This window comes from Pagrus major, chromosome 24, assembly GCF_040436345.1.
Source record: "Pagrus major chromosome 24, Pma_NU_1.0".
NCBI lineage: Eukaryota > Metazoa > Chordata > Actinopteri > Spariformes > Sparidae > Pagrus > Pagrus major.
The window spans coordinates 10,395,456-10,539,634 of NC_133238.1; the positions used below are offsets into that span (position 1 = coordinate 10,395,456).

The 144,179-nt window shown below is 41.0% G+C and overlaps 6 protein-coding genes across 8 annotated transcripts; 3 read left to right on the forward strand and 3 right to left on the reverse strand.

Moving 5' to 3' along the window:
• Nucleotides 1–3,374: 3,374 nt before the first annotated feature.
• Nucleotides 3,375–22,991, reverse strand: cfap221 (cilia and flagella associated protein 221). The gene is made up of 25 exons (XM_073462507.1): nucleotides 22,924–22,991; nucleotides 22,141–22,319; nucleotides 21,807–21,907; nucleotides 19,649–19,735; nucleotides 19,426–19,521; nucleotides 19,130–19,230; nucleotides 18,840–18,943; nucleotides 17,374–17,533; nucleotides 16,413–16,524; nucleotides 15,950–16,076; nucleotides 15,715–15,826; nucleotides 15,550–15,637; nucleotides 13,384–13,473; nucleotides 12,594–12,689; nucleotides 11,220–11,307; nucleotides 10,858–10,949; nucleotides 10,511–10,591; nucleotides 9,857–9,964; nucleotides 9,624–9,764; nucleotides 9,442–9,527; nucleotides 8,883–8,952; nucleotides 8,586–8,686; nucleotides 5,311–5,403; nucleotides 5,088–5,195; nucleotides 3,375–3,946 (listed from the first exon to the last, which is right to left on the reverse strand). The coding sequence occupies exons 2-25, from the start codon at nucleotides 22,268–22,270 to the stop codon at nucleotides 3,811–3,813; spliced, it is 2,508 nt and encodes an 835-aa protein (XP_073318608.1). The 5' UTR covers nucleotides 22,271–22,319; nucleotides 22,924–22,991; the 3' UTR covers nucleotides 3,375–3,810.
• Nucleotides 22,992–23,490: 499 nt separating this feature from the next.
• On the forward strand, nucleotides 23,491–30,401 carry sctr (secretin receptor). The gene is made up of 13 exons (XM_073462722.1): nucleotides 23,491–23,618; nucleotides 23,691–23,790; nucleotides 24,206–24,325; nucleotides 24,723–24,829; nucleotides 26,420–26,529; nucleotides 26,609–26,741; nucleotides 27,613–27,766; nucleotides 27,881–27,941; nucleotides 28,035–28,104; nucleotides 28,750–28,841; nucleotides 28,990–29,128; nucleotides 29,220–29,261; nucleotides 29,349–30,401. Exons 1-13 carry the CDS (start codon nucleotides 23,511–23,513, stop codon nucleotides 29,532–29,534), a joined length of 1,422 nt encoding a protein of 473 aa, XP_073318823.1. The 5' UTR covers nucleotides 23,491–23,510; the 3' UTR covers nucleotides 29,535–30,401.
• Nucleotides 30,385–32,451, reverse strand: LOC140992420 (acyl-CoA-binding protein homolog 1-like). Its single transcript, XM_073462723.1, has 4 exons — nucleotides 32,228–32,451; nucleotides 31,849–31,966; nucleotides 31,449–31,511; nucleotides 30,385–30,744 (listed from the first exon to the last, which is right to left on the reverse strand). Exons 1-4 carry the CDS (start codon nucleotides 32,231–32,233, stop codon nucleotides 30,665–30,667), a joined length of 267 nt encoding a protein of 88 aa, XP_073318824.1. The 5' UTR covers nucleotides 32,234–32,451; the 3' UTR covers nucleotides 30,385–30,664.
• Nucleotides 32,452–33,042: 591 nt separating this feature from the next.
• On the reverse strand, nucleotides 33,043–40,933 carry LOC140992269 (metalloreductase STEAP3-like). 2 transcript variants are annotated; one of them, XM_073462568.1, is made up of 6 exons: nucleotides 40,902–40,933; nucleotides 39,770–40,003; nucleotides 38,863–39,129; nucleotides 38,211–38,738; nucleotides 37,127–37,291; nucleotides 33,043–35,185 (listed from the first exon to the last, which is right to left on the reverse strand). In XM_073462568.1, the coding sequence occupies exons 2-6, from the start codon at nucleotides 39,995–39,997 to the stop codon at nucleotides 34,898–34,900; spliced, it is 1,476 nt and encodes a 491-aa protein (XP_073318669.1). In that variant the 5' UTR covers nucleotides 39,998–40,003; nucleotides 40,902–40,933; the 3' UTR covers nucleotides 33,043–34,897. The 2 variants fall into 2 exon arrangements, with proteins under 2 accessions (XP_073318669.1, XP_073318670.1); XM_073462569.1 differs by having other exon boundaries at nucleotides 40,714–40,911.
• A 6,472-nt stretch (nucleotides 40,934–47,405) lies between these two features.
• Nucleotides 47,406–49,082, forward strand: LOC140992230 (complement C1q-like protein 2). Of its 2 annotated transcripts, XM_073462518.1 has the most exons (3): nucleotides 47,406–47,552; nucleotides 47,586–48,014; nucleotides 48,903–49,082. In XM_073462518.1, exons 1-3 carry the CDS (start codon nucleotides 47,406–47,408, stop codon nucleotides 49,080–49,082), a joined length of 756 nt encoding a protein of 251 aa, XP_073318619.1. The 2 variants fall into 2 exon arrangements, with proteins under 2 accessions (XP_073318619.1, XP_073318618.1); XM_073462517.1 differs by having other exon boundaries at nucleotides 47,406–48,014.
• A 17,422-nt stretch (nucleotides 49,083–66,504) lies between these two features.
• Nucleotides 66,505–70,278, forward strand: LOC140992243 (homeobox protein engrailed-1-like). The gene is made up of 2 exons (XM_073462532.1): nucleotides 66,505–67,316; nucleotides 69,768–70,278. Exons 1-2 carry the CDS (start codon nucleotides 66,764–66,766, stop codon nucleotides 70,085–70,087), a joined length of 873 nt encoding a protein of 290 aa, XP_073318633.1. The 5' UTR covers nucleotides 66,505–66,763; the 3' UTR covers nucleotides 70,088–70,278.
• The last annotated feature ends 73,901 nt before the right edge of the window (nucleotides 70,279–144,179 follow it).

Below are 144,179 nucleotides of genomic sequence, written 5' to 3' on the forward strand. Positions count from 1 at the left end.
TATGGAATGTGCACTAATCAGGACTGAGCTCCTATAGAACAAAGCAGCAATTTATTCTGAAGTAGAGTTCGTAAGGTTTGGTTTGATCAAGAATAAAATGTAATTGGCATTTAAAGGACAAATAAATATGCCAACATAACGTCATTCACATAACTTTTCCATTCAACAGATAATTTCAGCTGAAGTGCGTCACACACTGAAAAACAGCACCTTCAGATACCTCACTCGAAGGTGACTCATAATTTTCACATGATAATGAAAAAAAGCTGCAGCCTGAAGTCGGATGACAACAAAAAAAGGGCTCTTTTCGTGCAACAGTGCCACTGAAAGAGACTCTAAATTGGCCTTTTTGAAAATCACACAGCACTTTGGGTCCAAGTTATGATGCCGAGATTCTGGCTCCTTATTTTCAAAAGATCACAAAATCAATCTAGGTTAGGAGTTGAGTGTAGCACTTTAAAGAAATTACAAGGTGTTGAGCATCTACCTGACAATATGAAACCACAGAGTTTCTAGTGCTTTTTTGAGCTTTCTTTGAGCATTGTAACACAGTATATATGAAAGGGTAGTTCAACTAATGCAACAATCATTCAAATCAAGGATACATTTTCAAAATAAAAGTACATGGCTAATGTTTGCCATAGTACCATATAAAACTTCAAACTGAAGATACCTTCACAAAATACGAGGGAAGCTGTTGTCCGACCCATCTGACATTTCTGCTGTGCTTATTTTAAGTATTGTGATGCTTTGCTCAAATTCATACTGAAAACAAACGGGGGTGGCATATCACCAGGGAAACCGCTAACTGTAGCTGCCATTAGCTTGTTAGCCATTCATCTAGCGGTCTAGCTGGGAGCTCGGAGCGCCAGGTGAATGTCGGTGTTTACACTGCTAGCACAGGAGCTTTGCTTTTCTAACTGGTTAGCATGCTGACTTGAGTAGATATCCCGACAACACAAAACACATACATCATAACTTCAAAACTGTGTTTACTTTTAGCTCATTTTTATTTTCGACTAAAGATATATACATTGTAAAATTCTATGTAAGCTGGGTGAAGCAAGGGTTTCCTACCTGGAAGTTACTGTTAAGAAACATTGTGATTGGCTGCATTTAGCTCCAGACAGTTGTCAGGAAAATTATATATTTCTATATAATAGAATAATATTTTCATGTGGTAAATGTCGGTTTAAAATGTAGTTACTAGGTCTATTGGATCAAATTAAACTGCTCTCAACCTATCGAGTTTCTGAAATTGGAGCCTTAGAGAAACTTTCATTTATATGTTCAAGAAATACTCTGACCACCTTTGGAGCTCTGGTTCTGAGGGGGTGTTGAAGCAGCAGCAATTGAACGAACAAAGACTCAGTTCACCTGTTGTTACTTCTCTGATCTGCTTTCCATTATAAGCCCGCTCGAGTGGGTGACTTGAGTGGGCGACTCACAGACATGTCCGCGTTGTTGCCGTCTCGGTTGTTCCTCCCACTTAAATGCAATCAATTTTGACAGAAGTAGAAGTGCGGGCCGTCGCAAAATTTAGATCAGTCTTTCAGTGATTCTGCTCTTCAAACAGTTCAGGGCGCCTCACCACTGCCACAAACATTATGCCTCTCTATCATCAAGGATGAGATGCGAGCAGACTCAACATTCACATGACCCTCAGCTGAAGATCAGAAATATTCACCGAAGATGTCGGGGCTATTATTCTGAGCAAATGGTGGATAAACAACTAACGTGGCATTACGGTTGAGGTGATTTTGTGTTTGTAATCTCTGGCTTCCACTCTGTAAACACCCACTCCCTCCTTTTCTCTCTTTGGTTGAAGACACAGACATGAATCAAGCACAATACAAAAATCATTTTAAACATTAGGAAATAGGCTGTATTCCTTTTTTAGCGCCTTGTGTCGAAGCTAAGCAAACCTTGCCATTCAGAGCACTACTTGAAGCCAATCCAAACACAGACTACGCCGAAGTCGGACCACATTTCTTTCAGCTGAGTTGCCAGTCAAAGAATTTCAGTGTGAATATCTCTGAGGGGCCATTATTCGGAGGCGAAAGCCACCAAAACCGCCACACAATCTCACACCCTGGAAGTTTTGGGGAGTAATTCAGTAAAAGGTGTGAAGTGAAAAGCTGTCAGGAGGAAGAGGGGATGCAGTCTGTTCATGGGAGGGAGATAAAAAAGGGATGCCTTTAAAAGTTGCAATCAGGTCCGTCGCTTTAGGTCATTCTCGGTCTGTCCCAGGAGTTGTAAATGGTCGCCGATGGAGTAGAGATATGGTGTCACAATTGACCTCTTGTCAAGGCTATCTCTTTGCCACGGGGTGACCCGACAATTAGGTTGGCTGCAGCAAAATGTTCCCGTTTTCACATTATTTCTCAATCAGCATGGAGAAAATAATGACAGCACATATTAAAGATTTCCTGATGATATATTTCAGTGGAGATGGGAGATTCTGACTGCTGGATGAATTATACAAACTGACTGTAATGCGAGTGTGCTGCTGTACTGTATCTCCTCATTTCCTCTTTCCCTCTCTGTCTCTTCACACACATCAAACACACCGTCTCTCCCTCTCACGCACATTTCTGTTACTATTATTACACTGTCTATTACTTATTAAATTTATGTCATTGCTGTGACTTTAATTAAATATGTGGCTATAGTATTATTTCATTGAAGCATATTATTCCGGGTCTCAAATGCGCAGAAATTACAAGAGCGTCATTATAATTCTTCTTTTTGAACAAGAGCACCGTCCTTCAAAACCCTCTACTGTCACTTCAGTGTATCCTGACACTACAGTAGTTTGGCTATAGGCCTCAGTGTTCCCACACGGGTCCAACCCCATGTCTAAAAAAATGTGACCTCATTTTACAAAAACAGTGTGTGCATGTGTGCGTCTGGAGAAGGGGGGGGGGGGTTAAAAAAAGGCACCGTCCTCTCACTGTACACACACTGAAGTGAAGGACAAACAAATGTGCAAATCTAATTGTTGAACTCGTAGAGTTGGAGCTCCCTCTAGGGGTCGGGAGCGGACGCATGCTGCACTGGACTCCATCCCACTGAGTTCACAGGATGTCAGCTCTTTTGGAAATTAAATTCTGACCTAAGCAGCTTTCGTTTTTACAACCACATAAAATATGGACCTTTAAATGTTGAATTGATGTTTCAAATGAATGCCAAACTAATACCCAGTCCTGCGAATCAGCAAGAAGTTACACAAATTAGTTGAACTAGTGTTACTTTTTTTGACCTGGGTGACACCAATTAGCATTTCTGATGGAGAGAATCTCTTCTAAAAGCATTCAAAAAAGAGATATTAATATTTAACTGCTACCAAGATCAAGTATGACACAGCGTTTGCAACATATTACAGTTTAATAGTCTTAAACTAACTTACAGTTTCACTTTGCTTCTATAAACTACAGCACAAAAATGCAGAATTTGTATTTTTAACCGACTGCAGTCAGTAATATAATGTAGCTCGTTGGAATATACTGTAGCTGTGCTTATATATGGATCTGTGTGGGCGGAGGGATAACGAATTTCCAGGCTTTGTAAGTGCACAGGAGAAGAGCTTACTGGTAATTTTTGAGTGGGTGGGAGGGAGGCTTACCGGTGGGCGAGAAAGTAACCAGGTTTTATTTTACAGAAGAGGCAGGGCAGGCGATGCAGAGTCTTGTATGGGTGAGTAGGATGGGTATAATGCTCACTGGTAGTCCTGCGATTGTGTTTATTCATGTGTGAGTGTGAGTGCACAGAGCCTATTTGCATTTCAGGAAGTGTTCGGGGGTGTTTTGCCTATTCGCAGTCCTCCGCTGGTGAGTGAGAAGGTCCGTCGGTGGCTCCAACTTCCTTCAGCCTGCTCATCACTCTTTGTCCCAGCTGGTTGAACTCAGAGCTATAGGTTGCCTCCATCTGAAGCTCCCTCTGGTGCCTGTGACAGAGCAATTTAACGTCACAGGTGGAAGAACGGAGGAATGAAGATGGGTTCAAAGGACTGATTGTCAAACCAGAGCCCTGAATCTTCATTGGGCATCCAAACCACATTCAATTTGAGCTCTAATGAGCAATATTGTTGATTTTAGTATTGATTAAAATACAGCATTAAAATCATCGCAATCATTTTCTGCATTAGTTTTCAGATTGATTTTAGCCACATCCTGGAATAATTTGTCAAAATATGATAAAATGTCACAACAAAAATATCTAATAAATCCCTTGAAACATATGAAAACACATTAAAATGCAGAAGTAATTTAAAGCGACGTCAAGGTCGGGTAGAAGGGTTTAAAATCGAGCCCAACCAACCAATGCCAATACTAATATTAAGGACTGAAAGATCATTTCAAATCGGCGCATTTCAAGCAACTATCTGCCAATAGCGATATATCGGTGACAGGACAATATCCACCAATAATATCTGCCGACCGATATCTCTGTCAGGCTCTGGCTAAAAACAATGAAAATGTAGCTAATTTCCAAAATGTATAATACTAAACACATTATAATGCATCGTTAAAAAAAAGCAAACCTTGTTTTATTAGTTACACTTTTAGTTTAATTTAATTTGTTAAAATATGTTATCTGTGACGCCTGTAAATGAGCGTTAGTTAACTCTGCTACAGCTAAGAGGCTGTGGATTGTCACTATTGCTGCCTAGTATGATGCACATGATGGCTTTATGTGACAAAAATGCATCTTAACCTCCATGAAAGGTGAGTAAACTTCTTATATGAATGTCTCTTTGCTATAATTATGCAAGGCTGAGACCTCGACCATGAAACGATCTTGATAAAATGTTCAAAGACAATGAAATAAACAAGCTAGATTTTCTGTTTCTGTTGCAGTGTGTTCCAGCTCTGCAGGAAGCCTTTGTTGGAAAGAACTCCAGGTACACAATTTGCACATTAATTACCTTGATGTTTGGTTTACTCTGAGGACTTCCCCTCTTTAAACTCAAGTACAACATGTTTATAGCTCTGCCTAAGAACATTATCTGTCATATGTGTGTGTATGTGGAGCATTCATCCTATTTATTACATGGGAAGTGCTACACGTCATGCCAGGAGACTCACCTGGCTGTTGTTTCTGTGGTGACGTTGCTATTGGAGACCAGAGTTCCCCCGGACAAGAACTGTGCTCTTATCATCTCTGTTGTTAGCTGGACTCCTGAGCCTTCACACCTGCACACACACAAAACACACAAGTCTGAGCATGAAAGCAAAGATCCTACTCAAAACCTGACAGAAAAGGCTTCCAACAAGATAATCAATAGATGTCAGTGCTGGATGTGCTTACGGTGTGTCCATTAGTGGTGGCAGATCATGAGGAGGGCCAGTGAGAGGTGGAGGAGCAGTCAGTGGAAGGATATCTGTGCTGTAATCCACAGACCTACAGAGGACACACACACACACACACACACACACTGCTTTTTCCCCTGAGGAGCCAGATCACACATTGCCAAATCAAGATAATGGTCAGATATCTACTTTGTCTGACTTAGATGAAAAGACTGCTTGGGGTTGTTTGGTATCTCAGTTTGAGCAGGAATGATAAAAGCACTCCTGAGTGAAGGTTGATACCACTTAGGGGCAAAATGAATGAAAACACTGACAAGCCACAGGTTTGCTTTTGAAGGCACCCCTGTTCTAGGCCCTGGGCTGAAAGGAAGGATCACAATGGTGGCTGAACGGGAACAAGGTGAGCTATGCATAGTGTGCAACAAACATGGAGAATCAGTCACATTGTGCAAATGAACGTGTCATAACCTGGGCTAGGTCGCACCAGCTAATGCTAAATCCATCACTAAGTTTTGTGTGACATCCTTGCTACGTTCTTAGTAACAATATATTGAATATAACAGCCAGTCCAGTCTAAGCATGGCTTTGTTTAGAGATGTCCGTGTATTGTGCTGCAGAGATATCCACTGAAGTTAGCATGCTAACCAGCTAGCCCCGGGCCATGCCGCTCCAAAGCCAGCTACAGTTAGCAGCAGTAAGCGGTTACTCTGTTGATATACTGCCCCCTGTTGGCTTGAAGTTTGAATTTGACAGGTGGCTAATTTTAAGAATTTGTAGTTGCATACAGTTGTAGTAGAATGAGGGAGAAATATTAAGCTAACCTAACTTGTTTAGCTAAGTAGCTTTCACCTAGTCAGACAAGCCGTCTAACGTCATTAGCAAACAGTTGGTAATTTGAGGTATACTGTGTTATTTTTGTGTTCAAACATGTGTAGAAACAAATGATTAGGTCAGACGTGTGTACCGTGTTTCTCTTTTACGTTTCAATCTAAATGTGTCGCATATTAGCAAGCAAACGTTAGCTAGCTTATGGCCTGGCAGTTACTGGGTGCTTTATTCCTTTATGAAGCACTTTTTGACGTCAGTTCTTGAAAGGTGCTTTATAAATAAACATATTAGGATTATCATTTTTGTTATTATCATTAATGTACACTGGGTTTTAAGAGACATTTTCGCTGAAAACACCAAGAATGAACCAGAACAGTGAAGTTGCAGGCTGTGAAGCTAAACAACAAGCTGAAACTCACTATAAATCTCAATGAAGCCAAGAAGAGCTGCAGATTCTATGGATAATTCAGGTCCCACCAGCTTCAGGGAAATTAAAATTTTCTATGCTATAAAACATTACTGTACAGTGTGCTGTAATCAACAACTCAATACTAAATTAAAAATGAAAAGTCTAATTAAACTCACGTATAAAGGGTTTCAGACTCTATAAAGTCGCAGAGAGTTACTTGTTTTAAAGTTTGTTGGTAGCTGGATTCAGGCATTGTTTATAAGGAAAACACATACTTCTCTCTTTATCCTGCTGTCAAGTTGCTGTCGTTCTTATCTTCTATCATGGCCACATGACATAAATCACTTTGCTTGTGTTTGTAAAATAGCCAGAGACGCTGTGAATGTCACCAGAGGGGCAGTGATCGAAAATTAATAACACTGAGCAGGGAGGCGAAAATCATTTCTCGCATGAAAAAAGGAGAATATATCTGGAGATATCCTGCAGATCAATGCTGACAGGCAGAAAGAGAATACTTTGGCCTGCAAGGCAGCTGATTATGTAACACGGGGAAGGTGAGGAGAAACGGGAAGCAGACAGAAAGGTGAGGAGAGAGTAAGACTCAAACCCACGCAATCACGAAACACATCATGCGAACAGTGGTTGCCCAAATGACTTAGTCATCTTGTCAGATAGGGACTTAAAACTGTTTCAGATCTCTTGGGGAACGTCGCTTCATTAGCTCTGCAACCTTAAATGTCTGTTACGCAAGACAAATTATCATGTACATGAGATCGTTTTCTTAAAAGTGTCAGAAAGTGAGTTCTTTGCATGTAGGAGTGGGATTTGTTGTGACGGGGTGTATGGAGACAGGGTATATCACACGGGAAAGCCCCACGCTGCGTTCACTAATACACTACATCAAAATATCATAATTTATTCACTGTCCATTTAGGCTAAAGACTGAATTAATCATCATTTCAAAGCGTAAGTGAAGACAGTGTGCAGGGCTCTTTGCCTCCATATGACCTAGATTCTGCAAACCGACAGTATCTAACATGAGGTGAACAACAGTACTACAGGAAAGGATTATTTTTTTAAGAATACATTTCCGTATTTATTTTGTATAATACTAAAATCATAGTTTTCTTACGAAAAAACAACTGAAATGTGGCTATTTGCATTGCAATCATGTGAAAATGTGTTTTTTTTTTGTGAGGCTCTAAAACTTGAGGGAGAAAACTAATCTCTGCACTCAAAATTGATTTTGGAAATTCAACTTCAGGGACTCCTTTACAAAAGTACAAGTGATGAATACAAGACGAACAGAGCTGCTGTACAGCACTCATGTCTTTATCGAACCTTAATAGAATATAAATAACAGTAGTTTATTGCATAAAACAATAAATTAAATCAGAACCATTAGTTGAGCCGTACAACCAAGCAGATCATTTGACTTTCTGCAACCTGGCAAGTGCTTCAAGTTTTGTGGACGTGGCTACAAGGCCATCATGTTTCTGTGATGCTGTGTGTGAGATGATGAGTGGAACATGAAGCTATTAAACACTCACGCTGTGTCTTGGCAATTTGACAGGCGGCGTGGAGAGAATATGGCCAGTTGTTAAACTAATAACATGAGCCTGTGTCTTTCGAACCTTCCTCATAAAACCGACCTGTAAAGGACCTCATTATATCTACAGACAACAGATTTAAATCATTGATTGATTGGAAGAAAATGCCTGCTTTTCGAGAAGCTGGAAAAGCTATGATGACATGACATGGCGTCTTGCCACAGCCGGGTCATGGGTTCAAATTCTTCCATGGGCTGGAAAGATACGGACAGCGGAAGTAAACAACAGCCACTTTGTGAACAAGTCGTGTAAACATGTACTAGTGCTTTTACATTATGGAGCATGGGAACCTCTTTTAATTTCCAGGTGGCTGCTGTCAATATGAAGACATTCTGACCGTCTTCTTCAGTGAATCAGAGGAGAAATCCTGTCAGAACAGGCACAACTTTATACTCTACTCAGCGATGAAGTTATTTTCTGACCTACCTGCGCACGGCACAGTCACTGCTGAGGACAGGCTGGTTGGACAGACGGTACGAGCTAATCGAATCAAAATTCTTCCGTGTCATGAGCCCTGTGATCACCGCCTGTGGTTGGCGAAGAATAAAAATCAGTCCAGTCAGATATAAAACAGGAAGGGGTCGCTCATATTTCAAAAAGGGCCTTTTGTAATTACTAGAACTAAATGAATCTCAAATGATAAATATGATACTGTTACTTGGTTGAAGGGCTTCTAGGATAAGGCTAAAAGCATTCCAAAGAAAATCACAAACTGACATTTACCTTGCGGTCCAGAAACCTCTTCTGACTGTGTGTCTTTGAGCCACTCACATTGCCCTCAGGGACTGTATACCTGCATGAGGAGAGCATTTTCTTTTTTAAGTGTCTGGGTTTGTTTAGAGAACAATCAGGGGCCTCATTAGAGAAGAATTTCCTAACCGCTTGTCCTATCTTAAGTTTCAAAGGTAGCAAAAATCTTCCTACTGGAGAAGCAATTCCTAAACTCATGGCTGTATACTATCCTATACTTGTGACTAGCTAGCTAGCTTCCTATAATGGACAAGAAAAGACAGGCATTCAATATTGGCGTCAATGAGTCGGAGGCATTAATTGTGTCAGTGGAGGAGATGGATAATCACATACTGTAATGTCAAAAACGTCAGTGTTTTCCAGCAGGCTAACATCAAGGTTAGCTTTTCCAACGGGCTAATGTTACAGTTAGTCTCGCCAGCAGGGTGACATAACATAAGGTAAATTCAGGAAGTGTCTGTAATGAGGCCCCCGGGCTATAGCTGGGTAATGTATTACCACAAACATGTATTGACTAATGTGTTGTTGTCACCTGGGCAGAGGGCTGAGGTGGAACTCCAGGTCGCTCTCCAGGTATTTAGGGGTCGGTTTGTAAGTTTGCAGGCCTGGAGCTGGGTTCTACAGCATATGATGAGATAAACACGGGGACAAAAGTCACTTAAATATACTGTCACTCCAATATGCATCATGCATGTGAAGAAAAAACAGCCTTACAAAAATCCTCAGTGGGTTTGCAGGAAGAGCCTGTTCATTTTCAACTTGCTCTTGCTCCTCCCACGCTTTGGGCTCCCCACTCATGGGAGATTGGGTTCCGAAATCTCCAACATCTCTGACCTCATTGGACACCAGCTCATCCTAAAGAGTGAAAAAATGACAAATGATTGACAATTTATATTCTGGATGAATAACTGGCTGTAATATTGGCTACATCTGCACTGCATAGTTACCGGAGCTCCGATACGAAGTGGTCTTGCCAAAGTAGCGGGGATATAAGAGTTAAAGGCATCCCAGGCTGACACAGGCTGGTAGCCCATCAGCTTATAATGCTGAGGAACCTGGAATGACAAATAATATGGTTCTAAAAGAGAAATGGCTTATATGTTGACTTATAGAGAGACGAGGCTCCACAGAGCTCTCGGATTACAGGTTTATTTTAGGGTACAGCATGTAGTAAATAACTTGAACAAAGTTTCAAGTATATCTGATTTGTAAAGCCACAGGGCTTCTTCTCAGTCTCTCAGAGATAAAACAATATTGCATTCATATCACACAGACATTCGTTTACAAATTCACAGATTCAAAGTGTGAAATGTGTAATCAAATAAGCCGACTATCATACACAGAATTTACTGATTATACTGTATTCTTCTTACATTGTCACATTTTCTCAGATGCCTGCAGGGCAGCTGCGGAGGACGTACCTTTAAAATTAACTAAAAACTAAATGTAGTTGAGTAAAAAGCTATAAATATCTCTCTCTGAAATGTATCAACAAGTATAGTCCTCGTCTACATTATTACTTTCCACCACTGCTGCTGCTGCTGCTAGGTACGTATCTGTTGATTTATAGTCGTGATGACCAGGTAGTGCAGAAAACATACCTGGAGCTTGAAGAAAGGAATATGTGTTGTCACAGTCACATCAACGGGATCCACGGGCATCATCGCCAAATTACCAAGAGCCTGGAAACATCAAGGAGACAAATGGCATTATTTGTTCAGTTGAACACAACACAGAGGCCTTTTTCTCTGCAGGGCTTCAGGAAAATGGAAGATTTAATCAGAGTGTTTGAAACTGGGCCTCTTCTTTGATTGTGAATGAAATTGTTCCATGTGCAGGACAATAACCCGCACTCGCTTGGTTAGGAAGTGGCTGAACTATACTGTTGAAACATCACTAACAAATTGTAATGTGCAGTAAGGCTCAGTCAGTTATGAAATGCACTCACCAGTGGGTCATCTTCATCAGAGAAAACGGGGAAAGTAAATGGAAAGACTCGTTCTGGCGAGATCTTCAGATCACACGTCGTCTCCTCTTCGACTGAAAAAAGTGGCACAGTTCACACGTGAGTAAAGTCTACTTTATCTGTAAGTTGTTGGTTGTTGGGTCAGTAAGAAATGTATGACTAAATGCACCATATATAGCCATTTCCCCTGAGGTACACATGTATGTTTCTAAGAACCTCATAACAACCCAGAGGGGATTTCATTTCAAAATTTCCCCTCTAGGAATGAATTCAATTAAGCATGCTTTACTGAGACGGCATAACGAGATTACTTCTGAATGAGGAGATAAGTGGATAATCAAAACCTTTCTTTGCCGAGGGCAGGTTCTTCATACTGTCCGACAGCTTCTTCAAACAGGTCAGTCTGCGGTTCACGCGACATCGGATCAGCACCTGGAAGGCAAGGAGAGTACAAGGTGTTACTGGACATTCACGCCATTGAGGTGTCAGTGAGAGGTGTCACACTTTTCATTTGAAGAACTGTTCAGCACAACTGTTCTGTTCAGTCTTATACATTTAAAAAGGTCCAGTGTGTAAGATTTAGGGGGATCTATTCGCAGAAATTTTATATAATATTCATAATTATGTTCTGTGTTTTCATAGGAGGCTGCAATGTTGCTACAGAAACCAGGAATGGACAAACCAAACACTGGCTCTAGAGAGGGCCTTTTAGTTTTTAGCGGCCATTGTATAATCTCTTACACGTGTGGAAGTGGAGGGTCAGGCGAGGGGTGTTCAGTTGGTTGGCTTTTCATCAGCAGTATGAAGTCGACTAAAAAACACACCTCGTGTTCCAGTGTCATAACAGCAGGTGAGCTGCGTGTGGAGGAACCAAGAGCGAGATCGACCAGTAGTTCATCGATAGCGGATGGTGTTGTTCTCTCAGGCGTATTAACAAAATAAATGTATAAATTGTACGATGGGTTGCCAAAAATACTTCATCTTCATCATACTACCTGCCAAAGTAAAGTATATGTGTGGGAAACACTGTTATACGTTTAATAGTGACTCCTCGTCTAAGTTATTTGTTCACAACTAACAGAATTTAAAGGTTTAAACATAGAATCATTCATTTTTGTGATTTGTACACTGTGATTTTTGGTGATACTCGTAAATGAGTCTCCAGACGTCCATGCTGACCGATGACTGGAGGAGGAGCAGAAAAGTCGAGGACATTGTGTGAAAACAACCAGTGAAACAGGTTGGAGGCGGAGCATTCTGAACCATTCTCATAAATGATGTCATAGCAAACACTGCTCTCTTGACTGACTTGTTTTGAAATCGCTGTATCAAAACAGCCATTAGAATGAAATGTAAAGAGTCAGTCAGACTTTTTCCAACTCTTCCGTGAGAAAAAGTTACGTTTATTTAACTTGCCTCGAGGAAGACACAAGTATGCTCTTCCTGTGGCTTCGAGAGAACATGTCAGTTTGCTCAGCTTTCACAGGAATGCACTGTACCCAGGAAAAATCCACTGTAAAGAATATTATACATTTAGTGTGAGGAGTTCACACATGGCTGCACTAAAGGGACAGGGCCGCAGGGACATCGGCCCTCTCCTGAGGGGAAGATGAAAGTGTGATGTATATATGTGTTTGTGCAGCTAGGAAGATGCTCACGCATGTGTGCATTAGCACATGTAGCTCAGATACTTTACAGTACTTTGATGATGTGTGTACCTTGCGTGCTGCCTGCTGGAACAGTGTGAGGGCTCTTTGTCTCAGCTCCCACTGGAAACTGGAGTAAAACTGGAAGGATGGGGCTCCCTCGTGGGCCTAGAAGAGGTTAGAGAGACATTTATAGCTGACTTTCATATGCTCGTTTGGCTTCGTTACATTGAGTGGATATGAAAAGGGCCATAAAGTGAAATTTCACGAGTGCTCAGCTCGTATTTAAATGGAAAAAGATAGAAGGACAGTTAAAGTTAGATTGAATTAAATTGCGAGAGGGGCTGAGTGCGAAAGGATTAATTTAATATAAGAGCATTGAGAGACAGTTTGTCAAGTTGAATCCTTCATCTCCAAAGAAGAATAAAAGAAAATGTATCATCTAGATGTGTTAAGACTCGGGAGACACCTAATCATACATTAACCAAGACTAAATATGGATCTATTCAGCAAACTGAACATTGTGCGTACTGTAGTTTTGCAACTGAGGTATATAAGTGTCAGATTTTGATGTGGAGAGACATTAAGTGTGACACATAAAGAAAGAAGGGGTGATTTTGTTACCCTCAAAGGCAAATCTTTTCAATTTAAGATCCTTAAGTCATCAGTCCCGAAGGTTTTGACAAAATGAAACCCAAGCTTACAGTTACCACTTAAAACTACCCAAAATATATCATGTTTAGCAACAGACAAGTCAACCAAGGTCTATTACAGCAGCTATTTTAAACAAAAGATTAAAAAAAAAACAGAAGTTCTGAGTCATACTAGTAAACGAGTGAACACACCACAGTGGAGGTTTTACCTGTCCTGCCACACAAAGCACTCGTCTGGAGGAAAGTTTAGCTTCTCCAGCAGCGAAGTCTTCCTCGGGCCTCACATCGCCCCTTTTAACCTACAACACAATCAGTAACAGCACAGCACAAGTCAACAAAATGTACAGTAAAAGAGACAAACACTGAAATTAAAAGAATTAAAAGAAGGCTAACAGTCTACAGCTATGCTAGCAGCTCTGTGAGGCTGTACTCAGACACAAGCCATCTTAGTTTGGCGTGTTAGCATGTTATCATTAGCTAATTAACACTTATTCTGCAGTATTGAATACATTGAAACATGCACTCTTTTTAACTTTATTTTATCATTATTATTATTATTATTGTGGGTTTTATGTTCAGTCTTATGCATTATATGTAGTTTATTATCAACCTTATAGTTTTCTTATTTTTTACTAATTTACTGTCAAGAGGCTTTAATTCAATCTAGCCATGTTTTTATGTTCAAACTCTTGCCGCATGTTACTTCTGTGTTATTAAGCACTTTGACCTTGAAGTTAATTATTATTATTATTATTAGGAAGTAGCTTACTATCAGATGAGGGGAAATATCTGCCACTACAGCCTGATTGCACATGCACAGCATTTTACAGTGTGTCACCTTGTCAGGACTGGCAAAGAATCTGCTGAATAAATGATACAGGCCCAAAGCAGATTGGTATATGGCACAAAAGCAAAAAGTGGATGCTGATGTTTCTATTTTTGCTGAACCCCTTAGAGTTCTGGCAATGACACACGATGCAAAAAACTCCTCCTCTTATCCTCTATAGGAGGTCAACTTGACATCCTTTGGTTAAAGAGGCAGGAAGAATTAAGCTGATGGAGGACTGTAAATCTTAATTCTGGGTCTGGGTGATGACAAGATAATATGTGATGCAAACAGGGAAGGACAGATTATCTGTAGAGTTATACAAGTTCTGGCCTGCGGTAAAGTTTCCAAAGAGGACCTATAGAATAAGATAGCAGCTCTTCCTCTCATAAAAACAACAGAGTTCCCATAAAACACCAAACTATGGAAGATGAACGAGGAGCGTATGGAGGAGGAAGCGTTTGTGAATTATAAGCAGTGCAGGTGGAGGAGCGGCGACGGGGGAGGAAGCGCTGCTAAGTGTCGGTGAGACTTCTGTCAACTATTCAAATAAGTTTTTGTGAGGAACCTCTCTCACATACACACACACAGATTCATATTTCAAACCTGATGTTACCTTGGCTGAGTCTGCACATTTCCTCTGTGACTCAATAAAATAAATCACATAGGCAGCGTGTTTTGTTTTTTTGGAGTGTGGATCTAATAAAGCTACCGCCGAATCAGGGCAAGACATTAGTATGCATATTTTGTCTAGCGTAAGTGATTAGCTACCAACACATTCAGTAAATGTCATGTTGAATGAAATGGGAAAACAACCTGTACATGAACATATCCTCAAGAAAAATCTGCTTTACTATAAACAATAATTATGGCAGTCAGGATTTGACCGGCACACACTGTAGAAAGTGTTTCCAACCATTACCAGGCTCTGCTCCTTTGTTTTAGGGTTTTTGATCCGTCCAGCTTTATTTATTAATGGAAGTGGACCTTAAAGAACAGCAAACCTAAAGTAAATCAGAGGTTCTGATGTGGTTCATTCACCAACATGGTCAACAGTTGGAGTTACAGCGGCTTTAACTCGCAGCTCACGGAGGCAATTATGGTACTTTAAACACTTTACTGCCAGATTGGCGTCAATTTGCATAAAAGAATGACACTGAGTCATAACTCTGAACACACAAACGCGATACAAATATTTTTAGATTCAGTGGATATCATTATCTGTGATGTGATGTCATATACTCCAGTTCTTGCCTGAGAATCATCATGTTTTTCCATTTCCTTCAGTATCAGATCAATGCACTGATAACTTGTTTGTACATTCATTTTTACAGCGCAGCACAAGCTGACAATAGCTAATTTGGCTACTTTTAATAGTGCCAACTTGACATTTAACCAAATATAGGCTAAAAACAGTTTGACTTAGAGCATGATCAATGTAAGACAAAGAATAACAACAGGTGGGGGCACCACATCAGACTGTATAACAACTTTCTGTAAGAATACAACAGGCAGCTTCCCTGTTTTCACACCGACTGATAAATCTCACCAAGTATTCATGGAGTGCGATCTCTCTCTCCTCCGCTACCTGCCTCCTGGTTTGCTCTGACACCGGGCCCTTTCCAAGATGAACTTTCCTGAATGAAATGTACATACATTTTTAATTAAAAAGGGACAGTATGTAGTTTTGGAGAAGGAGTTCATTCTAAATTACCATCTGGTGTGGTTGGCTTGCTCCTCCTTCACGTTTTGTTGAACCTTTTTCATGAATAGGGCTTCTTTCACCTGCCTGTCCTGTAGACCGACCATACTGCCACAGGAAATGGCTGAAGTGGGGGGTATACACAACAGTTTTTTAGGTTTTTTAGCTTACTAAATACAGCAACAGGTTTGATGAGGTGACATGTATGTCACAAAAACTAAAAATCATCCGCCTGTACAGTATCTACCTTCCCTCAGGTCTTTAGAGCTGAGTTTACTGGTGTCTTTGATTAGCATCTTTGCCACCCCTGCAGGGGTACAGACGTCTACCGGAGGCTTCAGTCCAGTCTGAACACCAGCCTGGTCTCGCAACGTCTAGGAAGACAAACAAGAAATTATCTGCATTACAAGAGAAAAGGTGACAAAAAAAATGTTCCCAGATGAAATAGTTTTCAGATTGTAGGAGGAGAAAAAAGCTGTTAAAGGAAAATTAGATTCTTTCTTCTCTTGTCTCTTTAATCAAAAACGAAAACTGAAAATGAATTAATTGAGGTAACAGACTAATAAGCACATCTTACATTGTACTTATATAAAGACCTTTGCATTTTTCATGAAGGTGCAAGAGAGTTTCTCACAACTATTTTAAGCATAATAATGAATTACCCACCAACTCCTATTTTCTTGCATTTCATTTGACATTACATCCACTACCTTTGATTTGTCAGCCTCCTTGGTCGACCTGAGTTTGGTTTTACGTCGAGGAGGCACTTGGGTTGCAGGTGAAGGTCTTTTGTGTTCTGCAGGCGCTGCATCTCCCAGCTCACTATCATGCAGAAAAATAGATACATAAGCTTGTTTGATTTATGACAGAATTGTACATTAGCAAGGGCCAAAACAGATCGACATCTCTGCAACTAATTTGAGGCCTAACCACGGCTTTAAATGCCCGTAGTGCTGACTTGACACTTCTCCAACAGTCAACAAAAGATTATCAAAGACATAAAAATCTCACTGAGCAGCAAGCGAGCGTCAGGCGCTGGTTCAAGCTGTAAAAACATTGGCTCGAGCCCACATTTCTTAATCTTTTACTTCACATTACTGCACATATCTCATCTTTTATTTGGTTCCACTGCGGGGAACAACAAACAGAGGGAGAATGTTTTATATGCTAAACATCCATCCGGAGGCATATCCATCTTGATATCACTGCACCAGCTACCAAGCTATTTTCATGAATTATTAACTTTCGGCCGAGATAACACCAAGACAGTGCATTGGATGGAGCTGCTGCTGTGTGATGGATAGCACCCTCTTTTCTCATGGGAACAGAATTAGGCATTAGGTTTTATACCGGCTGGAAAAAAAACGAAAAACAAATGGGAACTTCTAATCAGACCACGAGGCCATTTTCTCTTCATCTAGTTCGGTGCATGTTTTTACCCTCGGATGAACCACCTAGTGTGCGGACTGAGGAAAGCAACAGTTACATTTGAGATGGTGCAGTAAGATAAGACAGCATAGGAGCAAGACAACATTGTGTGTTACAGCACAGGGAAAACACCAACCCCCTTAAATGGAGATATATGGTATCTGTGCACATTTAATGCCACAGGTAAATCTAGAAAGAAGACTAGGGAATTTTTAGTGTTCAACAATCTCTAGCTGCAATTACCCGAGGGTAAGTTGAGGGGCAGAGCGCCCAGTGATGGTGCAGAGGTAGGGTTTAGTGTTGAACTGTGAGATGACCAACTGGATGGTGACCTGAGAAGTCTCATACTGGAAAGGACTAAAGGTCACATTGATCCTCACTTCACCATTGGCTGGTATCACACCTGGAAGAGAAAGGGGGAAAACAATATGAATGGATGGTGTTTGTGTTTGCATTTGGCTTGCATGGGGCAGTAATTCCCAAGCAGGGGCACCAAACATTATGTCTGCAGTAAGATACCAACTACAACTGGCTTCATGCACACACACACACACACAATTCCCCCCTAACCACGTCAGTTGTAACACCTGAACACCACTTGTGGCCGATGAGAGTGTGGTTGAAATAGTTAGCCAAAAGTAATTAATATAACAGTTGAAATAGTTAGCTAAGAGTTACATATAAAGGGGTGAAATAATTAGGATAAATGGTCAAAATAATTTCGCTAGTATTGGATATACTGCTTAAATTGTAAGTCAAAAGTGATTCAAATGTATCTTGAAATGGTTAGCTAAAGGTTATAGATAAAGAGATAAGACAATTAGAAAAAAGTAATGAATAAACAATTCAAATAGATAAAAGCTAACCTTAAAGTAAAGGATAAATGGTCGAAATAGGTATAAAAGTACTGGATATACTGAAAAAGTTGTAAGCTAAACATAATTAATACAAATCTTGAAATAGTTAGCTAAAAGTAATGAATAAATTGCTAAATTAATTAGCCAGAATTATGTATAAACACTCGAACAGTTAGCTTAAACTAAAGGATGAATGGTCAAAAACGTTAGTAATGGATAAAATGTAAAATAATCCATCTTCTGCCTCCTCCTTGTAGTAGAAGTACAAATTTGATTAAAAACCACTTAAAATGACCGATGGGCCACAAAAGTGTTGTAATTCTGTCCCCAAAAATAATATGATTTCGAATTACCACTGTTGACAGCTGTGTGACTGAATGCTTTTATACTGTGAGCTGTAGTCTTCGTAACGTAGCCGTGATTTATTGTGTATGGGGGGAGACGTTAAAAAGCACAAAAAGCAGCTCCAAAATAAGAAACTCATTTATATCTCTTATTCTCAGTCCAGGTTTGTACACAGTTAAAGCTGCAGCTGTAATTCAAATCCCAAGTGCTGGTTCCGCCATATGTTATGATGCTTCCCAGACCATGAATACTGCTTAGTGTCAGCGTGTGGAAACTGGAAGCATCCTTCAACTTCTGTTGTGACTTGTTTAATACACAAAACATACCAGTCCAAGCTTTTGAGCATATGCAGCTCTCCCAGAGGTCGTGTTTTTAAATCTGGCAGGCTAAATGAGAACTATTAATAGACAAAAAACAATTTTAGCTTAAAAGGCTAATTATGAATTGTTGCATTCTTAATTTGCCACCATTTTTGTTGTTAAATTAAATGATTTCACTGGTTCACACCTGTAAGGGGCTGGATGGAGAAGGCCTCGTGGGGCTGAATAACAAACACCTGAAACTCGAAGTCAATGGGACAGCTGCATCTTAGAGGAATAGCACGGCAGACGCTGGAGACAGGAGGGAAAAAAACAAGAGATGATTTTTTTATGATTTGACACCAACGGGTGAAAGGAAGCATGCTTGGTTGTATGGAAGAATACAAAGAGACAGGCGAGCCCTGAGGCAGACTGGAGGTCAACAAACAGCCCGTTGAAGACCCGAACACACACATGCTGTATGCTACACGCACACACCTTTGTCCAAGTGGTACGGCTGGTAGGTCGATGTGAGGAGGGATCTGCAGGTCATCGATGACAGGGTAAGCATGAACTGGAATTAACAGGTTCTCTTCCCCCTTAGAAGAAAGGATGGAGTTGGGTTGAATAAACAAGAAAGACAGAAAGTACAGAGTAGGGGAAAGAAAATAACAGAGATAAGAGAGGCGACATCCAACAGCTTTCACTAAATGCCTATAGTTTAAAGATGTAGGTGTAAAACAAACAGTATTAGTACGCTGCAGCTGACTCCGAACAAACTGTTGGATCCTCACCTTGCAGTGAACCCGAACGCAGTCATAGAAGTATCGCCACTCGTCGGGGCAGAATCTGACCTTCAGCGTGTAGGCGAGGCCCGGGATGAGTCGATACTTCAGAGAAAAACAGATCGCACAAGGTCGAATCTTCAAAAACAAAAACTGATTCCACTAACAGATAAGAGGAGTCGAGATATTATATTCAGGTCAGCAGTTTGCAATGAGAAATAAAAAAAAGTACCTTTTTGGTGTAAGATGTTTGGAAGTGCTTGGTTTGGGTGGGAATGATGTGAATATTCATGACTTCAGATGAGATGTTGATTAGTTTCTGAGGGAGAGGAAGAGGAGAGAAAAGATTCATTCATTTCAATCCAATCATGTGCACTTGAGAAAACTATTTCCATATTCTTGATGCTTACATCCCAGCCTACAGTGCTTCATCACCCAAATAGGCTGGAAAAATTAGTGCCCATTCAATTAAATCAAATTATGGAAATTATGATGGGAAAGGATATTTGAATACTTTACTGAAATGGTTTATCAGCTTTTGGTGGGTGCCTGTCTGGCCTTTACTACACCAGGAAATTCCTTAAACAAGGCGTCAAGAGACTGTACTCGTGTGCAACACTGGATTAGAAATTTGACCTGTGCTCCTTCACTGCTTCGCCAAATAATGAATGTAAAAGCCGCTATTTCTAGGACAAAACCCAACCAGAGGCCAAGGCCAACTCCCTGTTTAAAGCCCCGGGATGCTGCATTCAGTTCCAGTTACAAATATACCTGACCATCAAGAGACCAAAGACCATCTCGGAAATATAAATACATAACACTTAAGTTTATGGCAGGTTTGTCAGACACCTTGAAAATGTTTCCTCATGGATACTTTGAATCTTCAATAGCTTAAAAAAGCTGCAGCAAGCACAAAGTACGCACTCAACCAGTAGCTTTACAAACAACTTAACCTCTTCCTGAACCAGACTACTGTCCTGATGATTCACATAAATTCCTGCCATAACAGCCCCGATCAGTGCCGTAACTGTCTAATGACTGTAATAAAACAGACTGGTACATGCCGGCCTGTCACAATGACTCAACCGTATTTATAGAGCACCTGTCATACAAAAGCAATTCAAAGTGCTTTACATGTGACTGACATGGAATATTAAAAAATAAAGACAGATTTTTAGACTAAAGCACATCAAGACAGCTCAAAAATTTGGGCAGTTAAAATAATAGATGATTGTAAAATTATGAAATACTACACAAATAAATGTATCTTAATTAAAACAAACATAAAAAATAAAACAGAATCATAATGATAAACAGTAAAACGTTGATAAAATAACTACTTTTTGTTGAATATTAAGACCATTTCACTGATATGATAATATAATAGTGTAAAATTGCAAGTACACCCTTTTAAAGAGCAATTAACTTTTTATTCATAATATTCAGACATTGGAACCGAAATGTGAACTGAAATAAAAAAACTAAAACAATAAATAAAATGTGAAAAAACACTCAGGTGATGTACCAAAGCCTTAAAAACTGCTGTTATTCTGGCATCATGTTGGGTAAAATTTCCAGATATTCTGACTATATGTAACAATAACACAAATAAACAATATCAAGGGTAGCAAGACTGATTGAGGTCATGCATATACATCGATAAGTACGATAAGCTATACGACAGGCCTAGGAACAACTATGTCTCTCAGTGGCAGTGAGACTGTCATGTTTAGCATAAAGGGCCTGAATATAAGAATCCAAGCAGACAGGTGGAAGCAACAAAAAGCAGCAACCCAAGAGCAAAAAAAAACTATGTGCAACCCGGGATGACAGGAGGGACACAAGAAGCAAAGGCAGATGAGACAGGAGGAGCCAAACAGGACTGGAGAGCAGACGTTGAGGAGGCAGACGAACTGACAACAAGCCAGCGAACACACTTCCACTAATTAACGAATGAAACACAGGTGAGCACAGGCAGGGGAAAGCCAGAGAGAGGAAGCGTAAAGCTAAAGAAGACACATGAGAGAGAAAGCTTCAAATAAAACAGGAAACAACAAAAGTAAAACTCAAAACCACGACAGAGACAAAGGAGATGATTCACAAATCTCCCTTTAAACGAGCAGAAGGTGGATCAGTGTGCAGCAGGAGGCACGCCTATGCCTGCCAATGTTTTCTGACGAGCCACTCAGTCTGCATCTATTATCTGGTCTTTATTGTTCTTATTTAATTGTTTTTTTTACACCAAGCACTTGTGGCCATAAAGTAATGAAAGAAAAGGGTTTTTTTTTGTTTTTTTTTAAATATCTATCCAATGTAGCCTGCCAATGAGACAGTGGAAATTAATGGTAAAAACTCCAAGAATATTAAGTGTTTGGCAGTGTTTTCCTCACCAGGATCTTTATGTAATCCTTCTCCAGCTCAAACCCACTGAAGTGAAGCTCCGGAGGCTCTGCTTGGATCAGGCTGTTACTTTTCAGTTTGGCATAAATTTCTGTAAGGCAAACAAAAAAAATACTGAAATGTAATTGCAGGAAACTGTTGGAATGCAGGCTTTTTGAACCTGCAAAGAGGTTTTCTGACACATAAAGTGTGACAAAACCAATACAAAAGAAGCATCAATGGAAACGGAAGAAAGAGAGACTTGCTTGTTACTGTAAGGTTAAATACTTGTACTGTATTAAAGCATAATATCAAGGGGTTTCAGAGGACATGTTTAATATATACTTGATTCCAGTAGGTGATTGGGAATGTTGTCTCTGCTTCTGCTCTCCTCCACCAGCTGGCTCAGGGGCACAGGAGTCCCCCTCCTGAGAGGCTCGGAGAGGCTCCGCGGGGCAGCGAGGGCCACCTCCATCCTGGCAAAAGGGTCAGCTCTGGCTCCTCATGAGAGAAATGACAGAAGGCTGGAGGACAGTGAAGGACAGGGCGGCATGTTGGGAGATAATGCGTTTGGAAACCTATGAATTTATAATCTGAACAACAAGAGGGAGGACATGGAAGGACAGCAGGTTGTTTCATTAACTTTAAGGAGTTAATTCAGTGAATTCAATTGAGTGAATGTGTTTTCATACATTTACTTTCATGCTTTTAATGAAGATGCAGGAAAAGTGCAGTGGGGGCGTCACATTCCCTTCACCTCTGTAATATTTGTGCTTCCTGGTTTCAACTAATTCATAAAAACGACTTATGTTATGCAATATTACAGTTTTTGATATAGGCAGCTTACGTCAGCACCATTTTAAAGATAATAAAGCGAGGTATAGCCACAAAAATACAGATATGACCAACTGTTACTGCTATAAAAGGGACTACATCTTCACCTCTTCACCTGAGAATGTAATTATTAGGTGCGTAACAAATGTTAGCAGTGAAGCTAACATTAGCAAATAACTCAGGTACTGTTAGCTAACTTACTAGCTTAATTTAACTTAATTAGAGGCGTCATAGCAAGAGTTTTATCAACTTCTCACGTAAAAACTTTTTAACAATTTGAACTTCAGAACTCACTCAAATGTTAAGACAATGTGTTGGGTTTGGTTGCTCAGAGAAAAACAGCCATTTTCCATTTGTTTTCGTAGCAGAAGCATTTCGTTTAGTCTTGTTGATGGGAAGGACCCCCGCCGTCAAACACGGACGTTGCTATGGTGACACTGAAGGGGCGGGACTAACGTTGCTGTGGGCGAATACGATTTGTTGGCTGAGAAGCTGCGTCAATTCACCCGAAACGATACCGGAAGCTGACCACTCTACCTTCATAATACAATCACAAACTACTAACATAATGTGTTTTACTGCTTTTTGCTTAAAAACGTGCACTGAAATTTCATCATATGAATTTAAATTGTGTATACTATTACAATATTAGTCGATATATTTACCGTTTTCACGCTAATGCACTGTATTTACACTCGCCCGTGACTTTATTTTGAAAGTCATTACCGGATCTGTCTATTTCAGTATAGCTACCTTGATAAGCCCTTATCAAACTGTCCTGAACAATACAGTACATGATTATCGACACTCAGAGGGCCTATGTTTGATTTTCAGACCTCGTATATCTGCTGCATGGCAGGTGCTTTTCATTCTGATCAGATATGCTGCCTGAGGTGTGGACCCAGGCACCTATCTTGATGAGGAAAAAAAGGAACCAGTCTGACACCATGAAAAAAGTTGGACTTATTGGGGTGCTGCTGTTATCACAGGTGAGAAAATACATGTTTAAATGTGGAAAGATCTTAAAGAGAGCAAGTAAATTATTGTTTCTTTATTCGCAGGCAAAGTCGTCATCAGGGTGTCATCCTCATGGTCATATTCTGAAAGAAGAGGAAAAGTGTATGAAAGATCTGCTACTTTTAAATTCATACAAAGCAACAGGTGAGTAAATACATTGTGAGTTTTGGATATTTTGTGTAACTAAATGGTTTTATATTGTTGAATAAGTCAAGATATCTCTTCAGTGAACATTTGCATTAAAAAAATGTTGGTGATCTCTGATGTGAAAGGAAATCTTTGAATAAAGTCTCTTTAACTTGTGAAATTTGATGCAATGTTCTAATGACACCTAGTGGCCGTATAGTATAATGCACCCTGACATCCAGAGGAAAATAAAAACTTGTATTTGACATAAATATATAAATGTTACATTTAAAGAATTAAGATTAATCCACCATCATTGACTCTGAAGTTAAAACGTCAAATCAGATCAGTTGTTTTTGTCGTTACCTTTTATAACTTGCATGGACTCAAATGAAACTATAACATTTCTTCCATTTCTGTTCCATCTTTTAAGAAAACAACATCAGTGTTCACTGTAAGGGAATGTGGGATGACCTGAACTGCTGGCCACCGGCGTCTCTCGGAGAAACCGTCTCTCAGCCGTGTCCGAAACATGAGTTTTTCAGCTCAGAAGGTGAGATTCAACACATGCACTCCCATTTGACACCCATTATCTATAACACATTGCACCGGTTAATTATTGGCCAGGAAACAGATTTGTTTATTTAAGGAGCTGAGACAGCTTCTCCCTCTCAGGCTCTCTATCCAAACATTCAGCCATAATAAACCTGTGTACATAGAGACACCAGGAAACACATTGGAGTGCTAAATTTACATTGGTAGATGAGGGTGATAGATTTCATAATAATTTATCTGAAGAACCGGAGGTTTATATAAGCACCTGAAGAGGGAGAGCAACATATTTACTGTCCAGTAAATCCAAGCTTGTAAACACAGATTGACATGTATCATTATATTATTGTTCTGTGTGAGAACAATGGCAGACAGGTGATTGTGTTGCTGTTTTGCAGGCAAAGTGCATCGCAACTGCACTGCTGATGGCTGGACGGACCCGCTCGTGCCACATGAAGACGCATGTAGCTACACTTTCAATGATACGCTTCAGTTTTTTGGAGAGGTTGGTGTTAACTAATAAGCATTCAGTATGTGTGGTTTTTCCATCACTCAAGCTTTATCTATTATTTTCATGCATGCTTACAGGATTAGTTCAACATTTGCTGGAATATGTTGTTTCACTTTTTTGCTGAGAGTTGGATGAGAAGATTGATACCAAACTCGTGTATGTTGGCTGAATATGAAGCATGAGCCAGGAGGCGATTAGCTTAGCTTAGCTTAGTGTAGCAGAAGGAACAGCTAGCTTATCCCTGGTCAAAGAAAACACCTACCAGTACCCCGAAAGCTACTAGTTAAGACGCTATGTGGCCTTTTTTTAACTCATACACAAACAGAAATATAAAAACTACAGGTTGTAGTTTTCTGGGAGTTAAATGGTGGCATTATTTTTTTCTGGCCAGCAACCACGCAACCGTAACTTCCTGTTTTTAAATGTAGTCTTTTTTAAACAAGTACGCTACAACATGTTAATTGGTGACCTTTTTGGTGCTAGCAGTCACATTTCTTTTATCCTTGGGCTCAGCTAAGCTAGATGTTTTCTGCTCTTAGCATTTATGCTAAGCTAAGGTAATAGGCCAAAATGGTCCAAGTGCGGACCTCATGTCTTGGGACAGATCTTTGGGTCAATGGCAGGAGAGAAGGCTACACATATGTGAGATGCACGCACACAGCCACAAAAGTATAAGAGCAAATAGGCTACTTGCTACTTTTATGGCTAAGCTAACTGCTTCTCTCACAGAATGAGAGGTTAGCTGTATCCACTGTGTAAAAAAATCAGCTTTAAGTGAAATAATTGTCAAACAAAGAGTGAAATGTTCCTAAATATATAATTTAATCCACAGTCTGTAAGACTATGAAGACTTTTGTAACCAACATTAGCTTTTTAACGTTAGCAAGATGCATTTCTTTCACACCTTACATACAACAAGATTAAGCTTGCTTTTTAACTGACAAAAAAAATGCTACATTTACGCTACGTAAAGTCTTAGTCACTTTTTAAAAACAAGACCATTTCCATGCAGACCTGGGGCTACCATAGCAGCTAACTCATCTCCAATCACCTGCTAGCTTTAGCTACAAATTTACAGTTAATTCATGGCAGCGGTGTCAATCTTCTCCTCTAACTCATTCCTTTCCCCCAATTAATGAAAAATTAATACTATAGTTTAGTACATAGAGTCTAATAGATGTTATGGAGGAAGATGTAAATAGCTGACATTCTTTTAAGTCTAGACTTGCCCCCTAATTGCCCATTACACCTTTGGCATATCACCAAACTCTTGAAATAAATGAGATATCTGACCCCCATAAGATCTGTCTCTGGACTACACTCACTTCAGGCCAAGTTTCTGTCTTAAATACTTGAGTCTGAGCCAGATCCTGGACTGAAGTACTGCATATATAGTGAGAAAATACTGTCAGCAACTTAGCATCAGCTAAATGGTGCATATGTTACAGATCACTGTGAGCAATAAACTTTCCTGTAGGCTTCTCAGGGCCCTGCATGGTTGCCATTGAAGGGAAATGGTAGATATATTGTTAAATCATGCTGTCTTTGAGGTGATAAAGTGATGTTATCTTTTTATTTGATTAGTCCTCAGATTCCCATTTGTATTTCTCCTACGTGAAGACCATGTACACAGCTGGATACACACTCTCCCTCATCACTCTCACCATCGCCATCACCATATTCTGCATGTTCAGGTGAGAAACAGTCTCTCTTATCTCGTTCGCTCTCCTTGTGAAATGCAGGTTTATGAACTCTCTGTGCATTTTTCTTCAGAAAGCTGCACTGTACAAGGAACTACATCCACATCCAGATGTTTATCTCCTTCATCCTGAGAGCCATCTTCATCTTCATCAGAGACTCTCTGCTGTTTACTAATGAAGAGCTCTACCACTGTGAATACTACCCGGTGTGAATGGCCGAACGCTTTCCTATCCTACTCTTCCTCTGATGATTAGATGCTCACTTTGGTCTGCTACATACATACATTATACATTTAGCAGCTCCTCATGAAAAAGACGCAGCTGTTCACCTGTTAAACAAGTAACAGGAAGGCAGGATGGATGGTCGATGGACATATTGCAAGTGTCTGAATAAAAAACAAGATGACATGTTACAGCTGTGCTAGCAGCTCTGCTAGGCTTTACTTTGGTGCTAAGGTGCCTTAAGCAAAATGCTAACTGTAGCATGCTAACATGCTCATGTTTACCAAATTTACCCTCTTTATTCAGCCTTATTTGCTAAAGGCAAGGTACAGCTGAGGCTGTTAAAATTGCTGTTAGCTTAGCAGGTATTTAGTCATTAAAAGTTATGTAATAAATATGTAAGAACATGTCAACTTCATACTCAAAACAAATGGGTGGCGCATATCACTGGAGTAACCACCAACTGCTTCTAACTGTAGCTGCTGTTAGCTAGTTAGCTCGGTTAGCTGTGCAGCTAGTGGTCTAGTTGAGCTTTATACCGCTAGCACAGTTAATCCCGGACCAGATTGGCCGGTGCTAGCTGGTTAGCATGCTAACTTCAGTAGATCTTCTATGCAACACAAGACGTAATTATCATAATGTCAAAACTGTTACTTCTGTACATTTTAGTGATAATTTTAGTTTATTTTCTGATTGTTTTCAACTAAAATCTTACATATTGCACCTTTTATATGTCAGTCTGCATCATCCAAAAAAGCTGAATGTTTGATGCAGTAAAAATGTTCTCCCACAAGATGGCGCTGGTCAACTTCATTAGGGGGTGCCTGATTAACTCACCTCCTCTCCTCTGCTCAGGTGGCATGTAAGGTGGTGCTGATGTTCTCCAACTACTCCATCCTGGCGAACTACAGCTGGCTGCTGGTGGAGGGTCACTTCCTCTTCACCCTGGTGAACCGCTCCTTCTTCTCCCTGAAGAAACACCTCGCCTGGTACATCATCCTGAGCTGGGGTAGGGAACCAGGTTAACACAAATCAAGCGCACCTTTGCACATACTCACCTCAGTAAAGGCAATGCTGACTCTGCAGCTGTTCAGATTTGACAGTGATGCGTTTCATCACACAGGCGTACCGTTGATTGTCATTATCTGCTGGGGGTGTGCCAAGTTTTTTTATGAAGACGAAGGGTAAGAGTAGAAATCTGTTTCATTTGTTCATTTGCAGTAACGAGATTATCTAAGTGTCTGATTTTAAAATTCTCTCTTATGTCTTTGACAAAGCTGTTGGGAAACCAGGACACATCTGTGGATTTGGTGGATACTTCGCGTGCCAGTTCTTCTGACTATATCTGTAAAAAAAAAAAAAAAAAAAAAATCTCTCCTACTTCTTTGTTTAAACATTATTTAAATTGGGAAACACACATATTCACCTCCTTGCCAGGCGTTAGATAAGAAGATTGATACCACTCTTGTGTCTGTCCATTAAATAAGAAGCTACAGACAGCAGTGGTTAGCCTAGCTTAGCATAAAGATTGGAAACAGGGGGAAACAGCTAGCCTGGCTCTGTCCAAAGTTAAATAAATAAATCTGCTTTCCAGCTAATCTAAAGTGGGCCATGGTGAGGACAGGACTCCAGGAAGTCACTGCACCCGGACAAGAAATAGTCCGCTCTGTAACCCCCCGCTTAATTACTACTTATCGCTTTTTACACTTGTTATTGTTTGAATTAAATAAACAAGATATAACGTGTTAATTGCGAGCTTTAGTGGTGCTGGTAGATTTTTTTTAATCTTTGCACAGAGTCAGGTGAGCCGTTTCCTGTTTCTGTCTTTGTGCTAAGCTAAGCTAAGCTAACCGGCTGCATCTTTATATTTAGCAGATATATGCAAGAGTGGTATCAATCTTCTCTTCTAGCTCTTGGCAATAAAGCAAATAAGCTAATTTCCCAAGATATCGATCTCACAACAGTAGTGTTGACAGGTTTTAATCGTTTCAGATGAATCTGGTGTTTTTCTTGGGCATTTTGAGGATACTGGTGGGGAAACTCAGAATGTCAGACGCACAGAGGAATGAATTCCATCAGTATAAGTGAGTAGTGATCACACCATGCTGTTGTTGCACTGCCATACTGTATACGTATCAAGCCTGGTCTTTGAGGAATGGCATAAGAGAATAAAGATTTTTCCCATTTGCTTTGTTTATCCAAGTAAAAGTATGTTTTTTTTGCTTTCACCAGGAGGCTGATCAAATCCACATTTTTCCTGGTGGCTCTGTTTGGTCTGCATTACATCCTGTTTGTCTTCTTACCTGTTGAAGTGAGCAGTTCAGTGTTTAAGATAAGGACCTTTGCAGAGCTGGCTCTGTCATCCACACAGGTAGATTGTGACAAGAGATAAAAAAAAACTGTCAGTCAACTCAGAATGACAAAACTACACTCACCGTCCCGTCTCTCCTCACATCTCTCAGGGTTTCGTGGTGGCCGTGCTCTACTGCTTCATGAACGGAGAGGTAAGAGCCGGTTAGCCAATTAGAGGCGATACATCTGGTTTTGAAAGTGTAGCTTCAGTTGGGGTTCAATGACGTGTACATTTCCAGGTGCAGCACGAGCTTCAGAGGAGGTGGAGGAGATGGAGGCTGACCCGGCACCTCCCCAGTCGGCGCCGGCAGCATCACGGCTCCATCAGCCACAGCGGGTCCCCTCACACGCAGGTCTCGCTGCTGCCCTGCTCTCCAGGCAGCCCGGCGACCAGTGGACTCCCGGTGGATACCGTGGAGATGTGATTCAAGCTAGGATCGGCTCATTTTCTCTCTCCTTGTCGATACGTAATGGATTCTGGCTCAGTGCTGACAGACGAGTCCACAACTGCGGCTTAAGTGTTTAATAGAGTCGTACTGTTAAATGCATATTTTTCTAAATCCTGAAGTGTTTCTATTTGATGACATAAGGATGTAGTTTTCGAGCAGAGACCCAAAATAGAGGCTAGTTCTTAACAGGTTAAACTTTATAACTAATTAAAGGGGCGCTGTGTGGTTCTGGAGAAGACATTCAATCCCAGGATTTTAATCTTTACAATATTAATGAGGTCATAATACAAATTTAGAAATATTCATTTTTTTCCATAAGTGAATAAACAAGCTGTTCTCAGAGGAAAAACTGTCCCAGAACACTGTTTGAAGCTAGAAAGGTGGCAGGGTCCGCCACAAATAAACAAATATGAATAGTGTATCCTACATTTCCCATAGTGCAACTCAAAAACAAAGTGAAGTCAACACACTGATCCGAACGTCTGCTGCCAGATCGGACTGACTTTAAAAAAGCCCAATCAGTGCCTAGAACCTGCCCGATGGTCAGAGAGTAGCCCGATTTTTAATTTATCAGGTCCGCCTAGCTACAACTAACAAAGGTTATAATGGTCAGTTAGCACTGAAACCGTTTTAGGAAGCGGTTGATTCAAGTGTATTATCATTTTCTAACTTGTTGGGTTTTGGCTTTGTTGTTAGAGAACAACAGAAACAAAGTCTGAGGCCCAAAGGACAATATTCTTGATAGCTCTTCCTGTACACACAGGCTCAGTGTTGAAACGCTTTGTGTGAAAATATACATTGTATTTGCACTTAAAGGAAAAGTTCGCCTTTTTTTAGAAACACATTTATTTGTTTTCTTGGAGAAACAACATTTCTGTATGCTATAGATGAAGCTCGAGACAGCAGGTGATTAGCTTAGCTTAGCTTAGCTAAGCGTGTAGAGTGTCAAAAGATAGGCAGATTGTTTTACCTTGTGACAAGCCAGGTGACATCCCTGCTTCCACTTTCTTTGCTAACTAAAGCTAGTCCCCTGCTGGCTCTAGCTTCATATTTAGCTTTGCAAACATACACAAGGCTCCTGGCCAAAATGTTGACGTAGAGAAACTCTATAGATCGATTCCATATTTTTCCTTCAGGTCCTCAACCAACTTAACATAGGCAGCCTTTGCTTCATCTTTGGATAAGCCTGTTGGTTTAGAAATGGGAACAAAACAAACAAACCAGAAACAATCTGTTAATTCATGTTAATGTAAAAAAACATCCATATTTATGCTTTTTTAGACATGGTGACAAATGTGTTAACATGTTTAAAATCATCTTGCTCTATATGTTCATGTTACACATAGTTTTTCATGCAACCGTCCTTCGTAGATTGTTTTATGTTTTTTTGTTTAAAGGTCAACTCCACCAATTTTTAACACATTAAAGTGTGTTTACAGGTCTTGAGGAGCACTACTGCATATGTGAAAAAAGTAGCATAAAGCCTTTAGTGGCTCCAGAGGAAGCTGCATGTAATCTGATAAAATGCCTCAAGTGACTGAGTTGCATTGTGGGTAAAGGAGGCGGCAGGTATTGAAAAGGAAGAAGAATGTGTGGAATAATAAAAGGTGATATTTCTGGTTCTGCTGCAGATCATGACCGTCCATGGTGAATGCAATAGACCAGTGGACTGCTTTTCAAAACCTGGCGCCTACATTACCCACAATGCAAGTTCGCCACTGAGTGACATCACTGGAGGCAATTTATCAGATTAAATGCAGCTTCCTCTGGAGCCACTAAAGGCTTTATGCTACTTTTTTCCACATATGCAGTATGACTCCCAGCGACCTGTAAACACACTGCAATGTGGAAATTTGCCGGAGCTACCCTTTAAGTTGTATAAATTCGTACCTTTCTGTTTGTTCCATGCATCCCATTTAGTTTTTCCTGGTATGTCGAAAAACCCTGGACGATCTGTGGATGCAAAAGCAACCATCAATATTTGGGCTTCCAAACAGATTTTTAGTTTTGTTATTTGTTCTTATTCAAACCACCTGTAAACAACAGGAGCCATTAGATGGCACACAATCAAATAATGTTTCTGTCTCTATGAATGTAAAAAGAAAATAAACAGCTTTGTATAAACGTATCAGTACTGCCATCGTTACCATAATGACACAACCTGTCGGACCTCATTCTTTTCTTCCACCACACCCTACTGACTATTCTTTGTTTGTACCAGTACAACACAACCCAGAACACATCACTTCCTTATTAACACTACAGTGTTGAAAAACCTTAGAAAACTCACCGAAGTCAACATCCCCCACTGTGCCTTGCTTATACAGACCATATAAAGCTCTTAATTCGTCATTGTCTGGCCTTTGTTTCAGCACCTTCGCCTCTTCTACTGCTGTTTCAAATAATTCCTGGTGGGATAAAAAGAAAATAGCTGAGACAGAAATCTTGTCAAACTGTTCAAATGTGTCAAATCCAGCACTACTTAGACTCAAACAATCAGCCTCATCAATACATGTACATACACATGGAGCTAAGAATTGAGATTCCTGCTCTGTAACAACTTCTGTACAGTCTGTGATACGTCAACGCATGTGAGACATAACTTAATAGTACCATAAATCTTTGATGCAACATTGTATGAATGGAGGCTGAAATTTAATAGTACTTACTGTCATGACGGCAGTGAGAAAAAGACACACCTCGCAGCTGCTGCTCAACTCACTTCCCAGTTTTTCAGCTCGCCCAACTCGTTCTACAGCAACAAATTTTTTGTCAGCGGGAAAATAAATAGTGGGAGGTAGCTTTGACAGTGTCAGTGAGGACGTGATGTTTTTTTCCCACCCTCTGCTGTATATTGTGACGACCCACACCTCCTAGTTTCCTGTGTTGCTCTGCAGGAGTCACGGTGGGTCGTCAGACAAACGGCTTGCACCTGAGGAAGGGAGGAGCCAAGCACATAAGAGAGCAACTCACCCAGATTGTGCTCTCTTGCTGGGCAGCCTCTACCTCGTACCATGGCTTACACTCACACATACACTAACCTTCAGACATGCCTACAGTACTGACTGCTAAATGCTTGATACTTTGATCAACAACATATCATCATAAGTGTGTTACTTCTAGCTAATTCTGGCTAAAGTAATACAATTTCACACACTAACAAATGTTGCAGAGGACAGGTTACTGTAAAACTTCAAGCTTTTTTACACATTTGACAAGAAATGATCAGTTTTTAAAGAATATAAAGATGGTATGTGACCAGATTGAAAAACCTTTATGTAAAAAACCTGTTAATGTTTGCTGTGATAGAGCAGCATGAAGAAAACATGTCTCAGATTGCGCACTGAGCTCATATTCATGGCTTTGGGAGACAATGGAGATATGACCGTCCACCACAAGATGGCAGCACCCACACATCTAATGAGCCTGACACATACTAACAAAACATCTTCACATTAAGACATGAAATACAAGAGTGAAAAAATGCTGTAGAAAAGTGATTTATTCTATGTTCTAGAAATTTCAATTTGAAATCAGTACAATAATTCTTTTGTTGTAGGACACTTTTCATACTATAACACTTTAATATAGATTGAAAATCATTTATCAGCTAACAGAATCATCTTTGGTAAGAACACACAAATCTGACAAAATACAAACTCATAACAAAACAAAAAATTGCAGCAAACTGTTGTTTGATCATGATGAAAACAGAACGTTCAGTAACGTTATATTTATTTATTTTTTAAATCAAATATGTACTAATGGGTGCTTATCAGCAGGCCATTTCTGTACACCACAAAAAGTATAGTAACCAATAAAAAGAAAAACACCAGTGGTAGTTTTCTTCAATTCTGTAAATACTTCTCTCGTGTGTGCTACACGATGCAAACCAACACGTAGCAGCCGAGCGTGGCAGCTACAGCAGCAGCAGTTTCCAATTGGCACATAAACAACACCTGAGTAAGGGACTGTAGAGAAATTATTAGCCAGGAAGTGTACGAAGAAACAGGGAGGATATTGTCTTTTTTTTTTTTTTGGTAGTTTATTTATATCTTACGTCTGCCTTTCCATGAAAGATATATTATTTACAAAATGAGTTTGAAATTGTTAAATAAAAAAGATGGCTTCATTTCCTGCCATGCTTCCTAAAGGGACATTTTGCTTATCAACATCTAGACTGGCCTTTAGTGCCATGTATAAACAAGTCTGGTGCAGTTGTGGCATGGCTAATATTAGCCGAGTTAGCTTCACCCTCTTTATTTCCCTTGCGGTTTCCGAGGTAGAGGGTTTGTCAGACTCAGTAAGTCACAAAACAATCCACCATGGCTCCCAAGAACGTCCGCACACTTCGCCGTTAGCTTGCTTGCATGATTGCGCAAGGAATCATGGGTAAACTATCATCAATTTAATGTGCAATAAATGTATTTTTTAACAAATGTATCTTTGCTAATATTATGTTGGATTCCCGTCTAATAGCATAATTGTTGCAGACGTAATATGGTTAAATCAGGGTGTGTCATCTTTTTGATAATATATAACAAAGTTGTTTTCCTTCAAAGAAGATATAAATAATGTTGATGATTGTCTAGATTTTTTAAATAGAGAAACCCAACTTCCTGCACCAATTATTTTAATACAGTCCCTAATAATTTGAATACATTTGACAGCATATCTAACTTCCAAAGTTTTGTAAAACAAAATGTAGAAATAGAAGGAAACACTGATGTCACATTAGTGAAAAACCTCGTAACAGATATAAATAACATGAAACCATGTCAGTTCTAATTGTAACATATGGACAAAATACAAGGTTGAAGGCTGGCTGACTAAAATCTGCTGCAGTCTTGAAGCGCACGCAGGAGGAAAAGGAATGCAAAAGCCAAGAGGAAGTCTACTTCTGACGATTAGAGTGAAGAAATCTTATTTCAAAAACTACTTTGAACTTACAAAACCCAGTTGTGCTGCTTCAGTTTTAGTCTTGAAGTCTTCAGCAGGTTCATTTCCAAGTGTAACAGTGACTGGTTTGCATAAATTAAACCAGAAGCTAACATTGTTCAGTTCAAATAGAGTAACAACACGTAACAATAAATTAAAAGTAAAAATCAAAAGTTACCAACTACATACTAACGACGCATAGTGCAATAAGGTCGACTAAATATCTCTGAGGAGCTACCGGCTAATTTGTTCAAAATCTCTCAACGAGCCTTAGAGATGAGCCATCAGTACATTCAAAGACTGTATAAATCATTTATCTTCTGTGCGAGTGTGGTTCTGGTGTTATATTCATGACCGCACACACAAAAAGAGCTCTACTTCCACACCTTTCTCTGCCTTTCTCACACGTGGCTGACATCCTCCAGCCCGTTGTGGCTGCCGTCATCCGGCAGCGTGAAGCGGATGTGTCGGCTCTTTTCCCAGCCGCGGCGGACCTTCCTGAGCCGCATGGCCACGCAGGGCACCAAGAGAGCCAGGCGGCCCAGCAGAACCGTGAGGGGGAGGATCAGGACCAGTACGAAGGTGGGAGGCAGGTGGAAGTGGTACCGGCTCGAATCGAAGGCGCGGTCCCAGCCATAGAGGAGCGTGTGGAGGGTGGCCATGGACAAGGCACAGTAACCTAGTGTGGACTGCAGGAGGTGAGAGGAGGGTAATGGTGAAAATGGTGAAATGGTGGAAGCAGCAGTTCTCCAAATATATCACGACCCACATTGTTTCCCTTGAAGTGACTCCTCTTTAGATCACAGAAGTCCACTACATTAGCTCATGATGTTACAGGCAGCCCCTGAGGAAACACACTGACCTACCACTCATGACCTGAGTGAACCACACTAGTGTATGCATGTGTGTGTGTGCCATGTAATATACCTAAAGGGCTGACTAATTAAAAAAAAAAAACTTCCCAAGGTTGACTCGGGTAGGGGCCACGGGTTAAAAATAGCCTCATCGTTCCTCGTTCACACACTGAGCAAAGCGGAACCGAATTATTTCCACTTGACCGGAGTGATGACGTTTTATTAGACTGCTGTCTAATAACTGACAGGCAGCAGCAGAAATTCTTCAAGTTTTATAAGGAATAGATAGGTTGAGAGCAAAAGCAGAATCATTCCCGTGGTTTTTCTCGACGATTGCAATGAACGTTTGGGGGAGAGTGGCACCTGAACGACAGACCTCGTTCACAGCAGACATTTTTACTAGTTTGATTGCCATCTCCTGGCAAAGTGTGTGCGTGTAAAGAGACGTTTTGTAAAATGGAGGTTGTTTGGAGATGTGTGTGGACAAGGCCAGCGTGTTCAATACCAAACCCTGGAACTGGCTCACTTCAATGGCAAACAACCATCATCAAGGTTATCAATAACACTTGTGCTTTTTATGCTTTGATGACTCAAAGGTCTTTACAACAAGCAGACAGTATGTCCATCTATACAGAAGAAAGTCTATTTTTTAAGTCTAAAGTCTGTATTTGCAGTGCATTAATCTGTGAGCCTGTGTCAATCCGCTGTTGAAAATAGATTTACGCCTTCAGTGGAAACAAATGAGCTTTGGGCTGAGAGCCACAAACAGGTGGGGGAGGGTGGAAAATATCGTTACAAAGATACTTGTAACGGAATTTGTTTGTCTGAACCTGAAACACTTAACTTACTGATTTGCTCTGCAGGTCTGAGATCAGCACGTTACTTAAGACTAATCCCCTGCACACTTCTGCCATTTCCGCAAAAGCGAAACTTGTCACATGTTTGCAATATGTGGCATTTCCTGTAATGCAGTGGCCACTGTTTGCCCTGTTTTGGGGGATATTTTGTAGGTAATTACTGTAACTATACGGCCTCATATGAAAAGAAAACATTGTAATCAATTCAGGTCACTCACACCTGCACCTGTCTGTTCTTGTTTGTGTTCACACTGATTTTTTTTTTTGCAATCAAACCAAAGGCTGTAAAGATGAAGTCATAATGACTGACAGGTAACTCATTGATTGGTGATGTGCAGCATGATTGTTATATGGTGGACCCACATGGAGATGGAGGTCAGCTGACAATGTATCTCTGTCTCTCTCTCACACACACATATCGATAATACACGACATGCATTAATACACAGTCCTGCAGCAGGTCTAAATGTGCTGAGGAAGTTGCCTTTCAACGCGCCGGCTGTCGGCGTCATGACTAATCTGACGGCCACGGGATTAGTTTAACGGGGAAGATGAAAGGGAAAAGGCAGCGCAGACAGACCGCGAGTCCTTGAGAAAGGGAGGCCACGGTAGGGGAACTCGGAGAGGAGACGAGAGAAGGAAAGAGGAAAGGAGAGGAAGTGTACGACTGAGTCAGAGCACTCCTGATGACTTCGTCACAGCCCAAGTTTAGCAGCCGCACAAGTGCAAACACTTGGAGTCGCAGTGTCTGTACGTGTGAGACCGTGTGAGCATAGCGTGCATCCATCTACGCGTCAACTGTCATGGCGTCTTCAATCATCGTTCTGCGTTCGTCCTGCCTGTCTTTTGTCAAAGAGGGATAAAAACTCATTCTTCAGCACATCACTGCCTGTGTGTGTGTGTGTGTGTGTGTGTGTACCTGTATGAAGCTGAACTCTCTCCAGTTGACAGTGTTGGCCACTGACGGCAGCGAGGTGACAGCCAGCAAAGAGAGCAACCCGAGGGCCATGATGCCCACTGAGATGTACAGCTCCATCCTCCACACGACGGCATTGTCCCAGGAGTCCTCCACCTTGTCCTTCACCTGGACAATACATCACAAACATCAGAGTCCTCGATGTGATTTTCACCTCCAGTGATTCCGTTTCGGCACAAACTACACATGAAGCGACGATCAGGGTATGTAGAGTTTCAGTTCTCCATACTATGAGATAACATTGCTGGGGACTGAGTGAGGAGTAATGTTTTGTGTTTGTTGGAGCTTTAAGGTACTGTTCATTTCTGTCTGGCAAACAACCAGCCAGCTTCGACTTCTCTAATTTACAGGACTTGTTGCTGTTGTGACAGCATTTGTCTCACGGGGATGAGGACGGTGCCAGGAAGCTTGAGTGATACATAGCCGCTAGGGTTGGGCCTGTAGTGGACAGTCATCAACCATCAACTGTAAAAAAGAGTAGTGTGTCCTTCAGTAGATTCATTCAACTTCAGTAGATGTCTCTGCAACACAGTACATAGTCGGCATAATGTCAAAACTGCTGTTTATTCACACGTGGTTGATAATTTAACGCTTTTAACTAATGATTTTCAATAGTGTCGTTGTTTGCGCTGTTGTTGTTTTAGCTTATTCAGTATAGCTAGCTGGCTAACTTTGTTTCAAGTTACAGACATCTGGTGTAGGGACAAAGACACCTTTAAATCAATCAAGGATGTGAAAGTTGATCTGCCTGCTCCCTACACAGTTAACGGGGGCCAGAGTTTTCTCGACTGGGAGAGACAGTTGGAGGTTGCTGTCAGAGCAGCGGGAAGCTACGGACCTCTGGGCCTCTAAATATGCAGAAGTTTGAAAGTATTCAAGTTGTGCTCCTTGCAGGGCCCCAGTATTGTAACATGTATCACGTAACATGTAGGAGTGTAAGTGGAGGAACAAGAGTGTAAGTACGGCAACTTTATGCTTTGTTATTCTTCTAAAGATTGATAACCTACAAAATCATTGACTGTCTCACCTGTTTGACAGCAAGGTTGATCAGTTCGTAGCGGGAAGACTTCCTCAAGGGAAGAGACACACTGTAGACCGCATGTAGAACTGCACACAGGAAGCTACACAGCCCAAACTGCTTCCTCCTGGTTAGCCACCCGTCCAGCCACTTAGGGAAGCGGTTGTACTTGGTGCCCCACCACAGCTGAAGGAAAGCGGCGCACAAACCAGGCACGTAGACCAGCGAAAACATCACCAAGGCTACCGAGGGAAGAGTGACGTTAACTGTATCGATTGGCATTTTGTAGAAAACACTCTTCTTTTTTGTGACGTAGGGATGCAGGACGTCACGGAGGAAGTTGTACAGGTAGAAGAAGATGAACAGGGCGACGGTGCACAGGACTGGGATACGCCAGGAGGGGAACAGATAGAGGGGGAGGTTTTCGATCTCCAGTGAAGAGGAGAGGAGGCCCATATCGACGGGGATGAAGCCCATTCTGCGACAGAGCTGCATCACTGAGCTCTTGGCCTTGCTACTGTCACTGCACAGGAAAACCTGCAGGAAGGAGATGACACAAAGATGAAGTTGAGTCTAGAGATTCTCCTTTATCTTCTTTTTTTCCCAAAACACATTTCATATCAGTCAGTAGTAACTACAATGCGCAGCAGATGAATCCTACCTGCCTGCTTCCATCCCGAGGACCCATCTGCAGCGACCAGGCTGATATGGTGTTAAACCCTTTCACTATGCTGCTTTCTGGAAACAGGTCTGCCAGCTGTTCGGCGTTCGAAGGCCCGTCGAGGTTGATTCTCAAACCATTGCTGACATCCACCAGTGTCTTTCCAGCTAGTGTCGGCTTCAGCTCCACCAGCGTCGAGTGGTGCTCAGGGAACACAGCGACAAAGACCAGGTCCGCCTGGCTGGCTGCCTCCATCTGGGATGTCACCTGTAGGACAAAAACAGAAAAGGAAAAAAATTATTAAACTCCTAATTACACTGATTGATAACATATGTCAAACCCAAATGTTAGACAATAAGTTATGTATCTATTTTGATTTATTATATCCTAATTCTTCCATCCCTCCTCATCGGAACATTAACCTGCAGTGTAATGTGTCATGAGTTAAAGGAACAGTTTGACATTTACTGAATATGGTTTGTGTGAGGGCAGCAAACAAACAAGAGAAGTCTGGTGCGAGCATGGCTGCCTTGCTATTCTTGTATTTACCTTTGGACTAAGCTAAACCAGTGGCTCTCAAAGCTTATACGTACTCAAAGCCTTTTTTTCCAAACATTCAATTAATGTAAAAATGAAAAAAGAAATTAGTTTTTAGCTACATGACAAATGATGATGTTGACATTGATGACATTAAGGGGAAACCTTAAAAAAATGTTTAATTAACTGTTTTAGTCTGTTCTCATACCACAAGATTATCTTTTAGGCATCTATTCAGGATAACAACAACAGCCATTATGCCTGGTAGATACACTCAATAAATACATAATTATCACCATAGGGGGTGAAACAAAAACACCAATTACACATTGAGTGTGAATGTCAGTGTCAGTGTCACTGTGTGCGTCACCTCGGCCTCTTCGGGGAACAGAGCCGCAGAGCGTTTGGGGGTTCGACTCCCCACCACCACCTGGTAGCCGGAGGCCACCAGCCGCCTCGCCAGCGAGCGGGAGAAGTCGCCCGTACCCAGGATGCCGACGACTGGAGCGCCGGGGTCAGACATGGAGGCTTCGAGACATCTGGAGCCTCCTCTTTCACCTCTGCCTCGGATTAAAGGCCTCGCCATTTCATCAGGCATTATACACTGATAAATATAGAGATTAAAGATATGGTTTATTGTATTTACATGGTACCTCAAATCTACAATGTACAGTTAGGTTATAGAAAGGGGGCTGTTATTTACTTATAGACACTGATTGTTTGGTCTACACAGTAGAGGCTTGTTTGAAATTCATCCAGCATGGGACCTAAAATAAAAGTGATTCATAGTAAGAAAATATGCTGTTTAGTTCTTTCTTTCTGTCTGGCTGCTCTTTTTTAGAGCACAAATCTAGGATCCCTATTATTTCTGTGTCTCAACAGACACGTCCCAGATCTGTAACTCTGCATTAATAACATAAATGGATTTTACACAGCCTGAAGACAGTAACAGATACAGTCTATCAAACTGCCATCATATCAACCTCACGCACATTTAACAAATAAGTCCGCCTCTCATACAAAACTTCATTACGACATCGCCAGACACCGTTTAAGTTCATAATATAATATGCGGCTATAGTGCGACACTTACACGAGCAGTACAAATAGTAAAAATGGCAATTTCTATAAAAGTGCTGCTTTGATAATCATCCAGCTGTAAGCCGAATTAACCACAGAACCGCGACTATTCAGAAACAGCTTCAAGTTGTGTCGTATGCTTTACTAAACCCGGCCGCTTTGTGGTAAAACATTAAATTGACAGAAATCCATACTGATGTTCGCTTCAAAACACAGAAAGCGCTTCGAGACCACCTTGCTTGTTGTCCTTGGCCGAACTCGTGGGAACTTTACCTCCGGATAAAGTTACTTTCCTGAGCGAACAGGACGAGGCAGGCGAAAACACACGGACATTTGGATAAACTGATAGCTCACATTAGATAATTCAGGCTCTGTCAGCGCTTACAGAGACATTTTGGATGTATTTACAGTCACGTACTCACCTCGCGACTCCGCTCGACTTCAACTGCCGCGTTTCTTCCTGATAAGATGACGCAAGCAGCCGAAGCCCCGCCCTGGTGGCCACGCCCCCACGTGTGTGCAGGAGATAAAAGACAGAGGAAGACCAATGAAGGAACAAAACTTTATTTATACACACTGTTCAAGACAGGGGTTACAAAATGGGTTACAGGATGGGGGGATGGGAAAGAGGGAGACAGAAGAGACACCACAAAATAGAAGGTATAAATCAAGGGTTCCCAACCACTGGGTTGTGGACCGGTACCAGGTCTTCGGTAGCTCAGCACTGGGCTACAAAAACCCATTAGAAAATGAAAATGAAAATAAAGAAACAGACTACATTAGTTTCTTTTTGACTGGGACTGTTGAAAAAGGGACCAGAGACAGTTGGGATAATGGAGACACTGATGCTAATGTCCACGTTAGCCTACAATGTCGTCCCGGCAGCACTCTGTACCTGCAAAATGAACGACATTACCATCAGTCTCAGGTTTGTGTGTAGTGCTAATTAGCTAGCTGCTGTTAGCATGCTAACACACTAAACTGAAATGGTAAATATGATAAAAAAACAAAACAAATTCCACCCTATAAGCATGTCAAAACAACATGTTAGCATTCCGACATTAGCAGTTAGCTCAAAGCGCTGCTGAGAGATGCTAACATTGTTGTAACGTCTTGGTCTTCTTCATGTGATTTAGTCATGAGAATCCGTCGTGGCAGCAAGGAAATTTGAATCCAGCGCAGGAATGGCGGACTCCGCCACTACTAATAAAAAACGATGTCTGTAAAACTTAGATGATCGCTTAACTTCTTCATCTGCGTCAATCATCAAGTCGAAATTTCAAGTTGCAAAATCCTGCTAAAGAGATGACTTTCCCATCAGCCTCAGCTTTGTTTTTAGTGCCTGTTAGCCAGTCAACAGTGGCTAACTGTTAGCATGCTAAATCCCTAAACTGAAATGGTGAATATGGTAACAATCATACCTTCTAAACATGTCACAACAACATGTTAACATTGTCACTGTAAGTATGCTAAGATTAGCATTTAGCTCAAAGCACCGCTGACGGATGCTAATATTACTGTAAAGTCTTGGTCTTCTGGTTTAGTCGTATTTCTCAAACCATGTGGTATTCTGCTTAATGATGAAAAGAAGAAAAGCAGGATCATTTTCATATTGTCTTATTATGAATTTTAATCGTGCTTTCCCCCTTTTTCTCCATCTGCTACTGCTGATTTGGTGTTTTTGATCAAACTGGCTTTGGGATTGGAAAAAAAAAAAGCAACAGCAACAGCAAAATCGTGTTAAAAAGACATCCAACCGCAGGCTACACACTGTCACCACAACTTCATCATGTCTGCCTTTGCCACTTGCAAAAGGTTGAATCCCCCTGGCTCGCAGCGCTGCATCAGTGTCACCACACGCAAACATACACACACATTCGCACACACGCAGTGCACACATGCCACCCTCTGTTTTACTGGTCCTCGGCCACGGCCTCATGTTTGTTTAACACTTTAGGTCACAGTCCTTGACATATCTGATTTTGAGATTTCTCATTCATAGGTATCGATACTGGTGTGTCCCAGTGTGGTGATCCATTAATCTTATTCTGATCCAGTGGGGACAGATTTCCGCTTACTACTCCCCTGGTGGTCTGGACTGAAAGGGTCTTTGGCCTTTGATTCCATTTCTGGTTCATAGAAAATCATCTACATTTAGAGAGTTTTCATGTTATATAGCATATTTAATTATGATTTACAGTCTATAAGTGGATTGCTTTGCAGAGTCGTAAAGGCATGGTCATAATCGGTTAGCCCGAGGAGGACAGGTACAGCTGTGTTAACATCTGACAGGACCTCACTGTCAAACTGTTATATGGGGGAAGACGTTTGTTTCTGCGCTTTCAAGGTGGCCTCTGTGCCCTTCATTAGTGATTAGGGTCACATGTTGAGACAGGAGCTGAGGTTGCAAGATTTCCTCGCTGTATTGTCGCGGTTCGGTCGAGGTTACCCACACAGATTTACATTAAAACCATGTGGCATTTAACAGTATGCTTTGCTAATCTGACATTGATGTAATAACAGCCTCACCTATGATTCATCCTGTACTTAAATCACACTAATTTAAGTCTTTCCTCTGGTCACTATGTGGTGGGTTTATGCGAGTCATGGATTAATCAGAGGGTTGTCATCAGTCTTTACAGAAGCCCCGAGAGCTCAACACACTACAACTAAAGAAATCTTGCAACTTAAGGAAATGCAAGTAAGAATCTAGGCTAATGCTGCGTGTATGGCAAATATCTGCAAGTCACAGAATCGGTGTTAAAACTAAAGCAAACTTCTTACACCACTATTTGTTAGCTAGATTTGACATAAACAAAACATCTTATAAAATATAATGCATTGCTGATTTTAAACTACCCAGGAGTACATTCAGTAGTGAAACTGACTTCCTTCTTCAACATTAAAATGCTACTTACATACTGCATTTATGCATCAATAATAAAGGTAATCATAATAATAGGGTAGTGCTCCTAAAGGGCAATTCTGTATAAGTACTTTACTACCAAAATAAAAATTTATATAGAGAGATAACTGCTTAATTTAAATAGATTGAACGGCCATAATTAGTATCAAAAATGTGGCTCAACTTCATGGAAATGTTACAAATAATAACTTTAAGTGCATTTTGCTGTTAAAGGTGCAATATGTAAGAATTGGCCTCCTTTCCAAGGGCACTCCAGAAGAACAGACGGCAGCGTCTCACTAGAGTAAACGCCAACTGCTGCTTAACTTTAGCTGCCGTTAGCTCAGTTAGCCGTGCAGCTAGCAGTCCGGACTGGGAGCTCAGAATTCTATTACGAGACAGGATGGGCTGGAGCTAGCCGGTTAGCATGCTAACTTCGGTAAATATCTCTAATGTCAAATCTGTTATTTCTGTTGTTACCTTTGGAATATTTGAAACCCAAATTCTTACATATTGCACCTTTAATACTTGCACACCTTTACTTAAGCAACATGAAGTATTTCGTCATTGTAGTATTCCAGCTTTTGCTTCCAGTCTCAATACGTCTTCCTCCACTGGTGTTGTCTGTTTGTTTTCTGTATTTGCGCCGTGATTCATTAGGCTCCATATGTGTTGTCAAATTGGTGAATGTGTTTCTTGATTTGCCTGTTTTTTCCCCCCCTAAATGCTGCACGTCGTCTTAATTTGTGAAGACGGTTTCATTTGCATGTGCTTTAAGCTCTCCGGGCCCCCGTACTTCTACTCATCCTCTTCTTAAATATTCCCCTGTGTGGTTAAACAGAAGCACTTAGGACAGTCTCCATGTTTACGTTGCTCATGATGGACTGATTAATTTGTCCCACCGTATGGTTCCTGTGTATGACGCAGCAGTCCACTAACATGCAGCATGATTAGAAGCATGGCAGCGCCGCAGGGCAGGATAATCTCAGCAGCTGCAGTGCATAATGTGGACAGTGTTGTCGTGCATGGCTCACCATAGCCTTAAGATACAGTTCACTGTACTAATCCTGAGTAAAGGTCACTCTGCAGTCATGTAGCAGAGTCGGGGAGCACAATGTTCCCTGCATACTTATTTTTAGGGCTTTGTTTAGTTGATTATTGCGTTGTCATTTAAGTGAGCAGTACTTGATAATTCAGAACAGAACATTTCCCAGCTCGGCCAGGACCGTCGTATCCTCAGACTCCAGCCCCAATTTCATTTTTGACCCAGCGCTCATGACTCTGTCTCACCTTCAGACACGAGCGGCTCAGCTGGAGCCATGTTCTGGGGAGTTAAAGCTGAGCTGAGCACAAGTTGAAATTGCTTCGGGGGGGCCGGTGGCGTGGGGCTTCAGTTAAGCCTTGTCTCAGGCCTTTGAAGATTTCTCCACGTCGCCCTGAGCTCTAAAGCCTCTGTTGTCGATGTAGGGCCTGTGCTCCAATTCCAGGTGCTTAGTTCCCAACCTGCAGTTTTGAAGTGTTTCAGGTCCTTTGGGGGGAATTTTTGAGCTTGAGGACAAAATCAATAGGTGCTTTTATTTTCAGCGAGCAGAGGCTCTCTTCATTGAGTGTCTCAAAAGCTTGCACACTTTGGAAATAACCAATGAGAGGCATTAATAATAGTCTTATTCAGCTGAGGTGCTCATAGAGCACACATTAGGACTAGTGGCCACTCTGGGGTGGAAACAGAAGAGGCTAAAGAGGCATTTAAGACAAATCTGTATGCAATAGAGTAATGATTGCCTGTGCACTGCAAGAATTTTAAGTTGCAAGTTGCAAGTTAAAATGCAAGGCCCGTGGCTCCCCACCTCGTGAAACAAGACATCAAATATGTCCCTGCAGCTGGGGAGCTTAGAGCTGAAAGCGTCGACAGCCGTCAGACTTCTCCGCTCTGTTTCCTGCATATATTATCCGCTCTCTCCCCCCCCGTTCTCTCTGTGCTCCCCAACTGTCTGCATGCATGTGCGAAGTAGTGACCAATGCAGTTGGTCACTTGATGTCACCAGCCTGCCCTCAGCCATTGGTTGTGACTTTGAAAAGTCCCTCACGGTCTGAGTCAAGGATGTGCTCATGTGTTTAGCTGCTGTTGTAACAACTTTGAAGTAAAACTGACTTTAACCTTTCATTTTTCGTCAAGGAGGACTGATTAATGCTGGAAAAAATCTGGATATTCACTACAATAATATTTTAAAGGTGCACTATGTAGTTTTGAGGAAGACATTTTAATCAGAAGAGACAGATCTTCATCATGCCTAAACAAACTAAATAAACTCTTTGTTTTCATGAGAAACAAACTGACCTTAAAGGACAACACAATTTCATACTGTTTTACTTTGTTTATATGTGGCGGACCCTGCCACCAAGTGTAGGACTGAGATATTATTCTATATGTAAATATTAAGTGCTTTTTGCTGATTCATATGAAATATTTAGTGCCATTTTGAATAACAATTGCGCAGACTTAAACTTTACGCACAGGCTGTAGCTGCTCCTCTTGTCAAGTCACTCAAACCGAAATAGAGGACTTCCTGTTACACATCTAAAGAATAAAAGCCCTGTTGCTGGACTGTTTTAATGTCATAGCGTCTCTGAATATTTTGCTGCCAATAAGAATGAAATTGAATTATCCAAAATGGCATGAGTCATGAGGGTTAAACAAACACTTTAAATTGACCTCATTTATACCAATGAGACACTTGCGAGGTTTACTTGCAAGTTTAGTAGATTGTAATTGGCTGAGGTTAACTATTCATATCGTTTTACTTATTTTCTGTCCCATTGTCAATATCTGCACCTTTATCTTTGAACATTGTTCATTTTTTCATCCTCATGTATTCTTCCTTTATTGCCGGGGCAACCCTAGAAATATTTCAAATCTTCAGGCGGCCACCAAAATGCAGGCCCGAGGAGGATGGTGGAGTTTGACAGACGGCCATGAGTGACTGACAGGCTATGCATTTCTTAATTTCATTTCTTTTTCATTATTGATTTGCTGTAAATAGGGCCATGGCCCCATGAAATTAATATTTCAGAAACAGATCACATGATTTGTCATGTAAAATCTTAATCTGCAAAGAAACAGGGCCTACTGTAGCTGTGTAAAAGAGAAAAAAGTAGGCTACAATATTCCGTCTGTATTGTAATAAAGTAGAAATATAAAGTAGTAGAAAAATGTGAATAAACAAGTAAGTAACAATTATCTAAGAAATATATGTTAAAGGGATATCCTTGACTAAATTTGCTGATTAAAGGTACAATATGTAGGAATTGGGCCACTTGTTGATTTTATACTCCCATCAAATAGCGGGCAGCGTATCACCAGAGTAAATGCTAACTGCTGCTGACTGTAGGCTATTCTATACATCCATGACTGGCAGTAGCCTCTTAGCTCAGTTAGCCGTGCAGCTAGTTGGGCTACACCGCTGGCACAGGAGCTTTAGTCCACCACAGGTTTTCAGGCCAAGGGCTAGCTGGTTAGCATGCTAACTTCATTAAATATGTCTGTTTATAATTTTAGTTAATTTTGAATGTTTTAAAGTAAAATTCTCATAAATCGCACCTTTAAGCCGTAAAAGTTTAAATTACTTTGTTGATGTCTTTCTTTTTCATATTTCCCATAAACGCAACACGTCCGTAACCTGCTGTTTTAATTTGAAGGCCATGTCCCCTGTCTTCCGGTTTCATCATCGCTAACTTTGACATCTGGCTGCAGCTGTCCGCGCGCACCTCTCCATCCAGGCAGGACGCGCAGTCGCTCCCCGGTCACAGCTGCTGCCCAGAGGCTGGAAGCCACCGTCAGAAGCGCAGGACGGAGGGATGCGCTCTTAATTAACTTCATCTCTTTTCTTCCAGTCGTCCTGAAGCCCCTCTGTCCTCTGTCACAATTCCCCCCCGGAGAGGCTCCACGGGTCTTCTCTCGTCCATTCGCGCCCGGACCGCGCGGAGGAAGTGGTGGGTGGTCTTTCTGGTGACCGCCGTCGCGATGGTTCTGCTGGCTCTGGCCGTGGCTGTCCCGTTACTGCTGCTCCGGTCCTCTGAGACCTCCGGTCATTACTACGAGATGATGGGCACCTGTCGGATGGTTTGCGACCCGTACACCCCCAAACCGGGAGGCGCCACCGCCATGGAGGTGATCCAGAACGTTAACGGTGTCAATCCGCAGCCGCCGATGGCGCAAGGGAGCCGCGGGGAGCCGGGGAGACCGGGTAAACCTGGATCTAGGGGCCCGCCGGGAGAACCAGGACCCCCTGGTCCGAGGGGGCCACCGGGAGAGCGCGGCGGCGGCGGCGGCAGTAAGATGACCTACCCCACTACGACCGGAGCTACCGGGGGTGAGAACGGCGAAACAGACGGCGTGAACTCCACGACCAACGGCTTCAGGATCGCTTTTTATGTCGGCCTGAAGAACCCACACGAGGGATATGAGGTGTTAAAGTTTGACGACGTGATTACAAACTTGGGGAACCACTACGACGCGAGCACCGGGAAGTTCACCTGCCATGTGTCCGGGATCTATTTCTTCACCTACCATGTGTTGATGCGGGGAGGGGACGGGACGAGCATGTGGGCCGACCTGTGCAAAAACGGACAGGTAATATGAGAGTGGACACTGTGCCGTTTCTATACCTTTAACGTCCCATTCTCCACACCAGAGTCACCAAACTGTAGATTTTACGCACAAAAAGCGCACAAAATCGCCTGATACTTGATGTTTATTCTTGTATAACTGCATATTCTAAATATGTATACATTGTGTCATGATGTAAAGGTAACGTCAGCGATATTTTTGGTCGAATCCAGATATCTGCATGCTTTGTTTGGCTGTCACGCTCGTGCGTAAATGCTCCAGCCGGACGAGGAGTCAGAAATGAGAATAAACAGCAGCAGTGTTCAATATAAAAGCTGCAAAATTCATATTTGGATGAGGCTTTGTGTCAAATTTAACTTTAAATTATTATTTATTACTATTTTATTGTGATTAATTGTGGGATTAAAGGAACAGTATGTAGTTTTAGGGAAGACAAACTAAATAAACAAACTCTCTTTGTTATCACGACTGAGTAAACTGAATGAACAAACTGACCTTAGTAGGACAACACCCTTTATACTGTTTTTGTTTGTTTGTTTGTTTGTTTGTTTATATGTGGTGGACCCTGCCACCTTTCTAGCTTCAAACAGTGTTCTGGGGACCTTATTTTCCTCTGAGAACAGCTTGTTTATTCACGTATGGAAATAATAAATATATCTGAGTTTTATTATTACCTCATTGATATTGTAAATATTACACGAATGGACTACATACTGCCCCTTTAACCTCTAATTTGCCAAACATTCTCATCACAGTAGGTACTTTTGGTCCTTTTATGCACCAAATGCTATTTTTAAGGCTGCACCACTGCTGTTTCACTCTGCCTCTCAGGCATACATGAACTTTTCTTCTCAGTTTCCACTTCCACCGTCTCCTTTTTTTACCCCCCAGGTGAGGGCCAGCGCCATCGCCCAGGACGCCGACCAGAACTACGACTACGCCAGCAACAGCGCCGTGCTGCACTTAGACTCTGGGGACGAGATCTACGTCAAGCTGGACGGCGGCAAAGCTCACGGAGGCAACAACAACAAGTACAGCACCTTCTCCGGCTTCATCTTGTACCCCGACTAAATAACGCGCAGCTCCATGGACAGTAATCATCACTGAAAACTGTTTCCATTCGAGTATATGGTCCAATATGTTTCTCCTGTTATGAAGATAGGTGCTACGACGCACAGGCTTACCTGCCACTGTGTGTTTGTTTAGTGAAAGACCTTTTTGTATATGTATTTGATTTAAGTTCAGCTGCTCTACTGTCATCAGACTATAATATCACGAGAAAGCTGGTGGTCCGGGTGGTGAGAGCATGCCAGAGATTACAGACATAACACACCGTAAACACACCGAGCTGAGAAGGCGTGATGTTTCTTATGTTTCTTTGATTTAAGGTGAACATGTTTTTGGGGAAATGAGGCCTGACTGGCTGTTTACAGGCTCAGAGTTTCTTATGAAGCACTGTGTGTATTATTGATGTTTCATATATTAGGCTGAAATGACAAAATAATTGAATGGTGGAGTAAAATGAATGTTCAAGAGTAAACCTTAGCCAGCAGTGTGTGGTCTTAAGGCCCGGTCACACCAGTATTTAAAGGTGCACTATGTAGATTTGGGGGAAATTGAGTCTTTTATGCCTAAACAAACTAAATAAACAAACTCTCTTTGTTTTCATGACTGAACAAACTGAATAAACAAACTGACCTTAAAGGACAACACAATTTCATATGGTTTTACTTTGTTTATATGTGGCGGACCCTGCCACCTTTCTAGCTTCAAACAGTGTTCTGGGACCTTATTTTCTTCTGAGAACAGCTTGTTTATTCAGTTATGGAAAAAAAAAATAGAGTTTGTATTATTACCTCATTAATATTGTAAATATTGTAGTTCTGACTTAGAATTTCTTCTCCACAACTACATACTGCCCCTTTAAAAGGACTAAATCAATTCATTTCAGTTTCAATCTTGTGGGGAGATTACATGCAAAATTATAATGTCGAGTTCAATAGTAAACCTTTTAGGGGACAGAGAACCTAAAATTGCAAAATGGAGGAAGCTATCGCAGCTAATTAGCTGTGTTACACCTCCCTGGCTTATTTAACCTCCTCTGTTTGAGTATAAATTGCTCCACAAAAAAGATATGGTTTGCAGAAAGTTATGAGAAAGAAGCCAATTGTACCAATATGTCTTCTGAGTAACTTTGACCTTATTGTCCCATTAGCGACCAAGCTAACAAGCTTATAACTGACTGTTAGTGAGCTTGCTAGCTTGCGTCTCTCTTTAATAAAACTATTAATTGAATGAAATGATGTACAGTCCTCACAGCAATATGCCAGAGGGGAGGTAACAACACAGTACAGAGGAGAACCAATCACAGTGTTTGTTTACAATAACTTCCTGGTAGAAAACCCATGCGTCACATGGTAGCATACATACAATGTAGTTGTCTTTTTTCATGATGTTATTTCAAAGTGTATACATCTCATTCATCTTAAATGCATGTTTGATTCTTTAATATCTCATTAAAAACTACACTTCCGCTAATGTTAGCTTGGAAGATGTTGCTGTTGGGTAGATATCAAAGACGTCAGATAGGCTGTCTAACAAATATCTTTAAAAGTTAGAGTTAGCGGCTAAAAATGATAACCGAAATGATCTAGTAAGCTGGTTTCACATGTCTGCAATGTTAATCGGCCACCAGTTGTCTAGCGCAACATCAAATTGATGTATTTTCCCATAGGCTAATTGTAAAAGTGGTTGCAAAACGGTGGTAACAATATATTTTTTAAAAGTCACAACCTCGCAAAATGACACGTTTCGCTATCAGATCAGTCTAGAAGAGCTGCACGATTAAATCATTTTATCCCCATTCAAGTTAGCAGAGTGCTAAACCGGAAGTTAGCCCTCTGGTGGTGAAAGTCTGAAGTGCACATGCTCTATAGGCGTCGAATACAGAAGCTACTTCGAAGATCTGGGTAATTTTATACCCAGGAACTCAAACTTTTTGAACCTCTGACACTATATCCAGTTTCTCCTTAATAAAACCATGAATGTGACTAACTGGTGCTGGCATGTTGCTGGCTGGCTAGCAGGTTAGTGGTTTGCCGCCAGCTACAGTTGCTCACAGATTAGTCACTACATCATTAAGCTTCTGTGACCAAATATTTTGCCAATATGCGCGGACGTGCCACTTCCTGGTGCGACCAGACCTTTACCAAGGCATCTAAAATACTGGCATTATATAACTTGTTCTCTCTTTAAAGCCCAGTTTTGTCTTTCTGTCTTTCTTTCTATTTTAACCAAAAGCAAGTACATCATCAGCATTCACGGCAGTATGGGAGCAGCTTAAACAGACATACAGTACATCTTTCCCCCTATGATTCACCCATCACGCACCTTAACTGGATAAGCTGGGCCTGCTTTAGAAGATATGATCCGCTGAAATAACGACGACAGTAGAAAGTGCCAAAGATGACGGACTTCGCAGTCCAGATGCAAAATATCTCACCTGGTGCGGGCCATCTTGATCGCTATAGCAAGCCAATTCGTGGTGCTTTGAGTAGTGTTCAGTGTGTCACAAACATAACCCAATAACCTCACATGAAAGATAGAAATGGATGTCTCGCATCGATATTGCATTGAGTTATATTTTGTTCTCATATATGCGAATAAATATTGTTTGACAAAATGTTTGTTCTGTGTGAAAATCTCTGACCAAGCAACGACACCTCAGTACATACATTACACTTCCCTTCTTCAGGGCGAGAGGAGATTCATTCTGAAGAAGACGCTGCTGTAAGCAAGCTCTCACCAGCGAACAACGGCGGGGTCAGTTGTTTTTCAGTTTCTTGTTTAACCTCACGTCAGAGCGATGCGTTTCTGCGAGCAGTTTGTCCGTTCGCATTTCGTTCCACGTGGCTGCCTGTCTGAATGTGTTGCGTTGCCCTGTAGCCTACAGACTCCGGTTAGAGCTCACAGGTTCCAGGTGCCTCTCTGGATGTCCTTTGTACCGCCGTAGCTCGCAGACATTTTACTCCGTCTAGACACCATTTTGCTCATTTTTGTGTTTCCGTTCAAAAAGGTTACACTGAAATCCTCATATTTGTATGGTAGTAAGTACATCACATGTTGTTTCTTCTAGTGTAGAGCTGCTTATAGATGAAATAATTCATAGATTATTTCAGAGAAAATAATTGTTTCAGCAATATGTCTGTAACTTAAAGGTGCACTATGTAATTTTTAATCAGAAGAGAAAGCTCTTCACTGACTGATCTTTTAATGCCTAAACAAACGAAATACAGACAAACAAACTGACCTTAAAGGACAACACAGTTTCATACTGTTTTACTTTGTTTATATGTGGCGGACCCTGCCACCTTTCTAGCTTCAAACAGTGTTCTGGGACCTTATTTTCCAACGAGAACAGCTTGTTTATTCACGTATGGAAAAAAAAAAATATTCTGAGTTTGAATTTCTTCTCCAAAACTGTGTGCTACTTTAAATGCTTTTATTTTGAAGGAAAGCAAAATAGCGATAGAGCACAGACTGTTACCTTGTGTGCGACGCGTTGCGGGAACATAAACAACATGCCTCACACGTCTCTTCTGATAATCTCACATATAAAAACTGGGCCGGAGCCGGTGGCTGCCAGCTTCCGTGTTTCACTTTTAATTAACTTGTATTGAGATTTGCAAATACTGTACCAGACTCAAATATTGCTGTAAGCCTTCATTAAGATGATGGCTGTTTTGTGTGTGTTTTGATTTGTTTTTTTCCCGATCCCCTCAGGAAGACACACAAACACACACAAACAGCTGTTTACACACCGCTCCTGTCAATTTAAATGGAAATCATGGGAAAACAAATATTAGCATGTCTGGTTAGATAAACCTCCATTAAGGTGTTGGCTCCATCTTGCTGCGCTCTACAAACTGACTCTATCCGGCTCAGATGGGTTTGTGTTATTCTGGAGCTGCTGGATGAAAAAAAACCCCAAACAAAACAACAGAACAGGAAAACAGTTGTCCACAGTTTTCTGATGAAAACGGTACAGTTTATGTGCATAGATGGGAAAAAGCTCAGCCTTTGATAAGAACACATTCATGGTTACTCTTAGATTAACCTCTCATAACAGATGTAACAGAAGAATATGGAAGCCTTGTAGCTTCTATTTGTCGTCCAGGTATTGTCCAACAATGTTTGAGTGGGCCTTGGTTGCATAAACGGTCCAAAGAGAGCAGAAAAGGTGAAATTTATTGGCTGAAAAATAATCTCAGGACCCATATTGGCTATCGTATGATGACGATTTAGCTTTGAATTAGCTCTTTATCTGCATCTGTATGCAAATATCTGTTTATAGAGCCTTGTATCCATTCTCATGGCTCAAGTTACTAACTGAACCAAGGTGTTGGCCCAGATAACCGTTATCCGGATATCTGCTGGCTACATCGGAAGCCCCAAAATGTTGGCCGTTGCCCCCAGAGGTTGATTCACCGTCAGACGTTAGCCGATGGATTCTGAGATTGTTCTGAGATAGTATGATGTTATGTGTGGCAAACATAGGACGACCCAAATGCAAGAGACTCAGGAGGCAGGCAGGGTGAGGAAAGAAAGAGAGCATAAGTGAAATAAAGCTGTAGACCAAAGTCTGATTAATACAAAATATAAAGTCCAGGCACAAAAGCTCTCAACATAAGGCAACACAAACAGACGGAGCAGGCAGGAGCAAAGCCTAGAACAAAGAACTAAAGAAATAGATAATAGATAAAGTACAAACCATGGAAGTGCTGTGATAGCAGGAAGGAACACCAGGAACAAGAGAAACACCTGGAACATCAGGAACACACAGCATTGTGACAAGAGAAAAATTGAAAATTGGAGCTAAAGAAACGTAAAGTTAAAACGTATGTGGTTTTGCAGAAACACACTTTGCCATCATTTATTTTAACCGATACTGAGTCATAACCAAACGGACCTTGGATTTATCTCCATCATTGTCCCAGGCGATTTCACAGTCCGCCAACCTTCATCAAAACGCTGACAGGCGTTCCACGTCTGAGAAAGAAACACTGAAATCTGAAGCACGAAAATGAAATTATATTTGTTTAAAGTAGAGGAGATAGAAGGTTTCATCACTGGCAACGCACGACAAGGGAACAAATGAACCGCTCAAAGGGACGGGGGATGTTTTAAGATGACTAAGGTTGGTTACCGTCGAGGTTTTCTCGAAAATGTGAAGTGATGACGTCACCAGCGACGGGCTTTTAAACTGTTTAACGATCAGAGCTTGATGGCCTTGTAAAGGCTCTCGGCCCCCGCTGCAGACACATTTAGGATGAAAAGTGGAGCTGCTGACACCAACTGAGACATCAACAGCAGTACGTGTCACGGGCTGCCAGACGGATGCTCACACACACACACACACACACACACACACACACACACACACACACACACACACACACACACACACACACACACAAAAGCACGATAGATGATCAGGTTGCTCCATCCCCCTAGTCTGGGTGACAGTGAGGGATTGCTGAGTGACAGACGGAGTAGTGAAATTCTCTGATGGATGAGATAAGTGGGACGAGGCCTCTCTCTCTCTCTGTCACACACACACACTCAAACACAAAACACACACATATTGTGTTCAGGGCGATCCGGCTTGACAGGCAGCCGAGCAACAGGCGTCGTATTGGAGTAGGGACAGCATGTGTTGCCAGGTTTGCTCTGCCAGGTTTTATGTGCGTGTATGTTGTTCTACACGGCAGTAAACTCAGATCTTCTGATTAAACTCCCAGTCTAATGTAATAATAGAGCTCGCAGTGCCAAAACATACCAGCCTGCTTCCCAAATGTTCGTCCCCGGCAGTAAAAAGCAGTCCGCCTCGCTTGATTTCTGCCTGATTGTCGAATCGACGTGAAAAATTGCGGCCGACAAGCTCTCTGCGCTGGCAGCCAATCACTGGGACATTTTTAAAACCTCTCCTCATTCTTTCACTCCGCTGATTTTCTCCCTGCGATGATTGATCCATGTTCATGCCTCAGATGCAAATGCCAGCCCGGCATGAGCGAAATATAAAAAGAGACTTGTGCAGGGACCCGCAGAGAGGTTGGATGCCTGATCTGAGAACTTTCACTCTATAATTGACACCTTCTGCTTATCTTCTTCTTTTGTCTGTATGTCGGAGTCTCATTCAAGCTGGTGTTCTGACACAAAACACCGCTGGGAGGGGAGGATGTCATCACAGGAAAACTAAAGAAAGGAGGTTAAACTGAGGAGCCGCAGCATTAAAGATGTAACTGTGTACGACGGAACAAAGACCGTCTTACTGTCTGCAGCATTAACCTTTGTGTGATCATTTGTATATCAAATACATTGAGCTTTTAGGGACTGTATGAAAATTATCAGGTAGAGTGGCGGGGTCCGAAAAGGGTCAAGGTATGCAATGTTTCTTTTTGATGATAGGAGGGTAATCCCATCTTTATTCTGATAAGAAAGTCAGCTCATAAGCATAACATCTGAATGTAAAATGATATTTTTTGTAGCTCGAAACTCGAGCACCAGGGGCGTGTTAGTGTTTACACCGTGACCACAGAAGCCATGGACTGGGACGGGACAGGGCTAGTAGAGTTCTCTGCAACACAATATATAGACATCATAATGTCAAAACTGCTGTTTATTCACATTTTGTTAATTAAATTATTAACTAAAGCTCTTTTCAGACATGCAATACTAACATTGTGGCTTCATCTATCTGTTAAGTGACAGTCTTTTGGCGTTCAGCAGTAAAGGATCTAAATACTTCTTCCACCACTGTTCAACAGCACCCACACATCATTTACTTATTGTTACATTTAAGGAAAAATATCTTTTAACTGTATTTGGAAATGCCAAAAATATGTTTTGCAGTGTACTACCCAGATATTATTCAATTTGTCCTGTAATACATTGCTAAAACATATAATTGAAGAGATTAAATTCAGTAATGACCATGTAGAACAAACTGCCGTGGATTAAATAGGCATTTTAATAAATTGTAGCAACATTAACTACAAACAGGCAGTGTGGTGAGTTTGAATCATATGCTATAGCCCCCCACAGTCACCTGATCTCAACACAACCTAAACTTGAACCTAAACAACACGCGGCAAACAACCCAAACCAAAACCGACACCGAGACACTGATATAACTTTTGCTCCAGCGGAATTTCCTCTCAGTATCACGATTCAGATGCTGGATAATGACTCAGCCAAACGCTGACTCACTCCATCTGTCAGTCTGCACTCTGAAAATTACATATCTTGTGTGGTTTAATCGGCAAAATGAGGGAAGGAGAGGGGGAATCAGAGAGGAGAGGGAAGGAGGAAACCGTGAGGGGATTAAAAAGATCTTTTTGCAGAGAAGTTAACAAAAGAATATGAAGAAAAAACAAATTAATGCGCTCCTTTGAGGTTTTTACTCAGGGTTAAGCTCATTTGGCAAATAATTTCAAAGAAAGTAAGCTCCCAGGTTCATGAATCTTTTAACAAAAGCTGCATATGACATTGTGAATACATACACATGTATGTTTATCTGGCATTGAGACCATCTTATTGTACAGTATGACAGCGGCAGAGATCCTATCACTGTCTTCAGAGTCATTAAAATGCACTGAGCTGTCACTCCTGAATATCTGCAGTGCCACACACATTGTTAAAGCTGCTCTTTGTATCATTTTATCATCGTGAGAGCTACGCTAGGAATGCAACCGCTTTAATGACCGACAGATGGTTCAAGTTATTTCCTATGCAGAAAAAAAAACATGCTGAATTATTTGCTGCTTATATTTGTTTTCTCTATGATAATAAACTTTGGATTTTTGACTGCTTGTTGGACAATACAAGACATTAAAATAAGTCATCTTGAGCTGTGAGAGATTGTGACGGCCATTTTTCACGGTTTTCTGAAACTAATCAAGAAAATGATCTGATTAATTGATAATGAAAATAATCATTAGCCGCACCTGTTAAACCTCTCGAAGCATCTGTGTCATAATAAGACTGTATTATTCTACATGAACACCCCTTCAAGTCGGAACAACAACTTGGAAAGTCAGCGAAAATTCTGGTCTACGACTTCATATACGCAGAAACATGGCGGATGGAATAAATCTTTGATTGATGGTAAGCTTTTTTATAAATTCACATATTGCATATCAATCTTTTGCTCACATGTGATTTGCAACATGGTTTTAGTTTTTAACTGTTAGTTGCTGTCCCTGTAGAGTGACCTAGATTAGTTAGAAAACAGTGAGAGTCATTTGGCAGAGGAAGAAGAAAAATAATATGTTGTTTCTCCATTACAACATCAAAGCTCAACACAACAGTGCCAGAAGAACGACTTCCCAACTTGGGGAATGGGACCATCCAAGGAGCAGGTGAATGCACAATTAATATTTTGTATTACAGCTCTGTGAGAACTTACAATTATTTTAAATTTTCATTTCAATGTGCTAACACTTCTAAAACAGTGTTGTAACAACTGTACGTCGCTGTGCTAAAAAGAATTACCCTCTAAGCTTTACAATACATCCTCATACCTAAATGGCTGTATAGGTTGATTGCTGGCGACTTCTAAGACCACATATATCACTGCACCAAACACAACATGACCGTTGTTGTGTAACAGTGACAAGCGTCACAGACCTTTTGTCGATCAAGGCAAGAAAACTACTTGGTTAGGTTTAGGAAAACATCATGGTTTGGACTTAAATTCATATGTCACGTACGTAACTTTGGTTTGGACGGCCTGAATCTTAAAGAAATACATACAGCCAGGAGATTATTAGCTTAGCATAAAAATCAGAAGCAGGGGGGCACAGCTAGCCTAGCTCAGTCTTCCACAGTTTCCCACCGTATCCAGTCTTTATGGTAGGCTCTCTACAATGAAACAATTTTCCCAAATTTCAAATATTCCTCTCTTCAAAATACAATCTTTAATTTTGACTTGGGCAAATATATTTCTATCTTTGTGAGGACGCTTGATCTTGTAATAGTTCGATATATGAGATCTAACACTCTTGCACACTGATGATTTACAGTCAGGCGGGAAAATGGCAAAACTGTCAGAAACACATCTCTGTCTTGTTCTTGGGGCCCGGTCATAATGAGAGTCTAAAAGGGAATAGGCAGAGATCAATCACACACACACACATACACACTCCTTCCCTTATCCTGTCAACGATCACCCACCTCTTCCTCCTCCAGCCTTCTCCTCATCACCTCTTCCTCCCACACATTTATACTATCATTATTCATGTCCTGCCTCCTCCCTCAGCTTGTCACATAAGACAGGAGTTTAAAAGCCTTTTAAATGGGTCCACCATCCAACTCACATGTAATCTTGTTGGTAGCTTATTTTAAAGCTGCTGTGAGTGATATGCTTTTATTAGAAAAAGTGTTAATTGTTTATCTATCATGAGGTAAAGAAGAGAGGAGAGAGGGGACTGCTAACTGCGAAACGGACAGGAAGTTAGCTAAAATGACAACAATGCTCACGGCCTGAAGCACTTGTTTTGGTGAAGCCAAAGAAGTTAGCGCTAGCAAAAATTTGAACTCGTGTAGACTTTTAATTCATGACCAAATACGTAGAAAACGTATTATATTCCTATCAGCCTCAGTTGCACTTTGTGTTTAGTGCTAATTAGCAAACGTTAGCATGCTAGCATGTTAAACTAAGATGGTTAACAGAGTAAATATCACCTGCTATACATCAAGGCTAAAGGCTAGTATTGCCATTATGAGCATGTTAGCATACAGTCTTTAGCATGTAGCTCAGATTGGTGCGCCTCAGTACAACCTCATAGAGCCGTTAAGCGATTTGATTGGTCAATAAGACAAAATATAGATAAAAATGCGATATATAAATGCAATCCATTTACCATAACTTATTTTTTTAATATGAGCATCATGCTGCACCTGTTTACTTCCAAGTGATAGCTAACAAGTGGCGGGTTAGGGCCCTTACTTGAAATGTTGTGTCCTTTAACAGCCATTTCATTCAGATTTACTACAGCTCCATTATCATTTCCCTTAGATTACTCAAACGGTGTAAAACGGCTGTCATCTGTCCGCTTTCAAATCTGATAATGACTTATCCCAGATATCATTAATTTATCACTATGTCTCCCGAGGAGGTTTTTGTAATCCTGTGTCATGCAATCTGTCATTTTCTGAATATAGGGGGAGTAAAGGTTAAGGAAATAAGTCATCGGAGCAGGCGGCTTTTTATTGTAACAAAGCCAATGAGGACTATATCTTTCATCTCTTCTCTGGCTGATGACAGTGACAGGCCGAGGATGCCAGATGAGAGAGACGATCCTCTGAGAGTCGACTGAAAGGTTAGAGTGGCTCTAAGCAGCATGGCTGATGAGGAGACACACACACACACACACACACACACACACACACACACACACACTGAAACTCCTTCAGTCACGGTTACAAATGGTGCTGCTGTTTCCCATTAAATAGACCATAAAAACCTGCATTATGCTTATTAGGACATGGGTTTGAAAAGGATGGGAAATCATGTATCAAAGATATACTCATGATGCATTCATGACATCAAAAACACAAGGCCAGAGCTGTTGGCTTTAACACAAATACAATCCCATTTGCAGCCAGCTCAGTCGGGGGCAGATCCAGACCTTCTGGAGGAATAAACACCTGCAGTCACGTCGCATTCTGCTCTGAACTGGAGGTCAGAGATTACTTTTAAACTTCTGGGATTAAAAAGTGTATATATCCTCACTCCTGTTTATCAACCTGACTGCAGCAGTGATCCGCAGAGGTGACCTCCATTGTCGGGTGTTTATGTACGTAACATTAACTGCTGACTGGAACTGGAGAGGTGATATACTTAACTTCATGAATGTGATATATATAGGTAGTCTAGTCTAGATGTTTTTAGACATTTAATGCTGAAATCTTACATATTATATCTTTAGATAAAAAAACAAAATGAAATTGGAAATGTCAGGGAATCACCAAAAACAATGGGCTTCGTTCTCCATTGGAACAATGGCACATCAACCTCTTTAAGGTGGTACTTTGAGCTTTAATTATAAATTATAACTTCAGCGTGCTAACATGCTCCCAAGTGGGGAATTCTGTCAGGGAGCAGCGCCAGAATGGGCAAGCAGGCAACAGAACTGGGCTCAGAAGCCTCCCAGTGGACCCGGCCCAGACTGGGACCGATCGAACACAGGCTTCCAGACAGACGAGAGTTAGTTTGACAACTTTGAATACTGTAGTGAGCTGATTCACTGAGGATCCGATCAGGACTCTCACTGTGGGGACAAGGGAGATGTGGTGGGTTCAGCTGGGGACAGGAGAGGCGTGGAGCAGGAGGGGAGGGAGAGGGAGGTCGGGCAGTCGTCACCCACCTCCAGAGACCTGAATTATACAATCAGACTGTTGACACTTGAGGTACAAAATGGTATCGTGAGACAGGAGGGGCTGGAGGAAGCTTGATAGCATGCTAACGTCAACACAATACATTGACATAATGTAACATAATGCCACAACTGTTATTTCTTCACATACTGACGACAATTTCAGTCATTTTTTCATTTCATGGCTTTCTATCTGGATGTTTTTAAGATGTTTGAAAAAAAAAAAAAGTCAACCTAATGTTGGCACAAGACACCAGACACATCTACATTTCTTCTTTACAGCAGCGGCATGAAGCAAGGACGGGTAATTCTGTTAACACAGGCCCAGCAAAGTGTCTGCATCGATTTAATTTGCCAATTACTAAACGGGGCCCATTTATCATCACCTTAAGCTTTCACAAACTTCTCAGCGAGACGTAATAAGACCGAGGAGCAATCTGTCGCCCTCTTCTCATTAGGACTCTAAAAAGATCCCACTGAAGCTTAATTATTTATCTGCATTAATATCCCGTCAATTATTGATGATAGGTGAGTGGGTGTGTATGTGTGAGAAGGCCAAAGATCAGCCCTCCTTTACCTCAGCCTCCCTCCTGATTAATGGATGAGGGAGAGGAGCCCTTCATGTATTATTACTGCAGAGAGCCTGGACCTTGGAGAGAGAGAGACAGACAGACGGAAGGAGGGAAGGAAGGAGGGTAGGAAAGAGAGTACGGAAACTCAGTGAATGATAATCATCGCTTAGTATGCAAACATGTCTCTGTACATTGCTGGCATTTCAATATTTGACAGGGTGTTTGTGGCACTAAGTGGTGGGAGTGTTGGTGGTGTGTGTTTAACATGTGTCTCACATCACCACAAATCTGCTTAAATCTCACACCTGTGGCAGGTTGTGAGGTGTCAAACGACGGAAAAGTGGAAAACATTCATCTCATGTCTCAGTCTTAAAGGAGCACGGTGTCGTTTTGGGGAAGAAATTTTAATCAGAAGGGAAAGAGAGAATAAACAAGCTGATCTTAAAGGACAACACAAGTTCATACTGTTTATATGTGGCGGACCCTGCCACCTTTCTAGCTTCAGGCAGTGTTCTGGGACCTTATTTTCCTCTGAGAACAGCTTGTTTATTCACTTATGGAAAGAATAAATATTTCTGAGTTTGTATTATTACCTCTTTAATATTGTAAACATTTAAATTCTGGGTTTGAATTTCTTCTCCAGAACGACATAGTGCCCCTTTAAGCTGTTGTTTCACAGCCTCACTGCTGCAGTTTAGCAATCTTAGACAGGTTGAGATATGTGATATTATAACTAAGTTATTTTTAGGCTGTTTTAAATGAAAGATGACCTTGTTGTTCGCGTTGGCTTTTAGAGAGGAAGAGATATATTTTTGAGGAAGCTCATTCATCCTGTTTGCATTCCACTAACCTCCACTATATAATATTTCTCATGTTGCCCCCTTCAACTGCTTGTGTCTCACAGTTACAGCCAGAATGTTGCTTCACAGTCTTTCAGCTGCTTTACTCTGACATCTAGTGTACAAGCATAGTATAGCAAGGCATAATTTGTTGAAGTACTTGAAAAATGTCACGTGTATATGTAGTTGGAAATGCTCATTTTTCACATTTTTTTCTTTTTAGAATAAACAACTAAGAAACTACTCAAGTTATACAAAGTTACTGTTTACATTGTTTTAAAGACATTAGTGTCATTGTCACATATATAACATATGTTATGTATTTGGATGTCAAAGAAATGCATTTCTTATGTGTGAAGGTAAAAAAAGGCCTCAGTACATTTATAAACCCTCTTAGGTCCCTTAGATATTTAGGAGAACCAAATACAGTGAACCCCAGGGTGGTGTAATGATAAAGGACAGGCTGGGGCTAGCTGGTTAGCATGCTAACTTAAGTAGATATCTCTGCAACACAGTACATACAGTGGACGTCCTTAATATGACACCAAAACTCTGATTTCTTCACATTCTGTTGATCATTTCAGCACTTTTTTTTTTTAACGTTTTAAACTGAAAATGTTACATATTGCATCTTTAACTCAAGCCACCTTCAGATCTTGATCAGAACCTGCTGGTCTCTTGTGCCTCTGCTTGATTAATTGTTGAATTTGCAGGGCACCTTAGTACTGTTTTTTGGCTGATTGTGTTTTATTCTATATAATTCTATATTGCGTATTATTTGTTATTGTTTTTATATACAATAAGTGACCCACTATCTTATCCTATCTTTTTTAAGTATCTCTCTTTATACAAGTATCAAAAATAGAAGGTAAGAGGGGAAGCAGACCTTAAATTAATCTAACATGAAGACTGGTTGGTTTATTCCTCTTCATGGTGTGTCCTGTTTGTCATATAGACTACAAATCATGCCCAAAGTGAAACATGGGTCAAATATACATTTACAAATAAACCATTTACACATTTACGTCACTAGATGTCACCAAAGTCCTATACTTGCTTCTGACTCCCTGCGTCTCCAGATGTGGAGACCTAAACCCAGAGGTTCTCACACGGTTTCATGCCAACAACTTCACACAAATATACTTCATCTACATTCAGCACCAGACTTCATTTAAGTGTTGTCTAATTTAAGAAGTTTGTACTGGAGACAGATGAGAATCAAGCTTCCATTTGGTAAACTGACTACATACATATTAAAATCTGAAGACATAAACACTGTCTGCTGTTACACCAAATGACTGTTCAGCCGACAAACACTGATATGCAATCTGATGACACTGCCCCATTTCTGCTATCTGAACTGAATGAACATGAATGAATACACCACTATGTCCCGTCTCCCTCCACCAGGTGACAGCACCAGCATGCAGCTGCAGCACTTCAACACAGACTCCATCCAAAGCTTCACAACTTTGCTTAGTATAACACCTTTTTTTAAAATTATTTTGTTATCTGAACCCTGAAACTTTTTTAATCAATCTGACAATGTGAAGAGGAGATTTTTGTTTTTACAATACACATTTATCTGAAGAAAACACAAGAAACATTACCACAGATAAGCAGTCTTGAAGTGGACATTAGTGGAAATGTAAGTCAGGTGGCCATAAAAAAGGTGCAAAGCTTAATTTTAATTATAAGATGACCATGAATGCAACGATTTGGATGAAGAAAGAAAATATAATCCAATATTTGAAAGCTAAAGTCAATATTTTTCTATTACACTGTAATGATGAAGTCGTTGATTCAGTTTCAACATGGTTAACAAGGCTGAGACTAAAATTTAGACTATTTGGGGTAAAAACAAATGAAATTACTGGTAAATCTGATTTATAAAGTAAACAATATTCTTTGGTAATTTTTTAGACTGGTTTGATTTTTTTGATTTTACTGAGAGGTGGACTCATTTTTCACAGGAACATGTCACTATGACACATTTGCATTTCTACCACTTGTGCTGGTTTTTGTATAGACTTAATCTGTTTTATTTTTTATATCAAACTATATGTTTTTTTTTTTCTTAATTAAAACAACCTAACTTTAAAGATGCACTATGTAGTTACCGGGAAGAAATTATAATCAGAAAGATCTTTTCTATGCCTAAACAAACTAAATAAACAAACTGACCTTAAAGGACAACAAACGTTTAAACTGTTTTACTTTGTTTATATTTTGCGGACCCCGCCACCTTTCCACTTTCTGGGTTATTTTCCTCTGAGAGCAGCTTGTTATGGAAGAAAATAACTATTTCTGAGTTTGTATTATTACCTCACTAATATTGAAAATGTTAAAATTCTGAGTCTGAATTTATTCTCCAAAACTACATAGTGCCCCTTTAAAACAAATTTAAATTATTTTTAATTATAATAATACACTTTGGGCACCTTTAGTAGTAGGTAAAACGATAATAATTTTAAATAATTGGAAGCACTGTGTTACAAGTGTTGGCTTTAACATTTAAGATACATATCAGGCTATTGTTTGGCCTCTAATTGTGACTGAACACTCGGCCAGAATGAAGGCAAAAAAAAAAAAAAAAAAACAGCAGCAGATCTGAGGTGGAGCTGAGCTGATAAATCAAACACAGAGGAGAATATAGTGAGAATATAGTGAGAATATAGTGCGGCTGTTTGCAAAGATAGTTTCCCTTCATTTGGCGGCGGGGCAGCGCTGTTCCCACCCAATCCCCGAGAACCGGAAGGAAATAATCAAGTAAAGTGAGCAGCCTAAAGCGTGGAGACATGATTTTATTTGCTGTAGTCCACACACACACACACACACACACACACACACACACACACACACACACACACACACACACACACACACACACACACTGTCATGCCTTTACTTCAGACAGCTTTTCAACAAGAGTCTCATCACGAAGTGCGCGCGCTCCTGTGTGTGTGTGTACGTGTTTTATGTGTGTGTGTGTGTGTGTGTCCCTCCTGTATATGGGGGCTACTCAATAAAAACCGGGGCTGCGATCCGTCAGTGCATTTATCATCCTATTACGGCGACAAATCCGGCTCCCAATACATGAAAGGTAAAATGAATTACCAACGTTAAGCCGTCAATAAAGTCATTTCTGTAAATGGTGTCTCCGAGGGGCCCCGCTATTATTCAACAAGCTTTATCAGCACCTTGGAAATTACGTGGCTTGTAGCGCGGCCCCTGCTTCACTTTGATTAAGGGCCCTGCCAGGGACCGGTGACAGCGCTTTTGACTCGGGGTTTTTATTCAGGCCCCGCTCCCCGTGATGAACACCGGGCTGATCGGGCAGAATGAAGACTAATTAAAAGCTATAAATTATCTTTTGCAGCCCCCTCTCAAGGAGCCTCTCGTTGCGGGCGCCAGATAAGAGCAGACTGAGTGCTCATTTACCCACAATGGCGCTGCGGCTAAACAGCATATTGATACTGTCCTAATTGGAATTTAATTAAGTAGCCATGGCTTCCCCACTCCGGCCTGTGGGATAAAGATTTCACCGTGTTCAACATCAACACGTCCCCTCTCTCACACTGTTGCTATTATGATCACTAATATTATTATTATTTCAAATCGCCAATTAGAGCCCGATGATGGCCCATTTTTATTCTCATTCTGGAGATTTTTTTTTTTTTTTTTTTTTTTTACAAAAGCAGTATGTGGATGGAGACACATCGTTCCTTTCTCATTGTGCAGCTAAAAAACACTTCATTTTACACTCATGTGGTAGGGTGTTTTATCGTGCTATAAAACAAATGATCAAAACATTAATGTGGCTTAAATGCGTCACTGAAAGACAATAAAACGCCAAGAAAATGTAAATAACAATAAAAAAAAGAGCAAACGGAGCTTTTAAGAGACGTTCAGGTTCAAGAATTCGTGAGAATTGTGAGTTTGAACGCACCATTTCCGGTTCTTTTTTTAAAAATAGTAACGCCTCCCTCACATACGACCTTAATTTTAGACGTATTTAGGCTAATTAGCTTAATTGATTTTTTGTGTTGGCGGTCAAAAAATATAAGAAAGGAAATAAGTGAAAGCCTGTGAACGACAAAAGACAAAAACACCTGCTCGTGAATGAGCCTGCAGGCGGTGAGTTAGCTTAAAATAACGTCACATTTTCTCATTAAGAAGGCTAATTTTAATTAGCTAATGCTCATAAATTAATCCCCATTTAGCATTAAAGCTAATACTGGCTCATAAAGTCCTAAACGTGCTTTAAAAAGCTGTATTTAAATGAAAAGAACAGGCTCAGTTCTGCCGGACCTGCTCTACGGTGGCCGTCCCGCTGTTGTTTTTGTTTTGCTGTGTGTACATGTGTGCGCACGTGCGCCCTCGCCAAGAAAAAATTCGATCGAACTACGCGCGAAAGGGAGCTGCCGTGCGCGCGCGTGCTCGCTCGCGGCGCATCCCCCCCTCCCCCCCCCCCTCGCCCCTGCTAATTGGACGTCGTCAATTGTGACAGGGACGATCTCGGCTCCTGATTGGCTCCGCCGCACGTGTGTACGCGCACACGTGCTTCCGGCTGGGTGTAAGAGAGAAAGAGAAAACAGACGGGGGGAGATAATAAGGGCTTTTAGGAGAGTTTAGGAGGAGCGGATCCAGATATTATGCTGCACCGGGGAGACGCACTGGGTCTAACGGGGAGCTGGTCGCTATGCCCGGTCTCGGAAGGCTATTAGGTGACGACATGTCGCCGCTGTAGGTGCTGTTAAAAATTAACACAGGTAATTTATTCGTTTTTACTCCAGAGAAAAGCTTGTTTTTACATGCCGTCCGTCTAAATTGGATACCGAAGGGGGGCGGGAGAGCGAGCAACAAGTGGAGTTTGGCGCGGGAGAGGCCGACATTTCCCCGCTATGGAAGAGCAAAAGGAGCCCAACAGCGGCCGGGACTCGACCGAGGAGGAGAGCATGTCCCTGTCGCCGAACCTCCCATCCCCTCCCATGATTTTACCCCACCAGGCCGCGCAGCAGGCCCACAGAACCACGAACTTTTTCATAGACAACATCCTCCGGCCGGACTTCGGCTGCAGGAAGGAGCCGAGCTACCGCGACCGGAGCCAGACGCAGGGCAGGGAGAACGTGAACCCGCTGGGAGCGAGGCCGCCGCACGCCGGCAGCCTCTGCCTGGACTCCAACTGCAGCAGCGACAGCACCTCGTCGTCGCCCTCCTCCTCTTCCTCCTCTTCCTCGTCGTCGTCCACGTCCTCGTCGCCTTCGTCCAAGCAGAACTCGTCGAAACAGGGCGAAGCGGCGAGCAACGGGACTGGCAGATACGCAGACAGCCCCTCGTCAATTATGGTTATGAGTGGCAGCAATGGAGGTTCTCCGCCCATCACGAAAGAAAGCCAGCCGATGTTGTGGCCCGCTTGGGTTTACTGTACACGGTACTCGGACCGGCCGTCATCTGGTAAGGCGCTAGTAGTCCCCGAATTAAGCCGCCTGGGGTGTTTGAGTGCTGGGGGGAACTTTCTCTGTGTCTTCCTCCACAGTGTCTTAAAAAAATCCTCATTTAGCCTCAAAGTTATTGATATGAGAGGAGACTTTATGTTGGATTAATAACATTTAATTCTCCTGTGGCCAATCAGAACCAGGGATTTTTTTAAGCAGACATTTCCAACATAAAATACAGTGCACAGGGTGAGGTCACAAAACGAAAGCAGACCTATAATTAATTCAGATTAATCCTCTCTCTCTCACACAGGCGTATTTACTGTCAGACTGAGATATAAAAGCACATTATAGGCTATTATGTTTCATTTTTGAAAAATCGGCATCATTTTCAATGCAGTTCAGTGTGCGATTTTATCACTTTATGCTTAAAAGTTTCCCTAATAAATGTGCAACCCGGCCTCCATTTATTGTGGAAATTAAGTTTGTTTTCGTTGGATGAGAACAAAAAGACTTAAATAGGCTACAGCATTTGTTCACAGAACTATACTGAAAGGTGATTATTGAAAAAAGTAGGATGCGAAAGCGTTGCACGGCTCAAATAACGCAGCCTGGTGGGCTAATATTTATAATAAGTAGTAGGATTGCAACAAAAAGAGGCTATCAGCCATTCACGTGTTGTTATACTGTAATTCTAGTACGTAGATATTATATTGATTTGGCTTTTAAAATTATATAAAACAAAATCACATCATCACACCCATCAGCCATTTCAAAATAAAAGACATAACTAGAATATTATTCCAGAGATATTATTATTCCCCCGCCTCTTCGACCCAAATAAATTATTCTAGACGTCATTTTATTTTCAAATGCAGTGTTCAGTATGTTTTCTCAATAAACAAAAGTGATGCACTGGTGGAGATGATCAGACCTCCCTCCACTGGTGTGCTTCATTTAAAACAAAACAAACAAAGAAACATGAGAGTGAAGCAAAAACAATCTGGATAATATCACAGGAGTTTTTGCATCATTCACTCAAAATCCTGCTGCCTTTTAACTGTTGACTCAGTTTAGTGTGATTCATTCATTGCTTTAAAGGATGCTCGTGTTCTTAAATAATAATCACAACAGGCTTAATTAATATTAACGAGGCCTGCAGAGCACAGAATGAACGCCGAAGTCGAGGCTTCCTCGTTAGTGTAATTGTACGTTATATTTAGGCGACTTATCACATATTTAAACCGAGTTATGAGAAATAATATATAAATTGGTTGTTTTAAACGTAGGTTTTTGTTGCGTTAATCACTACATCCCTGATGGTTTTACTTTTTATGGTAATGATAGTATTAAAGTGATGAGAGATGAAGGTCAAAGGCCCTCCCGTTACTATTTATATTAATGTACTTTATTTTATTTTATAGTTTCTCTGCTTGTCTTGGCCTATATGGTGTCACAATAACGTTTATTTGTACAATACCAGTCAGCATAACTACAATATATATGTATATCCTACGTTTATGTGTGTGACCAGTACATTTGTGCTGCTTGATCCAGATGTGTCCTCACACAGCCGAGTTTATATGATGAAGAAATCACGAGCCTGGATGGTTTCCATTAATTGTAGAACGGAATTTGGGAGTTTTTGCAACAAAAATAATAGAAATAAATGCGCAGTGATGTGGAGCTGTTGAAGTCTGCAGCGGGACTCTGAGTCTCTCAGTCAAAAGCAACTTATGTGAGATGAGCCGTGTTTTGGCGAGGCAACCGGTCAGATGTCCCGGGCCTGTATTAGATTTAACACAAAGGGGCCTGTCTGGATCTAATGTGCCAGATTTCACACAGCAAAACCTCCATTTAAAAACACTTATTTTAATGCCTTGATGGAAGCCTTGTTTCTTCTTCTGGTTACATTCAAGAGAGGTCATGAGCGCACATCAACAGCAGTTAATATTAAATAAATATTAATGAATAATAACGCGGTAATGTGCAGCCTCAATGAGGCTTGAACCACGGCCTATATTCCGTGGCGGAGGAAGAACAAAAAAAACAATGGGATATATTACAAAACAGAGAGAATGCAATTACTGTCGGCTGATTCATCTGTTTCTGTTTCTGTTGAGTGTATTATTATTATATGTGGTGTTTAGTTGCATTGTAAAGAAGCTCTGGATGGTGATTGTTATTAAATCCTGGTGTTGGGGCCAATAACACACTGTGAGTCAGACTTGAGTGCACAGATTATAGTGAAGAGTGAAGCAGATGTTGGTGAAACCATTTATAAAGTGTAATGCAGAGAGCATTAGAGGAGTTCGGCTCTGGTGACCTACATGTGATCATATCGAGCAGATAATAAAGGCGCAATCATCGCTCATCAGCCAGACGCTTTAGTCGATATGCGCAGGAGATGTGGTTGGTCATGTAACATCGTAGAATAACCCTTTTATTCCCACTGTTGTCCCTACTGCAGGCCCAAGGACACGGAAACTGAAAAAGAAGAAGAACAGCAAGGAGGACAAGCGGCCCAGGACAGCGTTCACGGCCGAGCAGCTGCAGAGACTGAAAAACGAGTTCCAGGCCAACCGGTACATAACGGAGCAGCGGAGACAGTCTCTGGCCCAGGAACTGAACCTGAACGAGTCCCAGATTAAAATCTGGTTCCAGAATAAGAGGGCCAAGATTAAAAAGGCCACCGGCTACAAGAACGGCCTGGCCCTGCAGCTCATGGCGCAAGGACTGTACAACCACTCAACGACCACCGTGCAGGAGGACAAGGAGGAGAGTGAATGAGGAGACTGACCCCCCCACCTCCTCCACCTCCTGCTGAGGGACTCTTTTTGGAGATAATGAACAAAAACTGAACAGGAAGTGGAGGGAAACGCTATTTAAAAAAACACAGATTTCTGTTTTATGGTAACAGTATATGGACATAATTATATAAATGAACGATCGTTATTAAAGTTTATATAGCCACACAGTTATCATGTTGTATACAGTATATTTAATTTCAGGCTCATCTCTTCTTCATCCGGGTCTTTTTCAGGCTGTTCTCATTGTTTTTTAGGATGTCTAATAGGCTCGGTAGGTTTTTGTGGTCCCCCCCCTCCCTCACCCCTCTTGTCCCCCCATAGATGCGCCACATTTCCCTTCAACACGTCATCAGTCCGCAGACTCAAAACAAGCCAAAGATTTTAATATGTTCACATGTAGTCTGAAATAAAGGAAGAGAACGGGAGATGGATGGACTACATTTATTTCCCTCTGTCATCTGGTGCCACAGATTATGCAGTAAAAAGGCGTTGAAGCATGGAAATAACGAAGTGTGCACTAAATAATATGTTTTAATATTTTAAAACATATTATTTAGTTTTTACAGATTTTTTTTAATAGAAATTTATCAGAACGTTTTGATGGAAGGCTGTTAAATCACTATTATTATTATTATTATTATTATTATTATTATTATTATTATTACACACAACGAGTATGGCTTTAACTTGACCTCTTAACATCCTAATAAAATGCCCATATGAACATTAAAATAAGTATATAATAAAATAAAATGGGGACATAAAATGAACATAGTTAATTTAAAGGAGCAAACCGTAAATTAATAACAGGCTTTTTAAATTCTCTCTATGTGGTTGCACCCGTATGGATTTTTACATTTTTGGTGGGGCAGAGACTTAAATAGAAAAAAATATAAAGTGCACACACACACACACACACACAGTTCCTGTTTCACAGCTCATATTTCACTAAAATCAGACACTGCTTGTTCCTCAATAATGGATCACATTTCACCTATTAAACTATTCTGAGCATTTATGAGATTTAACATCTCTGCTGCACTTTCACTCTTCTATAGGAGCTTTAGAAGTCAGAGCGCAGCGTCCTCTCAGTTTCCTGCTTTAGGGGAGAAACAGCACTTTCTCCCGGACACAGGATACATTAGGCCTTTTCTGGCCTGACCTGACCTCAGGTTCAGGTTTGATAGAGCCGGGCTGTGAACTCTGTGACATGACGTGTGTGTGTTTGAGTCAAGGTCAGGGGAGAGCAGACAGAGTTGAGGGTCTCCGCATAAATTTGTCAGATTTTGTGAAAGCTGTTTTTGCAATGTTTGGCCATTACTTATTATTTCAACAAGGGATTTTTTGTTGTTTTTTGGCATTTTTTTTAAAGGGGACGCTTGAGCGTAAAAGGCACTAAATTTAGAGACAAACATGTCCATAATTTAAATCTTACGGGTGTGAAAAATGGCCTCTTTGAAACCTCGTAATCCTGAGCGATGTGATGGAGCAGATACATATTTATATTATATATCCTAAATCCCAATCTGATGTCCATTCGAGCAGGATGAGGTCTTTTTTCTCATGATTCAAACTTCTTCAAATATATATTTTTTTCTATTAGCTTATAAGAAATTATAATCAACATGTTTATGTCAGAAAAAAACAAACCCACATGTTTCGGCTAATTTGGCACATTTTTCCTTCCATATTCTTCCATAGTCTTTTTTGACAGCTTGTTTTAATCACTTGCTACAGATGCATTTACAGTTTTCACAGTTTAGCCCTCAAGTTCACTATTACATCTTACTCAGCTGCTTCTTAACATTGATTGTGACCAGTATTTAGTGGGTGTAATCTTCCTGATGTTCCAAACCCAAATTATCCCTCCTAACAGGCCATTTCGCGTAAAAAGAGGCTTAAACCTTCCACAAAAAAAGCCCGTGAGGTCAAGATTTATTTCCACAGCTTATACTATGTGTGCCGATGTGTTTGCCATGATATCATAATACAATATATTTTTCCAACACACTTCAGAACGTAGGAGGAGAGATCTGACGTTGAATTTATTTTTATTTTATGGAAAAAGTGGATGTGCTTTGGAGGACGTTTGACGTGGCAGCGTTACGCGCGGACCATCTTGACACGCACGCCTCTGCAGCACACACACAGCCGTCGTCTGTATCATATCTGTTTGTTAACGTCGCTCATACACAACTGATCGCCATCGGATTATTTAATTAAGAGCTAACAAGCCTGCAGAGGTCTGCGGCGGAGGAGTTCACGGCCTCACGCGTTTCAGGCTTTTTAATTATTTCAAGTGCTGCTTGCGTTTGTGTTCAGCTCTGCCTTTAGAGGCGAGATTTAATAAGCGCACGGCATAGCGTGTTAATAATTGATTTTAATAATGACGAGCAGGGGAGTTTATAGATTCCATTAACGTTGCATCTTTAAAAAAATGCGCCATATCTATTTATTTAGCCTGTTTATGGAGGTCTGAGCGCCTCAGACACAACACTGCGCCTGTTCACGAGCGCAAAATGGGGAAAAAAAGGATTACATCACCAAAATAGGCTTAAGCAAAATATAACAAATAATATAGCCAGTTATTGTTTGAAATTTGTTGTTCTCGTTCCTCCATTTTGACTTGCAGGTGCAGGTGAGCCGTCCCATGAAGGCTGCCAGGCCTCCCTGCAGCAGTGCAAACCTCCAGGGGTCATTGAAGGGGTTTTTTTCCTGGGGCTGCACAGTAATATTAGGGAATAATTTAATATTAATCTTCAGTGAATGAATATTCATAGGGCTTGATTTGCAGTTTGGCACAAAATCTTATTTAAAGGAGCATTACGTAGTTTTTAATCAGAAGAGAAAGATCTCCGTTACACCTAAACAAACTAAATAAACAAACTCTTTGTTTTCACGACTGAATAAACAAACTGATCTTAAAGGACAACACAGTTTCATGCTGTTTTACTTTGTTAATATGTGGCGGACCCTGCCACCTTTTCTAGCTTCAAACAGTGTTCCTGGGATATTATTTTCCTCTGAGAGCAGCTTTTAATAATAAATATTTCTGAGTTTGTATTATCGCCTCATTAATATTGTAAATATTAAAATTCTGAGTGTGAATCTCTCCTCCAAAACTACACAGCGCCCCTTTAATCTAAGTCTTTGTGCATGGTGATGCCACAGACAGCATTAGTTTTAAGATTCTCTCTGCGTCAGCTAAATTTTAATGTGTTTTCTTGTCTTCGGGAGTCAAAAAAAGAGGTTGTCATTATGTATAGAAAACACACACACACTAATGTTTTCCTAAATCCAGCCTCTTTGCCATCTGGCCTGCATGTGTGAGCAGAGGTGAAGAGGCTGCCTGGCTCTTCACGGTCAGCTAACCCCACAGCTCTAATATTATAATGATAGTTCTATTCCCCCGCTGTGAATGCGGAAGAGGATCCTGTGACAATGTATTTAAAATTCATACAATTATGAAACAGCGAGAGGATTCCTCTCTCCCCCCCCTCCCACCTTGTCATTTAGGAAGCCGAGGGTTTATCTGTAAAACAAAGAAAAGCCAGGGATCGTTTGCATAGTTAGCATAGTCTGCCTCGCAGGCACAATATGGATTTAATTTATATGCAAATGAAAGCAATAAAAAGGGAGAATACACACTGGAAATCTCAAGCCGTTTAAAAAGGGGAGAGAGTGGGATTCAGAGCAGGTAGCACACACATGCACCAAAAAACTGAGAATTATCATCAGCATCAAGCAGGAGCAACGTTATATAACATCCAGGAGCTGCAGCAGAGATTGCACCACTGCAAACCCCCTAAAGTTAGCTGGAATTAAATATGATTCTGATTATTGGGAAAGTAGCATTCACACACACACACACACACACACACACACACACACACACACACACACACACACTACTAAAGCTTACAATAAGATGCAATAGACTCAACAGCAGTGAGAGGGGTTATGAGCCAGCTACAACATTCAAGTGCTCCTCATATGTCAAGATATCAGTAACAGATATATAATAATACAATAATGATGATAATTTAACATTTTTAAAAGGTAATGAGACACTTTAAGTACTTGTCTGTACTTATACTTGTGTAAAAGGTCTCTTACTTGGCCTACATTATAGTATTTCTACTTCTACTAAAGTGAAAAACCTGCGTTCTTGATTAAATAAATGTAATGACAGTGTTGACCTTGAGTTATATCAGAAGTAAATGATAATCCTACAATATTTTAGTATTTATGTTAAAGGGGCACGACATAGTGTTGGGGAAGAAAGAGAAAGATCTTCATTGACAGCTTCTTTACTCACTTCATATTAAAATTCTTAGTTGGAATATCTTCTCCAAAACTACGCAGTGCCCCTTTAATTATTATAATTATAATTCCATTAATTTCAACTCGTATAAAGCACAGTTACCGTATTGATATTAAAAGATAAATTACATGCAAATAATGTAAATGTATTTGTACTTTTATAAATACGGTGATTTGCAGCTAAACTATTGAAAAGGTCTGCAACAAACGTATACGCTGCGTGATTGTGTTCCCAGCTGTAACATCACTTATGAGTTATGATTATTTGTGAGTAATCGGGATACAAACCGGGGTCCCCCTTCAGAAACACGCAGGCTAACCACCTGTCATTCAAACACAGGGGGGGTGACCTCACCAGTCCATGCAAATTAAGTGTTAAGAGACGTTTGTTTATTTTGTGTGATACACGCTGCTGGAAAATACGTGTCAACATGGACGTAGGAAGGCTTTCTGTGGGATAAACAATTAAAGCTACACACACACACACACACACACACACACACACACAATGAAATGCACCCATGCAGAGACATACAAGCATGTGCAAAAAGGCAGGAAAAGAGACCCTGGGCTTACACACAGGCCCATTTAAAAGGAGCCTTCTTAGATCACTACACTGTGACGGTGGCGGTGCTAAGTAGAGAAGTTTAGAGTAATTCCTCCCCAGCTGCTGCCTCCGTAATGGGAGGAGAGAGGAGGGGAGGGAGACAAAGAGAGAGGTCCTTCATGTCTCCTCCTCCTCTTCTTCTTCTTCTTCTTCTTCTTCTTCTTCTTCTTCTTCTAAATTGCTGTAGATGTCCAGTTGGCCCCACATCAGATCGACCTTTGGATTTATACTTCATACAAAACTGTGCACAAAGTAACTGCAAGGAGATTAGTTGTTATTATTTATTATTATTATTTCCCTCTTGGACCAGCATCTAGAAATTGATGTGAGTGACTTCATCCAGCTGTATGACGCAACCACTGTATTCATTAGTTTTAATAAAGACATATATAAATCAAATGTGTCAGCGGATCAAAGGCTAGGAGATGTTTCTGGCATCCGGCATTTCAAGTTTTAATTTTTTCTTTCTTTTCTTTTTTTTATTGTTTTTATTGTGTTCGAAGTGCAAACACAGGCTGTACGGAAGACAAAGGGAGTTATATTACAGATTGGTCATCTGGGTCAAATCTGAGGATTTACATTTTAGAACAAACAAACGAACTAAAAAACTACTGTAAATAATTATCAAATAATAATTATTATTATTTCACCAAAAAAGAAAAGGAAAACATTGTAGTAGAATTTACATAATACAAACACATGTAGATAATTCATTCTGCCTTTGGATAACGTTAAGCTAATGCAAAGGACACTATGTAACTTAAAATAAAATTTATGTTGACTATTTGCATTTCATAGTTTATAGGAATTAAACGTTATCTCAGTTTTGCAAGGCGGCTGTGTATTTACTATTAGTATTTATACTGAAAAAGTGATACATCAATTTTGAGATTTGAAGATTAAAGATAAGTGACAGTCAACATCTTGTGCTAGCTAATAGAAGCTAGTTAGAGCTTTTAACTCTGACACTAGAGTTGAAAGCTGAGATGACAGTTATTGCTATCTAAACTAGTGCAAAGTGTTATCTAGCTGGAGTCATAATGGGCAACAATCAATGAAAACATTTTATTCTAGCTTCTATGGAGCCCCAAAGTGGTCAATATAAAGATATAATTAAATTTATAATTATAATAAAAAACATAATTAAAATCAACGTAATATTAAAAAAAACATTTAATTTTTTTTATAGTTCATGAAATATATTTAAATTCTTTTAAAATATTTTCCCCCAATAACACTTTTATTTCATGCCACTTCGGTATTTTTATTAGTGGCACATTTTATTAAATGTCACTTTTTATGATAGTAATGTTGTCACCACCTTTTGCCTGTTACATGCCTCCTGCATGTGGAGCAAGAGCAAGGTTAACAGCTCTTAGCAAATTTAGCCAGTTAGCACCTGTTAGCTAGAGCATCAATGCCAGTGCAATTCTGAATCAGCTAACTTCTACTGTATATAAACACACTGTACAGATAAAGTAACTAACATTATTTAATATTATTTATTTAGCTTATAAAGGTCAACATGTTAGCCTACCTATCTAGTTGGCTAACAAGCTAGGTGCTGGTTAATTTGAAGTTACTTCAGCCACAGCCTCTCTGCTAGTAAGCCAGCTAGAACGTTAGCATGAGCAACCATACAAACTACAAGCTAAAGAGGTCCAGTGACATGTCTCTATACAGAGTTTATTTACTAGATAATAGGCTGGGAATTACTTTGATATTGTTTTTGCTCTAGCTAACAGGAGTTAACCCGCTAAATCTGGTAGAAGTTGAGCTTAAGAGGCGTGTGATTGGCTGGAAGGTGAGAGGGTGATGACCACGGCACTGTAATGAAAAGTTACATTATGAAATAAAAACACATGTTGGAAATTTAGCATTGAAATTTTTTTTATTTATCATTTATTTCATTATTTCACAAATTGTCATTGCACTTATATAAAGTATTTGACACAATCTATTCATATGATAATTAAATATCTTATTTCTTTTCTAGGTATTAAACATTTCAGGGTTCCTCATGTTGGTTCACCAGCGAGCTCCATGTGAAAGAGCCTCTCTCTGTCTGTGACAGAGTGCAGTTAAGTGTGACGGCGGCTGGAGACCACAGATTACCAAACAAGATTTGCTTCTCTTATTGTAAAACAGTCACCAAAAGGCCAGATTCCACTCTTAACTCAATTTTAACCGAATGTTTAATAGTTACAGTCCTGCATTGTGACACTGGGCAGAATGAAACACAATGAGAAAAGCTGATTTTTCTCATCTTTTGACTTAAAGCTCAAAATATTATTGGTTTGTCTGTGAACCAATTAGGGGTCAGCTCCTCTTTGCACTTGTCTTGGATCAACATTCGCAGAGTGTGTGTGAGCACACATGCATGTCAGACCAATCAGCTTTCAAAGAAACTCTAAGAATGATTTTCAAACCATTTAACCCTCCGAGTGTTTTTGTTCCAGGGGTACACATACGCCAAGATGGGTTCTCACCAGGGGCAACTTTACTCATGACTTATTGGGAGCTGTCAACTGGACTGTCTCATATACACACACACACACACACACACATGCACAGACACAAACAGACAAAGGTGGCATTGAGAGGGAACCTCCCACAATGCAGCTGAGCGTCCAGGGGGCTCTCTGCTCCAACAGCCGTGATCTCACCGAGCTAAATCCAGATTACATGGAGGATACACACAGCGCCACTTGTTTACTCTGCCCGTCAGGGGGTGATTTGAGGGGGGTGGGGTGCGGAGAGGGTGGAGGGGGGCATCACTAACACACTGTATATAATGAAAAACTGAAAAGTGAGGGGGAACTTTCTCAACATCTTGGCTCGTTTGAGTGTGGCGAAAGAAATTACATTAAAAAAACACACAATATATGAACATGATGATTCTTCTTTGCATCAGGGATCCAAAAATCCATTCAAAGGCTGCTTCCCCTCTCTGTAAAAACTGCTATTTTCTCTAGGGAGTCTGGTATGAAGTGTAGTGTTTATGGTCTGTTTTATAAAAACATCAAATGAGACTGGAATTACACAAATCAAATGTTCAAATATATGTCATATAAAGATGAAAATGAGATTCTTTTTGGTTGCTGTGAACTCAAAAAAAGAAAACGGATCCAAAAACGTAAGGATGTAATTTTCCAATAGGATCTGTCCTACTGCGAAGGCGGCACAGTTGAGGACAGTTATTCCGCTCTAATTAAAAAGGAAGCGTAAGGAAATGACAGTGCGTCTCCAGCCACAGCTATGTGGCAGACAACACTTCGACTCAGGCTGCTGGCGAGCGTTTTTTAATCTGCTTCATCTGTGTCAGAAGAAGTCATCACATGCAGCACATTAATCAGCCGGAGAAGCTGGACTGCAAAACAACACGGAGGTGCAGGAACACTAAAAGAAATCATGAGAATTGTGCTTTTTTTCCCATAAAAAAGAGGAAAATACAGGATATTTAGCAGGTTTTGTTCCAAAATTACATCTATCCAGAAGCAAAAAAATCATAAAGACAACTTCTTTTTTTAAAGGAGCACTACGTAGAAATTCAAACTCAGAATTTTATTATTGACAATATTAATGAGGTAATAATACAAACACAGATATATTTATTGTTTCCATAAATGAATAAACAAGCTGCTCTCAGAGCAAAATAAGGTCCCAGAACACTGTTTGAAGCTAGAAAGGTGGCAGGGTCCGCCACATATAAACAAAGTAAAACAGTATGAAGCTGTGTTGTCCTTTAAGTTCAGGTTATTCAGTCATGAAAAGTCTCTTTCTTCCCCAAAACTACATATGCTTCTTTAAGTGTTGATTCATGTTGAAACCGCTAATTCTCATGAGTTTCTGACGGAGGCGTGTACACACACACACACACACACACACACACACGAAAACACAGTAAGAACAAAGGCCGAGGACACCTGGGATTCCCCCTGTTGTATGGGTGGTCACATGTACCTCTGCCTCTTCTTCATGCCTTCCACATGTGGAAGCACTTCATCATCCCACTGCCTCTCTCAGTCTGCCTCTCTGTCCCTCTTCTGCTGTGTTTGTGTGTGTGTGTGTGTGTGTGAACCACTTCACTTGAGGAAACCAAAGCTGTGAGAAGAAGATGGTCCTCGTTGAGAATAGTGATTTAACTCGCTTCCATCCGCTGCCCCCTCGAGAGGTATTACACTTAAAAAAAAAAAGGGATTTTCTGTTCGAGCGATACACCGCAGTGTTTGAGAGATTGTCATGTTGGTCAGCTCAGCCGTTAAGTGATGAGAACATGGACACCACAACCATCCATGTGTCCCAGTCACTGCTAACACTTCAGCATGGAGCATTGTCTTGAGTGTCTGCTGTTGTTTTCATGATTTCCTGATTTATTTCAATAGACTTTTCAAAATTTAAAGGTGCATTATGTAGTTTTGGGGAAGAAATTTTATTCAGAAGAGGAAGATCATCATTGACCGATTTTTTTTTTATTGTTTTATAAACAAACTGACCTTAAAGGACAACACAATTTCATACTGTTTTACTTTGTTTATATGTGGCGGACCCTGCCACCTTTCTAGCTTCAAGCAGTGTTCTTGGACCTTATTTTCCTCTGAGAACAGCTTGTTTATTCAGTTATGTCAAAAATAAATATTTCTGAGTTTGTAAAACCTCATTAATATTGTAAATATTAAATTTCTACATATTGCTCCTTTAACAATACCTGACTTATTCGTCCTCGTCTGGTTGAATACCCCCTCCACCTTCTTCTCACACTTCAAAAGCAGGTCTACGTACTTGCGGAGATCTCCCTCTCCGTCTTTCCCCGCTCCATCTTTCATCGCGGCGGCCTGGAGGTGATGCGGGGAAGCGATTCGTCATATTCAATTTACATATGGCTGTCACGGGCTCCTCCGGGCTGAGCGCTGATGTCATCCGTGCGTGGGGCCCTCTGTGGCCACCCGGCGTATGGGAAGACTCCTCGCTGTCGGGTGGGGGGAGAGAAATCCTTCCCCCCGATGGGAGCGATATCACTGCTGAAGTGCTTTGATGAATGTGGGGCGGCACGTTTGTGTGCATGTGTGTGTTTGGATAAGCTGTAAAAACCTGCGCTTAGTGTGTTCGTATGTAGCGCAGTGATACTGACGTGGTGTTGAAGTATTATTTCTGACATTTGAACTGAAGAAACCATCCTTAGTGTTTATTTTCACTGCAGTAAATGCAGTTATTTGGTGAAAAAATTGTATTTTTAGTATTTTTAATACATTGATAATGTTAGTATATTTGATGTGGAGGAGGGAGGCAACACTGCTCACCCATAGAATACTTATATTAGTCCCCTTGATTTTAGCACTTTATATGTGAGTAAACAAGCGGCCCTCATCAGAAAAACCATATTAGTTCAACTGTTAAGCAGGTTGTTACGACCCATATTTACATTTCTTGTGAGGCTGCGACCTCTAGTGGCCATAGTAATTGTCACAGCAGCAAAGGAGGAAGTCAGGTATTAAAAAGTGACAAGTTGCATTGTGGGGAGGTCGGGATCAGATAGTTGGGTCAAGCAAGCACAAGACTTTCACCCAGGAGACCGTTGTTCGTGTCCAACAGCCAGTTATATTACTTACTAACGTAGTGGAGTGATGTCACATACATTATTTTGACCCAAAGCATAATGTTTTCCCAAACATGACCAAGTCATATTCTTGCCTTAACCCAAACAAACTGCAAGCGGAAGCCGAAAGTCCAGTACTGCTGTCGCTGGTACGCAGGGTCATATATGCCGTCATGGGAGTCACTGGCAATTAACCTATTTTAGTCTGTCAGGATGTGTCATCACAACAACTGCATCCATAAAATAGAGATAGCGTTAGCGATAACTTTAGCTAACAACCCTCCTTTTGCTAATGTAGGATGAACACAACGCTCATTGGTGCTGACAATGACTCAGCAGGTGCTGAAATGACAGTAGCAAAAAGCCACGTTAGCAGGCTAGGCTGCCTACAATAGCATACTGCTTCAATTATCCAGGAAGAAGCTAGTTTAACAACATGTCACTTACAGGAACTTAACCTCAACCCTTAAACACTGGAGTTGCAATCTTCCAAATAAACAGCTAAGAACGTGTTCGAGAGGCTACACCTCTTGTTTTTTAAAAGCAGCCTAGGCTGGAGGTGCTAGGTAGCTAGTTAGCCTAGCTTGTTAGCTTCTATTTTCAAGTGATATATCAACTTAACAGCATGATGGGCCCTCTCAAATGCTGTATGTTATAAAGGAACAGACCTCTTTAAAAGCTAACTGTACGTAACCAACACAATGTTGGCTTTTTAAAAGATTAATAGACCTACAGGGTAATGACACGCTTCAGTCAGTAGCACAACAGTTTTTTTTTTACTTATTTAAGAAAAATTGCTTATTATATAACATATTCAAATTTCAATTCAACATTATCTTTCTCCAGCGTAACGGCATACACGTAGTAAAAAGATATAGAAGGAAGACCTCAAATTTACACAAATAATTATTAATCAATATGTTTTTATATAAAAAATGAACAGGCACACACACACACACACACACACAGGGCAGTGGGAGGGAGGGTGGTCGACTGCTTTAGCTCTTCCTTACAGAAATATTAGCTCAAATATGGCTCTGAACTCCTCGAGGGGTCAAGAGCCGGCAGTCCATTTTGCAGTCTGCTGCTCGCAGAGAGCCGTGGAGCTTGTGTATTTTATAGTGAAGAGCTACTGGCAGCCATCCAGAGGAGGAAGTCTAAGTTATTTATGAAGCCTCGCTTGACAAAAGATAGTAAAGCTTCCCATATTTAGTGAGTCTGGCGGCTCCACCTATGACAGTGAATCCAATTTGCTGCAGTCAAGAGCGATTAAGTTTGCAGACAATTATGACATGATACGACTTTTAAGCGCAAGCTCATCTGAGCATCTTGTTTTTTAAATATGTACTCTCAAAAACATTTATATGTACATATTCACACATTTTCATATGCACACACACACACACACACACACACACACACACACACACAAGAAGGCCAGAAGTTCAGGTTACCGGGGCAACTCATCTCTGGATCTGGGCAGCAGAATGCGAGACCGTGAATAACTGTTTTAACACACAGCCGGCACAATGTGTGGTCTGTGACATACCATCTAAAGCATAACTCTCTGTGTCTGTCCGTCTGTCTGTGTGTGTGTGTGTGTGTGTGTGTGTGTGTGTGTGTGTGTGTGTTTGACGTCAGCCTCTCAGTGCGCATGTGTTTCAACTTCGTCATTCTGTTTTGCTGTCATGCGCGTGCGTGCGCTCATTATTTATGCAAAGAGGCCGCTTTACAGTTATTAAAGTTTAATAAAGCTGATATTTACTCACATTCTGTTGGTGATTTTATCAATTTTTTTCTAAAAAATTAAATTCTTACCTTGCTCCTTTAAATAAATCAATAGAAAAGGAAGAACATCGCATGACTTTGGGGTGAGAGTACAACGACAGGAAAAAGACAAAAGAAAGTTGCTAATAATAAACCTGAAAAGCCTTCTTGTCAAATAAGCACATATTTTTTGGACGGCCCCTGACTTAAGCTACATATTGCATCATTTAAAAAAAAAAGAAAAGGTAGTTGTGCATTCATAGGCGGGAGGTCCACATGAAAATAAAGATTGTTTTAAATATTTGTGAAAAACGAGAAAAGTGTGACGAAAAATCTAAAAAGCCTTTTCGTCCATTTTGAGAAGACTTTTCAGAGAGTGCTTAACTTCAACTACATGTTGCAGTTGCTATTCAGAGAAAAGAGGTTAGGATGAAAATATAGATTACAACTTTTCTGGAAAAAAGAGACAGCTGTTGACGAAAATGGGAAAGCTTTCTTCTTTTAGTTAACGTGCACTTTTAATATGGTCTCTAACTTCAGCTTGTCAGTTTCCTGCGTCCTGTCAGGTCACAGAGTCGGGCTTCAGTATCAGATCACGCAACATAAATCTGTCTACTTTATTCTGTATTGTCCAACAAATCCTGTGATAACTGATGAAAACATATCGATGATGAATTTTGTATTTGTAGTATTGAATTTAAAATGAACTGGCAATTAGTTAATTATGTCAATTTTTCAACTGTGAAACATCAGCAGTTTTTACATATTCAAACTTAAGAAACCCATTTTAAAAAATGAATATTGGCAATGTATCATAAGATTTATTTAAATTTTTCAAATTTCAATACAGGTGTCTGTTGCAAAATTAAGTTTCAGTGAAAAGTTAGAATCTGCCACAGACAGAAGAAGACATTATGGACCTGTTTATCTCAGATGGCTACTATAAAATGTTGATAATGTTCTGATGTAATGTCGGAACGCTCACCACAACCGCGGCTCGAATACTCCAAATTATACAGTGTCTTTGCTGTGGTCATGAATCATCTCTAGTTTGGTACTTTCAGACAGATGCAATGATCTTACGGTTGGTGTTTTGGTCTCAGGATCGTTCATTTATATTTTTCTGCAAGTGTTGTTTGTTGTCTGTCTTTGCTTTTCAGCTTCTTGCTAACAGGTGTGAGGCCGAACACCTGCACGTTGGCTGTGACCAATCGAAGGGGTGAAAGTTCAGACATGCAATGCGGAAGACATGTTTATGTGGAACGTGTCACCGTGAATGTGCCGTCTAAGAAGTTGTACAACAGATAAGAATACTCACAAATTCAAACTTCTTAGTTCTTAGTAGAAGATGAAACTCTGCTTTAAACATCATCAAGGTTTGTTTCTGTCTCACCTCCGTCTGCTTTTGTCTACTGAACTCAGTATTCCAGAAATCATCGGGAGCAGATGGTCACGAAGCAAAAACAAACATCAGAAAGAAAGCAGGACTGAGCGAATGGGAGAAAAGAGAGGAGCAGGAGGGAGCTCGAGTCCTGCGTTCCCCCGTCAAACTGTGGCGATGAACCGCAGATGTTATGCCGACAGGAGATCAGCCGTCTCTAACAGCTGGTCAGGGATCAGATTTGACTCGATGCATGGATGACCTCCTGCAACGCTAAAAATATGCTAGAAACCAGAGGCACTGAAACAAAAATTATATCTCAGAAGGAGGAAAAATTTTTTTTTTTAACCCAAAACATTTACTGATGTTCCCTTAAACAACACTCCAAATGTTAGAGGAAAAAACTCTTTCTTTGTGTTTGTTACAAGTTATAAAAATCACATCAAATGTCACAAAAATAAAAGTTATTATCATAGTTTATATTAGGCATTGATTGCTAAATTGCTCATCGTAGACACCCGCTAAGTACAAGTCTGTCCCGCTGTTAGCATTAGCCACAGGTCTCTGTAAAGAATGACAACAATACTCAGAGGCTTCTTCTAATAGCTGCCTGCAGTGCCAGCAGAGGAACTTTACCCAAGTGTTGTGACAAGTGTGTGGTGAATGTCAGCGTTTCAAAAAATGGCAGCCTTTTTTTTGGCTGGTGTACAGGAAGTCAGAGGTTGTATACATGTATATGTGTGCATTTTTCTCACGTCTCCGCAGGAATTCACAAACACGGACTTCAGAGCAGTGTGACGCTGCTCTTTCAGGCTGTATGTAAGAATAGCATCCTGGTTACACTCCCTGTTTCACTCAGACGGGGAAAAAAAAGGAAAAGTCTGCCAACAAAGGACATATGATACCAGGAAGTGTGTCCGTGTGGGTACAAGAGGCTTGTAGTTCCAGCCGAGCTAAGTCAAGTTGATCAGTGGAAGAAATGTATTTGTTTTTTATTCATCATTTATTATAGTTTATTGTGAGGTTGCAGCTGAGTGTAGTTCATCTATAAACATTATTTGGATGGAGTTAGTTCATAATCCATTACAATTGCTTAATAAGTATTAAGTAAATGTAAATGGTAAATTATATTAGGTAAAAGTAAATGGTAAGCATTCAGTTAAAAGTAAATGTTAATTATTATTAAGTAAAAGTATTGTCAGCAAAACAATATATAAAACAAAAATAAATATAAATAACACACACACACATACACACACACACACACACACACACATATAAGTTTATGGGTTTATTAGATTGTAAATACTTATGCATCAACACATAAATAAGATGTGAGTGCCCTTTAGGTTTTCTTCCAAATGGTAGTAGAGAGGAAAAGTTTCATGTGGCTCATTTTCTTTTTTTTCTCTCATGAAAAAATATTTAATAATTTTATTGGAAAATTTTAAAGGGGAAACGTCTCTTTAGAGGAACTATTAGCAAACCTCCAGACATCAGGAACATGCAGCAAAGAGCCACAAATATACTGCTTTTCTTATAGTGTTGTTAAATGTTTAACAATGTATTGTTAATTACATAATTGTTAATTAATTAATTATAGTGTCATATAAACACTATGTAGATAAATGTAGTGGAGCACAAACTATATTATTTGTCTCTATGCTCAACTGAAGTACAAATATCTCATTGTACCTGAATGTACTTTTTACCACTGAACATTTTTGGAAACATTCAGTATAATGTACACAACTCAAAAAAAAAATTTAACAAACACGTTGTGTTTTTATACATTTTAATGTGAAAACGTTACATATTATATCTTTAAAGGTGCGATAAGAATTGGCCCCCTATTAAATTCATAGTCAAAATAAATAGTGGGCAGCATATCACCAAAGTATCTGCTAACTGCTGCTAACTGTTGCTGCCCTTAGCTAGTTAGCTCAGTTAGCCATGCAGCTAGTGGTTTGGACTGGTAGCTCTGGACGTCGGACTAGGACAGGACGAGGCTAAATGGTTAGCTTGCTAACTTCAGTACATACATAGCTGCAACACAATACAAAGATTTTGTTTTCAGCTAAAATTAGCAAATAACTATGCAAAAAAATAAACAAAATAACTCTAAAATAAAAAAGTAAAATTAACAGCAAAACCAAAACTGATCCCTCCCATCTCCTTCCTGTGTGCCAAGTGTCCAGGACTGTACCAAGGCACTTTCCAGGTGGAGGCCAGGTATAGACGAGCAGCACAGTGACTCAAACCAAAAAACAAATATTATCATTATCGTTACCAAATGCTGGCTTTTCATATGAAAGTGCCTCTAATGGAAGCCTATAAGAATGAAAAGGTCAACGTGAAAATATGTGTGTGAGCGAACTTAATATGATCAATTGTTATCGTCATTCTTTTAGTAATTTTATTTATTTACTCTGAACGTGCTTTAACATAGCAACAATATTAGCCATGATGTTGTGTAGCATTTTTCAGTAGGTGTTGATGACTGGACGTGCCGTAATGGATTACTGACATGTGGAGAGCAGCCCAGTCACGTTCACAGTCAGTCGGCTAAAGGTCTCGTGGAAACTTTGTCCTTATTTCAGAAAATGACCGAAAAAAAAAAAAATATATAGCATGCAAGGCTACATTTGAAGTCATATTTGCATTTGTTTTCTTTTCCTGCAAAGATCTTTTCTTGGTTAGCGCTGTATCTGAAGACAGATGTGAAAAGCCGCAGTTTTTCATTACAGTGTTAAGTCAGGCCACATTTCGTCTTCTTTGGAGTCTCACTGAGACAGAGATCTGTGCAGAAAGGCAGGCGGGGAAACGTGGATTTAGACGAAAAACACTAGATTTAGATCTGTAACTTAAATTTTACTCAGCTTATGTTGATGTTATGCAATTTCTGGGTTTTTAATTGCCCTTTTAATTTTTTTATCTTATATTTTATTATCTTTTTTCACCCACATCCACTGGTGACGAATAATAAAAGTGTCAGCAGGTGAAAAGTGAATTTTTACTCAATAATCTCATGAATTACACGAGTGCTGACAACCATTTAACTCAGTGAGAGGTCTAAATATTAACAGAAAACATACATGACTTACATTTATGCTTGCCAGTAGGTAAATGTAGAATATTTATGAAAATTAGGAATAAAAAAACAAATTTCCTGTACAATGAAAATCTTTCTTTGCCAAGTTATGATTATTTTTCTCAATTATTTCAAGTTATTTTTTAAGTATTTGTGCAAATTTGTATGTTTTAATTAATCACTTTTGCAATTGTCAAAAAAACCCATTAATTAAAATGACTTTAAAGATTAAAACAGGGTTTAATTCCTCAAAAAGACAACACATACCCACTATTTCCCTTTTACACACACACACACACACACACACACACACACACAAATACAGAAAATAATCCTCGTCCCTATTTTCTCTGGAATCAATCGTCCATTATCTATGCAAGCTCCTTAAACTGCTCAATGGGAAAAGCCGGCTGATTGTTTTTCCATTAAGTAATATCACTGCTACACATACAGCCACAGGTCGATGCGGTGCTCATTATGGCCGCGGGCTGATAATAATTAACCACTAATGTGTGTAGAAACAGGCCCCTGATGGGCCGATGGTAAAGCGGGGCCGCTCCCTCAGGAAACCAACACTGCAGCTCGCTCCCACTGCTTATTTGGCTCACTTTCCTCACAAAGAAACCAAAATAGACCCGACAGACTCCAAATGGGATTAAAGCAGAGGAATTAAACAGGGGAGCAGTTTGAGGTAAATGTGTTGGTGGTACTCTGAGAATTACCTTCTGCACACTCAACTGAAAACAGCAACAGCTGGCGGATTCGTATGGAAAGTGTGAATTTAAAATTTACAATTTTTGCTTGTAGTTATTTATTTAATAAGGCACCATTTAATAAGCATTTACAAGTTGTACGTAATAGCTTTACTAGCAATTTCTGAGTTGCAAAGTTGTGAAAAATCTCTTTGACTGTTTGACAGAGTCATTATTGTATAATTAATAAAGGGTCAAGACTCCTTTTCTAATATGTAATTAAGTCTGAAGTTAGAAATATGAATAAATCGTTAATAAAGTCTGCAATTAAATATGTATAATTTAAGAATAATAATATATAAAGTCACAGATATAGGGTAAGAGTAATTGATCCCAGTGTTCAGGCTACGATCTATGAAATATAAAGGGATAACTTAAATAATACATCCATTAATAAGCTTCCATACATTTACAAACCAACCTGTAATGCCGTTAAGTCTTTTTTAAAATTCTCTGTTGCAGTGTAGGAGAAAAAGGCACCTTAAATAAGACAACTCGAAGTTTGTCCATAATTTATATGGAGTGGAGAAGAAGCAGAGATGAAATGAGAGGCAGTTGGTTAAAAACAACAAAAAGTTGATTCCCTGAAGGGGGAGTCTGGGAAGCCAGATGTTCATGAGCCTCACGCTCACTGGAGTGCACGTCTGAGTACCAGTGTGCCTTAATGTGTGTGTGTGTGTTTTAGAGAGAAAAGAGGCGTTTCCTGATGTCCTGGCCAGATGTTGCTGATCCCTGCCACTCAACAGAGGGAAGTTTATACCCGACTTTACAGAATAAGGAGAGCCGACCGGGACGAGAGAGTTGATCCCACCGGACAGTTATGGTTGGCCGTTAAAATAAATTATTTTTATTAAGAAATGATTTCTATTTTTTCAATGGGTGATAACTTAAAGGGGCAATGTTCAAGGATTTTAGTATAAAATGTTAAAATCAACTAAAATTATCAACAGAATGTAAATAAATAGCAGCTTTGACATGATGTATTGTGTTGCAGAGGTATCTAATGACGTTAGCATGCTAACCAGCTAGCCCTGGCCCATTCCGGTCTGAAGCTCCTGTGCTAGTGTTGTAAACACTAACGGTCCCTGAGGTCCCAGTTCAAACCACCAGCTGCACTGCAAACTGAGCTAACTCGGACAGCTACTGTTACCAGTAGTTAGCGGTTACTCTGCTGCCCCCTATTTGTTGAGTATGAATTTGACAGGTGGCCAATTCTTACATATTGCACCTTTAAGTTCTCTTAATAAGGCAGATTTTTATTTATTTATTTATTATTATTATTATTATTATTATTATTTTTACCTCTGTTTCCAGTCTTAATGCTAAGCTAACCCTCTGTTGGCTGTAGCTTTATATTTCACCGGACGTATGAGAGTGGTATGGATCATCCCATCAGAAAACACATTCTTTTTCAAAATAAAGGTGGCCATTACACTGTTAATCATATCCTGTTAGGATAAATTAAAAGAAAGGACTGTCAGAATGCAGCTAATTGAAATTGAACGATGATGATTGAACCGCTGATTGGATGTTATCGGCTTTGGTCGATTCTTTAACTACGATCGACTATCTGACAAATAAAGCAAATCAGGAATTTTAATTGCATTCAGAACTAATTAAAAGACTGTATCCAAATTCAAGGCCCAGATCAAAGTTTTGGTCTTCTCCTTGTCCACTTGTGTTCGCTCAGTAATGCCTGTGTGGTACGACATACATCAGTCTGCCTGTCTGTGCATCTGTGTCGTCCCTCTGGTCTGAAGGCCTGCAGTGTGTGTGCGCTTGTTCTTTTCTGTATCTAAATGTGTTTTTTGCTCCTATATGTCCACACTTGCATCTGTCTTCACATATGTGCGTGCGCATGTGTATGTGTGTGTCTCTCCATGTGTGTGTTCAGAGCTGGCGTGGGGATCCATCTGTGTCAGGTTAACCCGCCGGGAGCCTCTCCCAGCAGGTAGTCCTAGAGGGCCTAAATCATCTGGACGGCCAGAAGCGTGAAATCCTTCCAGGCCTGGACAGATGTCTCTCTGTTCAGCCCGACTCAGCCTTCAGCAACCTCACAGACCTTTAAAGACCCTTGGAGTAGACTGCGGATCCCAAAACGCAGACCAGACTGTGTTACTTCACACCACCCGAAAGAAGCCAACTCCAAACTGGACTGATATTGAAACTTTTTATGCATTCGAACACCAAGTTATGACAAAATATCCACATTATTCTTACTATGTGCATGTGGCACATGTTATCTGACCTGACAACATGCCAAGACCAGGTCAGCCAGAGGCTACACAGGCCTGTATTTGTAAGTGTGACACAGCAGAAAGGCAATGAGAGAGTGAAAGACAGAGTGCTGCCCTCTGCGACCTGCAGACCATCTGCACAAACTTTGATCTTTCACACATCAGAAGTTGAGCAGACCATCGCGATGGACTTTTGACTCAATATCAGATTACTTGTTTGTATGAATGTCCTGAAATGGGACATGAAGTACCTCTGACATGACACCAAAATAGATGTGGTTACATCGGTGACATTTTAAGTGACCAGTCAGAAGTGTTCTGCTGCTTGTTGGATTGTGTTAAAGGTGCAATATGTAAGAATTGGTCAAATTCAGACTTAAAACATATGCTGCTAATTGTAGCTGCCCAAGATAGCTAGCCAGTTAGCTCAGTTAGCCGTGCAGCTAGCGGTTCAGACTGGGAGCTCGTGGACTAGGGGAGTATTGGTGTTTATACGGCTAACACAGGAACTTTGGACTGGGAGTGGCGAGGCTAGCTGGTTAGCATGCTAACATCAGAAGATATCTCTGCAACACAATAAATATCTGTTGATACTTTTAGTACATTTTTTAAATGTTTTCAACTAAACCCTTTAATAACTGCCTAGAAACACAAAGTTTGATGGCACTACGGTTCTGAAGGTACAAGAGTTGAACAACAGGCAAACTTAAAGCGGCTATAATCAATATTTTTAGATCGACAACAGACCAAATAACTCCTTGTATGTGAAAGCAGTCGCTCATATTGACAAACCCACCTAGAAAAATCACCCAAAACTGAAGTTTTATTAACATTACAAAGCATTTTAGTGTCTTTAAGCTTATTGTTTTCAAACCTGCAGCTTTAATGTTTTGGTTCTCTGATTAGGGTCATTTAAAGCAGCAGTTTTTTTTTTTTTAGCAAAAAAATGTTACAAACATAATGTTCAACAAACCCATTTGCAGACACACATTGTTAGCGACTAGCTGGTGAGCATGGTGGAGCATTTAGGAGCTAAAAGGACAGATACAATTCTTCTCAAACAACCCACATTTCTTTACTTAATCTTTCTGATTTAACTACTGGTGATAATCTTGCTGCATCAGCCTAATAACAAAGAACCGAAAAGCATTTTCAAATCCCGTCGAGGCCCATTTTGATTAAAACAGTGGATGTCTTTCCAGAAGCACATTCGATGGTTTCCAGTTAGCTTCCTGTCCGTTGGAGGCCTCCTGCACCAGCTGATTGAGCTGGTGTTATGTTTTAAGCCTAGGTGGCTGGATCATGGGCCTAATGGGTTCCAGCTGGGCCTGTGTGTCTGCATTAAGTCCTCAAGTGGAAAAGTGGCTGCAAAGTCAAACCACCTGGTGGGGCCGAGCAGCCGGGGAGGTGTGAGGTGGTGGTGGACGAGGCGAAGCATGGAAAAGCTTGCTTAAGATGATGGAGGAGGCCTTGGCAGAGCACAACAACCTTCTTAACCAATTTTTCTTTTAGCTGAAGCTATTGTCACTCCATAATTTGATGTTTATTTCCCCTGGCATGAACATGGTAAACCAAAAAAACTAGCAGCTTACTGATATCAATGCTGCTTAGCTGGCTGCAGGTGCTATTTTGGCACTATCTGTCAGCATTCGCCAATTCACATTCACAATTTGGGCTTACAAGCTGTTTTACAGGCTTAATCTGCTACATTTTCAATGCTCCACCATTTGACCTTGGCCCACTTCAACACAAAGCCTGACAAAAAGCCTCTCGATCCGCCTGTGACCGCTGCACCTAACAACAGCTGTAATTTCATCGGCCTGATACTGCCACCTTGTCACAAGTGTAGCTACACAAGAGCGAATAATTCTTTTACAAGCAGCATGACAGGAGGGATGGCAACCAACTCTTGGATTTCACGTTTGTCCGCGGAGACGTCTCTGCAGCAAATACATTTTGGCACGAGCATGTAGTGGTTGTCACATTAAGATTCTCCGTTTTTTAAGCCTGCAGTTTAAACAGGAAAGTCAGCTTAGCAGATATTAATTTTCAGAGCCTCGAGGAAATACCTGCATCGCACTCACACTCAGGAATTTTGGACTTCTTCTGGGTCCTTACCTTGCTCAAGGGCTCTGTGTTGGTGATTCTTTACAGGGAGTGACTAGCATGTCTCATTTGTTACCGCTGCCCTGAGTTCCCAAGCACATATTCAAACTGGCAACCCTCCAGTCCATATTGTTACTGCTGCCAGACACTGATTTGAAAATTTGCATATTTTATATGTTGATCCTTTTTGAATTAATTCCACACGATGTTATCAACTTCTTGGTAAAGTAAGGATATTTGTTATTTTGTTTGGAGAAATTGTTTTCAGGCACTTGTCAACAGTGTCGTGCACATACAAAACCTGAATATACTTAGTTGTGAAGAAACAATAGTTCAACACTCATCCGCTTTAATGCTGAGAGTTAGATGTAAAGATTGATACCACTCTCATGTTTGTATGCTAAATATGAAGCCAGAGCCAGCAACAGGTTAGCCTAGCTTAGCTTAAAGACTAGAAGAAGGGGGAAATAGCTAGCCTAGCTCTGTACACAGGTATTCTGTGGCAGCATTCTGAAGTGGCCTTAAAAAACAAGTACAAATGATACATAACAAGGAAATACTTTAATTAGGGAACAACACCGTTCAGTAATTCAGCAATATAATATGGTAGTTTTACAACAAGCTATACATGCCGAAAGGCTAATGACATGCTAACAGGCTAACAACGACTTACAAGTTGCACAAGCTAACATCCTAACAGGCTAACATGCTAACAAGCAAAATGTTTGCGTGATGACAAAACACAGTACATTGCTGTAATATCACTGTAATATTACTATAACTGTGTATATTTACAATAAATACATGTGCTTATTACATATCAAAATGTAATATCAAAATACTGTATTTTCAAAAATAAAATTGTGTCTATGTAACTTTGAAATAATTACAGTATACTACTATATATGCTAGTAGCCAGTGATTTACTGTAAAGGTAAAGTTATAGTGTTTCCAGTGTAGCTAACGTTACATTAGCAGACACATTTTACCCTTTAAACACTAAAGATAAAACTTGTTAAAGGTGCAATATGTAAGAATTTTAGTTGAAACATTAAAAAATGAAATATGATCAACAGAATGTTAAGACATAACAGTTTTGATGTTATGTCGTCTATGTTGCAGAGATATCTACTGAAGTTGCGCGGCTAATCAAGCTAACTAGCCAACAGCAGCTGCAGTTAGCGGTTACTCTGGGTCATATGCTGCCCCTGTTTGTTTTGAGTGTGAATTTGACAGTTGGCCAATTCTTAGATATTACCACCTTTAACTATATTGGACAGCTCTTACAGTCTTTATGCTAACTAAGCTAATTGTCTCCCATTTCTAGTTTTATATTTAGCATACAAACATGAGAGTGTTATCAATCTTCTCATCTAACTCTTGGCAGGAAATTGAAAAGGCCAAGATTGTCAAATTATTCCTCTAAAAATAACAAAACTACAGTAGAAAGGCACAGACACACACTCACTCTGTGCTGTTATCAGTGTGGCCCTCAGCGCTACGAGTGACCGTGCCACACTGCATTCATCACGGCTCGTCTCCGCCAGCCCACAGCTCAGACTCAGGTCGGAAAATGGTGCGCAATGCAGCTGATGAGCTGGTGAGAGATATTTATGAGGATCCTCGTAACCGGCCCAACAGATCCCAGGCAGATGACTCCGACCCGGGGCGCTCCGCTTTTTCCACGATAGCACTTAACATGTTACCTCCAGCTGTCATTCGGGGAGGATGTTTTACCATGTGGAGCCGTCTATAGCAGGACACAGCTCATCAGTAATACGTTGATGTTGTTTCTGAAAGAGCGCAGCAACTACGAGCTTAAATATGTGTTTGAAGAGGCTGAAATTACAAGACAAACACCAATATTGACTTTATTTTGCTTATATTCTCATATGAGCACTTATGTGACTCTGAGGGCAACCTGGCTTCCTCCACAAAAGCACGAGACACTTTCCTGTTTTTCATGAATTGAACAAAAAGAAAAAGTCTAATAGGAACCAATGGTAGCGCCCAAGAAGTCTTTTGTCATCCTTTTCCAACGACTGCTCAAGCAAGTCACTATGTGGAGGAGGAAGTCAGTTCAGCAAGCTCCAGGAGGAAAAAAAAAAGACGTCAGAGTAAATTACTTTGAGGAAGGAAAATAGTGACAGTGAGAAAGAGCCAGTGTGATTTGGTCTTCTGTCATCTGCCTTCTGGATCCCTGTACACAAAACATGTTGCGATTGAAAGAGATGGAGAGAGGGAGAGGAGGACAGAATCCCTCTAATCCATCTGGCATCCTTATGCTGCTGTTTAGGCCGTGTGGTGACTTCAGAGATAGAAGATGAGCATGAAAGGGAATTACAACGAAGCCCTTTCACTGATTCCAAAAAATCTGCTCCAAATTACTTTGAGAGCAAATATCGACTTAAACAGGCCGCCTCTCCCTTTCCCCCCTCTCTCCGAGTTCACGACTTCCTCCGCAAACAAGGCCAAAAGTGGGATGGGATGAGGACCAGCAGCCATTTGAGTCCCCCTATGATGGATCGAACATGGCACTTATGCTAATTCGCCTCGTTTTTCTGGCCAGCATCACGCGCATTCTTACCCAGCCGAGACTCCATTTGGAATGTGCAGTTGTGGCAGGAAAGCAAAGCACTCAAAGATGCTGCTTCTGCTGCTGCTTAGGCCTAAACTGTTTCTACTTACTATCTAAGCTGGATGGCAAACAGACTTTGCGGCCACGGCGGGGATCAGCGCATACACCCGTCGGCAGGCGGTCGAGCTCAAAGTGTAAGAACTGCATGTACGATCAGGACGCCTGGATAAAAGAGATGGGAAACTGCCCTCACAAGACCTCAGCTCCTCTGGAGAAATGCTGATTATTCAGTGGAATTTTTCCTCTGTCGTCATTTGGTAACGTATTATCAATAAAACATGTCCTACATGTCCTACAGCTGATCAATCGCAGCTTTTGAATGCAGCGGCGCTCGAGGTGCAAACCGACAGAAACATATCAGCTGACTCAGCAGCGTTTTAAGCGTTTTTAAGCTGATTGTTTTGGTTTTATGGCCTGCTACTTTGCTGTTTTGTTGCAGTCTTGTCGGCATTGTTTCCAGCTGTAGCAGGCAGCTATTTTCAACAAATAAAATCCACAGTACACTTCCCTGCCCAATACCAAACAGTCGATAAAATTAGCAACAAGCTGGTGAACACACTGGAGCTGTCAGCAGCGAAAGAGCCTGATGTTTCCTTCAGGAGTTGGTGGAGAACAAAAAGGAGCAAAAGAGGAGTGAATATTGGATTCAGTTCATCAGATTGCCAGAAACATGACTTCAAATGAACTTATAGTGTCTCTTCGGTGTGTATGCCAACACATTCTCCTTTATAAGATGATAACATGTCAGTACGGTGTTACAAATTGTTGCGCCGGCCAAAAATCAGTTATTGTACTATTTAATGGTCCCATATTCATACTATGTTCATAAAACACATCACTTTTCTCATAATGTTTATTTCTGCAGCACCGTCTATTCACCCTCTGTCTGTCTCTTTAAGCCCCCCCCCCTCCAGAAAAGACCAGTCTGCTCCTATTGGTCAACTCTCACAGGCCTGAGCAGGCAGTGACCATCATGTTTCAGCAACGGTGGCTCTGCTGATAGTTGTGACATCACAACTTTACTTTAAGTCCGGACGGCTTGTTTGAAGGAAGTTTCTGAATACAGGCTGTGTGCATTTCTCTGTTATTGAGTGATTTGATATCATCACAGCATTTATATGGCACTTAGATCTGCTTTATAATAAATAAGACATGGAAATCTAACTTTCTACAATATGGGACCTTTAAAATTATGCAGTAAACTCTTGTTTTTAGTTGGAGGAGTAGGAAATATGGATAAAACCCTAACACAGTTTATGTAATCTTATTTTAAAGGAACACTGCGTAGTTCATGCCTAAACAAACTAAATAAACAAATTGTCTTTGTTTTCATCACTGAATAAACAAACTGATCTTAAAGGACAACACAATTTCATACTGTTTTACTTTGAAGCTAGAAAGGTGGCAGGGTCTGCCACATATAAACAAACAGTGTTCTGGGACCTTATTTGTATTATTAGTTTGTATTATTACCTCATTAATATCATAAATTCTCGCCAAAACTACACAGTGCCCCTTTAAAACATCAATATATGTTGGCGTAACACAGCCAGAGATACTGAAGTGAGGGGTCACCACTGTATAAACTGTAGGCATAAAAAGGGTATAAAGTCATTTTCCCAACCCAGTTTTTACCCCGGTGACGCAGAAAGATCCTGACAGTCTTCTGTATTACATTTGATGTTCTGTATTTATAAAACATGCCATTATTGTTGACTTGGCAATGTTTGCTGTATTGCATCTGGAAAGTCTGACCAAGTATTCTTTGATGGTGCACCTTCAAACTACAGTGAGGCAGCTGGTTCCAGAAAACACTCCGGCTCTGAAACACTTGATAGAAACGTGCCCTGCCGCGGTCCTTTCTATTATCTAAACACACATCTGCTCTGATTGATATGCTCGAAGTGGGCCAATTTCACCTCCATGTGTGATGCGATAGCCATTTATTTGTTCAGCTTTAATTGTTGAAGCTCCTGTCAGCGCGGCGAAGGGAGCACAGCTGCAGCAAGGTGACACGCTGGCACGGGATCAGGACGATTCGATAGCGCTCGACGCCTGCTTTGGAAATTAGCATGAACCAAATCAAAAAATTCCTCCGCCGATACGTGCCGCTGTCAGATGTCGTGCGATAAAAGGCAATCGGCACCTCTCAGCCATTACGGCAATTTAAGTGTAATGTATATTTTGAACATGAATTTTATCTCTTTAGACTGCAAATGAACCTGCAACAGTATCTCCCTCGCACCCCTTCACTCACACACATACTGAATCATACGTATGCTGAAGGCTTGTCCACATGTCTTATATTCATGCAGAGATTGACAGATACAATTGCATGCACATGCAATCGTGTTCCTCCGGCTTAATTTGAAGGCACTCGGGGGTCAAGGATTTCTTTCAATCAAAAAGAGTTCTGACAAGTGGAACGTCTTTATCCTCCGTCATGAAAACAATCCGCAAATTATTTGAATTAAAAGTGAAGGAGCCGCACGAACATCTGGGAGACGACTGCCGAGGCGAGTTTTCCCTTTTTCATCGGCGCAACTTCTCCTCTCACTACAGGCATGAGAAAATAATAAGTGGAGAGCTGAATTTGTGTCAGCGCGGCTCAGGAAAATAAGATATCATGTCTTGCTGTCGGTTTGATGTCAGGCTCTCTGAGTCGTACCCGAATGCCTCATCCCATTGAGGCTGCGATGGAGGCGCCAGAGTGAGGGGGGTTCAGCCAGAGTTCATGTCTACAGCCACTAACCAGCCCTCATTTCCCCATCTTCATCAGCGCTGTCTCTCTATTTACCTCTTATTTTGCTCTTCCCCCTCTCTGTTTTCCCTCCCTGACTTCTCATCAAGTTGTGTAACACAGTGCTCTCGGTGCCGAACGACATCTCCTTTGGTGTATGTTACTCAGCAGAGCCAAGCCAAACCGAGCCCGCGGGGACGGCCTCGCCCAGTCCCGGAGAGCCACTCAGATATTCAGCTAGACACTTTGTTTGCATCTTCATCAAGTCGCTGTCAATGGATTTGTGATCAGGAACATGTGTTTCAGTTCACATCTCGCTGGTCAAGAGTAATCAGCAGAGGCAGCGGGACAGACTGTGAGGTGAGTTTGCAGCTCCGGAGATGTAGCTTATCACATGTGACACACTTACAAGGAAAATGGACTTCCCTTTGTATCGCTGGAGAAGTTTCGCCAATTTTGAGAAAATGATCCACATGAGTATTCTCAACTTTTGCAACTTTTAGTGCAACATTTCAACAGAAAGAGTGGAGTGAGAGACGTGGACATTTACCTGACAGGGAGGCTTCTAAAGGTGCATTATGGGAAGTGTAGTATCCAGTGTTTTTGAGACTAAGAGACCTCAGCTACATTGATTTTGAGCATTTCATTAAATTCTTTGGGAAGTTCTTTCACTTCATGCATGGTAAACTGCAGAGTAAAATAAAAAGCAACCTTAAAAAAGTTGGGTAGTGAAATATGGTAAGAATAATAGTTCTTTCAGCGTGTAGCGATGTGATCATCAGATATTTTCTGGATTAGGAAAGCATCAGGTTTAAAGTGGTGCCAACTGGTGTCTGAATCAATTCAGTCACTTTCAAAGTCCACTTAGTTTTTCTCACAATGAAGCTTTCCAGTGAAAGTCTGTTTCCAGGGTTTACTTTTCATGGTGCAAACTCGCCAAAATACAGAAAAAGTACATAAATAAAAGCGAAAGAATTATATATATCCTGCATTATATATCCTGGTTGCATTCCCCAAAGCATTATGGGAACTCAGGACATGACAAAATGCTTCTTATATTGCCAGATAACTTTCATGCTCCTCCGTCCATTCATACACATACACACACAGCCAGAATAGCGGCTTTGTGAGGCAGAACTTTGAGCTACATGCTAGCTGTGGCATGCTAACATGTTCACAGTGACAGTATTAACATGCTAAATGTTTAGCGGGTGTTATGTCTCCCATTGTCACCACATTAGTTTAGCATGTTACGTTTTCAAATCGGCACAAACACAAGGATGTCAAGGATGCCAGCCAAAGCTGGCATCCTTGACATCCCTAGAGCTAACAATATTCTGACTTAATGGCATTTTCAGTCATGTTGTCATTACTGCAGTTAGAGTTTATTTGCTATGATTACTACATCCCTGCCTGAAACAACCCTCCACAGCATCCCTGCCAATTCTGCATGCCGTCATAAACCAGTAAATCTCCGAGCGCTCAGAGCGAAATAGTTTTTCTCACTTGAGCTTACAGTTTCAACCACAGCCTGCTGATGGACGCTAATTTGTCCATCAGTATGTCACCAAGGGCTTTCGAGAGGAGTAACTGTGTGTATGATGAACTCGGAGCCAGATCCTGACCTTTTAGTCCGTCCTCTACCTCTCAAACTCAAACCGAGACCACGCTGCTTAACACGTTTTCTTCGCCAAACATGAAACATGCATCATCGACCCGACCGATTCTATTTAAATCTAAAGGAAGAGTCATTTTCCTTTTCCCATCTCGTGCAATATATTGCTCAGATAGATCTGCCACGTTATGTGTCGGATCAGATAACCAGAAAGCCTGCTCTGACATCTGCATTTGGGATAAGTCGATGCACTGAAACAGCACGCATGAATTGGGATTTGGGATAAAGATGCACCGAAGACATTTAGGGCACCATTTACTTACGATGATTTAAGGTCAGTTTCCTCATATAAAGATAGATATGATATTAATAAATGAGCCTGACACAGTATAGTTACATACAAGTTCATAAAAATCCGCTCGACTGAAAAGACAAGCACAATTCAATCCAGGTTCCCTTAATTGAAACCCTCTCCCCCAGCTCCCTGATTAATTTATACTCCGAACGTGATCTAAATTGACCCATCCAGCCGCGAGGTATACAAGTAGCCCTGCTGCTGCAGCAGACTGATATGTCATTAAGAGTTCCGCTGCGATCGTGGCCCCAATATTTCATACGCTGGTATGAGTGACTATCAGGTGACTCCTGCTACGGAGAATATGAAATTATCTCTCATCAGCGGTAAACAAGCATGCTGCCCAGACCCCCGCCAGCTTTCAGCAGACGCCTTGAAGAATTTAGCAGCATAAATTGATCTGACTTTGACGGATACTCCAAACCGCCACGACTACCCCCTCCTCTCCCCTCGCCTCCACTCAGCCCTGCTCTCTTTCTCTTCCCCCCGTCTGCATGTGTTTCTCTTTCTGTCCTACTGCCATTCTGTTTTTATACAAGATGATACTAGGTCATGGTACCAACTGACAGTCTTTTCCGAAGAGTTTCTCCAAGGATCAGGTATCATTCAGATTTCTTGTTTTTATGAAATAGCCAACTTCTTTCTCAAAGTCGAGATCGCAATCTGCCTTCTGTCCTTTTTCCTGGTGACATGTATTTTATTTGGATTGTGTCTCTGTGTCCAAGAGTTTCTGTAACCTTCCAAAAGCAACGATCTGACACTCACACCAATGTAATGCAGTGATTGCCACGGCAGAGAGGAGCCAGGGTTCAAACTTTTCTCTTTAGCTCACTTTTTTTCATTCGTAACAAACCTTTTTCTGCCACTCTTCATGTGTATGGACATAATTTCCGGGACAACTGCCTGAGAATGTGCACCAATGTCGCCATATTTCTCCCCAGCCCTTCTTCGAGTATGGTTGTTCGGATTGGTATCAGGGCTGCAACTAATGATCATTTTCATTGGCCGGTCTGTGGCCGATACAACTTATTTGTTGGAGGTCTTAAAGAAGTTAATGATTGTTTGAAAGGCTCAAAACAGCAATATGTTCAAACTAGTGTTTGAAGAGATGAACGAAGCTCGAATCCACTGACCCAGTGACCAAATCAAGAACCGCTGGAGAAGTTTCAAGGCAGCCTACAAGCGTTACAAGGCCAAAAGTCAAAATGGCAAAGTGGTTCTGACCCAGACAGACTTATAAATGATCTAACGGTGAGCGACGATTGGCCAACATGACTTGCTACGATGTGGATGTGGGGTTTGAGGGTAACTTGTTGGAGGCTCCTGTTCCTGTCAAGAGGACATCAGCATTACTGGTAAGTTCAATCTTGACAGCTAACGCTATCGTCACAACATCAGCTAACATTATATTCTATATTATATTCAGATTAAATGCTTTGAGGCATTTAAACGCGCATCTTAATCTGATTACTTTTTATAGCGTCCATGTAAACAGTTAAATTGGAATCTCTATCTGAAGAAATATTGTCCATGTAAACACAGCTAGTAAGTAGTTAAAGCGTACATGAATTTGTCTAACCTTTGGTATTTAAACATTATCAGCTCTTGGACCTGTACTTGGAACCATATAGACCCTATAGTGTCTTTGAAACTGTGCGTTTCAGGCTACAATAGCTTGTATCTTCAGTTGTAACTCAGGAGCTGACTCTCATTTCCACAGCTCATGTTATATATCTCTGAGTCTGACTGCGCAGCTCGCAATGCACCAGATCTGGCTTCTATAAAGACATAGGATAAGATTACAGCTAAATCAGTCTTGTGGCTTTTCTCTGGGAAAACTTATGAAGTCCTAAAATTCCCCCAGTTATGAGTGGGCGCAGTGGGGCTGCAGTGGAAGGTTCCCGAAAAGGAGTAAGGAGTGAAATATAATACAAGCGTCACTGATCCTCCAAATAATAAGGCACTGACAGCGTGGAATGATAGCATGATAACTCATAGAAGCTTCTTAAATCCAGCACAGGTACATGACCCTCGCTTTGTAAAGAAGTCATTTTCCATGATATATACTTCACTAATTCATCTGGCACATGCTTTGTTTTTCTGCTCTCTCTATTCTCTTTCCGTTTTGATGAAAAGTGGAATTATTTGCACCGTTGAACACATGGTTTTGGACCTATAGCCATCCTGTCTGGCTTTCCGTCAGTCAATAACAGTCATGGATAAAAAGGATTGAAGTACATTTAATGAAATGAAGAAGCAGCAGTGCCACTGTTGGTTTACATGAAACCAATTTTGTGAGAAGCAGGGTTCCAATTGGCTGCTGGTGCCATCAATCACCGAGCGACAGCCGATTTTCATTAGTCTACCGTGACTCTCTCCACAGTTGCCGGGTAAAAGAAAAAAAATAACATGTTTGCAAAGAACATAAAACACGAATGAAGTGAGGTGCAGATGTCTGTATATATTTAGTCTATCAGCCAAGGTCCTCTGGTGATTTCACATCAAAGCGGAGAACAGGGAGCCAAAAGTAACAGTTTCACTTCTTCTTGATCAGCATGTGATAGCTGTTTATTGGCTTTGGAAGTCAACCGAGGGTCAGGATCAATCCACAGTGAGAGATCGGGAGTCCCACGGAGGACGAGGTGTGATTTTATTAAATCAACATGGACCAGTCGACGCCCATGAAGCTTTCATTTCAAACACTTTTGACTTTTTTCAGTCCCAATTTAACAGCAGACTCAGTGTATTTACATGCCACAGAATCCTGGTTTCTATTGGCACACTGCAGGTAACATATTCAGACCCCTTAAAAGTAAAATGTGCTTAACGGTTACCAGGACGCTCAAAAATCCTGATTATAACTGCGATGAAAGGGCACATATAAACACACTCACAGTTACTCATGCACCCATCGATGAGTTTTAACTCCATGAGTTCTTTCTGATGTGTAAAAAACTGTATGTTAAAATACCAAAACCCATGGAAATCCAAAAATATTTAAAGCAGGACAGATACAGGTAAAAGCTCCATTCTGATACTAATGTCTACAGCTTTTAAAACCAGTTAAGTTGCCCACTTATCAAAGGATACTTTAGGTTTCGCTGAGTACCCCAGGGATCCATTCTTGGACCACTTTTGTTTTCATTTCAAACGTTCCTGCTTTGCCAGGTCATTCACAAGCATGGTGCCGGGGAGAAATATTCGGACGGACCTCGATGTTAGTGGATTTTTGCCTGTAGAAATATATGTTTGAACTCAAATGGGAGAAAACCTTATCAATTTTGTCTCACAACATCCAATACTATATACCGCCGCACTGATGGGAAACGGCTTTCATGAGGCACAATTGCAGTTTTAATTTTAAGTGTCCAAACATCTAATGTGTTAAACATTGTCAGAAATCTTGGTCTGATGTTTTATTCCCGACTCGTTTCTGGACGCCGTACAAGCAAATTAATCCCATCTTGCTTCTACAATCTAATGAATGTTGCTAATCCATTCAATTTTCAGGTTTAAAAGATACTGAATCAATCTTACACACTTTTATTTCCTCACACTCGGACAGCTGTGATTGTGTTTTAACCGGCATAACTCAGAACACCATGCACATTTCAGAATGTACCATGTACAGATGGTACTGAATGCCAGTTTTAGGACTTAAGGGGACAGAGCTTTGTATTTTAGGACATCCAGCTCTGACTTCATATCATCATATCTTCTTTAAAACTGATTCTGAAAACTCTATCTCAAATGGCCTTCCTTACAGTAATATCTTAATACTACATGTCAGAGTTCTGGGACTGAGAACTGCTCATGGGTTGGCCCTACGGTCAAACCACCAAACCACTCTCCTGCTCCAGTTCCCAGACCAGAAAGTACAGGCTTTTCTCAGCATCGCGGAGGAAACAACATGCCTCTAAATCCACGTTACATCAACACAAAGGACGGATACAGCAGCCGTGGCTGAATGTATCCATAAATGAAATATACTCAATAGTATATAAAGTATCACATCATATTTTTTCACTATTTGAGTTTGTTTTTGTAAAGAAAAATATCAAACATACATCAAGATAATACATCTAACTCTCAGTAGGTGACTCACAGTGACCTGAAGGTTGGTGGATTGATTCAGTAAGCACTCTGGGAAAGTCTGGGTCCTACTGCACTGCTGCTCCCATACGAGCATTACACTCTATATCATGTCATTCTACTCTGAAGCAAAGAAAAAAAAACATAAGGGATACTGTTTGGCATTATATTTCCATGGTATCAAGAGCATCTCATCTTCCTCCTCCCCAGGACTCTTCATTAGATCACTGCAGGATATAACTCACTGTCCCTCACCGGCCAACCTCCACTGACTCTACGAACCAACCCAACACTCATGACTGTACAGCTGGTAACAATCAGGACGGACCAGGACTTAATGAAGCTTTGACATGAGAGCTCATACTACAGACAGTCCTACCTGGCCCAGACAACGAAGCAGCATCATCTAGCCCGGATTTACGATGAACAAGACGTAATTTGTTACTGTCCTATGAAAACGCCGTGTGTTCAAAAGGTCAGATCTTAAAGCTGCTATGTCGAAGAATTATTAGCAACAATATATCTCTGCCAAATTACCTGTAACATCTGCGTATGGTGACAAACAAATGAGATCATGGTCGACGTGATCTATGACGGAGATTTTGTCAGTGTTAGTTATTTGTCAGTATTAAGACGATGTTACCCATAAATCCCCTTCTTATTTCCTGCAGGATGGGATGCTGCAACTGGTCCACACTGCGAACGTCTTTTCTGCTGCCAGAAACACTAAAAGCATCCTTTTTATGAAGCGATCCAGCAGATTCCAACAAACAATCCAGCCATGCTGTGAGATGCAACGGTAAGCTGCCAGTCCTCTCAGAGGACGTTTCATTGGCTGCTGTTACACTTTTGTTGCTCAGTATAAATAAGGCTCGTGTAAAAATAGAGTACGAGGAGCTTTTAATGTTCCTCTTTTGGTTCCCAAGGAGACAGAGGTGTTTCCTGTAGTTGTTTTTTTCTATATGCAGAAGCATTTCAATGCAGCCACAATCCTATCTGATGTGCCAAGGGCTTAAAAAAGCACATGTTGCCATGGTGATTTATTTACTGTAGTTAGACTAATATCTGGAAATGTGATTTATTGATTTTAGGGCTTCAATTCAAGCACATATTTGAGTGTACGTACTTAACCCTTATTTAGGTTTTTCGGAGTTGTCAGATGAGGAACAGCAGCCCTGTCCAGGTGAGATTAATGGCTGGTTAAGTACCTTGGCTGCAGTAATGCAGGCTGCTGTATGAGACCAAGGGGATGAAGAAAGAAAGACCTGCGGTAAACTGCAAAGCTCAGTCGTCATTTCAACCCTCACATGTGCTCCAACCCCGTTCGCCAGACAGGAAAGTCGATATTGGATGAGTCTCCAAAAACCTGTAATAAAAACGGTCACACATACGTGAAAGCAGCCGAATGAGGATTGCCTGCAGTGCACGATGCGAGGCGCACGGAGCTCTGGTTTGCTGGTTTGTAGCCCGGTTTGCGGCTACCATACATGCATCTTTGCGATTGGTCGTGGCTGCAACCTTTGCCGGACAAAGTTCACCAACGTTGTCCGCAACTGGACTCGAACCATTGTGATCGTAGTAGATCATCAGTATATTAACACACGGTATTAAGATAACAGGACCTGGTATATAACAACATCTTTGCTAAAGATGAGGCCTGGAGACATTCAGTAAAGGAAAAAATCCTCCGTAGGCATTTCTCAGTGTGTTGTTCACTCGTCACCTGACGTAAAGTGATGCATCTCCGCCACAAAACCCAGGTGTGATCACTCAGTAGTCTGATGGCTTCTGCTGGGCTTCAGGAAAAAGCTCTCGAGTTGAGAAAGATTAATTAGTTAAACTGGGGCAGACATCAGTCTTCGAACAAGTCTGTGCGCTGTCGCCGGGGATGCGGAGGGAGGGCGAGGAGGAGGAGGGGGAGAGGGATGAAGAAGTGTTGCTGAGCAGCCAGAGTCGTCTTGGAGCGGTCGAGAATCCGAGCGGTTGAATTTACTTGTTTTTCTGTTTCTTTTGATGCCAATACCTGGAGGCTACATTTTTTAGTTTTCAGACTGGAGACCGTGGAAAATAGGTTTGTTTGGAGGTGGAGGAAGGGAAGGAGCAAGCGAGGGAGCATCTGAACCTCATCCCTCACTCTTATCTGGACACCGAGGGCTGTCAGGTCAAGTGTACAACCTTCCTGGTGCCACACTAATGATGGTCCCCCCCCTTCCTGTGGGCTACAAGGTCAAGTCTCCCACCCCACCCTGCTTTATCATCCCTCAGCAGAACCCTGCAGCTCTGACAGTCTTAAAAGTGATTTTTATTGCACTGGCGATAGTCCAATTTGCATTCTTAAGCTATCTCAGTACCACGAGAAAACACTGCAGAATACCTTTAGCTCAGATGGGAAAGCTTTGCTGAATCCGCATGTTCTTTTGTCAATGATGCTGCGTTTCACATCAACACGGTTACGTTTGCTCAAAGGGAAGTGCAGCTTCTCCTTTTGTTCTCCGCTAAGGAGCTCCACTGAGGTAATTAGAGGTTCAGGGCCTCGCTTGAGGGCACCTCGGAAATAATTGCTATGAAAAGGTAACCAAACTTTTACCAGAGGATGCTGGTAGGACTAATAAGTGCAGAAAACACAGTTGCGGACCAGAGCTGTGATAAAGAGGCTGCAGTTGTTAAACTGTTATACTACAGATGTTCTGTTCCTTGTCCACACCCTCAATTATGACGCATCGAGATGTTTTCTGATCAGACGCCCTCGTCAGCAGGATTACATCATTAGCCTCCCAAAACAGTTCCAAATCCCAGTTGAAACATAAAATCCATTTCATAACGAGATAATTGTTCAGACTTGGTGAGGTTTTGGGCACGAAGATGACTTTGTTAAGGTTGAGGAAACCATCATGGTTTGGGTTGAAATGACTTCATTAAAGTTATCATCATTGCTTAAGTCCAATGTTTTGGGACTCTAAGATAACATCACTAAACTTCTTACTTTGCTCAAGATTGTAAAATATTCATACCGTCATGGTTTGAGTTATTTCCTGTTTTATTTTGTAGTTATATCCTCCTGTATCTTGTTGACTTCCTGCTCACCTGTGTTCCTGGTGTTCTCTCCAGTGATTGACACCTGTCTCACATCATCCTCGTTAGCACTGCCCTGTTCCCAGTGTCTCTCCACCTGCACCTCATCCCTTCGCTAATTACGTTTATGTATTTAAGCCTGTGTTGTTTCAATCTTTGTTGGTTCATCGAGCTTCTGGTTTTTGTAATTCCCTTTGTTTTTTGTTAGTGGATTTAGCCTGTCTTGTTTCTGCTTAAAGCAGACTTTGGTTTTTAGGATTTAGGACTGCGGATCACAGCTTACCTCACTCAAGCATGCTTTTTGTTGTTTCAACTTGCCTGCCTGTTTGTCTGCATTTGGGTATTTCAGGGCAGTCTTTTTTTCTTTTTGTTTTCTCCAAATGTGATTGCAGGTGGTCTTGATTTTCACTGGTTACATGCAAGTCATGGCCGGTCCTACTCCGGCCCAGATGGTGGTGGTAATGCATCTGAGGCTGTGGTGTTGGCCAAAAAAACACTATCAGAACAACAGCATGCACAGTTTAGCCAGTTAAGCTAACTGAAAATTGGCAAGTGGCGTCATTTGTGGAGTGCATTTTCTCCGAAAAACATGCATTTTAATTCCTGTGGCTGCTGGGCGAGTTTTGCTCTCACCAGCTCGGATCTTTTGACGGTCGCACTGACCATGGATCAGATACGTTTGGCGGCCAACCAGCTTAAGAAAACAGATGCAAATAGACCAAAAAAAATCCATTTGCAGATATGCAGAAATACGGAAAAGATTCAAAGTCAAAGGCAGACAAACCCCAAAAATAAACAGAAAAACGCTGCATATCCAGTCGTTACAAAGGAAGTTCTCCAGGCCAGATAAGCCCTACGTCAGCACAGTACGCCCTCTGTATGACCATATGTGTCGAAATCACTGGAGCAGCTTACTGAGGTAGTTGCAGTTGAAGGAGTAAAGGTTACATGTGTGTCTCAGAGAGACAGATGTATTTACAATGGACAACTGGATCTCAAACCATCTGTTCCTTGATGATTCTCCACCAGCGGCTGGTGGCGATGGATCTTAGGAAACACTTTTGGAGTACGTCTCATGGCCCTAATTATCGAAATCAATTTTCGCTTAGATTTTCTGGCTACATGTTCCTCTGCAGCACAATAAGCAGCAGAAGAGCTGAGAGTGACATCTGTTAAGCTTTAGAGCTGGAAGGCCAAAAATAAAGTTACTGGGTTGGGCCCCCTTTGCTGCATTTACAGAAATCAGCTGGAGGACAAATGGTGAGATTCCTACTCAGTGGGACGCCGTGACGCGCACATACAACCACAAACACACATGTGGACATACGCAGAGACACCTCCACTGCGTATCGAGCACGCAGCGGAGGCAGAAAGCGTCATTACACGGTTGGATTAAACAGAAACATTTTGTTGGAGTGAACATCAAGGCGCCGATTTTTATCTCTGGGCCGGAAGAGCTGTCATAACCTCAAAAGAAGAACTGATCCTCAATCAGCTCTTAAGTCTGAATCTCTGTACTCTCGGGGATGTTTAATGGCAGCCTTATCGCGAACGCGTAGATGACATTGTTTCAGTCACTTCACATTTTCTCTGATTTGCATCGTTTTGAATTGTCAGCGAGGGAATTGCTAAGTCTGGAGCGAGCGGCATCTTTGTGCTCTGACAAAGATGGATTTGCTCTATTCTCCCTCCCTGTCGTGTTCCTCGCAAAGCTCCAGCTTCGTGACTAATCGGCTGCTAAATCACCTGAATTTTAGTGACATTCGATGCACTGCCTGCTCATCAGCGGCTCATACCTGAGCGGCAGCAGAATAACAAAGCGGTTAGTTAAGTCGCAGAATGCTTCCCCTGTCGACATGATGCCCAATCTGCGTCTGGATAAGAGCATCAGATAAATCCCTTGAAACTACAGTCAGAACAAAAGCAGACTCTCCCATGTAAGAGGAGTCAAAGTGGAATAACAGTCTGATTTCAATATACAACACAATTCAGTTGTCCAGGTCAGCCAAGTTCAAGCAATCACAGATGAATCTAAGGAGGAATCGAAAGGTTTCGCTTTAAGAGAACAAAGAGCAGCTTACCTTGCACGCTAACAGCTAACAACTAACAGCTAACAGGATTTTTCCATTACCAGCGAGAGTATTCTTCTGTTAAATCTGCCTTTTCCAAAATAATACAATGTGAAGGATGCAAGAAACTCTTTCTACCGTATGGTTCCCTGTTTGAATGTGGGTCTGAAGAGCTTTCTGCCCTCCTAAAACAACTAGCTTTACTGTTTTCACATGTCAAACTCGCTGTAACAGTCAAAAAAAAAAATAAAAATTTGGTTGCATAATAAAGAATAAACTGCTCCACAAAACAACAGAAAGCTGTGAGACAGAAGCAAACACATCTGTGAAATAAACTCTGGCCACATGTCGAATTCATACTCATACTCATAGCAAACACAGCAGCATATCACCAGAGTAACCGCTGTTAGCTCTCGCTACCGTTAGCTAGTTAGCTCGGTAAGCCGTGCACCTAGCGGTCCGGACAGGGAACTCAGAGCCTTGGAGCAGTACAGGCAGAGGCTAGCTTGTTAGCATGCTAACTTAAACATAACATTAACTATGTTATTTCTTCACCCTCAATTGATAACTTTAATTATTTTTTTCAACTAAAATTCTTACATATTGCACCTTTGATGAGAGTGCTAACACGCTAACTAAAAGCTAGCAGGCATAGCAAGCTTGTTAGCTTGTAAAGCTTTTTCGATACATTTCTGTATTGGGGATTATTATCACGGGAGACAAAAATGAAATGATATATTGTGACTAGCATGCCCCAACTGGCTAGCATGTTAGCAGTCAGCTCAGCAGCTACCGTAGCTAACTAGCCAGACGTTTTATGCCTTGAGCCTTTATATATTGCGTTTCAGTTTGAGGTGAACATACTGTATGTGTTTACATCCAAGAAGTGTTGTGTCCAATTTTAAGAGTACCTCTTAAGGAAATGTATTTTACCAGGATCTGACTGGACTGCTTGTTCTGGGTGGCAAATAAACACTAAAACCAGAAATTCACATGTAAATGATTTTCACTGTAGCAACAAACTAAATCCCTTCAAACACCCCTCCCTGTTATAAATGCTCCTCTTTTTCAAATCACTTCATCTTCACCTCTCTCCCCTCTCCTCCAGGACGGTTTGATGCATCTCCTCATATCGCAGAGAGAAATCCCCTGTAGTCTTGCATTAGGTTGAGTTGCCACGTTTGCAAAAAAAAAAAAAGGGAATTATAAATAAAAGGTAATGATGCTATTATCATGCTCTCTTACTATCCTGAGCGCCGCGCCTCACCTTTCTATTTGAATAATGATTTATAATCATATTAGTTCTCTCCGGAGCCCTGCTCTGGAAAAGTAAAAAGCTATTATCCAGTTGTCAGCTTCCAGGAGACGCCGTGGGAGATGGAGCGATGATGCTGACACACGCACATACTGTAGCTACACACACTCGCCGCGCACACACACACTGGCGCTGGTTAGAAACGCACACAGAGCATGCATATATGCACATGCAGAGCCATTCTGCTGCACACACAGACGCTGTGATTTCAAGCAGAAATACTGTTTGCAAATTGTTGTGTTTGTTTAACCCAGCTCAGAGCGCCGGGAGTGAAGCCGCTTGTCAATCACAGCGAGCAGACAATGTGGACTGTATTTTAAATGTATGTTTCCGGGAGAAAAGCTGCGTATAAAGACCTGGAATACAGAGGAGAGTAAAAACAGACTTCTGTAAACCATTCTGTGATAGATACGGTGACGCATATCACGAGAGGAAATAAGATATCATGCATCACTGATCAATACTGTCACCTGCTCGGCCTAATCCTCTAAAACACATCCAGACAGAACATGACGGCTGGTGTATATCTGCCGTGATCTGGGAAACAGGAATGTGTTTACACTGAGCATTAAATTCTGCATTTTGTTGCATTGTGACGGAGGAAATTTGTCATTAAGCCATTTTTACTTGACAGGTTTCAGACTGACGTATCAGACGGCTTCGGTTTTGTTTAGTTAGTGACAACAGCATTGTTTCCTGCGTGCTACAGACCTTTCAAACTAAAAGCCTATGTGGGCTCCTATAAGCAAATGTTACATATTTAACACAGATACACGTCCTTCTTTTGGGTTTATTCCTGTGAATCTGCCCCCTCAAAAACTGAGCCGACTGTGATTTTTACTCCGCAAACAGGCATTTATTTATGTGGAAGAGATCTGCAAGTGCAACTGCAAGTGTGACAAGGAGGGGACGGACGGAGACAGTCCTGTCGCTGGATAAATTTCACACCGTCTGACACAAAATCCCGTCTACATCTCCGCAAGGTTGCTAAATAGGTACCATCCATAAAAACGTCAGGCGGACGGTCTTTGGTTCCGGTGTAGATCAGGAACACTGCTGGATGGGATGCAGTGAGATCTCTTTGGGGTCTATTTCAGGGGACGAGATCTGAGACACACACACTCTCTCTCTCCGTCTAAATGCATCTACCAATCTCTAACACACACACAGAAGCTGCTCACAGACATTTAATCCGGTGAGATTTACATTTGCAGGCCTTGGCGGATGGTGTCAAGGTGTCACGTCTGCCGAATGTGATCTTCCATGTCGAGAACATTATTATCCCCGCGAGGAATTTAACACGGGGGGCAGCCGGGTGCCATCTTCAACAGCCTGCTTGGAAATGCAGAGAAAAGACGGTCGAAAAGCTTCGAAAAAGGAGAAGGTGACGCTCACAAAAACTGCGTCGGCTTTCAGAGCACCAGTCAGCTGCGAACATGCTGCCACGCTGACCTCACCGCACCTTTCCCACCTCGTATTCTCGGCACCCATTCAGGGATGATTCTCAACAGGACCCCAGCGGGCGCCGACACAAAGAGCAGGCCAGCCAGCAGTAATTACACCATGCAAATGCCATTTAGGCCTTTTAATACGGCCGGTGTCGTATCGCCTCAATTGGTTTGGCGTTTATCACCCGGCACGCACACACATCTGTGGCGCCCAGAGGAGGAGGGGGGGCCCGGGGGGTCATCTGTTCATTCATTCATTTGGAAATTTTGCTTCTTCTGCTCTTCTCTCTGATTTTTCTTTTACCGATTCTCTTTTATTCCTTTAAGCCACATTCAGTAGACATAAACAGCGTCTGAACACTGTTTTTGTCTTTCACATTAAAAGTGCTGCTGCACAGCAGTACAGAGCGTGATAAACAGGTTCATGAATTTAGAAGTGAAGTGCACTGCTAACTGTGGCTAAAGCTAAAGACTACGGTGCAGAGAAAACTTGCAATTAAACCCGAAGTTTAAAGTTGTCCTGTTGAATTCACACTCAAAACAAATAGGCATGCTAACGACCGCTAATGTAGCTACCATATCGTTAGCTAGTTAGCTCAGTTGACTGTGCAGCTAGCAGACCTGACTGGGAGCTCCGATCATTGGTGTTGGTGTTTCCAGCATTAGCAGAGGAGCTGAGACGGGCGGGGGCTAGCTGGTTAGCATGCTAATTTCAGTGGATATCTGCAACACAATAAAAAGACAATGTCAGAACTGTCATTTCTTTACTTACTCCATGGCGACAGTGGCTGAGGCTCATGGGTATTGTAGTATTTTGAGACTTCTGCCAAAATATCGGACAAAACCCAAATTCTGAGACACAGAGTTGAAATAATTAAAACTGATGGCTGTAACATAAACACACATGGTGGTTACATTCACTAAGAGAGAGCCCTGTGCTGCTCTAAGTTACACCGAGGATGCTGTTTAAAGAAAAAAAGTGAAATGGGAGTACAGAAAGGGGAGACACACTTCCGGTCTACTATTAGTCACTCAGTTGTCTTTTTTATATTATTTGGAGACAGACAAAGCCGATTGCCGATTGGTTGGCCAAGAAGCTGCTCCACTGAATGCCAGCATTGGATGTAAATTTCACTCTCCCCTGAAACAGCCCTCCGCCTGCCGTTCTTCCATCATGTTCAGATCCTCGCCTGCACTCAGTGAACAGCTGAACTCCTCCGCCGCCGACCGTCCCCCACCTCGACGAGCGTGGGGGTGTGTCTGAGGGTGAAGCCGCCACTGAGACAGGTAGTGGTGGCCAGCTGGTTTGAACAGGTGTACAGACTGTGTGTTCCCATCGGACGGATCTGTGCACTTGGCTGCCGACCAGGGACTGATGGGTAAAGCCTCTCTCCCCCTTGCCTCCTTGTTTTTGTCTTCTTCTTTTTTCCCCCAGTCTGTCTGTCTCTTCTTCCTCTCTCCGTCCCCTTCTGCCCCGTCTCCCTTTATTTCCCTCTCAGACAGCACAGAGGTGTGCGTCTTCACTGATACCCCTCCTTTGTCTTGGCTGGTCGGCAGCAGCGGTGCACACACCTACACAGAATAAAAGAAAACACACACATATACACAGCCATGTGTGACCAGACAAACAGCGTTCAGTGCAGGAGGCTGATGGGAGAGTAACTACGCATGAAGGGAAGCTCAGACAGAAGGACAGGTGGTTTGAGGTGAATCGTGATATTTCTTTTTGGCCACACAGTCGAGAAAATACATCTTTGACTTGTACACTGTAAAAAAATATCCATCGGTTTGTTTAGTATCACAATTATAGTGCAGTTTGATCAACCACAATTGATCAACAACTATTTTGGTGTTGGATTAAACATTTGGAGTCATTTTGTTTTACAATATAATGTCCAAATTCTCTGATTTCAGCCTGCAACCCAAAATACGAGGCCTTCCTTCTTGGTTTTCTCTTCACCAACCCCTTTTAGAAGTATATTTTATTGAATTGGTTGTTTTCCTTTTTGCACATGAAGAATGAATTCTGTGCCCTCTGATCCACCACGTACAGAATCCACCTGAACTTTGAAGAGGGAGTACACAAAGCAGGTCCACCGTGTTCCTTTACAGCTGCACGGACTAAACAAAGCCAGCATTAACTCATTTATCTGACACATGTTCATCGTAAAACAAAAACAAAATCAGAGCATCCATTCCACCGGAGGTCAAACAGTAACCTCATCCTTCGTGCAAGTCTTCCCTAGATGAACTCTCATTTTCTTTTGAAGCACTTCCTCGGGTCGCGCGGTCACAGATGAGGTCATATCCTGTCTTTTCTGATCAGACCTGAGGGACTGGCTGCAGATGTGCGGGCTGAGAGATCGAGTTTCTCATGAAAAGAGATAGCAACGGCATCTTCTTCTACTCTTTTTAAAGTTTCTCAGGGTTCCAGCGGAGGTTAAATGCTTCTACGTGCTGGTGTTTCTCTCATGGGACGCCATCAGTGAAGTGACCAAAAATACACTTGAGAAGCTCTTTAGATCTGAACCATGTAATGAACCTGCCATATGCACAAGTGCACGTACAGGTTTTCATGTTTAAAAGGTTGTCTGAAGGGAGATCTACAGCTCAGCTGGAGAAAACCTCTGAGGTCCTTCAGCTTTAATTGAATTTGTCCTGGTTTCTCAATCACTTTGAGTTTAGGCCCTCAATTAATGTTGGAAGTTGGCCTGTTGTTGTGAGTGAATCACTGACTAAGATAGAAAATAATTAAAAATGTCCCGAGCTTTCTTTACTCAACACTACTGTGACTTATAATGAAAAACGTGCAATGTGTCTATGTCTTGTGTTGCAGAAAAATCTGCTGAAGTTAGCATGCTAACCGTCTATCCTCATCCCAGCCCAAATTTCTTGTGCAACCCCTGGCCCCCAAGCTCCCTGTCTGGCCAACTAACTGCATGGCTAACTGAGCTAACTAGCTATTGGCGGCTACACATAGCAGCAGTTAGTGGTTACTCTGGCCATATGCGGCCCCTTGTTTGTTTTAAGTATGTTGTTTTAAGTTGACAGGTGGCCAGTTCTTACATATTGCACCTTTAAGTTTTATTTTCTTTGATGAACCTCAATGTTTATAATCTGCAGTAACAATTAGGGATGTAGGCAATTCGTCAACTAGTCAATTAAATGTTGCATCCCTTGATAGTCAGCAAGATCTCAGATACACTAGTTGGTTATTACCATTTGATGAATGTACACATTTAAATTACATAATGACTTAATTTGCACAGAAATGTCACGTCCTCCTGGTCTAATGTTGCTGTATAAAAAATGATAAGACACAGGATCTCTTTTGCAGTAGAGGTCTGCTCAAACTACCAGCGACACTTCAGTACTAGAGCACTATAATGCACAACAATAACCCTGCTCTGTAAAATAGATGAACAGGAATGGTCGTTGGCCTCTTTGGACGTAATCTAGCTGGCCACTGATTTGTCAATAATAATAGTGGAAGCGCTAATAGAGCATTATGGGAGCCCAGGGACCAATCCTGACAGGTGATTTATGTCGCCTCTGACGAACTTCGGCCCCTCGAACGAAACCCTGATAAAAGAAGAGCTCGATTGGAACAAGCAGAATGATGAATAGACTACATGATCCAGAGACCCGTCTCATTAAAGAGAGGAAAAGAGAGAGACAGAGCTCTGGCCATTTAGCTAATGTAGCGAGTCATTGTGTGTATGTGTGTGTGTGTGCATCCATCTGTGTGTTCATGTGTGTGTGTGTACTGAGGGACCTGAGCAGCAGCAGCTTGCTCTTGCCGCAGCAGTAGCAGGTTGGAAATTAATGACACACTAAATATATGGCGAGGAAGCTTGACCCCGCATAATGGCGACATATAGGATTAACCTTGGTTGTCACTTGGGGCCATTGTTAGCCCACATGCTGCTACAAGTAAACAGGGGGCTGCGCCTCCAAATAGGTATTTGTAAGCCACCGTGCTGCAAGAAAAAAAGAAGGGGAAAAAAAACCCCTGCTGATTTATTTCCTCACTGCTTCAGGGGATAAAGCGCTGCATTTAGGATTAAAGGATTCAAAGTTTGCGTTTAATAAATAGTCAAAGCTTGAATAGTCGCAGGGGGAGAAAGCAAAGCATGGTGGATTATAGGAGATGGATTTCTAAAAAAAGAGGTGTCCTGGATGCTTAAGGACACGAGATGACGAGAGCAGCGAGTTACGTTTGCTTTTTGGATTTTCTGACATTTCATTAAAAAAATGATTAGTCAAATTTGCATCATGATTGTTACCTGCAGCCCTACGTATAGCAGTCTTAGTCTTACCTCTCAGTATTAAGTAACTAACCAAAGTATTGGGCGAATTGAAATTTAGGATAAATCTGGGGACCATGAATGTCTGTACAACATTGTGTGGCAATTCTTCGAATGGCTTTTGAGATCTTTCACTTGATAATTGAAATTTTGGTTCAAACAAGCTAGTGCCATTAAACCAAAAGTAAGGGGACCACCAAAGTCAGTAGGATTCATCCTCAGGGGACCATGCATGTCAGTGCAAAATTTGAAAAATTCTCCATAATTGATGAAATCCAAGACATTTAACTCTGAAGCACAAATGTGAACCATGAATATCTGTACAAAAAATTGTGGCAACAGATTTGAGGATGAAATGAAATGAGTGGGTAAGATTTATCCTCTGGGGACCATGAATGTCTGAATAAAGTTTAATGAAAATCCATCCCACAACTGACATTTAACTCTGTACCGCAAATGTGAATGTAAAATCAGAAAAGGTCAGCCTGTTTCATCCTCTGGGGACCATGAATCTCTGTACAAAATTTAGCGGCAACAGATTTATGGATGAGATGAGATACATCATTTTATATGTGAAAGCTTTGGTTCAAACCTTGGCTGGTGGCTCTAGAGGAAAAGTGAGTCGGTAGGATTCATCGTCTGGGGACCATGAACATCTGTACAAAATTTCATGACAAGCCATTCAATAGCTGTTGAGATAATTCAGTCTGGACTGACCAGTCGTAGAGCTACACCACTAGCATGGCTCAAAACAAAATAAGGGAAGTTGGATCCACATCATTGTCCCTGATCGTCAGAAGTCAGCCTATTCACTTTTCAGACCTGCCCCGGCTGAAGCCTCCTGCTTTTACTGCCATGATGGATTTCCCATTTAGCTTGACCCTATATTCATTAAAAGAGGATTTAAGCCCGTTAGAAAGGGAGAGGAGAGAGGCCCCTTGGGGACTGTGTTTGCTGTGCTGACCCCCCTCCCACTCCCTCGCCTGTGACACACACTTTCCCTCAGACACACACCCTGGCTGCTCCCCGTGGCCTATAACTCTCTCTCAGACAGGGCTTGTTAGGTGTGGAGGGCTGGGGAGGAGGGTCCAGGTTTTATTAGTGGCAGCAGCTGCACTCCTCTCTGGCTCTATAAAAGGTAATTACTGCTGGTGGTAACAAGCTAATTGATTGCTAATTAGGTGAATCAGTTCTCTAAGTGCTGTCCCATTTATTGACAGATGGTGACAGTGTGTACGTGAGCGCCGGTAGATGCTCGTAGGTGGGTTTAAGGTTGTGTATTATTTTTGTGTGTGTGGGTGAAGACGCGCACTGAGATAAAGGCGGATCCCCGGGTGCAGCAGGTTGAACGCGATTGGACGGCGCCAAAGCAGAAAATATGATTGATTCAGCGAGGGCTCGCTGTCGGAGAGGAAATGAGGGCTGAATGGGGGCGGCGCACGGTCTGTCGGCGCACTCTGGGGACCGCCGGGCCCCCGTATACACTTTCATATGGAAATGAGGGGCCAAGCCGACACAGAGGGGGAGAGAGAGAGGAAGAGGGTCAGCTCATCGGCAAGCACTACAGCAGGGAAACAGAGGAGGAGAGGAAGCTGCTGAGGGGAAGATGAACTGAGTCCGTCTCACTGTAGGAACTCCTAAATAACATCCTGATGTGTTGGAGGTGATGACCTTCAGTAAAGTCTCACCTCAGGTTTACAGCTAATGAGTGGAGTTTACTGACTACCTTTAGAGCATTAAAGGTGCTTTTGTAGTCTGAGCCCCTAAACTTTTTCTATTTAGCTTCTTATTATCTTTAATTTTAATAAATTACGAAACGCTTTTAAATCCTGTGAAGCTGTACGGAGGATGATTACGGCCAAATTTGAAAAATGTATTCAGGTTTAAAGTCAGGATTCAGAGATTAAACTATGAACTCTGAGAATAAAGTTTTAAATTCTTTAAAAAAAAAAAAAGTATTCTTTTTTTAATTTTTAAATTTAATTCTTAATATAAACTCAGAAATCTTTCTTGTTTGGCCCTAACTTACTTAATGCTTTTAATGTCTTACGTAAAACACTTTAAATTGCATTTTTGTTAAATAAAATACAAATAAACTTGAAGCCTGAATTGTCTTTTCTTTAAAAAATTAAAAGGCGTTCAGTAATGTTAGCCTGTTTTGCGGGCTTTTTGTTTCTTTCACTTTTTATGTCGCCTTATTCTTTCATTTTGAATTTTATTTCATTCTTTATACTTTCATTTGCCTGAATTTATTTCATAGTAATACTGATTTTTGTTACAATTTGATTTTTCAATATAAAACACAAACAGTAACTTTGTTTTAAAAGGTGTTATATAAATAATGTTTAATCATTAACCGCACATTGGCTCTAAAATTGCTGAACCTAACATGCTTGATTTGGGGATTTTTATTGCACTGACACACACAATATAGGTTATGTGACTTTAAAGGGGCACTACGTAGTTTTGGAGAAGAAATTCAAATTCTTTAATATTTACAATATTAATGAGGTAATAAAACAAACTCAGAATTATTTATTGTTTTTATGTTAAGTGAATAAACAAGCTGTTCTCAGAGGAAAATAAGGTCCAGAACACTGTTTGAAGCTAGAAAGGTGGCAGGGTCCGCCACATATAAACAAAGTGAAACAGTATGAAATTGTGTTGTCCTTTAAGGTCAGTTTGTTTATTCAGTTTATTCAAACGTGAAAACAAAGAGAGTTTGTTTATTTAGTTTGTTTAGACATTAAAAAAACATACAATGAAGGTGTTTCTCTTCTGATTAAAAACTAAAACTACAAAGTGCTCCTTTAAATAATTTAAAATAATAATAATCTGGCAAGAATGAACTGTCACTTTAATAAATATGGTTGTTTCTTGTCATCAGATCACGGCCAGTCTGAACACTAGACGTCTGATCAGTACATCTCGTGCTGAATGTATCACTTACACATATTTATTCATCATTATCTCTGTTTAATCACCATGTTTGATTTAATATTAAATAAAGGATATAATAATTAATATTGCTATATCTCTAACATTACAGTCAGTCAACAGGAGAGCATAAACAGCTAAATCTGCTCTCTGCTCTCCCAGGAGGCGTCTGTGGGCCCTCCTGCTTGTTTCTCCATCACTGCTCCTGTAGGAGGTGGAGGTGGAGGGGGGACACACAGCCTGCGGGCCTCTAGAGTTTCCTCTCTGATGGCATTTGACATGCCCGTTTTACGCCCGCCTGCTGGCGTGTCACAGTGGGTGGCAGGGCCAACCACACCAGTTGTTTGGCGATTTACTGCCCTCGAGGTGAAAGGTTTATTGGACCGGACTAGTTAGTACGGGGCTAAAATAAGAATTTGGTGAAGGCTGGGGGGTCTCTTCAACTCTGCAACCCCCCCGGAGCTGCTGGCACCTGCCCCGAGTAACCACCGACACACACACATTACACAGACACACACAGTACATGCACACACCCTCATCTCCAGTGGTATGTACAGTCATAGACACATGTCTGTAGGCTATTCTCTTGTTGTCTTATCCTCCCTGTCTGTCATTTCCTCTCTCCGTCTCACAATGTCAGGTTTGCGGTCGACGCAGTGTCATTTAATGCATCGCAAATTTAGAATTCAAACTACAATTCAAGCGCTGTGGACAGGAGGAGACGTATGGAAACATGTGGCACAATAAATACCACGTTTACTGTCTGACATGTACGATGATGACGGTGCTCGCGCTGCCTTCAAATGTCCCTTGTAATTTTCGCCTTCGTGGTTGTAAATAGAACGTGTTTGTTATCTGGTTGGGAACTAAATGGGATCAGTAATGAACATAGATTTCTCCTTTTTAAAGGAATGGTTCAACATTTTTGGATATGACAGGCAGTTCAACCCATTATTTCTCCTATATTATTAACATTAAAATAACGTGACGTATACATTTATTAAATATTATAATTAGAGGTGCACTATGTAGCTTTGGGAAAGAAATTTTAATCAGAAGAGTGATTTTCATTGATTTTTCTTACGCCTAAACAAACTAAATAAACAAACTCTCTTTAAAGGACAACACAATTTCATACTGTTTTACTTTGTTTATATGTGGTGGACCCTGCCACCTTTCTAGCTTCAAACAGTGTTCTGGGGACCTTATTTTCCTCTGAGAACAGTTTGTTTTTATTATTTTTTATTATTAAAAACACAAAAGGCCCTCTTTAAAGTCAGTGTTTGGTTTGTCCCTTCTGGGCTACCATACAAACATGGCAGTGCAACATGGCACATGGCAGACTCCGTAGATATAAAAGAGTCATTCTGAGGTAATGAAAACACAACTATTCTTAATTTCAGTGACACTGATGAAAACATAATTATGAATATATTTTCCATTTCTGCCACTATATTCTCCAAACTGGACCTTTAAAGGAATAGTACAACATTTTGGGAAGTACACTTATTCACTTTCTTGCAGAGAGCTACATGAGAAGATTGATACCACACTTGTGCATGTACACTAGAGCCGGATGATAAGCCTAGCTTAGCTTAGCTTAGCATAAAGACTGGAAGCAGAGGGAAACACCTTAAAAGGAGTTAATAAGATGAATATATGATGCGTCCAAACTGCTCATGTCTGCTCCTGACATAGATCAAACATAGAAAACCCAACCATCTCAGTCATATATTCTATTCGTCATGATTACAGTTTGTCCAACGGTCCTTGAAGGCAACATTATTGTAGGTTTTTTTTTTGCATTTCCTTCTTCTTACCTTCACGCCACAGATAAGGCAGGTTGCAACCTTTTTGACCTTTTTGTCAGCCCTTCCCTGTTCTGTCAAGACCGTCTCAGACCACCAGACAAGGCCCAACACCTCCCACCCCTCCTCCACCACATCCTTTCTTTCTTCCTTTCCCTCCTCTCCCTTCCTCTTCCCGTCTTTTCCTTTTCTTCCGAGACCCTGCGTGGAACATCGCCGTCTAGACGCGGAGGGTGAAAGGAGAGGAGCCGTGAGCGCTCGCTCTTCCCATTGTCCGTAGAACCCCCTCCACCCCCGACCTCCAGCTCCCTCCGTCTGCCCTCCATTGTGGCGAAACAATACAGTGTCACTGCCTCTTCCTAAACATGTTGGGGCATTAAAATCACCCTCAATATGAGCCGCAGGGGTGGGGAGGGGGGCAGAGCGAGAGCTGTCATGCCAACACACACACAAATGCACACGAACATACATAAACACATTCTGACCTATAGGGGGGCTGTCCCAAACCCACCATTTGTGTCAATCAGGAGGAGTTCAAAAGCCAGGAAATATTCCTTCACACATGCACGCACACACACACACACACACACATAGAGGAGATCTAAACTTGGCTGCACACAGAGCGTCAAAGATGTGTCAGTCAAAACACATGGCAACCAGGGGCCTTTCAGGGTGTGTGTTTGCGTGGGTGTGTGTCTGGGGGTCAAGTTCCTATGAAAACACGGATCCCACCCATAGATCCCCAACATGAACCACCCGCACCACCCCCCACTCAGCCGTCCCCGACTCATCCATAGATGGAGCCAGAACTCTCACTTCCATCCACTGCTCCGTATTGTGATTCGGGTCAAATGTCATTATCGCCTGCACTTCCTTTACTGTCCCTGAGCTTTATACTTTTGATTTGATTGTACGAGTAATTTCAGTTCTTTACGACTACAGTGGGATGAAATTATTTATTTTATTTCTGAATTACTCCTCTAAACTTGAAGTGTGTTATATTGGAGCAGTGCTGGTTTACATCTTTTGGTCTGAGAACACATATGTGATACACATTCCTAATGGTTTTATTTCATACCACTATTTGACAGGCGGCGGTAACACACAAAGAAACGTAGTAAAGTGCCGGCAAATGCAGGGGGGAAGAAGTTGACAGTAAATGTCTTTGCAAATGTTTTATGAGGAAGAAAATTGTTTCAACACATTTGTTAGACCTCAAGGACACCCACAATGATTTTTGGGTGAGAAACACTGAAAATGAACATAACTTTTGTTTGTTTCCACAGGGCACCTTTAAGGTTAAAAGTTTACAAGTTTTTGAGGCGCACCGAAGTTGTGTAAAGCTTTTTGTGGTTACGTACAAGTCTGATAAGTCACTTTAGTCACTTGGGTCTGAAAATGAATCAAATCTGTGGATGTGGAGTTCGAAATGGTGAGTTTACCAGACCTGCTCGAAGCTACATTGGCCGATACGAGCATTACACACCTGAATTTCAAACTAAAATGCAAGCAATCGAGTTGCATTTTGGGTAATGTAGTTGCCAGAATGTATGTAAAACATATCTCTAATTCTGCTGTATGGGTTTTGTCGAGTCGAGCGTTCTTTTTCTGTGAATCATTTTGTCTCTAAAGTGCAGGAAACTGATGAAACATGCAGTGTATAATTACCCAGAGCTCTAGGTGGTGTTGCTGACACTGCAGTCTACAACCTAATGATATTCAATGAGCAATCATCTCAAGCTGATCCTCACATGGAAGCAGCTCATTCTTGGTATTTTTCCCCCAAAAATGATCTAAGATCAGATCAATTTTCCGTATTTCTGTGTTCAGCGTTGTCTCAATGTAGTTTATGTTCAACAAGATAGTATCATAGACCACTTAATATGGATAAACACACCCACACACACAATCCTATGCAGAAATTTGAAAAAAAGGCTACTTTTATGGGCAGGTACAAGACTCTGATTGGACTATTTGGTGTCACTTGAATCTGGCAACACTGATTTCCCCCCCTCCAGCCTGCAGGTCTCCATGCTACACCCTCCCGTTCTGCACAGAAATGCCTCCACACAACCCTTCCCTGATACGTCCCTGCTTATCATTCTCCAAAGACTGCAACTCACACCCTCACACACATCTACAGGGGAAGGATAATTTATTCAGCCGCTCTCGAAGCCTCCTCTGCAGTGACCCAAGCAGACAATAAAGCATCTCCACAATGGAAATGTTAATTTCCTCATTATCAGCCCTCTTAATTATTTGTTGTGACAGATAATTGCATGCAGGGTGTTTGATATCAGCAATAACCTTCTGCCTGCGTTGTCAAGGGGGCCTTGTCGCCTCTCCCGCCCCCCGAGCGTCGCTTTTCACCGAGACAAAGAGCGAGGAGCGTGCACACATAACCTTTTCTAAGCTCTGCGCCTCCTCTCCCCTCGCCATAATAGGAATAAATATTATAGATTAATTAATCCGCTCTGATTATAATTTAATCACTTTGCCTCCCGGGGTCACTGTATTATTATCCCACTTAGTGCGTGGCTTGTACACACACACACACACACACACACTGTAGACACACATACAGAAAAGAATGGCATTATTCCAAAGCCTGAGTGATGTGGAGAGAGGTGTTTTCTGCCATTTTACTGACTTATTAATTACCAGTAACATTGTATTACAAGGCTTTGGGCGGTTTTAGTGAGCACAGATGCAGCAGCAACACATGCACTTGGAGGAAAATGTACACACACAACACACAGAGCTATGACACGAAGCAGGAGTGCATGCAAACACACATACACAGGGATTTCACGGGGCTGTTTCAGGGGAGAGATATGCATGTTCACTGTTGGATTTTGTCCAATCACCACTGATTCATTTTCCTTTGTCCACAGTCTTCCTTCATATGCTTCAACACAACTGTCTTTACTTGTCACGCCAACAGGACAAACAGAAATTGGGGCTTGAGTTGAAATGTTGTCAAATCATGGAATAAATGGTGAAAACAACAGCCAGAGTGATACTTGATTTTTGGGACGGATACCGATAATGTGAGCAAATACTTACTTAACTTAATACAAAGATACGTCACAGAGGCAGGATATTTCACAGTTTAAAGGTGCAATATGTAAGAATTGGCAACTCCAATCACCCCCACTAATAGCTGCTAGCACACAGCTGGCTGCCGTTAGCTAGTAAGCTCAGTTAACTGTGCAGCTAGTGGTTGTATTCGCTGACTCTGACCGAACTGCGAGCTTGGCCCATGGTGGGGGAATGTTGGAGTTGTTTATTAGTACCTCTTGAGGTACAAAATGGCTAGGGGCTAGCTGGTTAGCATGCTAACTTCAATAGATATCTATGTAAAACAACATAAAGATGTCTCTGACATAACTGCATAAGTGTAATTTCTTCATATTCAATTGATAATTTTATTTTTTGAAAGTCCAAGATAGATGGTTTGAGCTGCAAAAACACTTGATACTACATTTCCCATAATGCGACTACATAGTGTCTTCTGTTAGACCTTCCCTGCCTGGTAAATACCCATTTCTTTCAAGCCCTCCTTAGTTCACAACCCATTTTTTTCCTGTTATGTCTCATGTCCAACCAGAGATAACCCTGATGACATCATCAGGGTCCCTCCAGAGCCACAGAGGACATTATACAGCTGATGAGTGAAATGAACTTTGGGAGTAAAATGAGTGGTGTGTCCCTAGATAAAAAGGGTCATTATTATCATTCTAATTCTCATTTAGAAACAAAGAGGAGCCAAACTCTCTCCCCTACATCAAACCTGGCTCTCCTCTAAACACATCGACTGAGCCTGCATCCATTTCAGCGCAGCCGACTTGGCAAAGTCAGGTGGTACTGTTTCCAAGTCATTTCGGTTGTTGGATGGTGGATGACAAAAAAAAAAAGAAAAGAACAGAAAAAACTGCCTCACTCAGTAAACAAATCCACAAAGCAGAAAACAGAAGCTGTTAGTGAGGAGACTGAAGGGTGGCTCTCAGCTCCACTGTCATAGAAACGAGTGCAGGGACAAACACATAGTTGGCAGACACGAGGAACTCCCCAGTCAAAACACCAATTTCATGTCTTGTCGAGTCTAATTCACTGCGCAGCAAACTGTAGGGGAAGAGATGCAGTTTGGGAGGAAGATCAAGGACGGACTGGAGCTATTTTTATACAAGGACAACACTTAAGTTTGAAAGTACAATGCTGCTTTTTATGTGTTCTTTTGACTTTGTGCCTGCACCCTAGATTTTATTATACCTGTCTGAATTCCTCTTATCTCTTTGAACGACCTCAATATTTCTGTATGCGTCTCTATGATAAGCTAAGATATTTTGGGCGACATTTTTTACAATACACTGGTATTATTCTTTAAAGGTGCGCTATGTAGTTTTGGGGAAGGAAATTTAGATCTTCACTGACTCATTTTTTATGTCCAAACAAACAAAATAAACAAGCTCTCTTTGTTTTCATGACTGAATAAACTGAATAAACAAACTGACCTTAAAAAGGACAACACAATTATACTGTTTTACTTTGTTTAAATGTGGCGGACCCTGCCACCTTTCTAGCTTGTTTATTTATTGTTTTATTGTTTGTTTATTCAGTTATTAATAAATATTTCTGAGTTTGTATTATTACCTCATTAATATTGTAAATATTAATATTCAGAGTTTGAATTCCTTCTTAAAAATGACAGAATGCCCCTTTAAATTTCCTCCTACTTGAACAACAAAATAATTAGACAACTGATTAATTTATTTAACAAGGGAACACTGATTTCTAGTTTGTGTATCTGTGTGTGTGTGCGTGTGTGTGCGCGCGTGTGTGTGTGTGTGTGTGTGTGTGGGCCGCGGCTCGACAGTGAAAACACACATTCCGACCTTCTCCCCAAGTGTCCGCATGAGGTAACTTGAGCCCTGCGTACAGGTGCAGCGTGCAAGGTGTTTAGCCCATCTCTCTGGAAGCACACACACACACACACACACACACACACACACACACACACACACACACACACACACACACACACTTGACACGGTCTAAAGTGATTTTAAGCCCCCTACATTCTACACATGCCTTCCCTCATTTTTTTCCCCCTTTCCCACTGAAGTGCTGCTGGTGTCCATCTTCACACATGCGGGCTGACAGCTTATCCTACCTCCCACATGTGTGACAGGTGTCAGGCCCAGTGGGAGCATTTACAGCCCCTAAACCCTTGACTTTTGACCCTTGACCTTCTCTACTCCTTCAACCCTGAGGCACCTGCAGTGGCCGGAGAAACTCTTACAAGGCGGAGAGGAACCTGTCGTCTTGATGTGCAACCGTGAAGCATAGAAAAATACTCACAGTAATCCAACTGTTTATGTGCCGAGGAGCTTTATTCTGAAAGTTCTGCGGTTGTGCTATGAGTTGAAAGCTTTTATGCAAAAACGGCAGGTTTATTAATCGATCAGGTCTGTTGGACTGTTTCAAGACAGCATTTTTTGACATTTCATACTAATTACTAAACAATTACCTGAGAAAATAACTGTCAGATTAATCAGTAACGAAAATAATACTTAAAGCCCTAATTCATACAATTATTGTGTTGATGTGAAGATAATCTACACTGCAACAAAGTCTTCAATATCAAATGCACAAATAGGATATTATGAAATAAATTCAGCTAGTTAGGAATTTCATTGTGATTGGCTGCTGCATTGGTCTGAATGAGTGAACAGCCAATCGCATAGCTGTACCCGCCCTGTTGGCCCAGAGCAACAGAGGCACCTTTGATAAAAAGATAAAAAAAGATAAAGATAAAAACAGATTTTAGAAAATGACCTGAAACATTATTGTGAAATGAAGCAAAAAAAGTATGTATAATCATGTTTTATGGCATATTTTGTAGATGCATTTGTTCATATGATGTCAATATTTATTTATTTTATTATTTAATATTTGTACATTAATTTGTTTAATTTTGGGCCTCTATATAAAATACATAACTTGTTTGTTTTGTGGATTATTTAGATGTTTTTCATTCTTAAAACAAGATTTTTTTTAAGTAAAATTAATTTTTTGAGAAATCTTGTGAAATTACATTTAAAAGTAATGTCAATTTGAAATAAATATTGCATCAAAAACAAGGATAATTGTAGATTATTTCACCTTTTCTGTGAAAAATCAAGATTTTTGATGAAAATTGTTTGTTTTTTACATGATGTACGTGTAGTTCTGCGTTCAGATCGACTCCCTTTACCCTCGCATTCATCTCTCAATTGAAAAGCTGAGAGCAAACAAATAAATGCTTGTTTCAGTTACATGCGGCTGCTGATGTGTTTATGCGTCGTGCGATCCGAGGTCTTTATCAACTGATCAGACATTAACATGCGTACAGTCGGTGCGTACAACCACGCAAAAACACACTCCACAGTTTAATGAAAATGTCTATATCAAGCAGCTGCTCGCTGTATGTAAAGAGGGACAATTACTGTATGTGTTTTCCGTTTGATTGCAAAACGGGTGAAACTTAATTAAAATGCACAATGATTAGCATATGCATTGTGTGTGTGTGTGTGTGTGTGTGTGTGTTGGAGAGTCAGACACAGAGCAACACCCCCCCTCTTTCTATTTCCTCACTCGGGACTCCCCAGTGTGCTGGCAGTGAAGTGAGTTTAAAGAGGATAAACACCCCCTTTAACTCTCCCCTCATTTCCTCCATGGCCTCCTTAAATTAATCTCCACACACACACACACACACACACACATGCCTAGACGCACATGGCTGGCTGGAAGCTGACCCCTGACCCGGACAGATTTCACGGATTATCCCTTTTTTGTCCGAGCATTGGCTTTCTGATCCACTACTTTGCCTTCATGTTAAAAGGAAGCCCTCCCCTCCTCTCCTTCCCCTGTTGCTTTAGCCGCTAAAGCCTCTCCATGCTATACCTGGATTCCCAGGGCTTGTAACCAATACCACTGTTCTTCTAAGTCATACAGATGCAGGGGAGGCTGGAAAATTGGGACTGAGGAGGAGGAAACAAGAGGAAGAGTGAGCAGAAGAGAGAAGAGAGAAAGAGACGACAAAAACAAAGCAAAACTGTCCATTTTTACATGTTAATTTGTCTTAATTAGGAAAATCATAATGATTCTGTTGAGTTAATTCCACTCATTAAAATTGTGTTCTGTGTGTTTCAAGATTTTGTGAAGTTTGCACCACGACAAGGCAGTAAAAGAGGACAGAATAAAAAGGAAATAATGAGTTTTCGGGGAAATTGAAAGAAAGCTCTCGATGTAATTTTGAAAAAGTCCCAAAAGAGAAGAGAAAAGAGACAGAGAGGGAAGATGAAATGAAGACAGGGATTTAGCTTAGAGGGAGGGGTAAGTTAAACGCTGCATTTCCACCCCCCCTTAACCTTTGAAGTGAACAGATTGCTTCCAGGGCAGAGGGAAAAGCCATTTACTCACCATATATTCATGTCCCTGGTTAAACAGCGGACTTAGGCAGAAGAATAGAGATTAGCTGCACTCTCAGCATCTCATTACATCCTAAAGGAAACCATTCAAGTGGGCTTTAAACAGCTGTTTTGCACAACTTCCATTTCACAGAATAAAAGTCACACAAATCCTTTTTTTTTTTCGCTTCTGTCATAAAAAACTAAATGATATTTTTCAGGAAAACCCAAAGCCACAGACTGACAACAAAATACAACCTGAGGGCAACAAACAGCAGCAGCGTGAGTGACAGAAAAGCTAATAGGAGCTTGTTACCTGTCAATCAGCCCGGAAAAAAAATAATTGTATCCCTCTTTGACCCTCCCCTCACACTGTGAGTGACACTTTGATTGGACAAGATGCTTTAATGTAACATCTAATAGGGCCTTGTATCCTGTCAGTCACAGGAACAGAGCCTGTCTTTTCAGCTTTACCACCTCCTCCTCCTCACACACCGTCACACAGCAGTGATTCAGTGTGTGACTAACCTGAAGCACACTGCAAAATAAACTACATGTATACCGCACAGGCTTTAACTAACAATATCACTGATAGTACTGCTGCAGTGACTTCTGAAATCAATGCAAAACAGTTTTATAGAAGAAGAAGACATGGTCACAACAAATAACAGGCATTCCTTCTTTTTGCACAAATAAGTATGAACTTCCTGTGAGGTCAGGCCAAGTGTAAACCCACCCTTACGTCATCCATTGGTTTGTGGACTACCATTGTGAAGCCTCGAGTTTGGTGTTGCAGCAGCTGCCATCTCTGTTTTTGAGAGCCATAAATGATCATATTGGACAAGAGGCTGGAGCTGGGGAGGAAACTGATCGGGACTGAAGCATACCCTGCTTTAATTTACAAAGCAAACACTGTGCTGTGTTGAGGAAGACTTAAACTAGCGCTTGAGACCGTAACTCATTACAAAACTGTTCACTGAGGTTATAAAACAAGTGAGAAGAAGGGTCATTTTTCATAAGCTTACATACAATCAGATGTATTTTTTGCAGCCAGTAGTCAACCCCTGCTGGCAAATTAAAGTTTGAGGCACTTCCGCTTTGGCTTCACTTTTTTAGCAGCGGAAGCTCTTTCCAACTCGTCAGATTTGGCAGCTTGGTCGGTGGCATTAAGCTTTAAACACTCTACCTATCCTTCTAGTGTCAGCTTTGCATGTGAAGGGCTCTTTACATGGCAGAAATAAATAATATACAACATCTGGTTAGACTGTCAAAATAAAGCGTGCTGACAATGATTCACCTTGTATGCCATTTTGACTTTTGGAATGTTATCAACATCGTCAAATAGACGTGGTTTGGTTAGGTTTAGGCTTCAAACTACTTGGTTAGGTTTAGGCTTCAAACTTCTTGGTTAAGTTTAGGCTTCAAACTTCTTGGTTAGGTTTAGGCTTCAAACTACTTGGTTAGGTTTAGGCTTCAAACTTCTTGGTTAGGTTTAGGCTTCAAACTTCTTGGTTAGGTTTAGGCTTCAAACTACTTGGTTAGGTTTAGGCTTCAAACTTCTTGGTTAGGTTTAGGCTTCAAACTACTTGGTTAGGTTTAGGCTTCAAACTACTTGGTTAGGTTTAGGCTTCAAACTACATGGTTAGGGTTAGGTTAAAAAAACATGGTTAGGGTTAGGACAAGATCATACTTTGAATTAAAATAACAAGGGTTAGGGTTAACCCACATCACATCACTACCAAAATATCAGACAACTTCTAGTCTGGTCTGGTCTTATGACCAGCGATAGGTTTTCCAGTAACTATATCCAAATGAAGCACATATTGCAGTCACAGTTCTTGCTTTTGTTTCCTTTTTCACTCTTTATGAATGTCAGAGTGAGGCAGAGAAATGAGAAATAAACTATTTTCCATTGACCCTGATGTTCTAATGGTGATTTCAGACGCTCACGTTCACCAAACAGTCTTTGATTAAGTGACTCCTATGTAACGTGCTGATAGAATACAGAAAGAAACAGGAGGAATCAAAGGTTTTCTAAAAGTTATGTTCTGTGAGGGACATAAAATGCAGTTTTCAATTGTATTTTATGGAATTATAAACTGCAGATAGAGAGCAAGAGAACTAATTTGGCATGTAAGGACATGTCAATAAAACATGCCAGCCTTTAAGAGCACAAGTTTTTGATTGAAAGCAAACACAAATGTAACATAATCAGGCAATACAGATGTCAGAGTGTGTGTGTGTGTGTGTGTATACACGATATAGGAAAGAGCACAATAAAACAAAACAGACCGGAACACATCAAAATACAGGATGAATGTGTTCTTTGTTGCCTAATCTAAAGTGAACTTTAGTGTGTGCGTGTGTGTGTGTGCGTGTGTGTACGTGCACGTGGGCCCGTGCGCTATTGTGAAGTTCCCTGTGCTCTGACAAGAGGTTAGCAGCGCTAAAATAAACCTCAAGTGAACCGTTTGTCTGATTTTCCCATCAAAATAATGAAACGTGATCAGGTTTCGCTGCGCTGTGCCAGGGAGCGTCCAGGGTCCACGACTGTCAAGGCGGACTTCAAAGACTTGTGGCCCTTCTGCACTTCGCCTGGCCTGGCCTCGCTGACTGGCTGGCTGGATGACATTCCTGGGTTGTTTCTGCTGCCTTTTTTTTTTCCTTTTGTGCCCTGACATCCAGCCTGTAGCTCTCAGAGCTAAATTACAGCAGATATTTAAGAGGGGAAAAACCAAAGGGAGTCAGAGGAATAAAAGCTAGAGAGAGTTCATGAATGACTCAGAGTGTTTCCAGGACCAGAATCAGGTACCCGTTCTTGTTGTGAACGGGCAAACTGAAGCCAAAGTCTCAAACATCTGGGACCAGAACATAACTGGGAGAGGGAACAGTTTTTTTTAGTACAAATAGAGCTAAAGATGTCAAGAGGGAAAAGGCCGGCGGAAACAAATTATTTCCATCGTGGTTGTCCTTTTCAGTAAAGCCAAACAGAAAAACGAACACATGTAGCAGCAGAGGGGAGCGCAATTAGTAACATCCTCGTTGCAACAGGAGCAGAAGAGGGATTAGGTTAAATGTGGTCCTAATTTTGAGAAACACTAACAGAAGCACTGCTATGAGATAAAAGCTACCAGTTGTCACAACCATGGACCCATTTGTTTATGGTAATTATAATAAGCAGCACTAACAGCTTGTGAAAACACAAGCAAACTGACATATTATCATCCTTTAAGCAAATATAATGAACATTGTTTGGTTATACTGTATAACCAGCAGATATGGAGCAACATTACTTCATTTGGAGTTGAGTTTCTGGCCACCTGATGAATGTAATTATCATATTTACTCTCCTTTTGGCTCTGTTTTGGTCTCCTCCAGCTCCTGAGAAAAATATCTGACTCTTTAATGCTTTCTCTCTGTTCAACAGCTAGTTGCTGACTTCATAAGCGTGCTGTTTGGTGATGGTTAAATAGTGAACTGATGACTGGTTGATGAGAGCCATGAAATCCAATCAAAAGCCAAAACAGTGAGCAGAAAGTTGCGATGAAGCTCCACAGACCTTTGTCACGACAATCAACACCTTTCACACTACACAACAGTCAAGTTTCCAGCCAAATTTTGGCGATGATGGGTTATGATGGTAATTATTTTGACGCTGGATTCATGTTTTAATGTGAGGAAGGTTACAGTCTCCTCATCACTCCACACAGATGTGATTTTACATCTGCTGCCATTTTTGGTCTCTTCACTGAAGCGGCTTCAGCTGGAAATCAAGTCACATGCTTCATTAACATCGTGATTTATTTTGCTATGTCTACATTTCATTTCACTTGAACACATTTTACTTCCACCTCGGCCAAGAGTAAAAATGTTTTTGCAATATTTTGACTTTTGTGAGATGGTGCCACACTAGCAAATTGAAAATGTGCGTAGGAACAGATTGATGGAAACATACTTACAGTCAACTGGCGAAGACATGTAGCACATTTGCTAAATCATGTATATAGACACTCACAGAAGACGTAATTGAAGTACAACATGCCACATAAGGATGGATCAACTATCAGATCTGTCCTAAGGTGGTAAACCCTATTCAAACAACAATCATCGATGAATGCTATGTAAGCAATCACTGTTATAAGTATACACACTCCATACACAGCCCCACACTAGAAGCTTGTTGGTGCAATGTACTGCAGAGTATTTTGCAGCACTGGGTGGCCTGCGGCCTGTGGCATCACTACTGTGCCTCTCATTTGGTAACGCCTGGAATGGTGTGGGTGGGTGAGTGTACATCTCTGTATCTCTGCGAGCACTTGTGTGTGGTGTGCATCTGTCTGTGTGTGTGTCTTTATGTGCGCGTGGTGGACTGAGCGGGAGGCCAAATGAAAGGAAATCACACTAATGGGAGTTGACACGGCAAGATGCACGCACAGAGACGTTTGCGAGCAGATAAAGGACGCAGATAAAGGCCTGGACCTGATTGTCAGCTTCTTGTAATCACTCTCATACTTTCAAAAGACACGCAGAGACAGAGAGACCGACCGACTGAATGACTGACGCACATACAAATATCAAAAGACAGGATGTGTATTGAGCACAAGTGTGCTCTTGAAACCTCCTCTTGAATCTGGTTGTGATATGAAGATGCGTATCGCTTTACATTCTTTGGGTCATCAAATGCAGCAGCCTGCAATCACTGGCGTGAGTTACTGGCAGTCCATCCCAAAATAGTGGAAAGAAAGATGGCAGGATGGTTCTGTGGTTAAAGAAACTGTCATTCAACCAGAGAATGTGGGTTCAAGCCCCATTTATTGTCTGTGAGCATAAACCCTTCTGAGGTGCCCTTGAGCAACAAACCGAAAGTCAAGCATAACAGCAGACAGGATGTTAATATTGGACAATTCTTCAGAACCCTTGAGTGAGTTCAATGACCGTCCGATGTTAAAGGACAATTCCAGTACATTAACATCTGGCATAATTCCCACTGAATATGAATATAACTTTGTTGGGATACTGGGCTGTTGGACCTTCCACATCAGACTGCTAAATAAGTCGCATAAAAAGATATTAATTTAATTGTATTTGCTGCTGGGGTGAAGTAAGTCCATGAAAATCTTCTCTGTCGAGTTCAACTTTGACCATTTTCCTCTCACATCACACTCAGCGTGGGAAGCTTATATGTCGTACTGCTTTTTTCGAGGTTCCAAATCATATAAACTTTAAAAATGTGAAAAAATAGTTATCATTTCGACACTTTCATACTGATTAACAACTGTAAAGATGATGGATTGCGAAAATCTGGGAGTAACACTGACCCATATTTCAAGGTAAGACAGGAACACATTTGATAACCCGTTACATTCGGTTAGCCAACAGCTAACGTTAGCATTCAACCACTTCCGAGATAACAATACTGTTTGATAGTTACATGATACGACAGCAAAGACGCAGCATAAATTAATACAAAAATGACTTTTTGACACTAAAAGTTGATGTAATTGAACAAGGTGTACACGTTTGCTCCAATTTGGTCGTTTAAATGTAGGGGACGTGTCCATTAAGGACAGACAGCTACATAAAATAGGCTGAGCCATTTTATGGACATTTATTATGACTTTTAAATCCTGCATTGTATCATTTATCCTTTAATGTTCCCTTTGATGAGTCCTTGTCCGATCCTACGGGAGATTAAATCCTCTCCAAAGTGCCAAGTCCTTGTTTAGGGCAGGAGACACATAATTCTGTTTTGGCAAAAAGGACAGCTACAAATCAAAAGTGTGACAGTGCATGACGTTTTGTTTTTGTGTTTTTCAGTTAAAAGTGAAACATTTATTAAATGAAAGCACTAGCTACCTGGCTAACACCATGCCAACAACACTTCCCGAGGGTTAAGCCGTTTCTGTGGCTAAGAAGGGGAGGCATGGAAGAAAAGTGGAGCCACCCATGTACCTTTAAAACAAAGACCTCCTAAATTAAAGGTCCGTGGATAGAGTATGGCTCTCAATGACACTGAATGTTGAACTTTGGGTCACATTTCCCCCCAAAATGGACATATCATGTGTCAGAACAGGAAAACGTCATATATCAAAAAGCACTGTTAAATCCCTAGTCTGGCCATGATCCTGTTTCACAGCTCATGGGAACCAGACAGGAGCTAGAAGAGGACAGTAGTGCCCCCATGGAGAGGGACAGGAATCTGAAAGGGGCATTTCAGGAAATTTGAGAGCAGTCAATGAACTTTTGAGCAATGCTGATGTCAGCTTTTACGGCCTTTTGAGATCATAAAGTGTGCACTGTACACAGGTTGTGCTGCAATGGTGTTTTTAAGCAGTAGAAGCTCGCATCCAGGACAGAAACTAATAAAAAGAGACAGTTTCTATGAAGTTATGAAAATGGATCCACTTGATGTCGTGCCTTGGAGAAACATAACGTATTGTCTTTCAGGAAGCCTGCTTATTTGCATCAAAGTAGCTGGTGTGCAGAAACCAAACTCTCTTCATTTTACAAAGCATTTTGAGTTTCTTCAGGCATCCGTACAGTCTGACTGCCAACACATCTCCTACTCTGTTATTTCAATTCAAACCAAGCAGGTGCACGGCCGGTCAGCCACATGGGAAAAATACAAGGTGGTAAAGTGTCAGACACTGTTGCCTCAGTGGATAGATTTCATTTGACTGACATGTTTTTAGTGCTTGTCCACTGACCCTCCATCTTAGTCAGTCACTCTGAAAAGCAGTGACTCAGATCAGAATGTTTGCAGGTAAGAAATGAAAGTAGTTTTGAGCACCAATAAAAGCAAATAATTCTACTTTTTGCCATTTAAAGGGGCTCTGTGGAACCTCTCTGTTTATGTTTATTTTAGCGGACTACATTGCTAAGCTAACGTTAGCTACCGTTGCTCTCTGTTAGCGGAGCACAGCGAGGCACTGAGAGAGAAGTCACATCGCTTGGACTGTTGTGAAAAATCTGACACCACAAAGAAATCCACAGTCCAGCAGCATTAAAACACTTCAAATCACCCACAAACATTTAAGAGATAAATACATGTAAACCGCTACAAATAGTTGAATAGAGCGCCTTTAATAGTTAATACTTATCTCACAATCCTGTCTCTTGAGGTAAGGTTTGTATTTGATGGATTTTTGGGATATTCTTGTGTCACTTTCACATCAATCTTGTCACACACACCAGTCTAGAACGGAGCATCCTTTTAACCACAGGAGCAAAGAGATAAATAAAGCAATCTAAAGCTGGTCTCTGGGCTCAGCGCGGAGAGCTACAGAGAACGTGCAAGAATGCAGATGTCAACATCTCAAACTGGCCACAAATTTGCAGTTGTGACATGACTGAGGTTTCAACTGCCACCACCTCCCCCCTCTTCCTCCTCCCCTTCTCCATCTCCTCCTGGGACCCCTCCCTCACTTTGTTCATAGTGAGAAAAATTAACAATGAAGAGACAATTACTGTGTTGACTGCATCAACATCAGCATTGAATATGGTATGAGCTAAAAACTGTCCCACATGCAGATATGTTATTTTGTTTGGCTGCATTGAACTCATCCACTGTAAAAAAAATGATCACCACAATCATCATCACCAAAACCAAAGACATAAAAATCAATCGAAACAAAGACAAGGCTACTTAGGATTTACTTTTTGGCTTAAATTTGGCTAAAATTACCGTGCAATTAGCATGAATCTGTCAACTGAAACCCTTTTTCCACTAAATTAGCCCTGGTTCAATTCAAGATTATTTGAACCTCTGTACTTTCTAACGAACCAGCCAGAGTTTTGGGTGGAGTCAAGGATGGGTCAACAATGGAGGCAGTTGGGCAAAACAACAGTTGAAATACTGAGGAGACTAATTCAGGGGATAAAACATGAGCAGAAGCCGTTAGCCGTGGAGCTAACAGCTTTTGAACAACCAAATGACAAGAAAATAGGGCATGAAAAAGAAAAAGTTGTGGCAGCTGGAGTGTTCCTGTTAGCATTTTTGAAATATTAGCATGTTGCTAAGTTGTGGTTGACTTTTAGATGCCAGCTAGCTCATATGTCAAATCTAGAAAGGCTAGCATGCCAACTGTTAGCTTTTAGCAGGATAATTAGCTAGTTATTGGTAGGGACGTTATGTTAGTTATTGGCTTTTAGCAGCCTGCTTTTTGTAGTCCATGTAGAATGATAGTAGGCTACTTTAAACTGCACTGCAAGTAGGCATCGTGAGCTAATTAGTGATGCCTATTTGCTGTTGTCCATGGTGCCGTTTCTGTGCACTGGAGCCCCACCACATACAGCTGGTGCCCTTTTTATTTTTTTCGCCCCTGCCCCTCCTGTCCACCACTGCTGGGAACCAACACTTCCAGTTCGATCCAATTTATTTTAAGTTTAAAACTGTTCAATATTAGGTGCGCGAACTTTAACGGAACCAGTTCCATGTTGGTTGAAATAATTCTGGGATTGTATTACTACCTCATTAATATTGTAAATATTGAAGAGTTTGAATTTCTTCTCCGAAACAACATAGTGCCCCTTTAAGGCACATTTAAAAAATAACATCAGACAATGTACATACATATAATGTCAAACACGTCAGTCTTAACAATTAACAAAACCGACTGTGCGAATTCTCAAAACACAGGCGACCACGACGCTGAGGTTCAAATGAGGATACAACCGAGAAGTCTGTCGAGAGATGAGCCACCCATCTCACAAGGGCTGTTTGCATCTGTCATTCGTAAGAAGAAAATGCCTCTGGACATTCATGGAGGAATTTGGCACAGTGGAATCACCCAGAAAAGACGCAGGAAAGAGGGGGAGGGGGGATGAAAAAGAGAAAGAAACTGTCACGGGCTGAAACAAGACAGTGTGGCCTGTTTTGACACATTATGTCAAACATGGCAGCGATCACTGTGGCGCTCTGAGGACTCTGATGATCTGTGGCTTTGCGAGGCGGTGAGGAAAAAAAGGGAAGTGATGAAAAGACGAAGAGAGAGCGACAGTGAATGAGAGACAGAGGGGGAAACCATTGTTGAGAAATTGAGAAAGAATTAATTTAATCCTATTAAAACTGCTTTAAATTGTACCTTCTTTTGTGGCTAAATGAGTGTCTTTACTTGAGCAAATTAAAAAGAACATGATCACCAAATGAATACTAATCATTTGGATAATCTATTCTTACAGTGAATTTAATTTATTTTGTCACTTTCCATGCTGGCAATATGTGGCATTCCCCCGTCATGGCTAAAGAGCAAACACTCAATTGAAACCAGGAGGAGGAAAGGCACAACATGGGATAGAGAGATAAATGTCGATGTGGAAAAGGGAAAGGCTCTGAGATTTATTTGGTGGGATATATCATTTGGAGTGTATCAACAAACAGCTTTTTAGTCTCTACAAAGAAAGAGCCCAGCGTCTGGGTAATCGAGTATTTATGAGGTGCGATGACAGAGTACAGAGAGTCAGAAGACTAGTATGGATGCAGTGGAAACGGAGGAGGCGCTTAGCGAAAAACTCCTCCAAACCACAGATAAACATCTATTTGGTCGTGGTGTTTCGCCCTTCCTCATTTTAGTCGTATTGACTTGTTCATTTAATTGTCAAAGTTGTCATCAGACTATAAAAATGTTTTGATCTCAGACACTTTGCATGAGCCTAATGCATACGGGTTGTCAACAAACATGCTTTTTCTTTCTCTTTAGCCTCGTCCGGCTGAAAACAAACATCTAACGTGGCTGCATTTCCTGGGAAAACATAAAAATCTTCCTCTTAATATGGTCAGAGGAGCTATTGTGCACATTTATGACAAAGTTTAATTTAAAGGCGCAGTGAAGAATTGCAGATATGTTGTATTCATACAATAAACACATAGGAGACCGTAGCTGCCATTAGCTTGTTAGCTCATTTTGTCATGGAGCCAGTTAGACTACTGGGGGAGACGTTTTCAGGCCAGGGGCTAACTGGTTAGCATACCAACTTCAGTAGATATCTCTGCAACACAGTACATAGACATTTTTGACATGATGCCAACTGTTATTTCATCACATTGTGATGATGATTTGAATTCATCTTTAAATGTTTTAAACTAAAATTCTTACATATGGCAACTTTAAAGGCGCACTATGTACTTTGGGGGAAGAAATGCTAATCAGAAGAGAAAGATGCCTAAACAAACTAAATAAACAAACTCAATTTGTTTTCATGACTGAATGAATAAACTGAATAAACAAACTGACATTAAAGGACAACACAACTTCATACTGTTTTACTTTGTTAATATGTGGCGGACCCTGCCACCTTTCTAGCTTCAAACAGTGCCTCTGAGAACAGCTTGTTTATTCACTTATGGAAAAAAATAAATATTTTTGAGTTTGTATTATTACCTCATTAATTTGCAAATATCATAATTCAGACTCCATAGTGCCCCTTTAAGGCACTTTAAAAAATAACATCAGAGAATGTACGTACATATATTGTCAAACATGTCAGTCTTAACAAGTTGTAGTACTAGTTTCCCTAATTCGCAAAGTCAGGAACTCAACTCCTCCATCCAGTTTAAGAACGCTCTTGAAAGACTTCACATAAAGTGTTTAACCTCATCACTCTCAAATCAATTGTGAGGGCTTAGTGTAACGGCTGTAGCAAAGCTCTCAGACAGCTTGTGTAAAATATTGCAGCTGAGGGACTCAAAGGGTCGCAGAACTCATCAAGTTTCAAATTCCAGTGGTATTAGCTCAAATTAAATGACTTGTTAAGGTGGATATTTTGACATGAAGGCAGACAGACATCTACGTACGAACATACGTGATGTTGACTGATGCAATAAACACGCACAGAGACATACACTACAGCTGGCACGGAAGGTGTACTGTTAAGTGTTAAATGTCACCAGCCACTCTACACCGTGACACTCAGACATGTTGGTATAATAAAATAAAATGACTGGATTGCAGCCTGTGGTAAACCCCCCACAGTAAAATCAGAAATAGATGAGGAAGAGCATCCTGGCTAACGGTGGAAAACCTGTACAGTGGGTAATTTTATTGATTGTGCAATATGTAAAAAGGTCACGTTAATAATACCTTTTGTCATTATGTCAAAGATGTCAATACGTTGTGTAGCAAAAACATCTACTGAAGCTAACATGCTAACCAGCTACACCAGCGCACCCGCAGTGCTCAGAGTCTGCAGTCCGGGCAGACTTGAGTCAGCTAATAGGACCGTTAGCTGCACAGCTAACTGAATGAACCTGCTCACTGCAGCTAGAGTTAGCAGCAGTTAGCTGTTACTGGTGATATGCTGCCTCCTGAATTCAACAGGTGGACAATTCTTACATATTGCACCTTTAAATTTTGTTCATTCTGAACTATTCGGCGTGACTTCCATTCATACTTTTGCTAAAAAGTGTGCTACAAATGACAGTTATGGATCATGCTAAATGCTAAACTGCTGGCTGTTATGTAACAAACTGAGAACAAACAAATAGCTGTAATAAATTATTTCATGAAAATCATACGGATTAAAGCTTTAAATGACCGCATAATAAATCTTTCAGTTTTTTATTAGCATTGCATTCATCAATGAGGGACATCTTCCACTTTTAACTTCATCCACGTGACTCCAGCAGTTTGGGAGTTATTAATATTTTTACTAGACTTGAGGGTGATAAACAAGAAGGAAAGCAGATCCCGTAGTGCCTGTCAACCACACCTCAGTGAGGTCAAATATTTCAACCAGTGTCGGAAAGATATTTTTACCTGCGTCTGGTTCCGCTTCCTTTAGGAATTTAAGGAAAAAAAAAAATCAGAATTCATAGCCGTTATTCTGATACGGCAGACAGGAACATGGCATACGTGTCTCAAATGCAAACAGACACATGCCCACACATGTGTAGCGTAAACTCCGCACAGTTGACGGATGACTAAATCAGTTTCGAGAGAGTCAGAGATGTAAAGAGAGAGAACTTTATTCTGTTAAACGAGGAGGCATTAATTCCATCAGTATGCTCGGAGGATTGGCTGCACACACACACACACGCACAACCACACACACAACCTCCGATTGAAGGTTTAACGAGGGAGACATGGGTAGGAGAGTGAGTGAGATGATGGTTGTAATGTCAGAGACAGTCTATCCCACATGGTTCCCATAAGTGTGTGTGTGTGTGTGTATCTCTGTGTCTTGCGTTGGCGGGATGGGACTTTAAAAAATCACAATCGTCTTCCAGAATGGATGAAGTTTTGGGGGGTCTGTGGAGCGACGGGGGGTGTCAGCGCAGTAGATATTTAGACGCCAACACACATGCAAAACTCCCATACGCACACACACACACACACACACACACACATACACACACACACACAGCAGTCAAGTACATCTTGATCACGCTGTCAGTGATCAGAGCCAGCACCCTCATCTCCCTGTCCAAGTCCATATTTCACTCTCACCCTGTCCAACAGCACACACACACAAAAAAAATATATTTATCCACAAACATGCACGCACACACACAACCACTCGTGTGTGGGTCACATGTTACAGTGATCTATCCTGCTGATGATCTGTCTGAACACATGGTGGATCATAGTAAACACACACATCATTAATAAGTAGATAAACAGGAATGAAAGAAACAAGGTTTAACATGGTGATACTAGACATGGCCAACACATTCAGCTGCCTCTTGGTTTTATTTTTATATGTTGAAGTTGTTTCTATCTATTAAAAGAACACTTTTAAAGAAGGAAAATCATTTGATACAAAAGACAGATAAAGTATCAGTGTGGTGGGGTTTGGTTTGTAATAAGTAAAAGATGTAAGTAGTTCAGATAAGCAGTGTGGCTGAACGGAGAAAAAAAAAGTACCTCCACCTCCCGAACCACAAACCTCATCAACAGAAACCGCAAGCAAATAAAAGACCAATCTCTCAACATATTCAAAATTAAAGTGAGCCAAAACCAGAGTGAGCTTTCCCAGAGGAAAAATGAGCTCGGACTGCAGAGAGATGCTGATGTGGCTTTTTGTTTTGCTATCATTTATTAGCTGCAGGCTTTATACTGGGTGTCTATATAGTTGAATAGTTGCAATGTAAGAATCATTTATGGATATAAAAGAAAAGTGGCCACCAAAGCATTGGCGATTTAGTGAATGAGACATTTTATAATGCCATTTAGTTAAAGGTGCAGTATGTAATAATTGGTTGAATGTGAAGAAATCAATCTTTACTATATAATAAAGACGTCCATGTGTTGTGTTGCAGATATCTACTTAAATACCACTCTGAACTCCCAGTTCGGACAGCTAGCTGCATGGCCAACTAAGCTAACCGCAGCTACAGTTAGCAGCAGTTAGCAGTTACTCTGGTGATATGCTGCCCTATACATGTTTGGAGTATGAATTTGACAGGTGGCCAATTCTTACATATTGTACCTTTCAGCTTTATTTATTCAGGAAGTGTCACTGAGATCAAAAATCTCTTTAAGTAGAAACTACATACTGTTTATACAAGAACACAACCAGATAATTCAGTCACATTAAGCTGTCAGTACACACTAAGACAGTCACAAATACAAAAACATCACATTGAACTGTAAAGTCTAATTAAATTTTGTGTTTGATTTTGTTGCTAACATTAGCTAGCAAACGTTAGCTGACATTGCTAATGCTAGCTAGCAAACATTAAGGTTGCTAATGTTAGCTCAATCATCCGGAGGCTGGTGTATAAGTGGCTCAGGAGAGAGGAGAGAGAGTGGGTCACTTGTCTAGACGATCACTCATTGGCTGTTGTGGGCTCTAGGTCGGGCATAGAAGCTCATATCATGTCGGGCCGCTTTTAACAGATTTTAAGCAACTGAATAACAATTAATAATATATATTGCTATATATGTATATATGTGGATAAAGAGCCTGTCAGCCAACCCAGAAAACCCAGGTTCAAGATGTATGTTTAATCATGCATTTAAGTATGTTAATGTTTTAGTGTGCACAAGCAACATACTCACTGCCTCCTCCAGGGCTGCTGCTGTAACGTGTCTGACCTCTGACCCTGCAGGAGAATATTCCCAGTCACTTAATTAGTAAGTCAACCTTTCCTCAGATGGGAGAAATTTGTATGCTCTTGTCTCGGGGACTGCACCTAGTTGAAGCCATATGCACTGAGCTACATGTCAGTTTGTGTTGACCTATTCCTGCTTCAGGCCACTTCTACCCCATAATTAAGTGAATTATCTCACAGAGGACAGTGCCATACATTCCTGCTGGCGTGCAGAAGGCTGCTGGCTGCTGTGGAAGCTGCCCTGACAAAATGGCCTCTCTGTACATAGATAATGAGGCAGAGGCCTGACAGGTGGGCCCTGATTAGGAAGGAAGGTCCTGTGGTGGGCATGGATGTAGCGCACACACACACACACACATATAGAGCTCACCCAGTCTGTCCCACTGCGGTAAACACACTCATCAGAGTGGAGGCTGTCCCCGGAGAGGGAGAGCATGTTTGACATCATTAATTGGCTTTTTCAGCGCAAGGAGTCAGGGAGATGAAAAGCTTTATCAAGCTGAAATAATTAATTTTGCCCTCGCCACCCTGAATTCGCTGACACTTCACTTCTCTCAGAAAATGAAGAAGGGGAAAAAATGACTACTTTTTTCCCTTTTCTTGATTCAATCCCTCTATTAGCTTTTTTTCTGGCTCAGGCTCGGAGACGTATTAACAGAGGTAATGTGCGTTTTGTATTAAAATACAATTAAAAGGAGATTTAATTAACTTGAACCTGTATGAAGGGGGAAAAGGTTAGCTTTATCTCCTCCACTTACAAAGGCCATAGATTAGAGGGCCACACTATGTGCCCAGTGCACCGTACATATTACTTCCAATTAATTCTAAATGACACAGAAAATTATAGGGGTTTGATAATACACCATCAGTAGGGCTAAAACTTTAATCGCTTTTCCTATCTAACATAGCTCTGGTTGGATAATTAGTTTAATTAAGCTCTGTGAAAGGCACCCACATGTTGAAGTGGTGAAAGTTTAAACTACACCTGACTTTAACAATGTAGCCAATAAGTGAGTGGAATTAGAGTCCTGTCCCACTAATGGATCTGAATACATTGTGTTTGAAATGACACCCATAAAGATCATTTAACTAAAGTAAGTTAAATGCGTATGTGTGCCACATTCTGTACCATTCCAGCTTATAATTATGCTTTTCCCACTGTCACATTTATTTTGACATTGAATTGCAGTTCGAGGGATTAAAATAACATTGTTTTTTAAGGTTATATTGCAATACGCTGTATATCTCGATATTTTGAAGCGCTTCAGAAACGCTAGGACTGAACAACAAAATCAAATATCACAATATTTTTGAGCAAATACCTCCATATTGATAATGCACCAATACTGTCGGAATGACTATTGGTACTTTCACAAAATATTAAAGGTCTAGTGTGTAGGATTTCGGGGGGTTTGAGGCAGAAATTGAATGTAATAATTCATAATATCATTAGTGTATAATCACCTGATCGTTGTGTTTTTGTGCAGCCATGTTTCCTCTGTCGCCCAGAATGGACCAACCAACAGCTTAGAGAGTATTTTGAGTTTTTTCGAGAGGCCATCGTCGGGGAGGGTTAGATGAGGTGTGTTCAGTTGGTTGTAGTCTACAGCTTACAGCTAGATGCCACTAAATCCTTGGGCACTTCCTTTGACATTGGGTAGTCTTTCTTAAAGGTGCAACATGTAATAATTTTAGTTGAATACATTGAAAATCACCTAAACTGAAGAACAGAATGTGAAGAAATAACAATTTTGATATTATGATGTCTATGTAGCTGATTCCAAACCAGCTAGCTGCGTCCTCCCTTGTCCAAAGCTTCTGTGCTAGCGGTGTAAGCACCAACACTCCCCTAGTCTGGACCACTAGATGGATGGCTAACCAAGCTAACTAGTTAGCGCCAGCTCCGGTTAGCAGCAGTTAGTGGTTACTCTGGAGATATGCTCCCCCCTGTGTGTTTTGGGTATGAATTGGACAGGAGACCAATTCTTACACATTGCAGCTTTAACACAATGAGATTTCATCATCAGAATTGTGGACACGAATGACTAAGTGTGTAAGGGATGTATCAAAACAAGAAGAACAGTCTTATCTCAGCATGTGACTGCAACTGGTATAAAAAGAAAAGACGGGTGCAAAAGTGTTTCCAAATAACCTGCGGCAAATATGATAATGTTGCACATCAAAAATATTAGCATACATGAAACTACCACAGTGATAATGGGGGAACAGAGGCGATAATAACAGCAGAATATTGGCATTTGCATTCAAGACAAGACCAGTTAATGAATCTTCTCAGTTAAACACTGCTATAGTTT

Coding starts and splice junctions, on each gene's coding strand:
- cfap221 (XM_073462507.1), bottom strand. CDS start 22,270: ATGGAGGTGGCCCTCGCTGCCCCGCGGAGCCTCTCCGAGCCTCTCAGG. Junction 18,944..19,129: donor GCCGTACCACTTGGACAAAG/GTGTGTGCGTGT, acceptor TCCTGTCTCCAG/CGTCTGCCGTGCTATTCCTC. Junction 9,528..9,623: donor CAAACCCACTGAGGATTTTT/GTAAGGCTGTTT, acceptor CATATGCTGTAG/AACCCAGCTCCAGGCCTGCA.
- sctr (XM_073462722.1), top strand. CDS start 23,511: ATGCTGCCTGAGGTGTGGACCCAGGCACCTATCTTGATGAGGAAAAAA. Junction 24,326..24,722: donor TGAGTTTTTCAGCTCAGAAG/GTGAGATTCAAC, acceptor GCTGTTTTGCAG/GCAAAGTGCATCGCAACTGC. Junction 29,262..29,348: donor ACTGCTTCATGAACGGAGAG/GTAAGAGCCGGT, acceptor GTACATTTCCAG/GTGCAGCACGAGCTTCAGAG.
- LOC140992420 (XM_073462723.1), bottom strand. Junction 31,512..31,848: donor AGTGGGGGATGTTGACTTCG/GTGAGTTTTCTA, acceptor TTGCATCCACAG/ATCGTCCAGGGTTTTTCGAC. Junction 30,745..31,448: donor TGCATGGAACAAACAGAAAG/GTACGAATTTAT, acceptor CTAAACCAACAG/GCTTATCCAAAGATGAAGCA.
- LOC140992269 (XM_073462568.1), bottom strand. CDS start 39,997: ATGCCTGATGAAATGGCGAGGCCTTTAATCCGAGGCAGAGGTGAAAGA. Junction 38,739..38,862: donor CTCGGGATGGAAGCAGGCAG/GTAGGATTCATC, acceptor TCCTTCCTGCAG/GTTTTCCTGTGCAGTGACAG. Junction 35,186..37,126: donor GAGAGTTCAGCTTCATACAG/GTACACACACAC, acceptor CACCTCCTGCAG/TCCACACTAGGTTACTGTGC.
- LOC140992230 (XM_073462517.1), top strand. CDS start 47,406: ATGGTTCTGCTGGCTCTGGCCGTGGCTGTCCCGTTACTGCTGCTCCGG. Junction 48,015..48,902: donor ACCTGTGCAAAAACGGACAG/GTAATATGAGAG, acceptor TTTACCCCCCAG/GTGAGGGCCAGCGCCATCGC.
- LOC140992243 (XM_073462532.1), top strand. CDS start 66,764: ATGGAAGAGCAAAAGGAGCCCAACAGCGGCCGGGACTCGACCGAGGAG. Junction 67,317..69,767: donor CTCGGACCGGCCGTCATCTG/GTAAGGCGCTAG, acceptor TCCCTACTGCAG/GCCCAAGGACACGGAAACTG.